The following is a 125,278-nucleotide window of genomic DNA, read 5'->3' as shown; positions in this document are numbered from 1 at the left end:
AATACAGACTAATACTCGTTTCGCACGCATACTCTTGCTGAGTGTTGTGAGCCTGGTGAAGGCTTTGTTTTCACATATGTGAGACAAGCCCTTGTGTGACTGATACCTAATGGCAGGGGCAGTCAGGTTGTCAATTTATTTTCTTAACAGTGTTCATCTGTAGGACTGTCTTGAGGACTAATGTAGAAATAAGAATGCTTGGTTTTATGTTTACTCAGAATCTAGGTTGGCCAGGACTGGAGTGGGGGTGTGGGTTAGCTAAGTGTAAGTTTTATATTACCAGTTTGGTCCCAGTATTTCAAATGTCTTGGAAAAAAGAATGACTGTCTTCTGCATATAAAGGACCTTAGGTGACTAAGTCTTGTGGCTATTTCTGTTTCAGTCAGTTTATTATATTTTAGCATTGATAGTCCAAGATGAACTTCATTTAGAAAGCTTATCAAGTTTTTGCCATTGGGTCAGTTTAAATAATTACTTGGTAACCACTTCATGTGACCCACAGCAGTCATAATTTGAAGATAGCTTGCACTTTAGTAGCTTACATTAAGCTTGTTATGAAAAGAAAGCTCGCCTGAGTGCCCTTTGAGAAAATGGTAAGTGGCAGTAGCTTTAAAATCATAAGAAATTGTGTGTTTTACAAATAAATATCAAATCATACATGACAAATTGGTTTCTCTTAGAGGTTTAAACTGCTTTCTAAATGCAGAAATTCTCAACTTGTAGTTAATTTTTTCTAGAGGGTATTTGGAAATTCATGAGATTTGAAGTTGGGCATGACTGTATCTGGCATTCGTTGGATTGAAGTCACGGTGTATTCTGTAGAAATGACACAAACCCTTTTCAAAACTCATGGCTGTGGGTGGGTAGAACAGTCCATGTAGGTAAATAGAAGTAATTTTTATTTTTAAGAATTTCTCTTTAGAAGTAATTTCATTCTTTTGAAATTTGATTTCAGAAATAATTAGGAAATGGGGGTTTCATTATAGTAACATTCATCAACTCTCATATAGTGAATAGGCTTTTTCATAGTTTTGCAGTGTGTGTGTGTACATGTATGTGTGTGTAAATGTGAAGAAGCAGTAGTAATATATGCTAAAAGCTGCTTATGAGTTAATGCAGGGAATCGCTGCATAATCAGAAAAGGAAAGGCATTCCTAGTAATCACACGTCATTGTTAGAATTAGGATGAACATAAGGGTTGGAATACTGAGGTTACTCATACTCAGCACCATGAAGCATCCTGGTGCCATGCTTCACATTGTTGCACATAAGAAAAAAAACATAGGAACTGAGTGATGCATATAATCATTTAGTTGTACAGTGGAAGCAAGACAGCTCATCCCCATGTTGTCACATTTTAAAATGCAGGTTTTCATAGTAAGGTCTGAGCTTAAAACTCTTGAGCCACAAGTAAATTAGATGTTACTCCCAGAACAGTATAGGAAGACACTCCAGAATACAGGAAGCATCTCCAGAGCTTTTAAATAGCTAGGCCTTTCAGTCATCTACATGGCAAGGAAGGACTGTATAGTTCCCAAATTGACACTTCTTCTTCGTGGATCATAATGGCTGCCTGCCCATTTGTATTTCGTTGATATTTAGTGAGTGGGTTTTTACCATAATGAAAGAATTGTATGGAGACCTTAGTCTGGAAAGAAAGGTTGGCATTACTGTTCATTATTTGTGCAAATGAGATCAATACTTGAAGTTTTGTAGGTCTCCTTTTTGCTTGTATGTTGTGTGTGGTAACAAAATGGTAGCCAGCTGTTTTCTGGCTTGATATGCATTTAGTACAAGCCTGACTGCTAGCTGTGGATAGCAGTGTTTTTATGGCATAACAGGTGAGTTGATAGGAGTTTTGTGCCATCCCTGATACTTTTTTTCACCACTATATATAAAAACATTTAGTGGAAATGGCACTTTATGGAAAGCAACTTGTAAGGCTATGGTAATGTTTCTGTGAAGTTTAGCTGGTAGACCCCCTGTTTATGCTGGGTGACTTAATTCTTTCAATAGTAACATTAGATTTACTGATCAAAAACTTCATCTTGTATTTCGGTTTATTTTGGGTGCTACTTCAAAGAATTTCTGTAGAACCCCATGCAGATAATTGTTGACCCTTTAGCTCAACAATTTTAATCTGGTAGAAGAAGCAAGATCATCAACATTTAGTTGAGTATGGGGTCTTAACTAACTTTCTAATGTACCAAAAGAGAGGCAGTGGAAAATTGGGTAACTTTTTATAGATGTTTCAGAAACTTAGACCTAGGAATGGGTTAGTGCAGTGCAGGCTCTTGGTGCTAAATGACAAAGGTTAAGGGTTTTTCCTTTTAAGATACTAATGTGTCTGGCTTGTATTTTGGGGACTTCAAGGCTTTTGAATTCTGACTATAATTGACTGTAGCGAAGAAGTGGTGGCTCAGGAGAGAAAACATTTCTGTGTATCTATTTACATTGTTCTAAGTGGATATGTAGACTAGAATAGTCTCAGTATGATCTGGATGAGGAAGAAGATGAAGGAGCACCTGAAACCTAACCAGTTTGGGTTTTGAAGACATCTTGTAAGGTGATAAGAAGCAAGGTGATTCAATTTCATGTGACTTGTTCTGAGAAGTATCCACTTGAATCCTAGCTGCTTTCTGTTAGTTTCCTGTAGGAAGAGGAAGCTGATGCTGAGAGTGCATTTCCTAAACTATGTGATTAGGTCAGTTATAGAAATCTGTTTGGTTAGTATTTAGAAATGTGGCCGGTATCCCAGGTTTGTAGGGGTCGTGCATATAGTGAATTTTTCTAAAAGTCAAAATAAGAATTTTTACAGAAGTTTATCATTAAATTTAATGAATATTTTTCAGGAAGCTACTTATGAGAAGATTGCCTATTTTTTTGATAGCAACTAGAGGGAGGATCATAACCTATTTAGCCTGGACATAATAGCTTTTAACAGTTGATCTAATTAAAGCTGTCACTGAATTCCCCGCCCCTTTTCTCCCTTTGATGTCACCTGTGTGACTTTGGATATGTTTACATGTTAACATTTTGTGACAAAGACTGTATATACACTGTGATTTGGTCTCTAATTGAAGACATACCAAGATGTTGATGTAGGATGTAGGGATGGGGAAAGAACTTTTTTTTTTTTTTTAAGCATTTTGTGCACACTTAATAAAACGTTTTAACATAAGTTTCTTACGGTAGAAATTAGGTTTTGAAAGGGTAGAAGTAGATTCTGGCTAAATGAGTAGGAGTTGTGTATAATTTATATGGAAAGCCTTTTTTTGTTTTTTGGTTTTTTTTTTTTTTTTGGAAAGACATTTTTATCTTCCCACTCTGAGTGTTAGCACTAGCAATAGGAGATAGAATTCTGCAAATTTGAGGGTCAGTGCTGGAAAGAACTGAGGGGGTTTGTAAAGTCCCTTCATTTTATGAAAGATGACGATGGCTCGGAGCATGAGCAGTCTCATGAGCACAGCTGCTTGCAGACATAACAGAGGGGAGCTTCTGGGGTCAGCAGTCTGGGTTGGCATTAGGAAGGAAGGCCAGAAGGGAAGGCACTACATTTTGTTTGCTTATTCTCGCTGCCTTCGTTCTCTAGTTGAGTCTTGACACATAGAGCTGAGCATGAATACAGAAAAATCTATCTCAGGACAGTAACTTGGCCGCCTTCAGGGATGGATGGACTCTTAGCCATCAGAAAGCTATTGGATATCCTCATGTGTTAACCAGCTATGATTGTCTTGTACTTGCTGCGGCATCTTGCATTCTGTACGCTGTGGCGTTGTTACCACAGTAAGCTCTGAGGTGGCAGCAGCTTGGTCTTAGGAGGCATGTACCCTCTTTAGTGCCTGCAGTGCCATGTATGTAGCCAGACATGGCTGATTCCCTGGCTTCAAGTGCCTTCTCTTTCCAGAAGACAAACTTGAATCTGCGCCTTCATTTTCCAGTCTCCTTGCCTCTGAATTGTGTTTTTCATGAAATACTTGTGTTGCCTCCTAACAAAAGATATACAGCAGGAATTGGGTGGTCCTCTTTTGTGGTTCGTCTTTCTGGAATTTGTTTGAAGGGAGGAACATATTTATTTTCACATACTTCTGGTCTACATTGTCCTATCTGTTGGAGGCTCTGTCCTGACTTCCATGTTTAAAACTGTTCCTTGAGCACTTGGTAACTTTTTCATAGTTCTTAACCTCGCCTTCCACCTTAGATTTGGGATTATGTTACTCTTTTTGCTACTGTCTTGGACTGTAAGCTCCTAGCGGACAAGGGCTGGGGGAATGTATTCATGTATTCTACTGGAAAGTACAGTTACTGTCCTGGAGTTGCTAAGTGATAATTTAGTGAATCAAGCAGCAACGCCATTTTCTGTTTTCAGTCTTACAAAGGAAGCCTGCCTAGACACAGGGTTTAGTTGAGGAAATATTAGCAACTATGAATTTCAGCGGAGGATATTTTGGAGAAATTTTAGGGCAGAGGCAAAGTTGGGGAGGAAGTTACTAGTTTTTTTGTGGTACTTCCAACCCTGGTGTGAGTAATCAGCTCTTTGTTACTGATTGTGCTGAGTATGATGTCCCAGGCACTTGCAAAATCTGTGAGATTTTTATTTATGTTCACAAACCTATCCCCTTCATTGCTCTTACATTTGATAATATCACCCATACTGCAAGTTCAAGTCACCTGCTTTTCTTTTTGTAACTCCCATGTCGAGTCTCAGCTAAGTCCTGTCGGTTCTACCTCAACAGTCTTTACGTCCCACCTTACCTAGGCTAGGTAATTGCAATAGGCTGTCACCTACACTTTACCTCTTGGTCCAGGTCTGATCATGTATCCCACATGTGTTCTATCTCCTCTACTAGACTGTAAGCTCCCGATGGGCAGGATCTGGGTCTGAGTCTTCTTTGTACTTCCCATAGCATCTTACCAATAAATATTTCTTGAATGAACAAATGAATTCTGATTTCTCAGCATAAAGCTTTGTGTAAAGTGAAATGTGTTCCAGATCATATGTAGGTTTCTTTTGATGGTAATTGGGAGATTCAGAAGTTCTCATAAAATTGGTTAATTAAAATTATGAGTTACCACAGAGAAAATCAGAAAACTTTTAATTTTTTTCCATTGGGATCAGCATGGATGTGGGAATGCAGGTGGTTCAATAAATACACTTATATACAAGTCTCAGGTTTTACATTCCATCTTCAAACTGCAGAAATGTTTTTTTTTTAATAAGCCAGAAATTAACTGCCAATGATGTTTGACTTCATGCAAAAAGCGAAGGAGAATTAGGGGCTAAAGGAAGTTAGGTTGTCCAAGGTTGAGTGTCCAGTAAGAAGTAGAAATGTTAACATTAAGGAAGCATTTGCTTAACACGCTGCTGAAGGTGGGAGCCAAACAAATCTTTACCTGCAGCATTAAGGCCATGACAAGTATATACATATGTACAAAGAAGTTTCCATATAAAAGACACACTGTCACATTTTCTTCTGGGAAAGATGAGGAACTTTATAATTCTGCATTTCTGACCCAATTTTCTAGGCCAATTTGTTAAGATGTCCTCAGGTGACTTAGAAATCTGCTTTGGCTAGCCGTCAGTTAATGGCTGCTGTGACTGTTCTGGTCTCAGCGTGAAGGGATGTCAGCTTGACCTCTTACATCATGGGTGATGAGGCGCACTGCACAGAGCCATCATTCCTGACATTTCCCAACAGACTTTGGAATGACAAGTGTCATCTCTAGTCTTACCTGTAGGAGACTCCACAGCTTGTGACCTGAAGAATTACACAATGTGTTCTGATTCTTTACGGGATAAAATCGCTTCTTGAACAGTGTATTAATGAAACTGTTAGGTGTCAGAACAACCCCTAGCTGTGGAAAGTTAATTTCTGTGTTACATGACAGAAGTTGGCTGCAACGGTATTAGGACCAATGCCTAAATGGGAAAACAGAGGGCAGAGTCTTGAGGTGACTTGACCAGATAGCATTTGCTTTGGCTAGGTTCAGATACTTGAGGTTGCACTGATTGTGCTGGTAGAAACTGACCCATCTTAAGTAGTAACAATCCTGAAGCAGCTACCAGAAGTTCTGTTGAACAAAGAACACCTTTCCTTCAGTAACAGGACAAGGTTGCAATTCATTTTGGACTATTAGCTGCTTCTATGTTCTGTTTGTCATCTCAGTAACATTTTGTGGTAGTTCTAGTCCTCCCTAGTTCTCCCATGGGCCAGTTGCTAAATATGGCTCCAACTGGTTAATGACTATGGTTTTAACTTAATTTCATCTTCTATGGGAGAATTCCCCAAACCGCTCAGCTGTGAGAAGGCGATTTCTGGGGACAGAACCAGATGGTGATCTGGATGACGATGATGAACATGTGCAGAGCGCGCCACCTCTGCATATTCCTGCCATGCAACAAGCACTCTTCACCCAAAATGACACTACTTAGTTACACTGGTTTTAGCCAGGGGGTCTATAGAGATGCTGATCCAGGCAAGCACATGGGAAGGAAGACCACTTGGCAGTGTCAAGAGGACTTGGGAAGTATTCCGAGCTTTTGTCTAGGTCTTTGTGGTTCGCTTTGTCCATGTCAGGTACACAATTTTGTCATAAAAAATCTTACTTGCAGGTCACTGAGGTCCTTACTATTTGTTTTGAAGGTAAAATTTGGACTTCGTAGTTTTGTTTTGTTTTGTTTCGTTTTTTGAGAATGCTGTGCCCTCTTTCTGTCTAATATGAACAAAAACACCTGAAGTGGATATTTTGTCTGTGTCCCACATGCAAATAGCAGGATAGACCTCTTGGGATTTAATTGACTGTTGTGACTGTTGAAAACATAATGGCTTAAGTATTGGAAGATTGAACCATTAAAATATGAGAAGTAGTATGAATGTAAAATGCCTTGTGGTAACATCCAATGCTTAAGCCTCTTTGACCCAACTCAGGCTAAATTGGCATGTTGAACATGATACACTTTTAAATGAGGTAGAAGAACATGTAATGTGAAAAAAATGGTTTTAGCAAATTGTATGTTAGCACCACTTTATTTAAAAAAAAAAAACCTGGGGGAATCTGAATTACTGGGATAGACAACGTCTTTCTCCATATCTTTGTGGAGAATTTTCTTAGGAAGGTAACTTACGGTGGAAAAAGCTATTTACACACTTAGCTCTACCAGTGACTTAATATGAATCAGTTACACTTCTGCGTTTATTTTTTTCTATTCATGTTTGGCTTTCTCCCTTTGTTTTTCTTTGTTGACATAGTATCGGGCTTTGAATAGAGATGCTGTCTAGATTGGGAGAAGTAATTTCTGATGCAACCGAGGGCCAGAAGACATGCTAGAGTATGCTTTGCCTCCAGGTATGCTGTGTTAACATTTCTGTTCATCCTACAAAAAGGTAATGGTGGCACCATAAGCCTGCTTTAGTTATAATTTTGGTTATAATAAGTTTTGGCTTGGTAAACCACTCCACAAATATAAAACAGTGAACCCCCTCTAAAATCATGTCTTTACTATGTCTCCCTAGCTTCTTTGTAATGCCTGCCTAACATGAACTAAATGCGGACTCCTTAGTTGGATTAATAGACGTGAATTGATAGACATGAATTTCTAGTGGACTCTATTAAGGAAAAGTTAATGTACCCCAAGATAAATACAGAAAATTTGAACTCGGCTGCAGGTGTGAGTGGTGGAAAGGGAGAAGCCACAGTGCTACTGTTGATTTGTCCTTGAGAACTGCCATCTGAATACTGAGGATTTATTCTGCATTTAAGGTTGTTAACATACATTCCTGTCTTTCCTTCAGACAAATAAATAAAGGTTCTGCTTTATCTGTGCCTGTATTTTTTGCCTCCATATTTTTGCTCATGTTTTCTCTGCTGAAACTCCCTGTCCCCAACTGTCAGAATATCGCCTCTTCTTTTAAGTTACTGCTCAGGTTGCCTTGAAACATGTGTAATGCTATTTCCTTTCCCCTTCCAAACAGAACCCTTTCTCCATTACATACTTCATTTTGTGTTAGTAGTTTTTTGGCTGCTTTTCAAATAGCAAGTAGAAGGAAAATAGCTTTAGGTTTAAACTGATAGAAAAACTGGAAATACTGTGTAAGCATAGATTATTTTATGGAATGAAGTATGTTGTAGCTTTGCTGTGAAGGTCAACTTTTGAGATGAGGGTGTTCTCACTCCTCTCTTGAAAGGCTAAATGCTCTTTAGGCCAAAGACACAGTCATCTCTAATGGTTGCCTGGAGATCCACTGAGCCAGCCCTGGAGTCTCTAAATAGGGTCTGTTCTGAGTGCCACTCTTCTCAGCAACACCCAGGGCTGCACAGAAAGAGATAGAACAACAAGCCATTCCTCGCATCTCCATCCTCTTTTGCTGTCTGCCAGAAGACCCATCTTCTGAATACAGCTGACAATATAGGTGAGGAGGCCTTGTCCCATGCACAGGTCTGGCCATGCCCATTTTAAGTTACCTATGGGATGGTAAAGGGCAAAAAGACTTGGAGACAGGTCAGAGCATCTGCCCACACATTCACTCATCATTCTATCTACCCACTTCATTTCCAGAGCTTGGTGGTGAGTAAAGAACCATCAGAAAGCACTGCTTTATTGGGACACTGATGAGGCTGACAATTTTCCTACTCCTGTATTGATGGTATCTGCTGAAGAGAAGATCTTTTACCTGAACAGCTGCTTGGAGGAAGTGGTTAGGTAATTAACCAGTTTTTTGGAATTAATACTGTTTAACCTTTTAAAGATGGATGAGTTAATAGTTTTGTTAATCCAGATAGTAACTTCTGTCATGTAAAATTGTCTTTGGTTTAGAATACGAGCCTTGTTCCAGGAGAACTTGGAGTGTCTGTGAGATGGGATTTCTCTCTGAACTCTGTCTCTTGTCTCCCACTGAGTTAGGTGCTAGTAACATGTCTCACTTCATTACATACATACTTTTTTTTTTTTTTTTTTCGGATTTCTTTATTTTAATTTGAAAAGAGTTAGAGAAAGAGAGACGAGATCTTCCATCCACTGGTTGACTCCCCAAATGGAGCTGGGCAGGGGCTCATGGATTTGGGCCATCTTATTGCTACTTTCCCAGGCCATTGGCAAGGAACTAGATTGGAAGTGGAGCAGCCAGGGCTTGAACTGGTACCCATACTGAATGCCAAGACTGCAGACTGAGGCTTAATGTACTAAGCCATAGCACTCGCCCCTCATAATTTGTGTGGTTGGTTGGTATAACTCTTTGGTTCCAGTGCCCTGCTCTGCTTGTGGTGGGTTCTTAATTTCTCTTTGTTAATGCTTAAAGGCAATTTAGAATTAATAAATACTTCTAGAAAAGATCCTTACTCTGGATTCTAGTTAAATCTCAGCCATTCCAGACACATGGCTATCGCATCAAATTCCAAGGAGTGTTGTTAGTGCCTCCTGTGAGTCATTTCTCCATCTTGTATCCATCCAGGCCTGATTCAGTTAGTGGATTCTTAGCATTTTAAGCCAGGCTGATTTGTATTGTTTATGACATGTATATTTATGTTCTGAGCATAGAAAGGGTGAGGACTGTCTTGTCTGGTTCTTGGGTGGGAAATGGTTAGATTTCCAGTCTAGTATGAAATGATATTCATTGGCATTGAAAATTTGCTAGGAAATCAGGTTTTTCTATATTAGAATGTACTTAGAAGGCTGTAGATCTTTCTTCAGCATTTATTAAGTTACATTAATAAGCATTCACGTGGGGAGGGTTTGGGGAGGGGTGGGGGGAATCCCAGTGCATACAAAAATGTGTCACATAATGCAATGTAATTTAAAAAAATTAATAAGTATTTCACCTGTATACTACTTTTTAATGGCAAATTACCAGTGCTCCTAGAAAGGGCCTAGGCGGGTGAAGGCTGTGGCCAAGAGGGGGAATTAATTCATTAAAGGTCAAGACTGGGTAGTAGGCAGTTAGGGTTTTCTGGATCCCCAAGTCATTTTTTTCTCAAATATAAAGGGGTATTTTCCCCACCATGTCTTGGATTCACCAGAACACGTCTCTCCCAAGACAAATGCATATCTTATCAGGAATGCTTCCTAGGAGACAAGGGTGACATTAGCATATCTATTACCCACCTGAAGCCTCCGCCCAATTCTGTCTCCAGCCATTGCCAAGGGTGAGGGCTTCAGACTGGCCTCTTTATCATTAGAAAGGGACCAAGGAAGTTGGCCAGTGACACCTTTCTGGCCTTTTGTCCCAAGGCCAGGTACCATGGAAACCAGGAACTTTCTTTGTTTATGGAGAAACATCGTTGAGGGGAGTCTTTAAAAGATACTTTCCCCACCATTAATATGGGTTTTTCTCTCTAGCTTTTCCTCCGGCCACTATGGCAGGGGTAAGGGTCTTTTCTATCTCCGAACCCCCTCCCGTCACTAGGGCGGGAGTCTCCTTTCTTAGCTTTTCTAATAAATCTTACTTTAAAACTAAAAAAAAAAAAAGAACAGACATACAGGAGGGATAAACATGCCACATCTGTTTTCAAACTTTACTTTCCCTTGTAGAATCAAGCCTATTTTTTTTCCTATGAACATACTTTGTGAACCTGTTTTCTCATTTTTTAATTGGGAAATAAGATTAGATCCATTGTGGAAATTATACAGTGTAAAATGACAGACACACTAGTTGCTAAGTAGTAATAGTGTGACATTCAAGATCTATTCACAGTTCGTTAGTAGCTTCCATGTGATGACAAACATTCGTTTGCAGAGTTAAATAGGATGTCTTTTACCTAGCGGACATTCAAGTGGCATCTGGGGGAAAGGGACACAGATCTTGAAGAGTCAAATCAGGATCAGAATTTATCTCTGCTCGTGTAAGTTCTAAGGCAAGTGTGGCGATCAACAGGAAATTTTTGGAGCAAGTCATGAAGTGTTGCTGAACTGGCTGGTGGGTGGGCAGGTGGATTTGGGAGGGGGTCTTGATTCTGAAAGCTCTTTGGTGATCTCTTCTGACAAACAGGAAAAGTTGTTAAAGTTTCAGTACGATTGATATAATAAGGAATGCTTTTCAGTTTATACTGAGAGGATGAGGTTAATATTCCTATTGTTACTTTAGGTAACAGACGTGTGGATGCAGTTATCCTACAAAAAGACCCAGTTGCACACCTTACTGTAGTTGTATATCAGCCTTTGGATGGAAAGCAAATGACCTGTCCCCTGAATTAGGGTCACCCAGAGTGGGCTTAGAGAGAGGAAGGATGAAAGATTAAGATGCAGAGTGGGAATGACTTTATAGTTAGGGGGAAAGTCTTGTTTTTCTCTGCGACTAAAAAAACAACTGGAGAAGCAGATTGGAAAAGTCTTTCAGGGTGAACTCATTCAACGCGGGTTTCAGAAAAGATGGCTCTGTTGGGGGGGAAATACAAAGGCATATTGTACTGTGACTGCCTTGGTAACACTCCCCGGGCTATATGGTTACCATTTCACTGTTTTTCCACACACGTTTGTCCCAGAAGAGTTTAGTATTAGTAATTGGAGTCTTTCAGGGTGCGGAAAAGGAAATATATGTGAACCAGGGACATATGCGGGAAACAGCTTGCTTGAATGTAATTTCCTTTTTTTTTAAATCATCTTAGGGGAAATGTAAAATTTCAAAAACAGTACTTTTAAGAGAACATGGAAATGCAAAAAAGTTTTAATCTGCCATAGTCTCATTAGTTCCAGGGGTCGATGAAGGGAAAGTGAGATTATTTGCTGTGATGTCAGCATCTAAACATCTGAAGAAACGTGTTGACATCAAGTATACTTAGCCCATTCTGGGACAGCCAGGGACAGAAGTGTCTAATTGTAGGGGATGATGGAGTGGGAGGGGGTAGGCAATTTTAGAAGCATTCCTGGAGGAGTTGTTGGAGTAGGGGTGGAGAGAGATGGCACAACTACAACCATTTCTGCTCTATTTCTTTGTATTCAGGAGAGTGAACTAATGGCATGGATTTAGACAACCTCCCACCTCTATCCAAGTGGGTTAGAGTGGCTTCACTTTTTCTACAATTACAATAACAGGAACCACAGGGAAAAATATTCTTCAATCTCACTGGAAGAATCTTCAGATTAAGTTGTGAGTGGGCAGGTATTGGGCTTAGAGTCATTGCTGTTATTTCCTTAGGGATATTTCATAAGTTCTGCTATGTTGTGTTTCTCTTTGATTCTTCCAGAATCAAATTTGGCAGAAAAAAATTTAAATACCTGCTAAGGGGAATGGATTCTAGCCTCACCAGAACATAGCTGCCAAAACGCCAGAGTAGAGTGTTGTCGTTATGTGAGATGGGATGCTAGAGCCTGAGCTAGTGCCAAAACCAAGGACCCACTTCTTTCTGGCCTTTGTCTACATCACAAGGTAGGTGTGTTTATGTTGGAAGTTGCATAGGAGAACAGTTGAGGACAGCAAGGCAAAAACAGGGCAGCATAGGGAACTAAGGAGTGCGATGGAGTTGGGAATCGGAGACCTATTGGGCTTGGAATCTGTGTGTAGCGACAGAGGTATTTCATCCATAGATGAGTGAGCTGGCTCCGTTCAGTAGCTGGTTAATGGCCTTATGTAGAGTATCACTGTCGTCACTAGGAAGGGTTTATTTCTGTTTTGCTGTTCTGTATGCTCTGACATCTCGACCCAGTGTTCCAAATGAAATTTTCCAGAGCGATGGAACTTCAAATTGCATGCACAGGGGAAGGAATAGAAATCCCAGCCTGGACATGAATGAATGAGAAACAAGACAGGAGCCACTACATCCAATCTATTCTGCCTAATCTTTCCTCCAAAATCAATCAGTGTCCCTGGTAGAGTTTGACAGGAAATGTCAACAGAGAAGGAAGACGCAAGAGGAAAGGTGGGGGCTGGAGAAGAGCCAGAGAGGGAGCAGAAACCTTGATAATTCTAAAAATTACTGGGTAAGAATTTTTTTCCCTTGGAGCTTATTTTCGTGTTCCAGAGAATGATAAAGCACCTTCATTATTGCTATAAATAGCCACATGGCTCCATCAGGACAGCCTGAGATGGCACCTGCGGAGGAGCAAGCCTGTCTCCAGCCTGAGAAATCCTTGGCAGACAGCAGGACTGGATCTGAGCAGAGGCAGCATTGACTGGCCCTTCAAGATACTCAGCGCCTTGGGCGTGGGGAGATGTCTGCAGGATGCTCTTGTCCTTGGCAGAGTCAGAAAGCATCACCCGGTTTGATTTTCTTAGAGCTGGTGTGAGGAGAGCCATCCGTTAAAGGATGTTGCAAAGTGCTAAGTGTTTCAAGAGATTCCACCCTGTTCATGGATGTTCTCTCTACATTGTGAAACCAAGACCTTGCCCACTTAAATGATCTTCCGATACTGACAGGACCAGTCCTCTAGAGCAAGCCGGCTCAGCTCAAGCAAGGCATATTTCATTTGTTCCTCTTTCTGTGGTCATCTGATCTTGTTCTGGCTTCACGCAAGTGCCAGAAAAAGGAGATTTTTTTTTTTTAAATAGAAATTTCTGGAGTTGGTTTATGAGAGAAGTGGCTTAGTAGAGGAAAATAAGCAAAATTACATTTTAATAATATGCATCCTGCTTGCCAGTTTGGACAATGCTTGCCACATATTGGAGTTATAGATTTATTTCCCCCTTTTTGGCAGACCTGAGCAATCAATCTCTCAGTGCACGCTGCCTAGCCTGTCCAGGAAATAACCCACAGAGAATTCCTGATCTTGTCTCCCTTCTCAGATTTGGGGTATGGGTGTGCAGAAGGTGCTAGTTGGATAAACAAAACACCATGGCTTCTAGAGGAGCTGGGCTGGGGGCTGGGGGAATGAGTCATTGTTCCTGACTGGGCTTCCAGCCAGACTGGGAAGGAGCTGCAAATCTCAGATCTTGACCCCTGTCCTAAAGCTGACACAAACTGTACCACCAGCAAGCCTTCCACTTGCCAGCTGCTTCTACCAGGGAGGCGGTTATTACAGAGATAATGACAACCCCTTCCATTCCAAGGTGTTGCAATTAACTGAGGAATCTAATTTTCACAGAAGACTATTATCAGTGATGGAACCAGGGTAGCCAGGGCTCCAACCTCCTCTGCTACCCAATATGGAGTATTCCAAAACACCATCTCTCTCTTTATGATGCTCATAAAGATGTATACCTTGGAGGAAAGTAACTGAATTTCATATTTATTTTCTCCCCTGTATGGAAAGAAAAAAAAAAAAGCACTAGCTTTTGGAACATATTGGTGAGCATCTGAGAGCGACTCATTTCTTATTTATCAACAATTTAGAAGAAATGATTTGATTGAAATATCAACCCTCTTTTTTTCTGGACCCAAACTAAAAATAGCTAAATCCAAGATGCTTTATATGCACATACATGCATCCTTTCTGTTCACACCTGTCCCTGTTTATTCTCTACAGCCTTAGCTAAGAATGGACTCCTGGGTGTGTGAAGGAATCAGAAAGTAGAAGAGCTGAGCCATCGATTTTCACTGATCTAGAAACAAACAGTTAGATGGAAGGCTATTGCCATTACTGTATGTCCACTTAACTGACACCTGCTCCATTTGCCTCTTGGAAATAGTTGCCATTCTGGCAGAGGGAAACATCACCAATTCCTCCATACCACGGGCCAGTTCTCCCACCAGGCACAAATACTGGTCTGAACACATAAAAGGCTAGAAAATGATAAAGCATTCATTACAGCTAACCCAGCTTTTCACCCACCAGCCTAGTTTGAATCTGTAACCCCAAGGCACGATATGTCCTGTGTTCATACTGAAGAGGAAATTAAGAAAATATTGCCCTGTTTATTGGGATTATCTTAAAATATACTTGACCTAAATCATCATCTTTCATTTCCTATCATAATAAAACTCATTAATTTACTTTAGATACTTACTACATTATACAGGGTTGATAATGTCTTCTTGGACATCCTTCCTAATTCATAATGATATTTTGAACTTCAATATTGATATCTTCCACCACTGATAAGATGGTGCTAAAGCAGAATTGAATTTGCATGTTGTCCAAACAAGAAAGCCAGTGCACTTACAACCATACATCCACCTGGGGGTTGGGAAATCAAAGTGACATTGTGTGTTTGCTTGTGTGGACTGCCTGTAGAATATACTCACAGCGCAGTTGGAATTAGGAGGGAATTTGGATACCAGCTCACTCTCGCATTAGCTATCTAGAGAAGCTAAGGCTCACTCCTTCCCCCAAGGTCACTGAGCATTCTAAAGGTAAGTATAAAGCTCAGGTCCTTTTCACTGCTGTCATGCCTTCACCCCACACGGACTCTCCACAAGTGACACTGAATATGTAAAAGCGAAATTTCTGTGACATTTCCCTGTGTTTCTCAAGATGATTCTGTTGTTTATTGTTTTCTGCCGTTTAGCTCGGGCAGCCCCTAGGAAACTTACAGGCAAACGTGGTGGCAGGAGGGCAGAAGTTTAAGGACCCAGTCAAGGTTGGATAGTGGCCCCATGATTTCTTGGTCTGAGGGATTCCTGGGCAATAAGAAGCCAGTCAGGAGTTGCAGATTTTTCCCATTTGAGCAGAGGCAGAACGTCTTAGAACAATTGGTACTTGCCTTTAGTCTCTGATCAATGCCTGGTGCCTTCGTTGCCTAGTCTAGTAATGAGTAAAGTACAGTGAAAACAAAATTTTTTAACTAAAAGATTATTCACTGAATAAAGTGCCAAGTGAAAAGGACTAATAATCTCCAAAGCCCACTGGAGAATGAGTTGTGTTTTCCTCCATTAAATAAAGTGAATATAGTGCTAATTAAAAGTGCTAACAGCAGTGCAAAGACCGGTATTCTAATATGAACTGGTAGTAGTTGTTCAAGTTCTTCTTTTTAACTTTCCCTCCTTGGGACACATGTTTGTAATGGGGAAAAGGTTTTTAATGAGAGATTCCTACTCACTTGGTGGCCATCCTTTACAATGTCTTAGGAAAAAAAATACTGCAACAGTTTTTTGAACATTTTGGTCCACGCAGGCCAAGACAATGGAAGGCAAGGGCTGATTGAACTTGGACCTGTGTGTAAACAGCTTCATCACTGAAGCCTTAGAGATATATCCTCTTTGGGCGGCACAGTGAACTTTCTTCACCTGATCTTGAGGTCTCTGTCTTGGCCTGCTTCTTGGGTCCTGTATAAGCATTAGCTATTGTGCCACATGGAACGGGAGAAGGTTCTTCAGGACAAAGTGCTGTAGGCCTTGAGGACCTGGGTTTCCTGGGTCTCATCTCTTCACATCGCTCCCCTCACCTTCCTGGTGCACATGGGAGATGCTCTACAAGACACGAGTGAGAGTCTAAGCCTCAGAAGAAACTGCTTCTCCCCATGCTACCTGTAACTGATCCAAAGCCAAGACGCTAAAGTGCAAAGAAGTGGAACCCCAGGGCTGCGGCCATGGGCCAAAGCTGGGAGCGAGCTCGGACAGCAGTGCGTCTCTCAGCAGCCCTCCCAGCTGTGGCTTTCCATGTCCTTTAGTGGGACTCCCTCTCCCCCTAAACCCAGTTCATCTCCAAGACCCTTTTCTTTTTTCCTGGAGTGCCCTAGCTACTCTAGGACCATGGCACTTCAGAGTCAGGAGGTTAAGGGAAACATTTGTCTAAATTTCCTAAACGTTAAAGCTAAACAAAGCACCTAAAAGAAAGAGAAGTCTTATAAAAATATAATGGGGTCATCCCCCAAACTTCTTACATTTTCTATGTATATGAAATGTCAAAATATCATGAATAGACTTTCTAAACAGTTTCATCTCTCCCTACTCATACATACTCAGTCTGCAGCAGCCCCAAAGCTTTACTCTGTAGACCACTGTATAATAAGTGCATTTCTTTTCACTCACCCCACCTTCCCCAACATGTACCCACTTGCAGTTTCAAAGAAACTCTCAAAAAAATAGACATTTGCAAAAAGTATATCCGCTTACACTCAGTCTATGTGCATATTATTTCTTGAGATTATTACTTTTTTTAGTAACCATAAAAAAGATTGCATATTGGCAATATTATGGGAAAAACCATGGTTGCCGTTTCTGGTTGTTGGTGGTGGGTGCGGAAGCACAGAAGTGAGAGGGCTAAGAGAGGGGCAGGTGTGATCATCAGCCTTGAGACCTGAGGACTGAGTGGGATCAACTGGGTCCTCAATCCTTAGGCCTTTCAAGTGCCCCATCTCTGCAGTCACTCTTCTGGCCACCTTCCCCAATGTCCCTCCCGTGCCCATGCCACACAGAGGCAGGATGGCTTTGTGGCATGTGTCTGCCTGGGCCAGTCTGCAGATAGGGGGTTGGCATTTGGAGGGCTGTGGTGTGGGACACACACGGGCAAGCTTATCTGTGACCGTTTCCACTCTGGGAAAAAAATTGTCCATCACTTCTGTGTCATGAAAAATTTAAGCAGTTACTAGGCTGATAGGTTAAGAAATAGATCTTTTGTTCTTGTGGCTTTGCATTAATATTAAGCATGAATATATATCATATATATTACATTGCTTTCCTTATGCTCTGGGGAGAAGACTGCACTCTCCTTCCAAATGGGAAAAACTGCGCAGCCCAAGGTTTGAACGTTTTGAAAGCTGTTAGGCACCCCTGAGAACCCACCCTCACCACCCCTTCTTCCCAGCTCTCAGTGCCTAGATTAGAAAAGCCCCCCCCCCTCCCGCCAGCCCACCCGAGGTTAAATAGATAGTGAGTGCCACATTCTGAGATTCATGCATTGCTGCATTTTGGCTATTGCACATGTAGCTGAGAGAGAAAGAGCTGTGCACGTGTGCCCCTTCCTGCTGCGCCTCTCCTCTGCTTTAGGCTCAGGTTCCTGTGCTGTTTCCCCTTCCCCCCTCCCGGTCCCAACCCTCCCCAGCTCCTCGCAGACCCTTCACTGGTTGTGGACGTCCTCTCTGCGGACGATCTTGTAGATGATCCAGTAGAACATGTTGAAGATGAGGAAGGCCATGGGGAAGCCGATGCGGGATATTTTGTCGATCTTCTTGGCCCTCTGGATGAAGAGTTTGCGCATCTCCTCGGGGGACTTGGATGGCGCAGGAGGCGGGTTGGTGGTGTTGTTGTTGTTGGCACCCTTGACCGAGATGCCATCCTTGGCTTGCAGACAGGCAGGGCCCATCCCGTAGGCAAAGTTGAAGCGGCCCTCTCCAGCCTCATCCTCCTGGAACAGATTCAACATGGGGCTCTACTTAAAATAAGACAGGGGCTGGGCACCCTCCCTGCAAGGCACTCCCCAGGGGGCCCAGGCTGTGCCCGTCCGTTCCCCCTGCCTGGCAGACTGCTATTTGACTGGGTGTGGGAGTTCTGCCTTTTAGAGGGGGCGCCCCTTGCCTGCTGGAACAGATGCAAACCAGGGGACAGGACTGTGGGTCTAGAGTCCGGAGACTTGCTGGCTGTGTGACCTTAGGCAAGTCACTTTGTTCTGCGGGCTTCTGGGCTGGTACTACTATTTTTATTTTCAACGTCATTTTGTCCTGTGAGTGCGGATTATAGAGTCACCCCACTGCCTCAGAAGTTTCTTTGGACAGCCCTAGGTGGTAATTGCATGGCTATTTGGTTCTCTGCTGGATTTTGATTAGGATCCAGAGGACAATTTGGAGAGATCCCCTGCTTTGCCTCTGTTGCTTCCTGCCCCGCTTGCCCACCCCCTGATGACCCACACAGGAACAGAAGCCGAAGCAGCAGCCCAGGCCTCCCCGCTGCGCTGCAAGCTGGGGGAGGCAGTTCGTCCTGCAGTTGTCACGACAGAATGGTCCAGTAACTTTCACTGCTGGTGTCCAACTTACCTTCCAGGGTTCCCCCGGTCCCCGCCCCAACTCGCCACTTTTGGTTCTGCACCTGTTCTGCTTCCTTGCACCCTTCTCTTTCTTGCATGCCCTCACATACACACTGTGTTCACTGTCTGAATCATTGCTGCCCTTGTCTTCCTGGTTCATCTGCTTCCGGGTCATGCTCTGAACCATGGAGGCACAGTTGAGTGCTCCCATCATGTCCAGCTTTGGTGTCCTCCCATGGGAGATGTAAGGTGGCCCTGAGCCAGATGTTGGATCAGGAGTCTTAACAGCTCATGCTACCCTCCTAGACTTTAGGATTCCTGTCTTCTGCTTGTGGCTGTAAGGATCTCAGGATAAGGCCCACTCAGACCTCTCCATCTCTGCTAGTTGGCCACAGGATGGCCACCATGTGCAGTCGTCTCCTCATGCCTCCAGCATGTGTGCCACACAGCCCCACTGTGCTTGCACAGATCCTACTGGGTGTCTTTTGCTTAGAACCTGTCAATAGGCTGCCATTGACCCACGGCTTGTTAAGATATTTAACCCTGGGCCCGGCGGCGTGGCCTAGCAGCTAAAGTCCTCACCTTGAATGCGCCAGGATCCCATATGGGTGCCGGTTCTAATCCCAGCAGCTCTACTTCCCATCCAGCTCCTTGACTGCTTTCCCAGGACACAAGCAGGGAGCTGGATGGGAAGCAGAGCCGCCGGGACATGAACCGGTGGTCATATGGGATCCTGGTGTGTGCAAGGCGAGGACTTTAGCCGCTAGGCCACCATGCTGGGCCCATGAATGTAGTTTGTGGCGCATACACTGAAAACTCAGTAAATATCTATTGCTTGAGTAAATATTTACTGTGTGTCTTCACCAGCTTCTGCTCCCTCCATTTTTTGGTTTGTTTAAATGGTGTTGTATTCTTAACATCAGGAAGAGTTGAGATGTATGATGTATGAGAAATGCTCAAGGCATCATCCGACATCCTCCTCTGTAGGTGTTGGAAGAAAGATGTGCCATACACACAGTATGGCAAATGCATGCTCAAGAACTATGTGCCTATGAATGGGGCAAGAGCAGTGTTTGTGCCAAAGCCAAGAAGGAAGGTGTGTAGGCGAGAGCACTTGGCCAAATGCCTGCACCTAGTATCTGCAAAGGAGTTTGATTCTGATTCTGTTGCCTTTTAATATAAATATGCCTTTGTTAGGGGGTTGTGGTGTTCGTATAGCATATATATACTTTTAAACTGGGTCCTAGTTACACAGGGGAAGCAGAAAATTAAGTCCATATATCTTTAGGTGAATTATTCTCTGTCCCACTCATCTATTAAACAGGGGAGTGGAAATTGTAGAGGAGTGGCAATTGTAGAGGTGTGTCCTGCAGGCTCTATCTGGCTAGAAGATGGTCAATTCTATGTTGTGCCTGGGGAAAAAGAAATTTCCTAGGATTGGCAGGAAAAAGACTCGCTATTCCTACTACCGCCAGCAGGTGGCGAAACCACATGTCCAACTGCATCTGGAGCAGCCTGGGGACGGTGTATGGGGGAACCTGGTAGTGCCTTGGGGAATCCTGGGAGGTTTCTAGAGTTCCTAAGTCTGGGGCTCACTGAGGATCCCTTACAATCTGCCTAATGAAGCTGGACAGGGAACTCAAGGACTAGAAGCTTTCTGTTACAAACGGGGTATTATGGAAAGATGGTGGGAATTGAGAAGCCTGGCCAAGATTACAGACCTGTGATTCCTCTTCACTCCACTCCAGTTCCCCTTTGCAAATTGTCTGCTGGTGAGGGGTCTCTGCAGCCCAAGGTTTTCCTGGTGTGTGTGTGTGCCTCCCAAGGAAGCTCCGCTGCATGGATTCTGCAGGTTTGTTGTTTCCAACTTATGGACAAATGTCAGAGCCTTGGTGGGTGAGGTCACGTTGACACACACTCACACAAGGAGGAATGTGAGCGGTGAGGCGAGCTGAGCCTGGGCAGTGTCTGGGAGGAAGACACTGTGGTACCCCAGAGGGACAAGTTCTCCCCGCCCAGAGGCAGAGCTGGCGCAACAGAGCCATTTGGGAATCTGCAGTCCATATAGCCAACTATGGTGACCAGAAGTGTGTTTTTTAACTGTTGCCACATTATGCCATGTTTTTATTTTATTTTATTTTATTTTTTAAAGATTTATTCATTTTATTACAGCCGGATATACAGAGAGGAGGAGAGACAGAGAGGAAGATCTTCCGTCCAATGATTCACTCCCCAAGTGAGTCGCAACGGGCCGATGCGCGCCGATCCGAAGCTGGGAACCTGGAACCTCCTCCGGGTCTCCCACGCGGGTGCAGTGTCCCAAGGCCTTGGGCTGTCCTCGACTGCTTTCCCAGGCCACAAGCGGGGAGCTGGATGGGAAGTGGAGCTGCCGGGATTAGAACCGGCGCCCATATGGGATCCCGGGGCTTTCAAGGTGAGGACTTTAGCCACTAGGCCACGCCGCCGGGCCCTATGCCATGTTTTTAAAAACATGGTTAAAAAAAAAACAACACATGACTGGCCACCTTAAAGATATCTGCATTCCAAATTTGATCTTTGGGCTTCTAGTTTTTGATTCTGCCTTGGGAAAAACATTAGTTTTGTTTGTTTGTTTTTATACATGATTTATGCTTAAAAGGTAGAGAGGGGAGAAGGAGAGAGAAAAAGAGATCTTCTGTCCACTGGTTTCTTTCCCCCAAATAACTGCAATGGGCAGGGCAGGGCCGGGTCAAAGCGGAGTCAGACTCCGTCTGACTCTCTAAGAATGCGTGCTGATGGTGTACAAGTCACACTGTGGGAGAAGCCTCAAGGCCCCGAGTGCTTCTCCATGTGTGCCGGCAGTGCCTGGGGCTCCTGAGGACCTGCTCTGCCTTCTAGGCACTGGTTGCACAGGAGGAGGGGACAGGACGATCTCCCATCTCGTCCAGGAGGAAACTGGGAGGAGAATCTGATCCCGCCTGCTTAATGGCCTGTGCACACTTCACCTAGAAAGCGAGTGAGCAAACTGGCATGCATTTGGGAAGGATGGTGACTGCTTCCGGAAGTTCCATAGGCCCCTCAGAGTACACATCTGCACAGAGCTGCCTTCGCGTTCTAGTCTATGCAAATAGTGCCTCCTGGGAGGCGTGCAATGAACAGGAGAAAACCTGATACTAGCTGAAAATTCTGGATATGGTCTTCCCAAATGAGTGTTTCCAACAAATGACTTTAGCAGAGGGAGCTGCAAAATGCATAGTCATTAGGGAAAGAAGGAGGAAACAAACAAAAAAATGGGGGCCTGGAGTGATAGCCTAGTGGCTAAAGTCCTCATCTTGCATCTTCCAGGATCCCGTGTGGGTTCTGCTTCTGATCCTGGCTGCTCTAGTTCCCATCCAGCTCCCTGCTTGTGGCCTGGGAAAGCAGTCAAGGACAGCCCAAAGCCTTGGGACCCTGCACCCACATGGGAGACCCAGAAGAAGCTCCTGGTTCCTGGCTTCAGATAGGCTTGGCTCTGGCCATTGTGGCCACTTGGGGAGTAAACCAGCAGATGGAAAATCTTTCTCCCTGTATCTCTTTCTCTCTGTATATCTGACTTTCCAATAAAGAAGTAAACAACTATTTAAAAAAGCAAAAACAAATCTCAGAGACAGCTAGGTCAGTCTATTATATTTTCTTACTTTTAGGAGGCAGAAGCTAAATACCTGGTGGACATGGTAGAAGGACTAAAACTGGGGCCTTTTCAGACATCCTACCTGACTTGCTGCATGCTAGAGGGTTTCTTCTTCTGCAGATACAGCAGGGCACTGCCCTCTTGAGACATCTGCCATCTCCCCACCCCTCCCTGCGATAAACCAGCAGACGGCGGCTGAGTCAGCTCCCTGGTGTCTAAGGAACATGGCGATAGAAATCTATGGATATGTAGTCATGTTAATCCTCGGCACTTGTGCGGCAGGAATAAACCTTACAGCTACTTTGGTACCTCCTGATTTGATCCTCACACATCATGTTCACTTACTCCATTTTACAGAGGGAGAAACTGAGCTGGGAAGGAAGTTTGCTTGAAGTCACGTACCAATGGAAGCTAAGGATGTGGAGCTCTTTGAAACCGCATCCTATAGCTGTGTAGACATTATTTTAGGTCAATTTGGAGCTGGTAGGAACTCGGTGTATCAGAGCTCTGTGGTGTGACCTGACAGGTTCTGGGTTGTCCTCACATGTTACTAGAAAGAATTAAGGGAAGGCTCTCTGACTGAAAATCCTCCTCTTTACTAATTAATTTGTTAATCCATCTATTCAGCTGTTGAATTGTCTATTTCCTGTTCATTCCATGTCAGGCACTGTTAGACACCAGGGATACTGAGCAAAAATAGACATGGTCTTCACCCAAAAGGATCTTATAATTCAGTGGAGGAGATGCACAATAAACAGTCACATTATTGGGTATATAATTATAAATCAAGAAATGTTTAGAAGGATAACAATCAGTCCAGCAGGAATGTGGCCTTCCCTGGCATACCACAGGCGCTTGGTTGTCTAGAGAGAAGGCATCCTCTCCTGTGATCCCCACAGGGCTCCCTTCCTCTGGACTGCTACAGTCCCAAGCCAGGGTGTGACTGAGGGCCTCCTGCCTGTGTGCTTCACGAATAGGAAAACAGCTGGTGTGGTGGGTGCTGGGAGAGGTCTGCTGGGGAAGCGGGCCAGGACAGTGGACCACTTGGCCTCAACTGGCTACACACTTCCCAGGGGCAGAGTTTTGGTTGGAGCACAACTTCTAACTTAACACACATTGATAACTTTTCACTCCTGGCCCTCCAGATGTTTCTGTATACACTGCCTTCTAAGGGAAGAGAACACAGGCTGCAGGGTGGAAGATGGAGGGTCTTGCTTGGTGCCTGTTTTTTCAGGCAGGACACCAAGGCCTGGAAACCTGACATTTACCTTAAATATCCCACTTCTCGTGGTGTAGTTCCTCCTGGAGTGATGTCCGTTACAATCACACAGCCTGGCAGGAACGATCAACATACATCTCCTAGCTTGCTGTTTTTTAGGTTGTAGTTATTACCTTGACCCATCAGCATGTCCTCCATTAGTTCTGCTGTTAGGTAAAACTGGTAGTGTTACTGTGGTGGTTGGAAGATGTTACTATTTGTTGGGTGGAAAGCAAAGACATCCAGGAATCTTAATGTCAGTTCCTCACCTGCCTTACCCACTGAGAAGGATGGTTGGGGGAAGCAAGCATCACAAAGACTCCCCGCAACTCATTCACTTGCCACCTGCCCTCCGTCCACAGACAGAGACCCGGAGGCCTACCTTGTGATGCCGCCGCTTCCTGCGGAATCGGAGCAGCTCTTTGTGTTGCCGAGACACGAAGTTAACAGCGGCGTATTCCAGCAGAGCCGAGAACACGAAGAGCAGGCACACTGCCATCCAAATGTCGATGGCTTTCACATAGGACACCTGCAGGGGGAAGACGTAGGGAAGCAAGAGCAGAGGGTAAAATGTAGTTGTCCCCTCCTGCCTTTCGCTCACAGTTCACAAATATTAACTGGAAGATTACACAGATAAACAGCCCGAAGTTTCTGATGGCATGCTGTTTGGTAGCACAATGAAATCCTGTGCCATCCTGCTTCCATCCTGCCTGGGACGTGCATCTTCCTACTGCTGAGTGTGTCTGCACTGTATACACTACCCTTGACTTGATTATCAGGTTGATTGTGGTGTTATCAAACATCTATGTTGTGTTATCATAACATCAGACTGATCGTGGGCCATTTGGATATGCCAAAGAGAAGCCATTTTGTGTAACCGAAAAAGCAAAGTTTCTAGGCTTGCTAAGGAAAGGAGGAAAAAAAAAATCAGATACTGAGATTGCTACAGTTAACACTAAGCACAAGTCTCTGGAAGTTGTGAAATTATAGTATGTATGGGGGAAAATATAGCATGAATAGTGTGCAGTGATATGGATGGATTTTAGGTGTCCTCTGACGGTCTCAGATTTGTTTCCGGTGGGTGAGGGATGTATTAAGCTTGGCTGGTGTTTTCTGCTGTTCAGTGTCTCCCCCCAACTCTCGTTGCTGTCTGCTTCTCTGCTAGGGGAGCAGGGAGGAGAGAGCAGACAGCAGAGAAAGACTGAAAGAAATAGAATATAGGACCACTAAGGGCATTAAAGGCAGGACAGTGTATTGACATATCATCTGCTGTGACAGAAGCTGTGTCTAGGGGTGGTAGGGTGGTATGGACTTGGAGTGGCATCTGGGTGCATTGAAGACATCCCTGGGGTCACTCACATGCCACTTGCAGGGCCTGGGTTGCAGGCCCATGTCTGTTCCTGCTGCCTTCTAATGCACACTCTGGGAGCCAGCAGGCAGATGGCTCAAGCCACCTTCCTAGAAGACCCGGCTGGACTTCTGGGCTGGACTTCTGGGCTCCTGGCTTTGGCCTCACCCAGTCCCAATTACTACAGCAATTTGGGGAGTGAGTCAATGGGCAAGGACATCTGTTTTTCTGCTTCCCAAACATAAATATTTTTTAATCAAGAGAAAATGAATTGAAGATGTCAGTGAAAATATAACAGCACAAAAATGACTGAAAATGCAGCCGGCTAATCTTCCGCCTATGGTGCTGCCATCCCATTTGGGTGTTGTTCCTGTCTTGGCTGCTGCACTTCTAAACTACCTTTTTTCTTTCTTTTTTTTTTTTTAAGATTTATTTATTTTTATTGGAAAGGAAGATATACAGAGAGGAGGAGAGATAGAGAGGAAGATCTTCCATCCGATGATTCACTCCCCAAGTGACCACAACGGCTGGTGCTGCACCAACCCAAAGCAAGGAGCCAGGAACCTCCTCCGGGTCTCTCACGTGAGTGCAGCGTCCCAAGGCTTTGGGCCATCCCCGACTGCTTTCCCAGGCCACAAGCAGGGAGCTGGATGGGAAGTGGAGCTGCCGGGGTTAGAATCGGCGCCCATATGGGATCCTGGTGCATTCAAGGCAAGGACTTTAGCCGCTAGGCCATCATGCCTGGCCCTGAACCAGCTTTTTGCTTATAGCCTGGGAGTATGACAAAGAATGGCCCAAGTCCTCAGGCTCCTGCATCTGTGTGGAAGACCTGGAAGGGCTCCTGGCTTCAGTTCAGCTCAGCTCTAGCCACTGCAGTGATATGGGGAGTGAACCAGTACATACATGGAGACTTCTCTCTCTCTGTCTCTTCTGTCTCTTCATCTCTGTAAATCTGCCTTTCAAGTAAGAATAAATCTATTTTTTTTAAAGAATTGCCAGAAAAAAAAATCTCTTCCAGAAAATCAATGAGAACAGTGTTAAAAATGGTCAGAGTCAACTTTTTCAGCAATCCGCTAATTACTGAAGGCTTATAGGAATCTCATGAGCATTTATTTAAAAATAGCAGCTGAGTCTCAGCAACAGCAAGCTTTGTGGTATTGTTTAAATAATTTTACTGAAATGTACGTATCACACAGTCTACACATTTAAAGTACACCGTTGAAAGGCTTTTAGAATATTTGCAGATATATGCAACTTTCATCTGAGTACATTTTCAGACATTTTTATTACTTCTTAAGGAAAGTTGGTACCTTTTAACTATCACGTCCCTAGCACCCTGGTCCTAAGGAACAACTGATGGGCGTTATGTTTCCGTTGTTTCCCTTGTCTTTAGCATTTTGCCCGAGTAGAACAATATGTGACCTTCTGTGACTGACGTCTTTCACTTAGCCTGTTCTCAAGGTTTACCCATATCATAGCATATATTAGTATCTCATTTTTTCTTTCATTGTTATTATTATTTTTAGCAACAATGTGTGCTCATTTTAGCAAAGTGGAAGTAGTTGTTTAGTTTTTATGGTAGAATAATATTTTGCTGTATGGATATATAACATTTGCTTATCCATTCATCAGTCCATGGCCATTTATGCCATTTCTACCTTTTGGCCATTTTGATAATGCTGCTATGAGCATCTATGTATGTATACATATTTTCACTTTCCTTGGGGCTTTGCGGTATTTTAACTAGCCTTATTCCTACCATAATGTTCCCAGCTCTATGGCAGCCATAAAGATTGGCAGTCTAGTGAAAGCCAGTTGTCTGGCTGCCACCGGTAGGGGCAGGCAGAGTTGGAGCTTCTTGAAAGGCTCAGACTCAGAAAATGGTCATCATCTGACTTATCCTGTGGTTCACTGAAAAAGCTCCTGCACAAGGCTGTCTCTGTCTGACCCGACATGGAGCTCATCTGGTGTGATCAGCCTGTTTGGGGGATTTGTTGAAAATAACCATCAGCAATTGCTGCCTGCGGCAGTTTGGGCACAGAGAGGACAGTCTGGACCAGGCAGTGAGATGCCCACAGAGAGCTTTGGGACACTCTGACATGTTCTTGGGAATTTTTGTCCAAGCTTAGGGAAAACCTGACAGGACCTGTACTCTCAGCTTTGGCTAAACTTGAAACTTCGAACAAACAAGATGTGAAGATGCAAGTCAAGTTGTAAACTTCTGGACTGTATGTGGAGGGTACATTTAAACATATTCATGCAAATTCCCGGAGCAAAGACTAGGAGATTCGTAGGTTCTAGAGGTTTCCATAGACAGGAAATCTGTTATTATTATTTTTTTCTGACAATCAAATTCGCTGTGAGGAAACTTCAGTGGTCCAACGCAAGAATACAAACTTTATAGAATTAATTTGGAAAAAGTTACTGGACAAATAATTCTGAGGAGAATCTTATTTTCAAAGTTGCCTGATTGTGTTGTGTAAAATGTCCAATTTTCACTGGCAAATTATAAAACATGGAAAGAAAGAAGAAAAATACCACCCAATATATAGGGTGGGGGGAGTCAAAAGAAGCCAACTTTGACGAAGTCCAGATGCTACAACCAATAGACAAATACTTTAAATTTTAAATATGTTCAAAAAGAACCAAAGAAAACCATGTTTAAACAATGGAAGGAGAGTGTGAGAACGGCAGCTCGTCAGAATAGAGAACGTTAATAAAGAAATAGAAATTAGGGAAAAGAACTAAATAGAAATCTTAAAGTTCAGAATAAGATAAATGAAAATTTCTCTAGAAGAGATCAACACTATATTCAAGTAAGCAAAGAAAAGTATCTGGGAACTTGAGAAGAATGGGAACATTTCAGATTATATGGTTTTCAGACCAGGATGAAGAAAAAGAGCTTTAGAAACCCTTTGGAAATCATCAAATATACCAACGTATGCTTGAGTCCTCAAAAGAATTAGAAAGCAGAGACTGAAAAAACAGGGTCTGGGAACCTCTCAAATTTGACGAGTGATTCTAATCAACATGTCTTCAGTGCTACCCAAGCAGGTTAAACTCAAAGGGGATCCACACCTAGGCACATCCAAATCAAATTGTTGGAAAGCAAGACCAAGAGAGCATCTTAACAACCCCAAGCGAGCTGACTCTTTATGTACCAGGCATCCTCGGTAAGATCAGCAGCTGAATGCCCATTAGAAACCATGCACTTCATGAGGCAGTGAGATGACACTTCCAGGTGCTGCCAGAAAAAGCTTGTTTGCTTTTGTCAAGAATTCATATCCAAGGCAATGATCCCAGGAGATTGCTAGATAACCAAAACCTGAGACATTCTTCCACTTGTAGATTTGCCCTGTAAGAAATACTAAAGGGAGCCTTTTAGCTTCACATGAGAGGAGATTAGGCAGATACATCAAGGCTGCCCAAAGAAATAAAAGCTATCAGTACAGCAGGTGACTGCATAGGTAAAAATAAAAAAAATAAGGCAAAAAAAAATTTTAATCTTCTTTTCTCTCCTATCTGACTTAAAGGACAACTGCATTAAGCAGTAATTATAGATGGGTGTTGGTGATTGCACATGAGTCATGTGTATTTGGAGAACAGTTACAATGCAGGGAATGGAGCTATGTTGGAACAATGTTTTTTATGTGCCATTTACTATGGACTGAATGTGTCCCTCCAAAATGCATATGCTGGAGCCCTACACTGTGATGTGTCTGTCTTTGGAGATCGGGCCTGTGAGGCAGTGATAAAGGCCTAATTGAGCTCACAGGAGCTGAAGCTTATATCCACAAGGAGGTAGGGAAGCAGCGGTACCAGAGGTGATGCTGCGCCACGGGAAGACATGTGGGAGGCAGCAATGTGCAAGCCAGGAAGAGAGCCTCCCGAGCAGCTGAGGAAGCCGGCGCCTTGATCTGGCAGGCTCCAGAGCTGTGAGTGCTACATGCCTGCTGTTTCAACCACCAAGTCTGCGGTATTGTTATTGCAGCCCAGGCAGAACAGACATTATTGTAATTAAGTCAGTATTACTCCAAATTAGATTGTTCTAAAGGAGGTGTTAAAATGTAATCCCAAGGGCAAGCGATTAAGAAAGCAACTAAAAATACATAGTATAAGAAATGACTAGGAAATTAAAGTAATACACAACACAAATATATTTAACAAAAAAGAAGGCAGTGGTGGAATAGGAGTGCAAAAAGACAAGATACATGGAAAACAAATAGCAAAGTGTTAGATGTAGTTTGCCAAATCACAGGGTTTTACATTTTTTCACATTAAGTAAACTAAATGGAAATAGATTAAAGAATTCAGCAAAAAGTCTGACGTTGTGAGACTGCATCAAAGTATAAGCTCAAAATATATGCTACCTATGATACACAAATTTTGGATTTAAAAGACACAGATGTGGTAAAAGCTGAAATATGGGAAAATATACACTATGAAAACAGCAGCCAGAACAGAGCTAACAATGGTTATACCAATACCAGAAAAAATAGTCCCTGAAAAAAATCATTAAGAGCAATGATGACAATCTCAACAATGTTAGAGAACAGTAAAAATCGATTTCTTATCAGAAATAAGTCACTTATCTATTGAAGTGGTTTCAGCAGGTGTTTCTTTAAAAACATACAGAAATAGCCAATAAGCACATGAGAAGAGATTGACGTTATTATTCATTAGGAAAATGCAAATATGACCCACAAGATACCTCTTCACATCCACTCAAATGGCAATAATAAAAAAGCATGTGTGAGGATGCAGAGAAATTGAAACCTTGATTGCATTATAAAATGAAGTAGCCTAGGCACCTGGAAATAGGCATTTCCTTAAACAAGCTAAGCATATACTTACAATCTGATCTCCAAATTCTAATCCAAACTGGAATATTCCTATGAGATTTGAAACATGTTTCCATACCAAAACTTGTGCACATATGTTCACGGCAACATTATTTATAATAAACAGTAGAAATAAGCCAAATGTCCATCAACTGCTGAACAAACACAAAGTGAATTTGTATCTCTCAATTTCATCATAAAAGGAGTGAGGAGCCAGTGGGTGCACCATGGAAACATTATGCTAAGTGCGAAAAGCCAACCATAAAGGGCCACATATGCATGATTTAATTTACTGAGATTCAGAATATGCAACTCTATGGACGTGGGTTTTTTATACATAATTGTCAGAGGCTAATAGGAGCATGAAACAAAGGGTGGCCTTTGTTGAGGATGGAGTTTGTTTCGGGGGCAATGCAAATGTTCTGGAGTTAGATACTATCTGTAGTTGTACAATTAGGGCTGGACAAGTTGTGAATATACTAAATACCACTGCATTCTATGTTCTAAAAAGTAAATGAATAAAAACAAGTGATTAAAGGAGAGTGTGGAATGTTAACTACAATGCAGCCAAATCCCGAGTCCAGTGTTAACTCTAACTGGAGCAGAGTCTTGAATCTAGGGTAAGAAGTGCAGGAGAAGGCACTATCAGCAGTTAATAGTGAGGGAACAGGATGTGGAGGCCAGCCCCGGGAGAAGTGTGAAGGCTGTTAGGTCTGCTGTTAAAGTGGAACAAAGCAGAATGGGTCAGGTGTTCAAAGTGACCAGCAAAGTTGGTTTCATGCACTCATAGTGAATGTAGTGCACTTGCAGATCTAGTGTTAATCCATAGAATATATTGCTGAACTATTGTAAGAATGAATCGAGGGCCTGGTGAGATAGGTTGGTGGCCAAATCCTTGCTTTAGGTGCACTGGGATCCCAAATGAGCACTGGTTCTAATCCCAGTACTCCACTTCCCATTCACCTTCCTGCTTGTGACCTGGGAAAGCAACAGAGGACGGCCCAAAGCCTTGGGACCCTGCCCCCATGTGGGAGACCTGGAGGAAGCTCCTGGATCCTGGCTTTGGATCAGATTGGCTTGGCTCCGGCCATTGCGGCCACTTGGAGAGTGAACCAGCAGACAGAAGATCTTTCCCTTTCTGTCTCTCCTTTTCTCTGTAAATCTGCTTTTCCAATAAGAATAAATAAATCTTAGAGGAAAAGAATAAATAGAGAGTGTCATATCTACTTTTGATTGCAAGGCAACAGAATGTGTTATTTCCTGCTATAGTGTAGTACAATGATTAATTGTAAAAGAAAAAGGGAAAGCCAACAGGGAGTTTGTTCTAGAATGAAAGAAATGAAGTAGAACAACCATATACAATATGAATTGGATCTCTGAATGGAGTCTCTATTCTGTTTACATCTTTTTTGACAACTGGCAAAATTTAAATAAAACATCTATATATTAGAATATTATTGGATTCTAATTAAATTATTTCTAATTCAATACTACTTACTGAATTGTAAATGTGATATCATATGACCCCATTTACTTATTTTGAGGTGTCTTGTCAATGGTGCTTGTTTAACTTTTTAATTATTCAGCAAAAATTGTATGCATGCCACGTATGGCGCTGATATTCCATTAACAGAGCTGGGTTCCCATCTGCTGTACTTGCAATCCAGCTCCCTGCTGATGTGCCTGGAAAAGCAATGGAAGATGGCCCAAGTCCCTGAATGCCTGTACCCACGTGGGAGACACAATGAAGCTCCCGGCTCCTGGCTGCAGTCTGGCCCAGCTCTGGCTGTTGTGGTCATTTGGGAAGTGAACCAGTGGATGAACCAGATCTCTCTTTCTTCTCTGTCTTTCTGTAACTCTGGCTTTCAAATAAATAAATAAGTCTTTAAAAACAATTGGGGCTGCCACAATGGCTCAGCGAGCTAATCCTCCGCATGCAAGCACCAGCATTGCATAGGGCACTGGTTCATGTCCTTGATGCTCCACTTCCAGTTCCCTGCTTATGTCCTGGGAAAGCAGTGGAGGATGGCCCAAAACCTTGGCACCCTGCACCTGCCCATATGGGATGCTGGTGCCACAGGAGGTGGCTCAAATTATTATGCCACAGTGCTAGCCTCTGTTTATTATATTTTATTTCAAATTCATATCAAAACAGAATGCTAAGTGCACTATTAGTTGGAAATAGTTCAGGATGTTGTGGTTAGCATATGTTGAAGTATGTAGGATGTGGTGCCTGATGTTCTGATGTTAATAGTGGATCGGAGTATTGTGGTTAGCGTTGAGTGAACAGAGCAGAATGGCTCATCCATAATTGTGAATGAAGTAAGATGCTGCACCTAGCATTATAACAGAATGATGTGAGCATCAGAAGTGAAAGGAACGAATGTTTGTACCTCAGTGTGGTTGAATGCAGGACAATGTTGTGCGTGGAATTAATAGTAAATGAAACAATTTCTGTGAGTTAAGCAGAAAGTGAGATCTAGTATCAACAGTGAAAAGGCTAGGGAGAAGAGTTTTCTGTGCTCGCGGCAGTGGGACTTACCTTGGGCAGGGATGCTCGGGAGCCAGAGCTCTGCGTGGTCATGGTGAGCACAGTGGTGATGCCTAAGCCCACCCGGGCAGGTGCAGCATCCATGTTGATCCAGAAAGAGATCCATGAGAGGATGACAATGAGCAGGCTGGGGATGTACATCTGGATCAAATAGTAACCCATCTGCCGCTCCAGGTGGAACCGGGCCTCAATGCAGGTGAATTTACCTGTAAGAGATTACAGTGTGAAGGTAATGGAGCTGGGTGGGTAAGCAACAAGGACTTTGGGGTCATGATAATGTAGGCTGGAGTCCTGGTTTAGCTTTACCCTAACTGTGTCCTTGGGCTCTGTATCTCTGTTTCCTTATCAGTGATTAACTGCGGGTAATTCAGTTGTCTCTCTGGATCTATGGTGTCTGCATCATGGATTCAACCAATTACTAATTAAAAGCGTTAAAAAAAAATGGAGGCCAGTGTTTGGCCTAGCTGCTGGGATACCTGATTGGGATACCCGCATCCCTTATTAGTGTGTCTGATTTCAATTTTAGCACTGGATTCTGATTCTAGCAGCAGGACACAACTCACACAGTTGGGTCCCTACGACCCAGGTGTTTAATCTGGATTAAGTTTTTGGCTCCTAGCCTTGTTCCTGCCACCCTGGCCACTGCAGGCCATTTGGGAAGTGAACCAGCAGGGGGAGCTGTCTCTGTTTTGGTTTGTCTTTCTCCCTCTCCAACAAATCAACATGTAAATACATTTTTAACCACTACGCTATCACACCAGGCCCCATGTAAATCCATTTTTACACAGAAGACCTTTGGGGAGTGAATCATCTGATGGAAGATCTTCCTTTGTTTCTCCTCTTCTGTATATATCTGACTTTATTAAATAAAAATATTTTTTTTAAAAAAACAAAACCCTTATCTGATCTGAATATGTGCAGACTTTTTTTCTTGTCATTATGCCCTAAGCAATACAGACATGATTTACCTAACATTTATGTTATAGTAAATAATGTGCAGATTACTTCACATACATAGGAGTGTGTATGTGTGGATAATATACAAATATTACCTTATATAAAAGGGTTTGAAAACCCTCATTTGGATATTAACTGGATGTCTTGGAACAAATACCCTTAATATACAAAATAAGATTATAATAGTAATAATGACGCCTATATTGACTGGTTATTAATGTCAAATGTCTTTTCATCACATTGGGGTTTCAGTTCCTATCCACCCAAGCACAGCAGACAGGCTTTTTGGAGTGTCCTGGATTGTAAGATCCGTGCTGGTGGAGCTGTCAGTCTTTCATCCTTGTGTCCACAGGGCCTCGCACAGAGCTCAGCGCTCACTTAAGTATGAACAACTAAGAGTGGAATGAGACAATGAGTGGACAATCTGTCCACGTAGGCTGCTTCCCTAGCTTGGCTGCATTGATGGGGAGTGCAGCTCTGTCTCTGAGATGTTGATTTCACTGTCTTTGGATTAGAACTGCTGGCCCATAATGCAGTGTCCAATGGCTGAATGGACAGAGAAAATGGTATATCATTCATTGATCCTTAAAAAAGCAGGAGGTTCTGGCATTTGTGACAAACAGGGATGAACCTAGAGCATACTGCTTTTCCTAAGTGAAATAAGCCAAACCTAGAAGACAAATACTGCATAATCTCACTTCTCTGGGGGAATCTAAGAGTTAAACCTGTAACATCATCATCATCATCCTTAAAAACAACAACAGCAGAACTTGGTTTCTAAGGGCTGGCGTTGAGGGATATGGGGAATGAGGGAAATGCTAGTCAAGGTACGAAGTTCGGTTGTGCAAGATGTGCAAGTCTTGGCGATCCAAGATACAGCTAGGTGACTGCTTAATCATGCTGGGCTGCTGCACTGTATAACTGATTTGTTTAGACAGTAGATCCTAAGTGTCTCCAACACACACACACATATACACACAGTGGTAAGTATGCAAAGTGATGGGTATGTTAATTGTTTGATTATGGTAATTATTTTTTATAGTGTATACATACATCAAATGTTAGGTTGTACACCTTCAGTATTTCTGTCAGTTATACTTTCACAAAGCTGACAAAGCAAATGTTAAATATATAGCAAAGGTCTCTGGTATGTGAGGGTCTGTTGTGATTAGATTTATAGGGGGTCATGCCCTCCTGGCTGTGAATGGGTTACTGTCATGCCCAAGATTGCAGAGAGGATCTTTGGTGGTTCTGAGACATCTCAGAGGTGGCTCAGGGGCATTTCCCGTTCACCAGGGTTTCTCATTGCATCAGAGCCAGCGTCTCTTCTGTACTCCGCTGGGCTCAGATCAGACAGCCTTGAGCTGGCACACCAACTGACTCGCTTCCACAGTGCTCCCAGGAGCTGGCTGTCCGCCTGGGGCGGGGCATGCAGAGGCAGTCTTGGTGAATCCAACCTTTCAACCAAGGTTGCTGCTAGGCCTGGCTGACAGGTGAGCCTGACGGTTGTGGTTCGTCTGCCCTGCTGTAGCTGACTGTCCAGTTGACCCTGTCTGGCTGTTTTACAGTCTCCGTGTCACCTCTCTCCCTCCGGCTCTAGTATAATGTGAGCATTCTGCATTTGCTGTCCCAGTTCTAAGAGCAGCTGGTGGGTCTCATCCCTCTATCAGCTTTTCCCCATCTGCTTTAGGAATAGGTTACAATCTGGTACCTGGAGTAGGCACACTATTCCCCAGCTCCTCTTGTCATCAGGCTTGGCCTCAACTCAAATCACTCACCCCAGGATGACAGGAAGAAAACATCAGAGTCAATTTTTGACTTCAAACCTTAGCCACTAGGTGATGTGTACAGAGCTGTGCTCATCACAGAAACTTCATCAAAGCTGTTGGATCCATGACTAAATGAGAGATCAAAATGACCTCTATCCTGGTTGAGGGGGATGGGGGCCGAGAAGAGTGTCTCCTTGTACCTACCTGTGTTGTAATGCTTGGTGCAGTATCTCAAGTCTTTCTCTTCCTTCAGGATAAACTGGGGTAGAGTTAGTCCATCTGCCACCTGTACAGCTCCCTGCTCCTGCCACTCAAAGATGAGGTCATTCATGGTGTATCCAACTGGGAGGGGATCAAAGAAAGGAGCAGTCACCACCCAGAAGCACTTGTTTGAAGCATATCAAGGATGGTTAAAGACAGACAAGCATCAGTCACTTTATGGGAGACCGTGTTGCTTTTTTCCACTCCTGCCTTAGGTTGTCCTGTTGCTCCATATCTCACCCGATGGTGAAATGCAGTTAACACCTGCTATCTTGGCATGCCTGTCCTGCCTTCCAGTGTTGTCTTTGGCTCTCGGCACATTTCCTTGTGGAAAACACACTCCTGCCTGTGATCTTGGTCTACCCACTGGCGGGTAGGGCAACGTGTGAATTATGACCCAAGCCAGGTCACTCAGACTCTCTGCCCCAGGGCTTTAACTCTAGAGTCAAGTAGTCAGTGTTCAAGAAAAGAATCCACTCATTGCAAACTAAATGCCCTGGTTACTGTACTTTCATGTCGATCACATTGGCAGTCATGTTTGCAATCCTAGGAATCAACAATCCCATTTGTTAACGTCTTGGCCCTCTGTGGAGCCTTCTCTATCACCTCTTCCTTCCACACTAGAAGGAAGCCTCCTCCTATCTGAAGCTGCAGCATTTTTGCTTCTAACAACACACAACTCCTGGCCTTTTGTTAGAATTATTGGTGCAGGGCCCAGCATGATACCGTAGTGGTTAAAGTCCTCGCCTTGCACGCCTGGGATCCCATATGGGCGCCGGTTCTAATCCCGGTGGCCCTGCTTCCCATCCAGCTCCCTGCTTATGGCCTGGGAAAGCAGTCGAGGACGGCCCAAAGCTTTGGGACCCTGCACCCACATGGTCTCCTGGCTCCTGGCTTCGGATTGGCTCAGCTCCAATTGCTGCGGCCGCTTGGGGAGTGAACCATCGCACAGAAGATCTTCCTCTCTGTCTCTCCTCCTCTCTGTATATCTTCCTTTCCAATAAAAATAATTAAATCTTTTTTTAAAAAAAAGAATTAATGGTGCAGTCACTTGTCTCTCTTCCCTGCTCAGGGAGCATCTGTATGAGTTCAAGCTTTTTCTCCATTCCTGGTGAGCACATTCATAAAGACCATGGAACAGTGCCTCTTTGGAGAATGCTACTGGCTCTAAAGGTTGCCCCTCGGTCAGGTAATATAAGGGGAACTCTACTGCTAGTGCATTTTCTCAAAGCTAAGCCCTGCAGCTCATATTTTGGATTGTTACAGCAATCCAGAAATTTCTGCCAGTCCCGTGGGTAAGTAGGAGCTTGGTTCTCTCTCAAGGACTCATGCAAGGGACTCACAGCTTTCCAGTTGCATGATACATGTCTGGACATCCATGGGAAAATTCTTCAGGTCCATGGGGCAGGCCAACGTCAGGGTGATTCTAGGGAGAGAAAGGAGTTCAATGATCTGGATCCATAAATAAGGAAGGCCGTACCTCTGTTGTAGTTATTCTCAGAAAATCAGTTCTCCAGGATCGAGAAGGGTCAAGTGTTTATTGAGTACATGTATGAATGTTTCTCAGTTGCTAATACTGAAGTGGAAGCTCAAATGGGGTAAAGTTCACTTCTGCATTTTTTCAGACTGCATGGTTTTAAGTATGTGTCTTTAGCAAGTTGTCTGGAGACCAGGGCCTGGCTCTCCTCCTTACTCTGCTGCACAGCCCAGCTTTTTCAGTGATCAGGATATCAGGCCTCAGGCATCCCTAGGTGCACCTGTGGCAGGTGCTACAAGTGAGTCTTGGCTGCCTGCCTTCACACAGGAGGCTCATCAAAGTGATTTCAAAGAGGCCCCTTGCCTTCTGGGTATCCAGACACAGCTGAATCACATCTGTGGGCTCGTGCTGTTTTCAGTTGGAAGGTGCTGGGCCCCCTAGGAGCCTGGATGGTTATTTATTTTCAGGTTGTTCAGCCCTTGCCGAGATTGCGTTCCCTGGAACCAGGGGGGAGTCCCTTTAACAGAAGCTGAGGCCTGCACTTCGAGCTGGGGTGTAAAGCATGAACTTGAAAGTCTCTGCTGACATCAGAGCACCTGATACAGGAAATGAAGGAAAAAGGCTCCGTGGACCCGGAACACCTTAGATCCTCATGAGGACGCCCTTATTGGACAGGTGAGAAAATGACTACAGAGAGGAAGCGGTTACAACTTGTCTAAGCTGACACAGCGAGCTGAGTGATGGCTCAGCCGGCCTCTAAGGTCAGATTTCTTGTTCTGGGTCCTTCTGGGGTTGGCTCACGTTTGCTGGGGGTGTTTCCAGCACTGCTATCCTGGAGCGTCATCCCAATACCTTAAGTTACCCAAGTGGTGGTGCTCTAGAGCAACCCAGTGGCTGGCACCTGATGAGACTCGAACACAGTCCTCTGTGAACTTGCTCCCCTGGACTCTCAACATAGACTCCCTTTAAGAATGGGGTAGAAGGAAGAAGAGGGAAAAACTAAGGGAGTAGGAGAAGCCAAGGAGGGAGCAGGAAGTGGAAAGTGAATGCAGCTGGGTTTCTGGAGATAAAAGCTCCAAAGTGGGGCAGCTGTCAGCCTGGGTTAATTTGCTGAAGGTGAATGGTGTTGGGAACATCACTTTGTGCTGAGTTGTCCCTCTGTCAGGCTGCACTGGGGCTTGGCTTCCTGAGATTTGGAAGCAGCCTGGCAGCAGCAATATTCAGGCTGGGTGGCCCTCCGTGCCCCACAGCCAGGTGGGCCTTACTGGCCCTTTGTTAAATCTCTTTGCATCTGCACATGGATTGTATGGGTCTGGAGTTTGTGGTATCTCCATGCCTGCCCCTCAGCGAGGAGGGGGGTCTAAGTATCATCCCCACTCAGTGACATTTGAGAATTCAGGTGTGTGAATTCAGTCACACCTGAGGGTTAGGAACTGTACAAGTCCCTAAGAGGGGGTGCTAGTCATTTAAGGCTTATCCACCATTGGAAACAGATTTATTGCTGTAAGAATTTGGAAGGGGAGTTGTTCAGGATCATTGCGCTTTTAAGATCTTTGAAATAGACACATATTTATTCACCCTTCAAGTGCCCATAGAATTTGTGCACTGTTTGGGCTCTGAGAAGTCATCAGATTTATCCAAATGTGGATCAGAACCTGGGCTCTGCCATAACCTGTGGAGCCTTTGACACATTACTAATCTCCAAAATGGGCTGAATAAAAGCTATTCCATGTGAGCGGGGTGTGAGAGACTGTGAAAGCTTTGCTCTGGCCAGTATCTGCAGAGTATCCTGCAGCTGGGGGAGAGCTCTGCCCTCTGAGACTCAATGCCAGCAATGTGGACTAGACAGGACTTAGAGGAAGGATGGTGCTTGCACCTGTGAGTGGTATCACCTGATGTTCACTGGGAGGTTTCTGTGGTTTCCAAGGCATGGTGCCTTTGCTCGTGCTGTTGATTGCTACGTGTGAGTTCTCTTTCTTACCTCTGTCTCAACAATGCTGGATAACTCAGACCCTGCTCCCTCTAGAAAGCCTGCTTTGGCCTCCTTGGTAATGATGAGCCACTTGCTGCAGGGACTCTAACTGGATCAGCCTAGTCAGCCAAGATCTCGGCCCACCAGAGCCCGCTCACTTCTCTTTGGCCCTCCGTCTGCTCCCAGAAGGCAGTGGGGCAAGTCACCTTCTGAGAAGGAACTCACCGGATGCTGTAGAGGACATTCCCGTTGCGGGAGATCCGCAGCAGTTTGTTGTCTGTGGTGATCTCATGGAAGTGGGCCCCCTTCTCATTGGCAAAGAACAGGTCAGGCTTCCAGATGGAATCCAGCATGGATGGGTCCAGGTCCAGAGAATCATCCGGGTACTCATTGTAGGCCAGTCGGGGGTCGTTCCACTGTTGCCGCAGGAAGATGTTGACTCGGTAGTCCTAAAGGCAGTAGACAATGGAGGTCAGCTCCTGCAATGCCAACTCCTGAAGAGTTCAGGTCCTTGGGCCAATACCACCCCACCCCCCCGAGGCCTCTTTTGGGGACGGCATTACACTGTGTTTTGTCCAGTGTGAGCGTGAGGCATGAAGTCTGTCTGACTTTAGGCACCAGCCACAGGGAGTCACAAATATGCCTGAAAATCCCCTAAATACCCTGTGACATAGGCTCAACCCCAAACAGTTATTTCAAGGTTATTTGAAAGAGGTTTGAAAGCTCAAAGATCTTGTAATCCCGTGTTTTCATCATCTTGTTAGTATTTTTTTCCATATTTGTTTCATCTATTTTAAGAAAAGAAAAATGATACATTACAGAAAAAGTTGAAATTCTTCTTTTACCATCAGACCCAATGGGGCAGTAATTCTTACATCGTCAATTTAGAAAGATGGAAGGAATTAAAGGAAAGGGTAGAAGCTGATGTCTGAGCATTTAAATTATTCTGTCCAGAGAGAAACCCCAGGTTATTCCCAAGCAATAGTGGAAGGATGTATGGCAGGAGGTTGGTGTTCTGCTGGTCCTAGGGTTCACATCACTGTTTCCATCAGCTTCCCAGGCTGCTTTGTTTGCTTGCTTAATATGCCATGGGATTACATCTCAGTGGCTTCTACACTCCTACCTCAGTCACTGTTTCTCTGATGGGACTTGCAATGTAGCTACTGTGAGTAGAATCTGGAGGCTGTTTGTGTTTCCCAAGGAAGACCATAGCTTTCTTTTTTTTTTTTTTTAATTTTTTTTCAAAGATTTGTTATTATTGGAAAGCCGGATATACAGAGAGGAGGAGAGACAGAGAGGAAGATCTTCCATCCGATGTTTCACTCCCCAAATGAGCCGCAATGGGCCGGTGCATGCCAATCCGATGCCGGTAACCAGGAACCTCCTCCGGGTCTCCCACGCGAGTGCAGTGTCCCAAAGCTTTGGGCCGTCCTCGACTGCTTGCCCAGGCCACAAGCAGGGAGCTGAATAGGAAGTGGAGCTGCCGGGATTAGAACCGGCGCACATATGGGATCCTGGGGCTTTCAAGGCGAGGACTTAGGCTGCTAGGCCACGCCGCCGGGCCCAAGACCATAGCTTTCTGCACTAAATTTCTGGAAGTACCTTTGGTTTCCTCACACATTAATAGCCTTGGTTCTAGCCCCCCATTACATGCCCTCTTTCGAGGTACAGTACTACACACAAGGGCCCAAAACTACCTTCCTGCTTTGTGTGCTGTGCCCAGGAGGCTGCACTGTGCTTTCTTTCGGGGTGCTTTTTGTCAGTCTTGACCTGCCATCAGCACAGTGGAAAGAAAACAAACCACCTTCTTTGCCTTCCCATGCTCGTGCCTGTCAGCTTCTCCCATGAGGCATATGTATATCATTTTGTTGGCATACAGAATTATCAATAGTTTCAAAAAAATGTTCCAAGGTCTGTTACAGGATTGTGCTGTAATTCGATCGAAGCCTTTCCCTCCAGCTCCATATAAAATGACATTTAGACTCCTAATCTCATGCCTTGTACTCCCCGTCGTGGAAGAAGAGCTTCAGACCAGGCCTGGATGTTGGTTCTTTGTTTTTCCTGTTGATGGCAATGTACGGCTTCCAATCTGGCCCATCCCATGACAGTGTTAAAAGCAGCCTCTTTCTCTCTTGGATTCAACATGAAGTAAATGTGTGCATGCGTGAGTGTGTGTGTGTGTGTGTGTGTATGTCTATGGCAAGTTATTGAGTCACGTCAGAAACAAGAATATGAATGGTTCGGCAGAAAAAAACCCCCAAGTCCCCAAACATCAGCTGTCCTTTTGATGTTCTTGCAGGGACATGTCAGGCTCCTTTATGTGACTGGAAGGGAGAAAACAAAGTGGCATTTCTTAAAATGGTCTGTTAGGCAGCAGGCACTCTTCTAGATGCTGTCACATGTACTTAATCCTCACAAACTTCCTGCAAGCACACATGAAGATGGCCAGAGTGAGGCTAAGGAGACATGTTCTCAAAGCTTGGGGAGCTGTCTGAGGGCCAGGGCCAGTGAGTGGTGGAGCTGGGATGGGGATACACAGGAGTCTAACCCTCTTGTGAGCACTGGTGTGTGATGTCACATCGAGGTTGTATGTAGGGGACACTCTTGCAAGCTCTTGGTCTAGGCACATTCTGCCTGCTGAGCTCAGAACCTTGACTCCTGCCTGAGCCTCAAGCCCCACCTCCCCACCAGATCTTTCTGATCTCCCAGCAAGATCAAGTCAAATCAAATCAACAGAAATATTTAATTGAGCCCTTCCTCATGGTGTGTGTCTTGTCACCTCAACTTCCCTAGCAACAGTTTGAAGAGATAAATTCAACTTTGTGTTTCTCCTGCACCATGCTACTTATCTGCTCAGTCAGTGCGATGCTGAGCTCCTTAGTACCCGCAGGAGAATGAAGAAGAGGCAATGTTAGAAGCAGCAGGAGCAGAGTGGGATTTCCTTGTTTCGTGGCTGGACAGGCTGAGACCCAGTAGAGAAAGCACTTGGTATTTACTCAGGCTACAGAGTAATTTGGTGAAGGCCTGCATCTCTGCTCCTCTCTGTAACTCTGCCTTTCAAATGCAAATAAAACAAATAAAAAGAAAAAGAGAGAAAGATACTTCACTCTGCTTTTCTGAGTCCCTGTATAAAGAGAAGTTTATCTACATGGTCTCTAAGAATCCTTGAAAATCTTAATAGTTAACTGTTACTAGCTTTATTTCCCCGCCCCACAATATTTAACTGAGCATCTACTAAGGGGGCCAGGCAGCATTTTAGGCACTAAGGAATCTCTGAGAACAAGAGAGACATGTTGATTGAGTCGCAGGACCCCCACATCCCTGTGACGTCAATACTCTGATGGGCGTTCAGTGCAGGTGCTGGGGAAGTGGAGAGTACCGATTCCCCATCTTGACGTGGGCAGTGGTAATCAAGGAAGTATCTGGGAAGAATAGATGATTACAGGGAGTGCATGTGAGTGCGCAGAGTGACTGGGCCAGAGTGGGAAAGCAGTTTTGAGCATGCGGAAGTACATTTGTGAAGGCCTAGAGGCAGGGCAAAAATGAGGAATCTGGAGGAGAATAGCAAGAAAATGAGAAAAGAGGAGAGTGGGAGGAAGTTTCTAGAGTTGGGCTAGCCACAGTAGGGGAAGTGGCTAGTAACACAGAGCCTTTGAAGAATTTGAAATAGGAATAGACATGATGACATTTGCATCTTAAGCTGATATTTAAAATGTGCTTTAGTTTTTCTTATTGTAGAAGTAGTGCATGCTAACTGTAAGAACATAAACGTATGTCATTTAAAAGAAGAAAAAAGAAAACCCACGGCAGGGGAGGTCTGATTAGTAAGTGACTAATGAAATGTTGGAGCCAGAGACCTCAGTGTCCTCAGGCTGCTCAGCTTCATCCAGTGCCAGCCCCTCCCTCTGGCAGCTGCTACCCAAACAAGTTGCAGCCATTGATTTTCCCCTCTCAAGTTGGTAAACAGCAGAGGGAAATGCAGTTGGGAGGAAATCAATGTAATTGGTGTAATAGACTGAAAGCTAAGTGTTGTTTTGCTTCCTTAGCCCTACATTTACACTGGTTGGTGCTTGACATGATGCGGGTCCATGTTCAAGTTCAAAGGCTGGAGGAGACACATGTACATTCTCTACTTCAGTAGCTCCAGCAGCTGGTTTCACCTCCAGGAGCTGGTTTTTAAGTCACAGGCTAGCAAGGGTAGCCTACGGTAGGGTACCCAAGGGTAGCAGAAGGGATTTCCATGGTTCCAGTTAAACAGTTTCCACAGTTGACTCATCCGTCTTGCCTATTGTCTGATGGTCTGGTTTCTGATAACTGGGCAACTAGTTGGTTTATTTTTCCTTTTTTATTTGTGTGTGTGTATGTGTATAAGATCATGATGGAGCATTAACTCATTCATTCCACAAATATTTTCTTGAGGCTTCCCAGATACCACTTGAAATTGGAACTGCCTTCCATCCCACCCCCCACTTTGTCCAGTGTTAGATTCTAATTTCTCCTGATAAACTCCTCTGAAATGAGGAGCATGAGACATAGTAGGGAAGTCAAGGCACACGGAAGGCACAAGCAGTAAGTGGCAGGGTTAGGATGGGAAGCTGGATGCTAATGTCAGAACTCAAGCATTTAAGCAGGATTCCTCAGAACAGCCCTTACTTGCCACCCACAGCAGCCTCTGCTGTAGTGTAGATGTTCACAGCTTGTAGGAAGTATTACAAGAAGCACAGGACTTTTTGCTTCTGCCCCAGGTCTAACAGCCCGGTAGTGTCTGGTATCTGATTTTACCTTGGATTTGACCTGTGGTCTGTCCACTAGTCCTTTGCTGGTGGGCCCCTTACATTCCTGCCTATTGCCTTTTTGGCAACAGATGCTTGTTCTGTGCCCTTTTTAAAATAAAAAAAAAAAATTAGTCATTTATTCATAGAGCAGAGTGACGCACAGAGATGCGGAGATACCAAGAGATTATTTTCTGAGTCCTCTCTGGTTCACTGGATTGGAAGCAGGGCATCTGGAACTCTAATAGGAGATACTGATATTGTAAGCAGTGGGTTAGCCCCTGCATCCCAGTACCAGCTCCTGCCTCGTGCCTTGACTCTGCTCTGAGTCACTGTGCTAGCTGGCACAGCCTTATTTTGATGTCACCAGCTGTTTCATTGCAAAGAGCTCTGGATGGTTTGGCCCAATGGAACGGAGCGTCTTTCTTTGTCCTTAGGGATCACTAAAGCCCAGCACAAGTTTAATAATTACATAGAAAAGCTGATAACAGCTACTTTCATAGGAAGTCTGACATTTGTTGGAACTTTACACGTATAGCATCTCTAAACCTTTCATCACTTTAGCATATTGTGTATTATTATATTCATTTTATAAGAGAGGAAACTCAAATTCAAAAAGGTTAAATAGAGGTTAAGTGTTTTGCCCAAAGTGGTGTAGCTAGTGCATGCTAGGGCAGGCATATGAATCCAGGAATCCTGGTTTTCCATTTCTCTCTCTCTTTAAAAGTTTATTTATTTATTCATCTATATATTTGGAAGGCAGAAATATATATATATATGTAGAGGGAGAGATGATAAGAGAGAAAATCTTCTATGTGCTGGTTTACTCCCCACATTTCCACAATGATGAGAGCTAGATTGGTCTGAAGCTAGGAGCCAGGAGCTCCTTCTAGGTCGTTCATGTGGATACAGGGGCCCAAATGCTTGGGCTGTCCTCTGCTGATCTCTCAGGCCATCCGCAAGGAACTGGACTGGAAGTGGAGCACCTGAGACTCAAACTGGTAGCCATGTGGGATGCTGGCACTGCAGTTGGCTGCTTTGCTAGCAACCCCACAGTACCAACCCCACGATTTTGCTCTCTTGGCAATCGCATACTGTTTCCCCCTTTTTCTAAAATTTTAAGCCAAATTGCATGTATTTTATCTTAAAGGTCATTTGAAAAATAATTTATTAGACATCCTAAAATTAAATATTTACTATTTAAATCATTACTTTTCCATTAGCTATCTTAAAGATACATTTACGTTTTTTATTAAGTATTGAAGATAACATTTTAAGCCACCTATAGGGTAAATGAAGCAAAAACAGTAGGCATAGTATATTGAAATCTCCACTGAGTCCCTGTGATACACTGACGAGAAAAGAGCCGCATAGTCAGGGCTTGCGATTGGGACTTTAAACAGGTTCATAACAGGTCACCAAAGGATGGAAATTGGAGGGTAGATGTTAATCTGGAAAGCGGTCAAGGTTGGCAGTAGAGGGCACCATAGTGAGAAAAACTATTTAATGAACTTGGAAATAGGGAAAAATAAGGTCACCCTGTGAGAGTGAAACTAGCACAGCAGCAATGACTGTGCAGCAAGCGGAATTTGGCAAGGAAATTGTTAATCATAATGACTCACGTGTAATCAACGATTTAGGACAGGTATGTGTGTGTTTATTAAAAAGAGTGTTAAGTTATTAGATTTTTATCTTATTTAGGGAACAATTTTATAAATGTCCATCAAGAGTATTCTTTAGTGCAAAAAAAGAAGTTTTGTAAGCAAGAATCGGCAGTAGGTCATATAGAGCTATCGGGTGACAGTGTCGCTGTATGGGCGAACTGCCTTTCTCGGGCGTTTCTGTGTGATGAGGCAAGGATGGTTGGCTAGACATCTCTGTGGCCTTCACAAAAGTCGCTCATGCTCATCCACTCCCTTTCCTCCAATTCCAGCTGTGCCTGGAGCAGCACTGTTCACTTGGCTTTCTTGGGGTCTGGCAAGGAAGCACCCCCATGGAGAACGGGAGCTTTCCTGAGAGGAGAAGGCGAAGTCCCACTATGAAAAGGCAGTCTGATGCCTCCGCCATGGGCCTTTGTGGAGTCTGAGTGACATGAGTCAGCCTTGCTGGATTTGAGCTCATGGAGCTTCCAATCCTGGCCTGCCATAAATTCATCAGCATGATGTCATCACTCAGGTGTGCCGGGAGAGGCATCCAGCAGGTAATGTTGAGACTTCTGCTGGTAACAGTTCTGAGGGCTCTCTCTTTGGGCACTCTCTTAGTCTTTAGTTTACCAAGGTTGTTTTTTTTTGTGGACTGTTGAACTCTATTTAATGGGATAACATTTTATATACTTTCTTCTGTAACTTCTGAAGTATATCCATGTAGAAAGATAGAAGCTGAAATGCAATAGGCAGCCCCATCAGTATATCTCATCCTTGATAGCAATACTCCAGAAATTATCAAAGAAATAAACTAACAAGAAACATGTGGATTTCATGTTTCAATGACAAGTAACCAAAGAATCATAAGAAATGACAGTTAAAAATTAATTTTGACTAGCAAAATTAATAAAATTTTAGCAAACAGAAAAAATAAGTAAATAAAACTACTCTAAAACTTCACTGAAATTCTCAGAGGAATGCCTATACAAATGGAAAAACACACTGTATTTGTAAAATGTTATTTGTAAAATGTTATTTGTAAAAATATCATTTCTTCCCAAGTTAATCTATAAAGTCAATGCAACCTCATCAGATTCTAAGGGTGGCTGAGGTAGGTGGGTCCAGTGGGCGAGGTGACTGGCTGGGACCTTGGCATTCCATGTTGGAAGCCTGGGACTGAGTCCTGCCACAGCTTCTGATCCAGCTTCTTGCCAATGCGTCTGGTAGGTAATATATGATAAATCAAGTATTTGGCTTCCTGATTCTTGGCTTCAGCCTGATCTGGTGCTGGCTGTTGCGGGCAAACAGGGGTGTGAACCAGCAGATGGAAGATCCCTTTTGTCTGTCACCATCACTCTGCCTTTCTTTTTTTTTTTTTAAGATTTATTTATTTTTACTACAAATATATACAGAAAGGAGGAGAGACAGAGAGGAAGATCTTCCGTCTGATGATTCACTCCCCAAGTGAGCCGCAACTGCCGGTGCTGCACTGATCCGAAGCCGGGAACCAGAAACCTCTTCCAGGTCTCCCACACGGGTGCAGGGTCCCAAAGCCTTGGGCCGTCCTCGACTGCTTTCCCAGGCCACAAGCAGGGAGCTGGATGGGAAGTGGAGCTGCGGGGATTAGAACCGGAGCCCAAATGGGATCCTGGAGCATTCAAGGCGAGGACTTTATCCGCTAGGCTACTGCACAGGGCCCCACTCTGCCTTTCAAATCAACCAGTCAATGAACAAATCTTTTCAAAAGTGGCATTTAAAAAAAAATCAGAGGATTTTTGTTGAGACCTCAACAAGCTGATTTTAAAGTTCATATGGATGCAAGAATGAGCTAGAAAGATCAAGAAAATCTTGAAGAACAAAATCGGCAGAGAGCTTTCTCTGCCAGCCAGGGAATGCAACGAGGATTTATAGTAATGAAAGCAGTGTAGTATTCATGCAGAAACAAGCCGATCAATGGAGCAATAAAGTTGAGGCTGGAAACTAGAGAGGCACAGATGGGAAAGTAGTCAATGGAAAAGGTAGAATTTCACGTCAGTGGAGAAATAGTGACTGGTATCTAATCAGAAAAAAATCAGTTAAACCCACCCATAAATAATCCATAGAAAATTTGACCCCAGGGCCCAGCGTGATAGCATAGTGGTTAAAGTCCTTGCCTTGCACGCCCGGGATTCCGTATGGTCGCCACTTCTAATCCTGGCAGCCCTGCTTCGCATCCAGCTCCCTGCTTGTGGCCTGGGAAAGCAGTTGAGGACAGCCCAAAGCCTTGGGACCCAGCACCCATGTGGGAGTCCTGGAAGAGCTCCTGGCTCTTGGCTTCAGATTGGCTCAGCTCCAGCCATTATGGTCACTTGGGGAGTGAACCATTGGATGGAAGATCTTCCTCTCTGTCTCTCCTCCTGTCTATATATCTTCCTTTCCAATAAAAATAAATAAATCTTCCGAAAAAAAAAAAAAGAAAAATTTGACCCCAGAGACCAGTGTTGTGCTACAGGGCGATAAGCTGCTACCTGTGACACCAGCATCCCAGTGTAGGGGCTGGTGGGCGCCTCTGCTCTTCCACTTCCCATACAGCACACTGCTAACGTCTGGGACGGCAGCAGAGGGTGGCCCAAGTACCTAGCATCTGCCATCTACTTGGGAGACTTGGATGGGGCTTCCAGCTTTCGCCAGACCCAGCTCTGGCCACAATGTCTACCAGCAGATGAAACAGCTATCTCTTCCCATGTTTTTGTAGCTCTGAATCTAAAACAAATAAATCTTAAAAGTAAAATTAGGGTTCAGCATTGTGGTGTAACAGGTAAAGCTGCTGCCTACGGTGGTAGCATCCTACATGGGCACTAGTTCATGTCCTAGCTCCTTCACTTCTGATTGAGCTTCCTGCAAGTGGGAAAAAAACAGCAGAAAATTACCCAAGTGTTTAGGTCCCCCATGCCGTGTGGAAAACCTGACCCTAACAGCCATTAGTGCACAGAAGAGCTTTCTTCATCTTTCTCCCTTTCGTGTAACTGGCTTCCAAACAATTATTTTAAAAAGAAAATTAGACTCAAAGTGGATTGAGGAGATATATATGCAAATAGGAACGTATAATATTATTCAAAATGCTCAATTAACATGCAAAGATGCTTACATTCTCTCTGAAACTGGAATACATGTTAAAATTGATGAGGTACAATATTGAAGATTCTATTTAGTAAAAAGAAAAAATGGATAATATATGGGGTTGGCAAGATAAAGAGAAAACTATTGGAGTGAATATAAATTAAGTTTCTTCAGAAGGGATTTGGACAATCTCTGTTGAAATAACAAAAAACATGTTCTTTGGTGTAGCAGTTGTACTTCTAGAATAGATCATAAGAAAATGTACAGGAAGTTATGTGCAAGGATGTTCATTGTGGCATTTTTAGTAGTGAAATGCTTAAAAAAACGAAAAACCCTGAAGGTGTGCCAAGAAGAGGATTGAACAGCATGAAACCCTGGCGTATTCACACACCGTACATTTAATGTACTACTAACAAATCACTTATTTTCCTATGTTTCCAGATTTGGGGGTGAATAATGAGTTAAGAAGGCAGTAAGCGTATATGCAGGGATGTGGAGATTCCAAACCTTTTTGGAACTGAAAAGCACAGAGGATAGTGCACCATTATGTTTATGCAGAGGTTCGTGTGTGAATGTAAATATATGTATAAGAAAGGGAAGGAGATGAGAAAGGTACTTTCAGTTTTAATTGTAGTGGCTAGCTCAAGGTAGGAGAATGGGATTGGAAGGAAGCGCACAGTCAGGGCATTCTCTTTTGAGAGGTGGAAGGGAAGAGTGGGAGAGTGATCCCATGTGCTGATCCATGACCAAAGGGCCTATAAGGTCCAGAGCCAGGCTGTGCCGAGCCGGGGGCCAGAACATGGCCCTGCCTTCCAGGTGAGTGGCAGGAACGCAATTACTTTTTACAAATGGTTTTAAAAATTTTATTTTACATTACTATGAATACAACAGATTTCATGCACTCCACAGGCAGAGCCCCAGGAACTCTTCCCTCACTCCCCTGCCTCCCCCATGTCACCTCCCTGCCACCCCTCTGCCTGCCAGGTGCTGTCTTGCCAGCTTTTGCCTCGGCCGAAAACTGCAAGTGGGATCCAGAGCTGGAGACTAATGTGGATTTGGGAGTTGTGAGGAAGTATTCCAAAGAGCTTCCAGGGGGGAAGTGGAGACAGAGAGAGGCCTGGGAATGAGATTCCTGCCTTTTGCCTCACTTGAGCCACAACAGCCCACTTAAACATGCATGCATTAAGGTGCTACGTAAGATTTGGCTTTAAAAATGCACAGTAGAATTGGTGCTACCATTGAAGGCAATCCTTCTGAATCCAGTAACAGAATAAGAATGCTGATGTCTTCTGCTCTGAGCACTCCTGGGGGTAGCTTCCTGGGCTCTCACCGAAGATAAAAAGCAGTGCACTGGGTGGACTCTGAGCGAACACTCCAGGTGGCAAAGGACTGGTGAAGAGAGTGGTTGAGGAATGCAGGGTGGGGCATGAACCTCAGTCGTTCACAGGGACGTGAGAGTAAGTAGACTATTTCTATACATCACTGGGGTGAGACCTACTACCTCAGATCAACAGAAATGTCAGAGTTGTCCAAAGATGGACTGGACTGCTTTTGGGAGTTAATGGGTTCCCTATCACTGCAGGTTGCACAGCTGGTTGACTCCGATGTTCATAGCAGAAAATCCACTTGATCAAGGATTCACCAGAAAAAGTTCAAGGATAACTCCTTGCACAAATACTGGCTAGCTCCGATGGTTCCAGCAGTATGTTAGAAACTGGCAGTACAAGTACAGAGATGGCTGTACAGAGTGGAAAAGCAAACAAGGCAACAAGTAAACTCATCCATTCTAGAAATTGCTCTAAGAAGGTCAGAACTTGGTGATGTGACAGAGTAGGTGGGAGGGGGTATTTTTAGGGCAGAAGAAAGTGAAGAGCTAACTCAGGTGAGACCTGAAGGGTGAAAAGGAGCCATTCATGCAAAGACCTTTCTGGGCAGAGGGAAGCGCACACAGGAAAAGCAATAGGAAGCTCTTGCGGGAGGTATAGCAGGACAATTCTGTGATCTCTTTTGGGGTCCAAAATGATACCTCTTCCGTGGTGGGAAGTAGCTGGGGGAGGGGAGAAAAGAGGGAGGGAGGGACGCTGGTTAGAAGGTTGTTGTTGTCAAGCAGGAGAAAGATGAAACTCAACTGGGACTGACAGCAGCAAATTTGGGGGAAAAAAAGATTTGATTGTTTTAAGTTTTATTTCCCTAATTAAAAATATTTGCTTCCTTCAGCCAGTTGACCCTGGAGTAAATTATCATTGTGCAGTGACCACTTCCTACCCAGGTGTTAATGTATTTATGATTGGAAAAAGAAGACTTGAATCTCCTTGTAGAATAGCTGCTTTCTTATACCTTGAGGTCCTACTTGTAAATACCCCAAGGCACAGGTGTCCCAGGTGTTCTTGTAATACAAGTGGTGATAGAATTGCACAAATTTTACTGAGCCTCTTATTACAGCCTGGTGTACAAGACCATAAACAGGCTATGTCCTCACATGTCCCATGCCATCTTCCCACTTGTCTCATGCTTAACCTGGGGACCAGGACTGGGGCTCTAGGAGTCAGACAGCCTGGGGATAATAATTGGCTATGCCACTGATGGCCTGGAAATGCTTGGGTGAATCATGCCTTTTAGAGCCTCTGTTTATTTATAAAGTGAGCTTGTTGCATCATATGAGATAATTCCTCTAATTCAGTAATCACAGTTACTTGGCTTTCAGAGAAGAGCACATTAAATGATAAATACAATGCCAACAGCTCACATTCTCTTTAGAGTGGAGCTTTTTGAAACATTTATCTTCACACTGTCTGTGTTTCATTCTGTCTTCTGATTTTTTCCTGGCCCTAAAATTGCATTCACTAATTTCAAACATCTTCCCTTCATTTCCCTGTAGCCCATTGTCAAATCTACTGAATGCCATTCTCTTTTTTTTTTTTTTTTTTTTTTTACTGAAATTGTCTTTGCCTTTGGTACTATTAACTATAGTGGCGATTCCTTGAAACACCTCCATCCTTTGGGTCATCCTGTTCTCTCCTGGAGGGTGCCCTGATCAGATTTTTACTGGAGAGAAATTACTTCAAATTGCCCAGCATCACTTCCACAATGCCTGGCATGCAATACTTGCCCAGTAAGTGTTAGCCACTATTACTATTCATCATTGTTATTCTCCATGTTTCATAGCAGCCTGCACATCACTCATTCTATTGTTGCCTTATCTTTGGTTTTCCTTGTCCAGTAGGCTCCTTGAAAACACAGTCCTATTATTCACTGATGTCTGGTTCCCATTTACTTCGGAAAACATGGGAGGATTAGACTTGCCCTTGGATAGGGTCATATAAGTTATAACTTCCTGTGGATGAAGCATTGTGAGTGGAAGTGGTCTGTCATTTCTGGGTAGAATGCATTTACTTTTCAGATAGTGTGGACTCAATGTCCCACTCCCTTATTGCCAATGTTACTGTATTTGAAGACAGTCTTTCAGGGGGTGATAAAAGTTTCTTCCAGCTTGGGCCCTACAAGATGGCCCCCACAAAGAAGGGTGGCAAGGAGAAGTACCGTTCTGCCATCAGTATTGTGGTAAGGCGAAAATACACTATCAACATTCATAAGTACATTCACGGAGTGGGCTTCAAGAAGCGGGCTCCTCGGGCACTTAAAGAAATCTGGAAATTTGTCATGAAAGTGATGGGGACTCCAGTTGTATGCATTGATATCAGGTTGAGCAAAGCTGTCTGGGTTAAAGGAATAAGGAACATCCCATACCACATCCACGTGAGATAGTCCAGAAAATGTAATGAGGATGAAGATTTGCCAAACAAGTTCTATACTTTGGTTACCTATGTACCTGTCACCATTTTCAAAAATCTACAGACAGTCAATGTGAGTGAGAACAAACTCAATAAAGTTGTAAGACTGCAAAAAAAAAAAAAAAAAAAAAAGTTAAGTGAGGTCACAGAGCAGGATCTCACTCCAACAAAATCGGTATCCCTAGGAGAGAAGAAATATCAGATCTCTCTTCTCTGGGTACACACAGAGAAGAAATTGTGCAAGGACACAGATGGAAGGTGTGAAGAATAGGACTAACCAGAAACCAGCCCCTATGGCTCCTTGGTCTTGGACTTGGAACAGCATCAAAACAAATTTCTCTTGTTTGAGTTCTGTGGCATTTTGCTATGGCAGGCTGAACCAGTGGCCCTGCTGCTCTGCAGCCCTTCCTTGTATTCTCATTTGCAGCAAATATGGGATCAGTGTAGAGGTGGATATGCAGTGCTGAGCCTTCCCTGGGTGCTGATACCTCAGAGAGTCCGCCAATGCTACAGCAGTCTTTGGGAGACAGACACACGCATCTTTGCCGTGTTGGAACTCTGGTTTTAGAGGTTGTTACTAGGTCTTGCCTAGAATGACTAACACAGCACTCTACCCTGAACCTCATGCCATATCCAACACAGAACCATAACAATTAGGGGAGGGAGGAATAAAGCCAGAGAGGGATGTTGTTGTCTGTTAGAGTCTTTGGTTGATTTGTGGAGTGGTTAGTTTTCTTTTGCATTTCCATAGCATGTACACAATAGTTGCACGCTATGGTTCTGTATGATCCCATGAGTTAGAGCCAGGCACCTAGGGGAACAGGGTCTCAGATGGCACCCATGGCAGAGATAGAACTCAGACCTTGGCCTCTTGACTCCTAGTCAAGGCCTTGCTGCATTACTCATACTGTCACAAATAAGGCCAAACTCATGGACAGTAACGGTCTACATTGTCTTCAATCTCTAGGGGTCCTGGATACAGTGTGCTTGTATCTGTGTTAGGCTCACCTATCCCTGGCCAGGAGAGGCTGCACATCTGTCCTAATAATGGAAATTGTGGGCTTGTGCCCACAGAATGTAAATATATTATCTCCATCTTTCCTACATACCTTTCTCTTACCTTTCTAATACATGCTGAAATATTGTTCAAAATTAATTCCAGCTATGTATGGCCCAATTTGTGCATGCTCACATGTGTTCTTGTACATATGTATACAGATTCTCATGCTTACCTGCTGTACCCACACAGTACTATGTGTGATTCACATGTATACATTCCTATGCAGCTGCATCTACTTCCATGTCCCTTTCCTAATTCAGTCTGATATGTACACTTAAACATGTCTTTGACTATTCACAAATATGCTCCGAGAATGCATAAATGAAAAGAACATACATCCTCTACATTCCGTAAGTGATTTTACATACCCCACACCTGTATATTCCACTGATACATGTGCTTTTCCACCTGCACATAAACACACATCTATCCCTGTCCATGGCCACATACAATTCTCTTTAAGATCTCTTGTCTACATACATTCAAACCTAGGTACACATGCCTACGTGTGCAGAGTTCCACATATGTGCCTGCACAAACCATGCAGACACGAGCATGCTGCCATGTACACACCTGTGCACGTGCATAACACACTTGTCCGACAAGCTGCATGGCTGCCTCTCGGTTCCAGTTCCATCTCTTCCCTGTGTAGCCTGCCAGAGCAGCTGCTCCGGATTCAAAACTCCTTGCTCTTCTCCCTTGTCCATTCCTGTTCTCTCTCTGCTTAGACTCAAAGATTGAGTCCTTGGAAAGGTTGAGATGAAGGCCAGGCAGTCGGAGCTCTCCCCTGTTGCCTTGCTGGTTGGCTGTGTCCTCAGGTCTGTTAGTTCTGGTGAAGAAAGCCAGGCCCGGGGAGGCTGACAGATAGGCTGGGGGCCTCCTGCTGTTTGTAGAGACACAATGCTCTCCTGCTCACGCTGAAGCACAAACATGGCCTGAAAGGCTTCTGGCAGTGGGACTAGGTCTGTTTTCCCATGGGTGCCCAGGGTGCCAGCACTTGTGTGTGTGTGACTGGAGAGACAGAGCCCTGGGCTGGGAGTCAGGGGGTCTTGGGCTAACCAGGCCACTAATTAGCTGTGCCTCTGTGGACAAGTGCAGTCCTTCCCCTGGTCTCTGGTTTCCAGGTCTGCTCAGCAAAGTTCACTTTTAGCTCTAATTCCCTGTGGTGAAAGGAAGCAGACAAGGACTGGGAAAGCCCAAAGCTTTAATGATTAAATATTTTTGTTTGGCTCAAGAGAACATGCGTTTTGACATGGGATAAATCTGAGCTGAGTTTCTACCTCTGCCATTTATCAGCTGTGTGTATGCTTAGGTGGGACATTCTGACGTGTAAAGCAGAAACAGCCTTTTCTACTTGGCAGGTGGTGCTGTGAGGCCTCAGCAACATGGCACATGAGCAGCGCTCTGTGTGTTGCCTGGCAAACGGCAGCATGTCATATGCTCTACAATGATGTTCCTTGCTACCATATTAATGGGTGCCTGTTGTACTCCCACTGCACAGATTAAATGATGAGGCAGGGGACTTGAATGGGAAAGTGATCCAAAACATTAATTGGTAGGCTCCAGCGGAGGAAAAAAACCAATAGCAGGGAGCAGAACACTGTCCGTTGCAGAAAGAACTAGACCTGGTTTTATCTCTTCACCCATTTCATGCCAAATGACTTCACACATCAGATTCCTTCCCTGACCAATGAACGCCTCTATTAGGCAGTTTATTATACTTATGTGATTTTAGTGATCCCTCCGCCCACTTTTAACTCATCTGAGAAATAAATTAAACACATAATTAAGAAGCTGATGGCAAACATTAAAGTGCTATGAAATGTGTAGGCTGGAAAATCACCACCTCTGGCCTACTTTGGATTAATTTTAATAAATCATGGAAATCTGTGTAACCTGTAGACCATCCCTGAGGAAGCGCATCACTGTTGATCCTTCATTTCCTGTCTGAAGATGGTTTATCCCCACCCCAGGGCTGGCTCCTCTGGGCTCCACTTCTTGGCATTCACCATTATCATTATCTGCTGTTTTCCTCCGAGGTGTGCTGATCCCAGCATCATATGGGGCTGTGTTCCCACTTTTGCTCATGCTTAGGTTGTTGAGTAATGTGTTTTGTAAGTATGTGTTCTTCCATGTTGTGGCAATGTGGTATAGAACAAAATGCTTATTGATGGGCTATAAATAGTGGATGTTTGTTCCTGCTTGGTCACTCTGTGGTGTGATCTCATCAAATGTCAGTTTGCTCAGCTGTAAAATGGGAGCTGAGTGTGACTCTAACCTACACCATACTCAAATGCACTCAAACATTCCATGTTTGATTCTGACACTGTTGAAAACCATAAGCAGGTTAAGTCACCATCTGTAGTGTTGGCATCTCATAGGAGCTCCAGTTCGAATCCCAGATACTCCACTTTCAATCCAGTTCTCAGCTAATGAGACTGCGAAAGCAGCAGATAATGGCCTAAGTGTTTGGCCCCTGTCATTCCTGTGGGAGACTCAAATGAAGCTCCAGGCTTTGGTCTGGTACTCCTGGCTGCCGCGGCCATTTGGGAAGTAAACCAGTAAACAGAAGATCTCTTCTTCTCTCCTGTCTTTCTGTCTTTCCCTCTGCCTCTGACTTTAAAAGGAATAAATAAGTCTTCTAACAAGAACATACAGGTAAGCAACATTTAGGAATGGCAGCTTCCTGTGTTTTAGTTCATCTCACAACAGGGATGCTATTGGGCCAGATTTATGCATGAGCAAGCATGTGTGTTGCTTGGTCCAAGGTCACAGAGCTGTGCCTTGGATTTTGTCTGCTCATTGAAGACTGGATCCCGATTACTTGGCTTCATAGCTCCATAAAAAGCAAAAGGAGCAGCAACATGGGAAAGCAGACAGAAGGCCTGGGCAGAGGAAAGAAGAAACGTGGCCTAGAGAAGTCTGGGGATTGGTCAAGATCACACAGCCAATCTGTGACTTGTAGTGCTGATGTCTTCTCTGTCATCATGATCGTCATCAAGATTAGCAAGCACATACAAAGCCCTTGTTGTGACAGTCTCCTGCATAGACCCTGCAGGGCACCATGATGGGTTAATCATCACATCAGAATTTTACAGTGGAGGAAACTGAGGCCAGGCCCAGCACCATGGCATAACAAGCAAAGCTGATCCCTGTGGTGCCCAAATCCCTTATGGGTGCCAGTTTGAGTCCTCAAGTTCGAGTCCTGCAGTTTGAGTCCTGCTCCACAATTCTGATCCAACTGCCTGCTAATAATGTGCCTGGAAGGAAGTGAAAGGTGGCCCAAGTCCTTGTCCTGCACCCTTGAGGGAGGACTCAGAAGAAACTTCTGGCTTCTGCCTGACCGAGCCCCAGAGGCTGTGGCCGAAATTTGGGAGAGTGAACCAGCAAATGGAAAATTCTCTCACTTTCTTTCTCTGTAATTCTGCCTTAAAAATTTTTTTTAAAGTGATGAAGTCACTAAACTCCTTAGAGTGAGGGAACTTGGGTCTGTGTGATTCCAAAGTTGAGTGTTCATTCACCAAACAAAATTAAGCATTTCTTATTCTTGCAGGAATGTGTCTTAAGAAAATCGATTTTTTTGGTCACAAGAGGGAAATAAGCATTGTAGAGGAGGAGGGCTGGGGAAACGATGCTGTGAACTGCTGCCCTCAGATAGCCGATTCTTGACATAAGCAGGTGGTCCATCTCCAGCTGGGTTGGCTAACCACTTGGCATCTGGGAAGAAGAGTGGATGCCTCAACTGTCCACGCAACAAGATCATGAATAATGATGAGCTATTAATATGCTTCTGATTTGGGAGAAGCCGAAAAGCAGAAGCACTCATTAAGAATTCTATCAGTTATCAAAGTGTGAAAAACTTGGCTTTGGGCATGAATACCTGGTGAAAAACAGCTACGTTGTTCTTAGCCAGCAGATGGGATCATCTTTATTTGGATAAAAGAGCTCTCTTAGCTTTAGGAAAGTTTGTCTTTTGAGTATTGGCAGGATCTTTTTGACCATATTAAGGGAGGCTTCTTTGTCAAAGGACAGACTTTGGTCCATTTGCCTATTGGCCTACACAGGTCACCAATATTTGCCTCTTGGATTGAAATGTTGGAAATAATTTCCCATTAATGTTTAGAGCAGCATAATGGTTTGAACAGACAAGCAATGAATCTGAATTGGTCTATTTATTTCAAAGAATTATTGAGTACCTGCTGTTGAATCAGTATGCTAGCTTTTGGGGTTACTGTCGAAAAGAAAAGATTATAGCCCATAGAGACCTTGGATCCTTGTGCAAGACAACATGTGAGCAGACTGCTCACATGTAAGTGCTGCTGCAGAGGTTGTAAACCTGTGTCATGAGAAAAAATGGGAGGGAGCCGTTCCAGCCTGGTACACACAAGAACTCATCCATATGTCAGTAGAGTGGGAAGGCTTCTTGTGGAGTTATTCTATGCAGATCCTTGGAGAGTGGGAGTGGGCAAGGAAGAGGATCCTGGAGGGGGTGCTCTAGACAAAGGTCTTGCCAGAGCATCAGGAATTTGTAAGGAAGGGGACAGGGAGTAGGAGGTGGAGCATCTGCTTGCAGAATGCCTGTCCACTGGTTTCATTAGAGTGGAACAAAGTAGAACTGCAAACGGCCATCCAGGCTTTGCAGAGGACATGCAAACTGAATGCTGAAAGTGACAGGGAGCCATGGGGAGGATTTAAGGTAGGAAAATGGTGTGGTTAGATTTGTATTTTATAAAGACATTGTGCAATGGGGCTGGCATTGAAGTGCAGCTGGTATCCCACATGTGGGTGCTAGTTTGAGTCACAGCTGGTCTGCTTCCAATTTAGCTCTCTGCTAATGTGCCTGAGAAAGCAGAAGATGGCTCAAGTACTTCTGCTCCTGTCACCCACTGGGAGGCCCAAATGGCATTCCTGGCTCATGACTTCCAGCTGGCCTAGCTATAGCCATTGTAGTTATTTGGGGGAATGAACCAGTGGATCAGCTGGGAATCAAATTGATGCTTGTATGGCATGCTGGCATTGCAGACAGTGTTTAATGCATTGTGCCATAATGTCAGTGCCAACATTCTCTCACTATATGATAAAGAGTGAATTGAAGAATGAAGGAGGGCAAGGTAGAAGTGAACAATAACCTTTGTAGTAATGTGAACAAGCCACAATAGAAGGCTGAGCTCAACTGAAAAAAGGATTTAGAGGACTGTGAGGCAGTAATGTTAAGGTTGTGATTAGCTGGGTGCTTCTAACTGCTCAGAAAGGGATAATTTTAGGCTGCCTGATTTTCCATTAGCTAGGTCACTCCCGTCACACAGGTACAGTTAATTCTTTGTTTTCAAGGGCTGAAAAAAGATTTGACATATCACTGTGCTTGTAACTACTGATGTAAAAGTCATTTCTTGCAGAAATTTGAAAAACAGAAATAGTGGTAGATAATAAGAACAAGAATTATCCTGTGATTCCAGAGATAACCTCTGTTAACATTTTGGTAGTTTTTCTTCTAGGTTTATTTGTTTGTTTAAAGCTAGAGAGAGTGAGACAGAGAGATTCAGAGATCTTCCATCCAGTGGTTTACCTCACAAATGGCTGGAGGCCAAGCCAGGTACCAAGGGCTTACCAGCCCTAAGCCAGGTACCAAGAACTTTCTCTGGGTCTTCCATGTGGGTGTAGGGGCCCAAGTACTTGGGCTATCTTCCTCTGTTTTCCCAATCACATCAGCAGGAAGTTGGATTGAAAGTGGAGCAACTGAGATTTGAAATGGTTCCCACCTGGGATGCTGGCATTACAGGAAGCAGCCCCACCAACTATGCTATGGGGCTGGCCACTGGTCTTTTTCTCTAGTGAAACTAATTTTAAACATTTTACTATGGAGAATTTAAATACACTTCAAAACAGAATAAATAAAGGGAGGAAATAAACCAATTAAAGACCAAAAGAACAATACACAAAATCAATGAAACAAAGAGTTGGTTGTTCAAGAAAATAAACAGCATAGATGCCCCACTAGCCCGACTGATCAAAAATAGAGGACCTGAATCAATACAAGCAGAATTGAGAAAGGGAACATAACAACAGATACCCCAAACATACATAGAATAATCAGGAGCAAGCAACTATACGCCAACAAATCAGAAGACTTTCAAGAAATGGATACATTCCTGGACACACACTATCTACAAAAACTGAATCATGGGGTAATAAAAAATCTAAATAAGCCTATAACCAAGAAAGAGATTGAATCAGTAATTAAATTCTTCCCAACAAAGAAAAGCCCTGGATCAGATGGCTTCATTGTTGAATTCTACCAAGCATTCAAGCAAGAACTGACCCCAAGTCTTCACAATCAATTGCAAACAATAGAAAGGGAGGCAGTTATTCCAAACTCCTTCTATGAAGAAGATACTACCTTGACACTGAAGCCAGATAGAGACACAACAGAGAAAGAAAACTATAGACCAATATCCCTGATGAACATAGATGCTAAAATCTTCAACAACCTAGTGGCCAACAGAATTCAACCCAAGACCGGAATAATGGTAAAACCAGAGTTTATTGAGCTCTGCTCCAGGGTGAGGCTCACTGGTCTGGTCCACAAAATAGCACGCCACTGAGGTCACACTGGACTAAGCTGCACATTCCTTAAGTAGTGGTGATGACAGGGCTTGATGTTGTGCTCTGATTGGTTGGCTCCATTTGAATGAGTCCAGGGCGGCTGTTCTCGGGGGAAACTTTTGGTGCCACCTAGGGGCTTTCTGCCTGCCCCACCCTTTGGGCAAGCAACCATGTCATGGCACCCAAGAGCAGAACACTGGAGTCGAGACTACAGCTGAAGGACTATCTTATTGTAAAACACAGGGGATGGGGGGAGGGGAGTAGCAGGAGACAGGAAGAGGGTGAAGCTCTATACCTATAAAACTGTAAAATGGAAAATAAGAATAAAAAAGAAAATAGAACAAATAGTGCAATTACCTCAACAGACCCATTTCAGCTCTTATAACCAGCAGTCTGTTCTTTCTCTTTTTAAAGATTGACTCACTTACTTGAAAGAGTTACAGAGAAGGAGGGAGGAGAAAGATACAGAGAGAAGAGGAAAGAGATCTGTTTAGTTAGTTCATTCCCCAAAAGGCTGCAACGGCCAGAGCTGAGCTAGGCCAAAGTCAGGAGCCAAGATTTTTCCCCAAGTCTCCCACATGGGTGGCAGAGGCCCAAGCACTTTGGCTATTCTCTGCTTCTCTCCCAGGAGCGATTAGCAGGAAACAAGATCAGAAATGGTGCAGCTGGAACTCAAACCATCACTCATAAGGGATGCCAGGTTCTCAAGTGACAACTTAACTCACTGTACCACAATGCCAACCCCAATCTTCCTTTTCTGAAGGACTCACAAGTAAGTCTGTATGTTTTTGTTTTAACCTCAAACTTGAACCTGCTACCTTATTTTGTTTTGTAGTCCTGGGTGTTTTTCACGTGCTATTCCTGCAAGCTCTTTGATCATTTCCAGATGTTACGTCTTTACACAAAATATTGAATGGAGTGGATAGGAGGTCAGAGCCTCATGGTATACTACCAGAAACATGGCAAAAATACCTGAATCCCCACCTCTTTGGGGAAGACCAAAGCAGAGGATAAGTAGTTCAAAGAGAGAGATGTCCCCAGCACAGAATAGTAGCTTTTGTTTTGACTCACCATGGTTGTCTCAGCAATGGAGCCAAAGCTGTTGATGAAAATGTTGCAACTCACGTTCACTGGGGGACCTGCCAAACAAGAGAGGTTCTTGGTTAGTCCCTTCGCTGTGGAAAAACATACTAGGGAACCTGTTCCTGGGGCATCTGCTCCAGGGATGGATCCCCCTTGGTGGTGGAGGAGGCCCTGGCTTGTCTTGTACCCTACTCCTGGTTACTTGGGATTCTCAGTTACCACTTAACATTTCTGTGCCAGACTTCCTGGTCCCCAAGTGAGCACCAGGTACAGAACACCAGAGGCTGAGTCGAGATGTTCTTTCATTAACGCGGGGTGATTCATCATCCTGCCATATGGTTGAAATCCCTTCCCCAAACCCCACTGGCTTCCTTCTGTATTGCTTTTGAAATGTATTTATGGCTGTAACATTTGGAGGACATCTTGGGAATCGCCAGGAACAGCAAGTTCCCTCCCTTGAACTTATGAACCAAGAATGACTGCCTGAAAGGGCATTGGTACAAATTACCAGCAGAGGAATCCAGAGGGTTCCTCGAGGGAAGTCCAGCAGTGTTTGTGTTACAAATACTTTCCCAGGCAAGTGTTTGGAATCTTAATGTACAGTAGGGAAGACATGGAGGAGCAGTCAGTGCTCACTAGGCATTAGGATGTCTGCCTCCGGGCAGAGGATGTCACCTTCACCCTCCTCCTCGCAAAAGCTCCCTGAGAGGGTGTGGCTGTTATCTCTATTTACAGATGAAGGGAAGGGACAGAGCCTGGGGAGAAGTTGTATGTTCACAGCCATACAACTGTTACCAGTTTTACAATGTTTGCGCCAGAATTTGGGTTCCGATTGGGTCATCTAAATGACTGTGCTGTGGTAAGCAGGTGCCGAGGAAGGAAGGCCATGCTCATGATCACACAGGTAAAGGCAGAATTCAGAATTTCAGGCACTGGGGTCTACATAAACCAACATGGGGACCAGCATCACGGAACTAGGAAGGGATGTGAGAGCCAGAGTGAGAGTGAAAAAGGAGTAGGAATTCAGGTGAGAAAGATGCTAGAGGAGACGCCGATCTCATGAGGGTGAATACCTCAGCCTGACCTTGAAGCTGTGTAGGATATGGATATTAGCCCAGTCTATCACTCACACACTGTAATTTGCAGAGTGTAAACTTTTGTCAGTTCCTTGTTGCTTGTTCCCCATGAGATAAGATGTAGGCAGGGTAGAATCACTGCCTCAACTCCACTAAGGACTAAGAGAAATGTAATGACACACTTAGCCACATTCAGCCAGGAAGTGGTGAAGCCATGGCTTGAGCCAAATCTTACTGACTATGGGAAGAAGGAAGTTGGAGTAGGGACCTCCTCCATTTTGTCCCTTTAACAAAAATATCTGAAGCATTTCACGCAAAGTCAGTCAAGACTTCCTTCTTTACAGAAAGCTTGAAATATAATATAGCTGGGAATTTGGTGGTGGGATGATTATTTAAGTTTTTCTTTCAAGCAGGTGCCAGGGTCTTGGGTTTTAGGTGTGACTCCAGCACTCACTGGGTTTGAGCTCAGGCATGCCCCTCCCTTTTTCTGGGTCTTGGTTTCTCATCAACCATAGGGAGGGTAACTCTTGACCTAGGCAGTTCTTAGCTCCACTGGCTTGGGATTTCCTTATGGAAGCCACCCCTTTGAAGATCAAGGTTAGAGGATTTCTGGGCTGAACGATTTTTGAAAGGCCATTTCATTACTTACACACCCCAAGTGATGTGGAGACAGCTTTGTCTGCAGCAGATCACCTGGCATACTTGCTAAAGTTGTGGTTTCCTTGGCCTAACTCTGCACACAGTGTACCCAAGTCCCTGGGGTCTTTCTGTTTAAGGAGCTGTTAGGGTGATTCACATGCAAAAACCAGGGCAGGAGACCAACTCCCCACTCCAGGCTGAGAGCCCGAACGCTTGTTTATTTATTCTACTGTTATATGGTGCTTGTGAAAAGCATTGTTGTCCCCTTGCACTGAACAGAACTCTGTCTCCTTGTCATTCTACTGATACAAAGGCCCCTATAGTTTAATCACTTGGCTCCCCAGTTAGCTAAGGTTTTCTCCTAGAGTTAACCTCATGCCATTAGGACACTTGGAAGTTACTAGCTGTGCTGTTACGTGACACAGTCAGAGTTCCCACCCAGGCCATACAAGTGGCTGGCATAGTGAGATGGTACGAGCCCAGGGGACCCAAAGAGGAGGTGTAGTTTGTGGAAGTACATTTAAAATTATTCTCAAGAAAATTGCAAACTGGCTGCCTTTGGCAGTAGCGTAATTCATATATTTCATTAAATATTAAAGTTTAATTTTGCTTTTGCAATATGTGCTTGCATCAGATTGTGCCCCTAATCCTGGAACCATTGAAGCCTGAGCAGACACAGAAGCTGAGAAGTGGAAAGGTCTTGCCCTTCCTAATCATTCTCCAATGTGGAAACTGAGGACTTGATATAACAGGCATCTTGTTCTTGGGCACGCAGATCAGATAAGGGGGAGGACTGGAATTGAAGTTCAAGTTTCTTCCTAGCTTGTATTACCAGTGGATCCTGCAGATGGTTCCTGCTATTACTGGCCACCTCTGCCTGTAGGAGTTTCAGGCACAGATAAATTCCTAGGCTTCAGGAGGCTGCTGAGGGCTGAGTTTTCAAGCAGTGGAGGTCTCTTGTGCTGGAGCTCAGGGACCCTGATCTGCATGGCCTTTTCGAGAGCTCTCTGGTTTTCATGGGACGTTGGGAGACCTTCCCAGTATCTGCTTGGACACACCAAAGAGATGACAAGGGTAAGGAGTAGGACGGCCTTCCTTGACAGGACTTTGGGTCTTACCAGAAGAGAGGACAAGGCAGCCTTTTTTGTCCCAAGCTCCTGGGGTGAGGTACCCAGGAAACTACACCTCACTCCAAGTCAAGAGATGCCAAGCACAGGGTTTAGAAAGACCTGAGATGATGGGTTTTATGCTTAAGTGTTGTGAGTGGTGTCCTCGGACTAGGAAGGGGAAGGGCCCCCATCCAGTGGTCTTAGGGAAATATTTTTAAAGACGTCTACCACTACTTAAGTAAGTAAATAAATGAGTAAGCAAGCAAGTAAATAGTGAACATTAGGCAAAGAATGAAGTCAGGGTGGCTGGATTAAAGTTCCTGTCCTTCACTATGTGACTTGGGGAAAGCCCCTTAGCTGCTCTAAGCCTGAGCATATTCGTTGTCTTGTGTGTTAATTCATTGACTCAAAAAGATTAGTTGAGGGCCTCTCATGTGCTAAGGATGGTAATATACACAGAGGATAGCTAAAACATGAACTCTGGAGGCACCCAACTTTCAACAGAAGGAAATCCCTCTTGGATCTGGATGGGAAGACCCTAGCACCTTTCTCTGGGATGCAGTTCTGAGGGGACCCACCAGGGGGCGTACAGGACTGAAATGCCTACAACCTGCTGGGGGCAGATCTATAATCTGATAGCCAGAGACCATTACCAATTCTTATGTGTGTTTCATTCTCTCAACAGCTTTTTTTTTTTTAAGATTTATTCATTTTATTACAGCCAGATATACACAGAGGAGGAGAGACAGAGAGGAAGATCTTTTGTCCGATGATTCACTCCCCAAGTGAGCCGCAACGGGCCGGGTCGCGCCGATCTGAAGCCGGGAACCTGGAACCTCTTCCGGGTCTCCCACGCGGGTGCAGGGTCCCAATGCATTGGGCCATCCTCAACTGCTTTCCCAGGCCACAAGCAGGGAGCTGGATGGGAAGTGGAGCTGCCGGGATTAAAACCGGCGCCCAAATGGGATCCCGGGGCTTTCAAGGCTAGGACTTTAGCTGCTAGGCCATGCAGCTGGGCCCTCAACAGCTTGTAAATACTGTGGTCCTGTTAGTAATTTGCAAGATTCACACAAACTCCCAGTCTTATCTTGAAAGGTTAAGCTGCTGCCAGGCCCACATTCTTATCTGGTAGCCACTGGTACGGGATGAATTTTCTAGTCCCTCTCCTGCTTTCTTTTATGCTCCCACCTGAGCCCTCTGGGCATTTGAGATTATGATTTCTGAGGAGAAGGGCCTGGATTGAGTGTTCCGTGGCAACAATCTTGGTGTCCTCACTTGGCTGCCTTTGGGGAAACCAAAGTCATGCTACCTCTCCTAGAAATCAAAGCCTCAGGACGCAAGGTGCAGGGTCAGAGTGAAACAGGCTCAAGGTGAACAGGGGTGGGAGGGGAGCGTGAGCACCTCCGGATTGGTTTCTATTTACAGAGCTTTTTGTGAAGAGCACTCTGGAGAGAGGATTTGGATAAGAGGGAGCAAGAGAGTGGATATTAGGAGACTACTAACAGCTGTCACAGCCTTTGTTTGGTCTTGGACTTGAACCAGAGGAACAGTGAGGATGGACATCTGGAGTCAAGAGTTGATCAGGAGGCTGGCTGCAGGTCCTTGGAATAGGATTTTCACAGGGGTCCTGGGAGGAACGTCAGAGTGCACACATCCTTGAGACGATGCCTACGGAATGCGGCTCAGGCGCCTGAAGTGATCACGAACTTCTAAAGTGTTGCTCAACAAAGGGGATTGATTTCTTTTCTTCTTGCTATAGAGATTAAGATCCCACAGGACTGTGAGAGTAAAGAGAACCTTATCAGAGCACCTGAACTAGGACTTGTAAATTGGCAACATACCGGGGTCGCATCTAGGTAAAAAAAGATGCTTGGAATGGGCTTGCATGTTTTTAGGAATTAGGGTTTCATGTAAATCTTGATTTTTGGCTCTTAAGGGAACACTGGATGACCTGGCAATACTGGACATACATTTCTACAGTTGACTACAGGCTGGGACTGAGGAAGCTGTGCCCGCTTTGCAGTAGGCTGTCCCCTGTTTCTCCCCCTCACTGGGACCACTCCCTTGTGTCTTAATCTTGGTTCCTTTCACTATGTAAGTTACCTACTTAGACCTGGCAGGCATTTTAATTTGTAACTCTAGTTTATACTGGAAACTTTCTAAATTATTTGTTAATTCATGGGAAATTAACAACTTTTAGTGCCAATTCTCTTATTTAAGTCAAGAAAAAGTGGAGCTGCTTGGGGGAGAAGCAGAGGTGAGTTGGCTGTTTTTGCTTTCTGTTTCTCATTTTTGGAGCACCTGGTAGCAGGTCTAAAGCTCCATGAAGCATGCGTTTAAAACTGCCCCTATAGCCATCTCCAGCCCTGCAGAGATGAAAAAGCCAGCAGCCCAAGGAAAGGGGAGGCTTATGCAGTCTCAGTGGGAAAGTTTGTGCCTGAGCCCAAGTTTGAACCCATTTCTCCATGTTCTGTGCTTCTCTCCTATTGCACAGAGGTGGAAGGCAGATCTGAATTCACTTGTTGATTCCTGGCAGCCATAGAACATGTCCTATTAAGCTGGTTTTCTGTGGCTTTGTTGTGGGTACATGGGCAAAGAGAATGAACTGAGGAAAGACTCCCGGGATTCACAGCGCGTGTCTGCCACCTTGCTTACGATGCTATGCCTCTATAATCTGGCATAACATTTCCCTGTGGATTTGGAGGGAATGTTTTCCCTACCTTTAAAATTGGGCCTGATTCTGGCATCATATCCAGACGTTCTTCCCATTAGCTTATCCAGGAAATCTGAGGGTGACATAGGCTTGGGTGCAGAGCGGGCAGCTTCAGCCTCCTTAGAAGCAGCGAGGCTGAGAAGAGAGAGAGAGAGGAAAGAAAAGGATTAGTTAATGCTGATGTTTCCTCCTGCTGGGATCGGATCTCAGTGTTGTCCAGCCCCTGTGGAACCCACAAAGCGTTCTTGTTTCCAGAAATGGGTAATGGGGGTCCCTAATGTGGTCCAGAGACCTAGGTTCAATTTTTTACCCAGCCCAAATATCTGCCAGCCATGATCCTGGCAGCATCAACCACATGACTGATCAATGCGGAGGTATCATGGTCCCCTCAGGGCATCCTCTATGGGATTCTGAGCAGTCTCACACTTGCTTCTGGGTTGCCCTGGGAAGGGGATTGAAGGGTTAAATTGGAACACCTAGACATGTGTTTTAGAACCCTGCACTCTCCTAGTACATGGAGCCGCATAGCCAGAAAGGGCGTTGGAGATCAGGTAATCTAGCTTTTTCTCAAGGCTTATCTTCATCATTGCAGCCAGTAACTAAAAAAAAAGTCTCTAACGTAACTTTTTTTTTTTTTTACTATTTTTTTTAATTTAGGAAGACTTAACTGATACATAAAATTGTACCTATTTACAGTGTGCACATGATGTCAAAATGCATGAAGTACAATGTTCAAATCAGGGTAAACATATCTATTCAAATACCTCATTTCTTTCTGTTGAAAACATTCAAAATTCTTTATTCTGGCATCATGTTAAAGTGTTTATTTTCAAAAGGCAGAGTGATGGAAAGTGAGCCCTTGCAATTACCAGGATTGAGGCAGGCCAAAGCTGTGACCCTCAAAGTCCATCTAAGGCTCCATGTAGAAGCCAAGGGCCCAGGCCTGGCATGCTGGCATAGGTCCTCACCTTGCACGCACCGGGATCCCTTATGGGCGCCAGTTCTAATCCTGGCATCCCCACTTCCCATCCAGCTCTCTACGTGTGGCCTGGGAAAGCAGTCAAGGATGGCCCAAAACCTTGGGGACCCTGCACCCATGTGTGGGAGACCCAGAGGAGGTTCCTGGTTCCCAGCTTTGGATTGGTGCAGCACCGGCCATTGCAGTCACTTGGGGAGTGAATCGTCAGACGGAAGATCTTCCTCTCTGTCTCTCCTCTTCTCTGTATATCTGACTTTGCAATAAAAATAAATGAATCTTTAAGAAGAAAAAAAAAAAAAGCAAGGGCCCAAGCACTACCTGTCTCCGCCTAAGATGCACTAGCAGGAATCTGGATCATAAGTGGAGGAGCCAGAACTTGTACTCTGCATAGAATTGGGATATTCTAAGTGGCAGCTAAGTGACCATGCCACATTGCCAGTCCTGGCTTCATTTTTATTAAACAAAAAAAATGCATTATTGTTATCTGTCCTCATCCTACTGTGCAGTAGGACACCATTACTACTTACTCCCGTTTTTTTTTTTTTTTTTTAAAAAAGATCCATTTTTTGGTTGGAAAGACAGATCTACAGAGAGAAGTAGAGACAGAAAATTCTTCCATCAGCTGGTTTACTTCCCAAGTGGCCACAACAGCCAGTTCCGAGCCTATCTGAAGCCAGGAGCTTCTTCTGGGTCTCCCATGTTAGTGCCATGTCCCAAGGCTTTGGTCCATCGTCTATTGCTTTCCCAGGCCACAAGCAGGGAGTTGAATGGGAAGTAGAGTGGCCAGGATGTGAACCTGTGCCCATATGGGATCCAGGTGCTGAGAGGGGGAGGATTAGCCAATTGAGCCATTGCACTGGGTCCCATTACTTCTTACTCTTACCTATAACTTGGTATTCATTCATCAGCCTTTTTCCAACTCCCCTTCACCTCTCCTCTGGTGCCATTTCACTCTTCTATGAAATCTTTTTTTTTTCTTTTTGGATTCCACATATGCATGTAATCATTCAGAACTGTGTCTTATTTCAGTTAAAGCAGTGACCTCCAGTTCCATCCATATTGTTGCAAATGATGAAATTTCATCCTTCAATGGTTGAAAGCCATTCTATTGTGTTCATTCATCTGTTGGTGGATACTGAGATTGTTTTCATTGCTTAGCTATTGTGAAGAGTTTTGTAATAAACATGGGCATGCAGATGCATCACTGACAGACTGATATTATTTCCTTTGGGTGTTTACCCTCTAGTGGGATAACTGGATCATATGATAGTTCCATTTTTTACCTTTGTGAGAACACACAGAAGTAATTAGGCATTTTTGTCTTGGGTCTCTTCACAACTTTTACTTACGGGACCACTATCTTATAATGAAACACACCCTTTAGAAAACATTCGGTTGGAAAAGTCCAGCTACAAGAAAGGTGCTATGTGTGTAGCCTGTCTTACTGTGTCAAGAGGTGAGGGTTGGAAATCAAACTTCTGGATATGCCTCGTACTGTGTATGCCCCTGCCCACCTCCGCCTACCCCATTCAACAGAGTGGTTTCATGTTCCTATTCACACCATGGTATAAATCACACTGTGGTATAAACATCCCAGAATAATGAACTTCAGTTTGCCAACTTGTACAGATTTCAGTGAGTTAAGACTGGAGACTTAAGGGTTGATGAGCAGTTATTTGGACTGCTATGGGTAACGGAGGTTTTCTAATCCTGAAATTGTGTGCAGAAGATAGCTGGAAGCTATGTAAAATCTTGTCTTTGGCTTGTGGGTCCAAGGGTTGGAGGAAGGACATGGATAGAGGTGTGTGTGTGTGAGTGTGTGTGAGAGTTAGAGAGAGAGAGAGACAGAGAGAGAGAAATAAAAAGAGAGGGAGAGAGATATACAAACTTCTGAACCCTAGTGTGGTAGGACAAGGTATTCCCCAACAATTAGTAGTTGCTCCTCTTCCTCCTCCTCTTCAGTGATTTCATCAGTTGTGGCTGTTTAAATGATCTTTCCTAATGGTTGAATCTCGAATCCTGGCCTGTCCACTTAAAACCCCTGTTCTCCTTTGTAAACACCCACAAGCTGTGTCCTTCATAATACCTTCTTCCTATTCCTCTAAGTATGTTCCTCTGTCACAGGCTTCCCAGATGACATCCGTTTCCTACCACTCTCTAGGGGTAAAAGTCTCAGGACCATCTTGTTCCTTGGTCTCCCTCTTCACTTACCTCCCTACAATAGTTACCATCAGGGCATGGGTCATGCCACCTGGTAATACAGTGATTTGTGTTTTAAGAGCAGGAATCATAGTGGCTTTATCTATTGTCTATTGGTTGGTTCTTTTGAATCCCCTACTGTGTCTACCATGGTGTCAACAACTTAACTGGTGCTCAGTAATCACATAGTGAGTGAATGAATGCATAATAGATTTTACTTTAATTAATCAAGTATCCTGGATGGTAGGAAGTGTTCATAAATATTTATATATGGGTTAACAACTTTAAAATAATTAGACTATTATGCACAATGATGAATAATACTGAAAGCAATCTGGCATCCCCTGGAGATTCAGAAGGTGTTCCAGGGTTGCACAATTGTGTTCAGTAATCACAGGATCCTTTATTTGTATCCCGAAGACCTATTTCTGATGAATAGGATTAGGGACACCTGTACGTTACTTTGTGTGTGTGTGTGTGTGTGTGTGTGTGAGAGAGAGAGAGACTGGAGGCAGGCAATCTGTGATGGAGGAGGTTTCTAGAGGTGAGGTGCGTGTGTGTTCTGTGTACAAGATGGTATGTGTCAAGATTAGGGTATCCATAGCAGTATGTGTATAAATGCAGTGTATTGTGTTACATAGATTTTTTAAAAATGTGTGATATGTGAATACTTACGTTCATGTGAAAAAGTGTTGACAAATATGGCATCTAATGTGGGCACGTGTAGGTATACATGGGGTGTAGGATGTGAATGAATAAAATGCCCTTGCATATGTGTGTCTGGGATGCGTGTATTGCATATGTTTTCATTGAAATATGATAGTGTAAAAGCGGAAAAAGACCAGGTGATTTGGAATCGATCTATGTTTTAGTCATTAATCAGTTATGTCACCTTGGGAAAGTTACTTAGCCGCTCAAGCTTTAGTTTCCTCATCCATCAAATGAATTTTATGTAAGGAGTAACCAAGGAGGCTACAGAGGTTAAAAAAAAAGCCTAGGACATTTGTTGAGAAACAGGCAATAACTGATATGTTATCTTCTCTTTGGGGTGTGTGTGTGTAGCAGTTCAGAGCCAGTCATCTTGTCTCTCACCGCTTGCAGCTGCACCATGGGAGAGCATAGCTGGGAGGTCCCCCAGATGCCTCCCAAAGCTCACAGTGAGTCCTGCAGTGCCACCTTGGCTCCACCAACACCAGGATCAGGGCTGCCATGCTGCTCTGCCAAGAGTCAAGGGCAACTGGTGAGTAACCCTCTGCTGTTCTGAGTCACTCTTGGATGTTTTCTAGGAGTGGCAGTTAGGAAGCCTTCATAACCTCTTCTTTCTCCAGCCCCTCCTCTTTGATGATAAGATTTGGGAGTACTTCTTGCCAGTAATTACTAGAGCATAAGCAATCTCTTGGCCCTTATGCCTCTTTCTTAAACCTGAATCCTATTAGGCATTATGGTGGGAGAATGAATTCACCCCAAATTATCCCAAACCACTTGCTATTAGCATGCCATTTGATACCAGAATCCTCCCCAGAGATGTGGAGTCCTCGGGCTATTCTTAGTTTGCACATCTACTGTAAGATATCTTAGGTCTGGTAATCTGAACGCTGGATCGCGTAAAACCGTCACCCTGAACAGACTGCATGCAGCAGTGGCTCTGAGAGGCAAAGCATCTGGTCTCAAGTCACACAGCGCTTTAATGAGGGAGGGCTTAGAATTCAGCTTTTCCAGTAGTGGCACTTTCAAATGCTGAAAAGCATGAGAATTGTGCGAAATATAAAGTCATGGTGGCACCTATAATTTCAAATTGTTAAACCCAAGAAAAGGAAAATGTGTATCTTTGTTCCAGTGATCCTGGTAGACATACCTGCATTTCTCACAAGTTGAACTGAATCAAAAATATTTATGAATGACTGTGTAACCTTGCTCTGTCTCACAGTGGAAATCTTGGATATTCTGAGACTCTCTAGTTTCTTCCATATATTGTTTTTCAGTTCTTTTCTGGGCATCATTTCCCTCATTCTGGCCCTGTTCATGCATCACATCTACAACTGCTTAATTTTTCATCATCTTTAAAAAAGGAAAAATCTATGTTTTACCACTAATGAATGGAACGCTAATGCTACTTGCCATCATAGAAGGTAATTGTAGTGAACATAGTAAAGACAAAAAAAAAAAGAGTTTAAAGTTCTGGTTATCTGCTGCTTGCTGCCTGGCAATGTCCTGAGCCCGAGGCTTGTCCTCAGTTGCAAAGAAAGATCAGTAAGTGTTAGAGACATATTTGTACCTAAGAAAGACTTTCATCCCTCTGGTCCAACTCCAAAAGGCCCCTAATTCATTTCCAAATACAAAGGCTCCACCTTAATGCCAAAATAGCCATGCCCCTCCACTTGATAATCCTCGAGCATTTCTGTCTATATTTAGACACTACAATTTGCACAGGATTATTCCAAGTCCTGCTGCCTCCTTTCCCCACATGGTAAATCTGCACTCTTTGCATCTGTGTGGCGTAAACACACGTCCAGGAGCTCTTGCTATGCGTTTGGAGCCATGACCTCTGCCTTTGGTGCACTTAAGCTTTGGCCTGTGGCTGTGAGCTACTCTACAGAGAAGCTGGGGATGAACCTGAGAAATGAAACATGTACTTGTTTGGGATTTTCAGGCCTTATAAAAGTATTTGGAAAGGATACAAATTGTTTCAGGGATTACTGAAACATCAGACTTAGTTTAGCCAGATTTGATTGCTTAGTAATTTTCAGAAAAATGGTCAGGTCTTCTGGGACCCAGGTTTTGTTGTTTTTATATTTTGTAGTTCCTCCCTGACATGTATGGTGTTAGATGTACCACCTGGACAGAGCTCTGGACTATCCATGACCTTCTTCTAGTCAGGGCATCAACCACACGAATGGCCTTGGGTACTCAGAAGGAGTACAGCAAAGGGATGGAGACAGGGTGATGTAATGGGGAAGGGGCTGTGACCTGTGCTAAGCCCAGCTTCCCTTCTTTGCTTTTAGTTTCCTAAAAGATACAATGGCGGGGATTAAGATACTCTTTAAGACTCCTTCCAGCCCTAAGTCATCATTTTGTGGTCTATAATATTTTTCTCTCTTTATTTTTCTCCTGCCTCCCCCCTCCCTTCCTTAATCTCTCCTTTGTTTTAAAAAATATCTTCCCTCCCTCCCCTCCTCTCTCCCTCCCTCCCTCCCTTCCCCCTTCTTTCCCTTCCCCCTCCCCTCCTCCCTCCATTCCCCCTTCCTCCCTCCCTCCCTTCCCCCTTTCCCTCCATCTACTTTTGGGATCCAAATGTGGGTTCCCTTAAGGAAATGTGCATGCGCTTGCATCTTGGTTCTTCCTCGTTCATTCTCAAGATTTCTCTCCAATGGGCTAAACTGTTTCTAAGGAACTTGTTGAAAGAAAGGCCAAATCAATGCTCAGATTACCATTCTTCAGTTGCAACAACAATTGGATATAGGGAATCAATATGCAGCTGCCAATCTGAATTTCAAATGAGTTCAGGTTGGCAACAGGACTGGAGAGAAAAATTTCTGTTATGCCTTACATGGGAATACATCCACAAGAACCAGTCTTGGTGAGCAGAGTGTAGGTCTCCCCAAAGCTCTCGTCTCCCTGGGAAGTTTCCCATGTGTGGGGAAATCCACGTGGTCAGATTGGGACCAGGGGCAAAGGCAGAAGGTGAATGGCAAACAAATGGCTAAGAGGCTGGGCTTAAACAAGGGAAAGAATTGTAGGGCTGGAGGGGGAAGTTAAAGGTGCAGATTGTGAGGAAAGGGAGTAGAAGGAAGGAGAGAAAGAGGAAAGAGAGAAAGTGGGTGTGTTTGAGTGTGGCTAGAACTGTATAATGAGTGAGCGCAGAGGGAAAGTCACCCAACTGTGTTTGACGTCAGGGTGTGGGGGTGGGGATCCCAAGACTTTGTAGAGAAAATTACTTTTGTAGAAAATTTGAAGGTTGGATGTGGAATTGGCTTGAAGAAGTGATAGAGGAAGGGTGTTTTATGTGGAAGGAACAGCATATATAAAGTCTAGAGGTGAGAGAGTACTTGGAGAAGTAGTGTAAGTTTAGTGCTCCTAAAAGGGAAAGAGTAACAGAGGAAGGGAGGCAGTAATCCAGAGACAGAGTAAGAAAGAAAAATACTAGATACACATGCTGAGAATAGAAAATAAGAGATGAGGATGGAGTCCGTGAGTTGGATCATAATCTGTGTTCTTATTGTAAGCAGGGCGTAGATCTCCCCAGGGATTTCATGCCAAGTTTCTCCAATTGTGAAATGGCCATTTTGGATTAGCTCAGGCTTCACATGGAGTATTGATGCAGTTCAACTGGTGGTGGCTATTCAGGGAAAGGTTCAGGGACTGAACCAGCAGCTGAGAGTGGCAGGGTGAGCTACCAGTTTTGGCCAACATGCTATACTGTGGGTGCTAGCTCTTTTTATTTTACTGGGGATATAATTTTGCACACTTGTAGAATACAGTGTGATCATTGTATATATGTAAACATTATAAGGATTAAATCAGAGTAATTAGCATTTCCGTCTGTTTTAATATTGAACATTAAATTATGTTGGGAGCCTTCAAATCTTGAATGGTGGCCTCTTTTTTCCTAAGAATTATTTATTTTTTGATTGGAAAAGCGGATTTACAGAGAGGAGAGACAGAAAGATCTTCCATCTGCTGGTTCACTCCCCAAGTGGCCACACAGCCCCAGTTGAGCCCCAAGGCCAGGAGCCATGAATTTCTTCTGGGTCTCCCATGTGGGTGCAGGTTCCCAAGACTTTGGGCCATCCCTGGCTGCTTTCCCAGGCCACAAGCAGGGAGCTGGATAGGAAGTGTAGCTGCTGGAACACAAGCTGGTGACTGTATGGGTTTGCAATAGTTATAAGGCAAGGATTTACTCAGTACGCCAACTGTGCCAGGGTCCTGGCCTCTTTTCTATAAACTTGGTTCTAAAATCCTCTGATTCTTGTGATTTATGTGTTTTTTTAATAAGATTTTTTCAATTGGAAAGGCAGATAAGATTTACAGCAAGGTGAGCCAGAAAAATCTTCTATCCACTGGTTCACTCCCCATATGATCACAATGGCCAGAGCTGAAGTGATCCAAAGCCAGGAACCAGGAACTTCTTCCAGGTCTCCCACAGGGGTGCAGGGTCCCAAGGTCTTGGGCTATCCTCAACTGCTTTCCCAAGCCACAAGCATAGAGCTGGATTAGAAGTTAAGCATCTGGGATATGAACTGGTGCCCATATGAGATCCTGGCACTTATAAGGTAAGGATTTAGCCATTCAGTCATTGTGCTGGGCCCTGATCCTTATGATTTATTAAGTATCCACTGCATGCATAAGGTTGTAGGGGAAATGCAGACAAATAGATCACTTCCACAGAAAGAGCACTCCATGTGGGCTGGCTTTTTGTTTGTGTTGTTCAGTGCCTGAGGTACAGTTAATTTTACAGTTAATTGTAACAGCTAATATTACAGTTAATTTTAGCTTATGTATACTTTTAGAAAGACCCAGAATTTGCCAGGGTCTATGTTTTGTATTGGGGGTAAAAAAGCTTTCTTCTGCCTCCTTGCCTGTGGGCCGGCCTTGGAAAGAGAATAGAGGATGGTGAAGGGAGGAATATGTGAGGTTGAGTCAGGTTGGCACTCTTGACCTTGTAGAAAGAATCAGTTTCCCATTTCTGGTCCTGATGCTAAGGGAGTAGGGGGTTCCTGAGCATTGTGGGCCCTGCTGACCATCCTCAGCTTTGCCAGGAAACATCTGGCTTTCCCTGGCCAGCTGTGTGATTCTGGCTTTATTTGATTGCAGTAAGGGGCTTAAGCTGGCCTGGGAGTGCCTTGTATTTTTATTACTCCCACTTCATGATCTGCTAAGCGCCCCTGGGGGCAGCATGTCACAGTTGGCATGCCCTGAGACCGAATCTCCTCTGATCTTACGGAACAAGACCTCCTTTCCCCTTCCTGTCCAACACCCACAGCTGTAGCTGCCTCCTTGTAAGGAGATGGGGAAGAAACATAAATAATTGAACTTGATTCTTGTCGGTCCTAAGTTCTGGAACTTGGAAGGAACCTAGATATTCCATGTGGATCCCTCCCACACCTGCCCTGAAGGAAGTCTGATGCTCAAGGCATCCGGACATGCTCTATCCTCAATTCTACTCCGTTTCCCTGGGTCACCTTTTATTGACTCATTCTCCTGTTTCGTTTAGTGTGCCCCTACAAAACTTGTCCAGCAGTGGAGCTAGGTGAGTGAGGTGCCGTGTAAACAGCCGTTCACTCTTAAGGCCATGGAAGTCTCAGCCCTGTTCTTGCAGGGACCAGAGAGTGAGCATCCCCTTAAGTTTCCAGCCCGATTGACCTCAGCTAGCATGGGCCTCTGTTACAGCATCTTGGTTCCTGATCTGGCTAGGATAGAATTTCTTATAGATGAACAAGTATCCACCCCGAATACAGGGAGTCTCTACCTCTCTCAGCATTCCATTTTATGTTCCAAAAGCTTTGTCTCTGAAATGCGTATTGAAATATGCATCACATATTTAATCTCATTTCATTCTCCAAATGCCCTTACAGATAGGAATTTGGTCCTCATTTTACAGATAAGAAAACTGAGGCTTTGTAAAGGTGTGGCTCAATGTGTCAAAGTCTGGCATCTGACACTACATTTGCTTAAATTATGCAGCCTTTCTGTTCCTTCATCTCCCTTCTTGCTCTGTGTGCATATGTGTCTCAAGGGTGGATGTATGACAATCCTTGACCTCTTTCAGTTCACGCTCAACCTTTGGTTTATAACCTTCCTTTATCTGAGGATCAGACAAATCAAAGTGTTATGTAGACAAGATCCCAAAAATATGATTTTCATGAGGCCCAGAACCTGACACGTGGTCAGGGCTCAATAAAATTTGTTGAGCAGATGAAGCACACTTGGAGTTCCAGAGGAAACTTTATTTAGCTCTATAGCCATTGGGCATCAGTGGTATGATTTGGAGGAAGTAAAAAACAAACGGCCCAGAGCAGTAGCCTAGTGGCTAAATCCATACCTTGCATGTGCCGGGATCCAATAGGGGTGCCGGTTTGTGTCCTGGCTGCTATACTTCCCTTTCAGCTCTCTGCTTGTGGCTTAGGAAAGCAATAGAGGACAGCCCAAAGCCTTGGGTCACTGCACCCATGTGGGAGACCCAGAGGAGGTTCCTGGCCCTTGGCTTCAGATCAGCTCAGCTTGGGCCATGTGGCCACTTTGAAAGTCAATCAGTGAATGGAAGATCTTTCTCTTTGCGTCTCCTTCTTTCTGTAAATCTGACTTTCCAATAAAAATAAATCTTAAAAACAAAACAAAACTCTTAGCCCTGATCCTTTACGCTTAGTTGGCCTCTGGGGAAAATTTTTGTTGTCTACTGGGAAAATCTAAAGCAGGAAAACAGTGGAAGTGAAATGTTCTGATGTTTCTGTCTCTCTCTTTTAAGAAGCATTGAGAACATTGCCGTGGGATTATGTGTACCAGTCATCTGGGACAAAGCTCTGCGCATCCTCCCCCCCTTCCTGTCCCTTGTGTCACTAATTTTGATTCTACAGCAGACATCTCGCATCTCATTTTGCCCTGATTGTACCTGTATGCTTCAGTTGGAAAAATTCTCCTGGGCCTCTGACCTTCACTGTCATTCTGTGGTCGGGTCCTACACTGAAAGAACTTTTGGCTTAGGTCTATGGGCACCAAGTAGCTTCCCAGATGAGCTGTAGTGTGAGGGATGCAAGTGGATTCTTCAGCTACCTGGGTGCAGAGGAACAGGCCTACGGGGTTGACTCTGGGTAAAAGCTCTCTGCAGACTGCATCCCGTGTAATCAGTATGCATCCCACGAGCTGGACAGGAGAGCAAATGGCTCTCATTACTTTCGATGCAGTTTTCTTTTTTTTTTAAAAAAAGATTTATTCATTTTATTACAGCCAGATATACACAGAGGAGGAGAGACGGAGAGGAAGATCTTCCGTCCAATGATTCACTCCCCAAGTGAGCCGCAACAGGCCGGGGCGCGCCGATCCGATGCTGGGAACCTAGAACCTCTTCCGGGTCTCCCATGCGGGTGCAGGGTCCCAATGCATTGGGCCGTCCTCAACTGCTTTCCCAGGCCACAAGCAGGGAGCTGGATGGGAAGTGGAGCTGCCGGGATTAGAACCGGCGCCCATATGGGATCCCGGGGCTTTCAAGGCAAGGACTTTAGCTGCTAGGCCACGCTGCCGAGCCCGATGCAGCTTTCTTTTTAATCAGATAAATCTTGCCAAAGAAATGTGTTTTTGCAGAGAATGGAGCTCAGGGCTTCTGTACCAAAAGTTTTGAAAAAAAAAAAAAAGATTGCATTGATCAGTAGCAATTGGCCGTTTGAGGTTGCACAGGCCTGGGTATTTACTTGGAGCTGCATATTGTATACCTGTTTCTTTCTTTCTTTTTTTTTTTTAATTTCATTTTGGCAATCTTTACATTGTTGATTAGGGTAAAAAGTTACAAGGGCTAAAGGGAATATCGAGGAGAACCCCCACCCAGTCTCCCACCCACCCCAAGTCCCAGATGTAGGGCATGCTCTGAGATCCTTTCTCAAGTGGTCCCGGTAGTTCACCAGTTATGCATTGCTGCCAATCTCGCCACTCCAGACACGATGAGGCTGTTGAATATTCTACTGGTTGACATAGTGCATCATAGAGTCTCCCTTTGTCCAGTGTTTCACTGCCAGCATATAGCTGTGGTGGTTGATTGACCTGTTCTATCTTTCGTCTTATTCTTGGTTAAGGTTCTGAGTCCGCCATTTTAGTTGAGGGGATCCCCAAAGAAACTTTGAGGTGTTCCCAGACCAGATTCCTATATGTACTAGTAAGTACCGGACCTGGCACAGTCCATCTCCCCGATCAGCTGGTGGTTTTGCAATTGCTGGGTTGGTTCCGTCTTTGGCCCCGATTTCCACTGGTACCAATGGGTGTTGCAGTCCATCCTGGTTCTGCTCATCCCATACTCGGCCATCACACAAACCGGTGGGAGCTGCAGCCCAGTCAGAGCAACCCCCAATAACCCCCACCAGGCCCACCCCTGCCCTGATTTGCCAGTATGTGTAGCAGACTAGTTCATTCTGCCCCATATCCCATTTGGCTCTGGTAAATAATGAAGGATATTGGATTTTAGCTCCATCCAACCAGCTCAACTGTCCAGCCCTCATGGATGTTGTTGAGTGCCTCTCTGTCTAGCCACCCCAGCCTCTGTCCTAGTTATTTTGTGTCCTCCCAAGGGAGTGGTAACCCAAGAGGGAGGAGCCCACTATTTCCTTCCCAGGTCACTCTCACTTGTATATCTGTTTCTGTATTTAACCTTCCTAACAATTTTGAAAGACAGCATCATTAATCCCACTTTACAGATGCGGAGGCTGTCATTCCATTTTCAGAAATCTAGTCGAGGCCTTGCAGTTTGTCAGTAGAATGTCCATGGGTCATCTCGTATGTGAGGCCCTCACCATTAACCGTTACACTCTACTGACTCTTCCAAAGGATGATGCTTTGCACAATCCTTGTAAGGACTTGCTCTGCTTCATGAGATCCATGTTTCCATGACTCTCAGGCATTACAGGTGAAGAGGATGAGAAAGAATAGGTTGAGAACAATGTGATCCTCCCCGCATGTGTCTGACACTTGGAGTTCATCTGACACTTCCAGGTCCATTGTTGCCATTGGTAACCTCACTGTTTCCATGATAGCATCTGAGGAGGTGGCCCTGGAGCTCCACTGAAAAGATCTTGGATGACAGAACCCTAACACATGTAAGGATCTGCAGGTCTGATCTAGGATCTTTTCTGCTTGATCTGGCGATTCTCAAAAGACAGCAAAAAAGAAAAATCTAAAACCACCGAGACCACAGATTGACTCATCTCATCAGAATTTTTCTGTGGTCAGCTTGCCTTTCACTTTACCCTTTTCTGTCTCAATTCACTCATCTTTAAAATACCACCTGTGTTTACCAAGCTCCGGTGTTGTTTGAATGGCAAAAGGGCCTGTGCTTTTTACCAGTGCTGTGGAAAAAGACTTTTTACATTGATCAGGCTTTTTTTTTTTTTTTTTATCCATTGGGTACTTTATAATGAGCATCATATCCTTTGGCACATTAGTTTTTCCATGTATTATAATGATTCCATGTATTATAGTTATGGAAGGCCTGCTATGTGTCAGGGCAGGATATGAATAAAGAATATTAATAGCTGGCCCTTATTGAGTGTCTTATAAAGTACCAGGCATTATACTAAGAGTTTTAACTCAGTTGGGTATCACTGCTGATGGGTAAACTGAGATTCACAGAGATTTAGTCACTTACCCATGTTCATCTGACCTCACAGACATCTGTCTTAGCTTTATCAATGATGAAAATGCAGAAGGCATCGTTTTCCAGGAGCTTATAAACTTGTTTCTCTCAAACTAGAAAGAAATCTATGTGAAAACAAATATATGATTGGACATCTGAGTTTATTAGGGAAAAAACTCACTTTTCCCCCTCAGAGCTATGTTATTTCAAACCTATAGTGGGAAAAAAAAATCCAAGCTGGGATGAGCTTCTAGAAAGCGCATTCACAAAATGGTGCTATCTATCCCAGAGAAAACTGAGGTTTTCATTGAACTTGGATATCTATGTTCTTCAAACCTCTGAAAGACTATGGAGTCTGGGATGGAGGTTTCACCTAATGAATACAAGAGCCATATCCCTTGTTGGGGTACCTGGGTTCAATGCTGGTTTGGGTTTCAATCGCAGCTTTTGGGCAATACAGATCCTGAGAGGCAGCAGGGGATGATTTAAAAAATTGGATCCCTGCCACTTCTAAGGAAGACCTTGGTTGAATTCTTGGCTCCTGACTTCTCCTTTACCATTGTAGTGGATGACAGCTGCTTCTTCCTCTTTAAATAACAGCAGCAGCAACAACAACAACAATAATAATACAAGACTATGACTCAAAGAACATTCTAATGGTAAATGATTCTCCCTAGGTACTCAAGAAGAAATGATGTTAAATTGTGCAAAGGTCAACCTGGATTAAGATCTGAAGGTGCCTTTAATGAGCAAGGAGGTGAGTCTTCAGAAAGCAAAATCTCCCAGCTCACTGAAACTGTGCTGGGAAGGTTTAGCTGAAGTGGATTTTTGTATGTAAGCAGACTTGTAGGATGCTGTAGGGCTCTGATAATAGCCCTGAGTCTGTGGATCTGGGTCTACTATGCTCTGGGGTATTTGCTTCTTTATATTACACAGCAGGTTCCAAAGTCTTGAGCAGGTGAATGGAAGAGTCATAGCATTATGGGACCAGGTTTTCTTGTGTGTGAAAGTAACAGATATTCATAGGCCACTGTTATGAATGAAAAACTGCACATAACAACTTTGTAAAGTAAGGGCTATTGTTTCCATTTTATAGATGAGGAAGAAAACCAACTCTGAAATGAATGTGTAATAGCAATGACTAGCAACAATCAAACACTTTCTAGTTGCTACAGAAAGAGCTGCAAAGTTTCCTATTTCTGGTTGCTAGTTCTCCCTGCCATCTTAGGAAGTGACAACCATTTTCTTTCCCATTTCTCACCTGAGAAAACTGAAACTTGGAGAAAGCTGACTGACTTAAGCTGATCAAGTTGATAGACAAAACTAATTGAGATAGAATTTTGGCATTAACTTTGAAGCAATTCTTCAAATCTGCTAAAACCATTCACCCAATTCAAATAATTGCATGCATTGTTTGAAGCTCCTATTTCTCTATAGTGTAATGTCTAAACAGGCTATTTACATGGGAGAAATCAAAAGTGCTAGTGACAGCCTGGTGGAGTTTAATGAGAGAAGAATGATTGATGGATGAGAGAGGGATACAGTGCCTTGGAAAACTTTCTCATTACAGGGTAGAGGATCTCAAGTTTCCTCTTGAAGTTTCTTTTTCTCTTGAAGTTTCTTTCCTTTCTAACTCACACCTTCATTATGCTTCTGCAGGGGCAACTTTTGTAGCTCACAGAAGAATCAAAGGGAGGGCCTCAAGCTGACCCTGCCTCCTGCTTTTTGTTGCATATCAGAGACAAAGGGACACGACTCAAGACTTGAGACAAGGTAAAGCTGTGGAGTCAGAAATCCTGGATTTTATTATTTCTGTCTCTTGTGGTTCTCTGTCATGTGGTCTTGAACAATCCTTTACTATGTAAGAGTACTTCAAAAGACTCATGGAAAATAGAACTAAAAGAGGTTTATGAGTGGACTTTTGGCACAACTGTTAAGTTCCTACATGGAAAGCACACATCTTAGGTTGGCATGTCTGGATTTGAGTCCTGATTCCGCTCAAGATTTCAGTTTTCTATCAATGCAGACAACTGGGAGGCAGCAACTGATGGCTTAATCAGTGAAGTCCCTACCACTTAGCGTGTTATCTAAACTGAGTTCTTGGCTCCTGGCTTTGACCTGTTCATTGCAGGCATTTGAGGAGTGCATAAAAGGGTAGGAGATCTTTGTCTTGGACTATCCCTGTCTTTCAAGTGAAAAAAAAAATAGAGGTAAATTTATTTTGTAACTGTATTAATACTCATTTAGCTATTCCCCTATTGATGGAAATGTACATGATGTTCAACTTTGGGCTATTATGAATTATGGTATGGAAAATCACCTCAGCACCTCTTCTGGTCAGGTTCAAGAAGCAAAATAATCCAGCCAAAGTGTCAGACGGAGCTCTGAGGTAGAGCAGTCATGCCATTGTGAACGAGCCCCACCCATTCCTCCAGGACCAGCCACTTAGCTGCAAATTGAAAATTAATTCTTCATAAGGTAGAGTCTGTGGAATAGGCACTTAAGGCAATGATGAGTAAAGAAAAAGTTGAAAAGAAGAGCAATAACTGCCTCTACATTTGTCCTTTTTCTCCGCTGACTCATCTTGCCTGCAGTGTCACAGACATGGGTATGTGCTGGGGAGGAGCGGGTGGGAGCTCTCTGGCAGGTTGTTCTGTTCTACTTGCCCTGGTTGCAGCTCATTCACTGTTTTTTTTTTTTTTTTTTTCATCTCTGAAGATACTTAGGTATAGTAAGCATCCTACAAATGTTTGAATTGGTCATGGTAAACTCATATTTGGGTCTTTTATTAACTGTGTGATCTTGGTCACTAACTCCTTCATATTGGGTTGCTTATCAGTAAAAGACAGTCATAGAGTTACATCCTAGGATTGTGGGGTTAGATGAGATGATTTGTCAAGTGCTAATTACAGTGCCAATGGAGATGATGTCCTATGAGAACCATTATTACAGGCAAGACTGAACATTAAAATTTTTGTTCCAAAGGTTTAAACTGTTCTCACTGAAATGTTAGGCTAGCCTAGGTTTAAACAATAATTCTGAAGAATCTCAGAAAAATCCAGAGACTGAAAGCGTCAGGAGTAGCAGGGAATACTGGCTGTACTTCATGTCTTGGCTAATTTATTGTATTTAGTCGTAGGTCCTGCATTTTAAGAGGGACATTAATAGGCTGGAACATGTCCAGAAAGGAACAACTGGGCCAGTAAACAAACTTGAATTGACCTAAAAGGAATAATGAAAGACTCTGTGAATATTTGGCTCAGAGAAAACTTAGGCAGAAGGGATCAGTCTGTAGGGTTTTTGTGGGCAAGAAGGGTTCAATGTAATAAAATAAAGTTCTTGAGTATGTATTATTTTCCAGGTCCTGAGATAAGCCCTTTGCAAATAGCATTTCTTTTCCCTCCTCTAAAACACTTGAGGGAGATGCATAATCTATGTACTTACTCCCTGTGCGGATGAAGTTACTGAGGCACAGGCAGTAGAAGTGATTTGATTGAAAGTCATGTGGCTATTAGGTGGCAGGGTAGGGATGGGATCAGATCTTTCGAATTCCACAGGTTTAATACTTTCCTCAGCCCACTGATGCGTTCATATGAAGGTGGATGGCAGTTTCAGAGAGGGACGTGCCTGCCTGGCACATGTGAGCAAAGGATTTTTTGACTCTCAGAGCTACCCTCCCATGACTGAAAAGGCTGCCTAGGTTGACAGTGAGCACCCTGTTTCCCCGTGTTCAGGTAGAGGCTGCGTGTCTTAGCCGAGGTGTGAGCTTGCACTGCGACCTTCCTATGCTTTGTTCTTTAAGTTGCCTAACCTTTGTGAACTTTAGTTTCTTAACCAGTAATTTGAAATTCTGCCTAGTTTTAGAATTGTTGGGAAGTGTTGAAACCACAAATTGCTTGCCGTTAATGTGTTAAGAGAGCAGTTATCTGTGATTTTTCTGCATGTATCTGTAGTTTTCACTTTTATGGTGACACTATCTACTGACTTCTTTGTTGAGGTCAGCTTTGGAGAGGTCACCTCCAGAGTAGATATTTGGCCTCGTTTCTGCAGGGGCACGTAGCTGCTGGTTTTGTCTCTTCAGGCGCATGGCAGGTCAGGACTTTGAAACAAGGGCAAGTAGAATAAACGAAAGAAAGAACATTTAACTTAAAATGTTAAGCAACGGGCCAGATGTTCTTGGGAGAGAGTTTAGAACCGTTTCATGCTGTTGATCACAAGTCAGGTGGATTCAAAGAACCTGCAGTGCTGCCTAGCATGTGTCATGTGGCCTAAAGAGAGATTCCATCAGCTGAAGGTCTTGTCTTTGTCTCCAAGGGTCTCAAAGCTTGAAACAGCCCAGAAAACAGTAAAATTAGCTAATAAGACTGGATGTCTTTGGACACCAGATCCTTTGGCTTGAATTTTAGCCAAAGTTTCTTAGAGCCAGGGAATGGAGGAGATAGCCAGGGAAGAGCTTTTCCTGACCTAGAATTTTCTCCTGGATGGAAATGGATGGATCTCCATGAGGATTTTTTTCTAGCAGGCACCAAGCAATCTTGTTTCCCTGGGCACATTCTCTAGGTATTGTGCCCTATCTGGGAATATGGCTATGATTGTTGACTACTGTCAGGCCTGGAGGAGAAGGGCTGGACTTCTGAGGCCCCTCCAGGCAGCCTTCCTTCCTGGGCTTCTAAAACATAGCCATATCCTTCCTCTTCTGTTTGGAGGCCCTGTTCTGTGGGCATCACTGGCTTCCTTCTCATATCATCTAGGGTTCCCACCAGAGGGAGACGTGGAGTTGGCTGCCTCCAGGGAAAGCTTTAATGGTTGGGATTCTTGATAGGCGGATCCTTTCTTTTCCTCTCTCAGCACCATGAGGAGATTCTTACACCCTTGAAAAATGCTATCCTCATTTCCTTCCATCATTCGCTTTTAGTATTTACTTTATCCTTTCTACATTTCTTTCTTTTTTTGTCCCTCTACCTTCTTCCTGTTCCTCCATGTGTTTTTGCAGTTGAGAGATATCTTAAATTGTTCCAGAACAGTCCACTCATATGATAGAACTGTGGTCCAGAGAGGGAAAGAGAGTCACAAAGTAGGTTGATCCCAAGGTCCCAAGGTCATCCTAAGTTGAATACTATTCCCTTTTTTACTACTCAGCTTATCTCTCTCTTGGTTTCTTGGTTTGTTTGTTTTGTTTCCTTAATTTTGTATTTGATTGCTTGCACAGCACTCTTTCTCACTCTGTTTGGTATCTTTACCAATCCTATAGTGACAGATGGAAAGAAAATCAGGACTTCGTCTCCTTCCTCAGAGACTCTCTCTGCTCTTTCACCCCTCTCCCACCTCCAGGGCAGGTGCCTTTGTTACATGGAACATTCCCATTTCCTATGCAAGTTATATTTTGCCATCTGAAAACTTTGAACAGAGATTGATTGGTTGAAGGGGGCCCAAGTTGGTTAAGATTTCTTCTTTAGTTGCTTTATCCCAAAACAGGTTTTATTATAGTATGTACTTCATGGGGTTACTATAAATATGAAATAGCTAATACATGTAGATCTTTCAAAAAAGTTCCCAGGATTTAGTAGTCTCTACATACAAGAAATTTGCTAATATAATTCATCATAAATTTTATACTTAGAAGATTCATAGGCATCAGCTTAATGTGAGGAAGGACTAGAAGGCTGTGAGTATAGCCCAGATAGGTACTGCCTAGAAAACTAGGCAAAGGATGACTCAATCCCAGCTCTCCTTTGGCTGCTCAATTGCTCATTTTTTGCCCAAATGTACCATCTTTCCTCCAACTATTTGAATTTGTATTATAGCCCATGTCCACAATTTATTCCAAGAAGCTGTTTGGGGCTTAGAGGGAAAGTTAGGCCTTATTTGGAACTGATCCAGCCGTATCAATCTTTGTGATAGCTTACAGTTTCTTCAGTAACAGTGAAAGGGAGAATGTGGTATTCTCTGCTTACATATCATGTCACGAGCTTTGCCCAATTCATATCGAGCTATTTATTTTAATCTTAAAAGCCTTAAATGTTATGAATATTATAATGAAATTGGTAAATTCTGGTACCTAGTAAAGTGAAATTTCATGGTGACTAAGATACAGTAATTTTGTACTGTTGAAATTTATCTTGCAAGCTGTTAGGAGAATCCTTATTAGATTGTAGAGAAAACTGTGACAGTGATAAGAGATGGGAAATCCTTCATTCTCATCTGGGCTGGGCATTAATCCACTGTGACTTTGGACAAGTCCATTTTGCTGTGGCCTCAGCTCCTTCCTGGGGATGGAAACAATTGAGCCAGATGATTCTTTCCATTTCTAATTACTTTTTTCAAAAAGGCCAGGAGGATTTTATGAAATTGCATAAAGAATTGGATAGCGCTCCAGCCGTTCTGATGAGAACATGTTCCATTCATCACTTTGTTTTATAAGCCCAAATCTGTAGTGTAACTTGGGTCTTCCATTTTCTGGTGACATTTGACTTCCAGCTCAATGACCTCACTGGGGAAAGCAACTTCCATTTGCAAAGGAAATTCCAACAAATACATCAAGTGGTCTAAACTTCAAGACCCACTTTTACTTTGAGAAAACACAGTCAATAACACTATCTCAGATGGCTCAAGTGTCTTTTCTTCACTCTGGTACAGGCTGTTTTTTGTTCAAGGGTACTCCAGGTCTGATTGTGTATGCTGGCATCCTCTTGTAAAAACAAACTTTTCATCTTTTAAAAAGTATCATATATTGTTGCAAAAATATTCAGGCATTACAAAAGTATTTAGTATTTGAAATGAAAATTCCTCAATCATCTCATTTGCAAGAACAACTATAAACAATTTTAGGTCTGTTTCTCTGGGCTTTCCCCCCTAATATAATAGAACTGATACATGTAAAAAATAACAGAGTATTACTATACATGCCTTAAAAAAAAACTTTCTTCTCTCTTTCTCCATTTTTGTCCTTCATCCTGAACTTCTCTGTATAGAATGAGATCACCTTCCCAGGGCCCTTATTAACTATGTGACTTTGGATGAGCCATTGCCCTTGTGGGGTATCAATGTCGTCATTTATAAAAGCACACAGTTTTCTCCAAGCTCCCCAGCTCCCTGTGATAAAAGGCTTTGGGTGTGTATTGAAGCCTGGGTATAGTGTGGGGCAGGGGTGGGGTAAAGGGTGGGCCATTTTCTTTTCCATTATCCTGCTTTTTCCCCCACTTAAAATTTTTCATGTTTTAACATGAGGCATACAGAGCAAGAGAAAGAGAGAGAGAGAGAGAGAGAAACAGAGAGAAAGAGAGAGAGAACAAACATGAATGATCAGGCACACTTTCTAAATGCCTGCAATGTCCAGAACTAGGCTGGGTTGAAGCTAGGGACTCAGTTCAGGTCTTCCACATGCTGACAGAAATCCTGATGCTTGAGCCATCCCCCCTGCCTCCCGGGGTCTGCATTAACAGGAAGCTGGAGTTAGCTGGAGGTGAGTATCAAACCAAGGTACTCTGATATGCAACATGGCTGTTGGACTTACAGCACAATTAGTTTCCTGATTTTGACTAGTTTTAACCCCTTCCCTGAAGTTAAGCTGCGTGAGAGCCAGGGATGTGTCTCTTCTTTTCATCAGTGCACCTAGCTACATAACCTCAAACAGTTGCTGGTTTATAGCATGTAATAATACATGTTCTTTGGACAATGAACACAGTCTCCTATCTCAGCTGGGCTTCCAATGGAGAGAAGGCCCATAGGGAAAGTTGAGGGCAGAACAGGACTGGCCTGAGCTGGGTAGCAGGGTGTGTAACTGGTCCTCTCAGAGTCCTTGGGCCTAGCATCATCCAGATGGCCCTCTCTGCAAGCCCTTTTGCTTTGCTTGCGTCACTCTCTTGGCACTCTTTGCCACCTGGTAAATTAGTCATTCTTTATGGCCCGGTTTAATTGTCCTGGGTGCTGCAGGGTAGCTTTTCCACCAGACAGTTAGACTCTCTGTATGCTTCTACACCACTAAACACCTATCCCACTTTAATGACAGTCTCCACAGCTTTCCTGCTTTCTGTGGTTGCTGTATGCCACATGCATTCTCTCATTGCACTTACGGTAATCTGTCAAAAAACAATAGTTTTCATCTCCATTTCAAAGATGAGAAAAACTGAGGTTTAGGCATCTTCAAAGCAGTGTTGTTCCGAGATATGTGCCTTGCATGTGGTATAACCAGGATTCCAGGTTAAATCTAATTTCTAAGTTAGATTTATTAACTGGTGGCCTATGAGGCAGCTTAAGTGCCATACAATGACAACTTTGTGTGTGTGTGTGTGTGTGTGTGTGTAGAATCCATAGTCCTTATACAGTCCAGTCTCACTTCAGGTACAGAAATCTGAGACTCTGAGACTAGAAGCTGCACAGGGAGGCACATCTTTTATTCATCTTTAGGCTGGAGTGCAGTGTTATCTCCTTTTCTGAGCTGTATTACTCTTCTTTTTGTGGGGCTGTAGCTTTTTTATGTTCCAAGGTATCTGCACTGAATTCCCTAGCCCCATGTCTCTGGGCATGATGCAATCTTTTTTTCTTGGTTCCTACAAAAATTTTTTCTTTTCTACTCTGTATTTTAGATCACATTGAGATAATTACATTCAACAAGGCCCTTGCTTTCCATACAAATACAACCATTTTAGAGGCTTTGCCTTGTCTGCAGGCATGGGTCATGGTAGCAAGCAACCTTATCTGCACTGGTTCAGATATTCTGATAGGCCTGGACCTTGGACACGCTCTGCCAGACCGCAAGGATAAGACCGAACCACTCGCAGCCACAGCCTCAGAGTGAGAGCTGAGCTGCCATATCTAGCTCACATTTTCACTGAGGCTCCTTTCTTGCTGTAAAAGGAGGGTCATGGTCACTGGGTGGTTGACAAAGCAGTTTGATTCAACAAACACTGAGTGTCTAACATGCATGAACCACAGGGATGACATTGCTTACAAGAGGAAAGTAGACCAGCTAAAATTTTGGGAAGTACCAGGGCGTGAATTCCTTGCATTCTTGTTCACCTTTTTCCAGCACTAAGAGATTATGATGCTCCTAACCCTTGAGATGCTAGGAAGTAGACTGAGCATTATGGGAATCACACACATGTTCTCAAGCGGGGTTTAGGGATAGGAGTTCATTCAAAACTGGGAGTAGGGTCTGTGGAAATCCAGGAGGTGCTAAATGGAGGAAGTGATGCTAGAGGTGGGTCTTGAGGCATGGGTAGGAGCTCAGAGAAGTGGAGAGGGAATTACCATCTGTTAAGGGCTTGTCCATACTGGAGAAATATGTTGGAATCTGGACTTGATGTGTCAGTCAGTGAAGCTGCTTCTCACAGATATTAGGGCAAGGAGCTTGAGGTTCAGGAAGGTTGAAGAAACTCTCAAGATCACAGAGCCAGGATATGATGGAGACAGGTTTGAAATGCAAGCTCTGGTTAGTGTGTCTTTCTTAGCAGAAGGGAAGGGGAAGCTCTTCCCTTCCAGACTGATGGAGAGGTTAGGATATAGCATGAGGTAAGGGCATAGGTGAGACCTGTGGACGTAGTACTTGTGAACAATGGGTAAACAACTTTCGGTTGCCATTTGATTTGGAGTTTTGGAAATACAGGCGGGGAATGTGTGTGACAAGCCAAGTTTTACATTGTACCGAGTGTTCTCAAGAGAAGGGCAGTACAGCTACAAAAATGAAGGGGATAGAGGTGCATGGACATTGACAAGGTATTTTGGAGTGATAAAATGGAAGTTACAGAACAAGGTATTTAGAATAATTCTAGTTTTGTAAAACAGAAATGGCTTATTGAAGCCAAAACAGTTGAAGCCCCTTGGAAATCAGACTGTCTGAATTCCAGCCTGGCATTTTTGTTATAACTATCTTATTAAGATCATTTGTGAGGGGACTGGCATTGTGACAGAGCATGTTAAGTAACCGCTTGTTATGGGTTCCAGTTTGAGATCTTGCTGTTCTGATCCAGGTCTGTGCAAATACTAACATGTAGCAGAATGGCCCAGATGCTTGGCCCCTGTACCAGCTTTGGAGATCCAGAAAAAGCTCCTGATTCCTGGTTCTTGGCTTTGGCTGGGCCCACCCCTGGCCAAAGTGGTCACTGAGGAGTGAACCAGTGGATGGAACATCTCTTTCTCTCTGTCTCCTCTCTGTGTTTCTCCCTCTATCTCTATAACTCTGCTTCTTAAATAAATAAAAACAAATTTAAAAAAATCATCTGTAAGGACAAATACCAAATTGTTAAATGACTTGTCCCAGGGAGTAAGATTTCTGTGTATTTTAGTTTTAAACATCTTTTTATGTTTAATATTTGAGAACAAACAAGCATAATATTTATAACACACACACACACCAAGGCAAAGGAACCAGTAAAACAGCATATCTATTAAGAATGATGGAAGGAGTATTTCCAATGTATTTCTGTTGAGTGCTTTCTTGTACTACAATAAGTCTACTAGGGACACTTTGGAAAATGTCTCAGCGATGATCCATGAGCTGTCGGAAACAGGTGTCTAAGACAAGAACATTGTCTGGTCTTCCCATGGGTCACACCAGAAGTGATGCTTAGAGCTATAAAGAATGCTGGCCCAGTCCTTGCTTCTTCCTCCCCTTCTATTCCCCAGGCATCATTTGGGCTGGATGTAATTTCTTAGTCTTGGGATGATCTGGGAAATCATTTGGGTTTGCTTCGGGAGCAGCAAATCTGGGGCAAGTGGTGAGGCCCTCCCACGTCCCCATGCTGCCTCAGAAACCTACTCTATGGAAGAGAAAGGGAGGCTTGGGATATTTGGTCGTGTATGTTTGAGGGTTCAAGTATGAGATTAGAAACCTGCTGGTATAAATACAGGGACCAACCATTTAAAAACCTTGATCCTGGTCTCAGAAGTCGTGATGCTCTTTTTCCTGATTGATCTCCCAGCTCAGAAATTCTTTCCCACAGCCCTGGATAGTTCCTTCAGTGATGTTGGCCACAGGCTTGTGGGAGAAAGAAGAAGGGATTATCTATGGGAAAGCATCCCTGCTCTGAGGGCTCCAATCACGCACCTGCATGGAGGGGCAGAAGGCAATACACCGTCCCTCCTGTGATTTATGGAGGCATGCTGGGTTTACTATTATCTACAGTCACCTGTGAGAGATGAGCTTCTGGTTGTTTGAAGAAGCAGATTCATGTCTTCCAGTCTCTTCATCTAGTTCAGTCTGTCCGCTCTTACCCCAGGATGATGTTTAAAGTAATAATGGCAGTGTAAAGGTTACAAGAGTGCTTTCTGGAGTTAGACCCACTTTTGAATCCTGGCTTTACATTTTACCATTTGTCCTAGGTTGAGCAAGTTACACAAACTCTGCCTCAGCCATAAAGCAGGGATATAAGAATAGTTATATTTCAGGGTTTTGGTGGCAGTTATGAAATAAGAAATGTGAATAAGCAGTCAGTAAGTAGTCAATAAATACTAATGATTACTACTAGTGAGTCATTGTGCTGAAAGCTGCTGCACCCGAGGGGGAGCAGGAGGGAAGGCTTGCAGAGAAAGGAGTCTCTCCCCACAGTGGCTAGTAACATGAAAGATGCATACGTTTTGGGCTCCAGCAGTTCCGTTTCTTACTCTTTTTGCCTGCCTGAAGAAATGCCACATATGTTCACAATTATGTAGGTACACTGTAAAGATTGAAGACTGATGGCCGTGGAAAAATTAGAAAAAAAAGGAGGGTTTAAGGAAAACAAGGAGAAATCCATCACCTAAAGTGCTCTGCAGGCAGGGTTTAAGGGAATGGAATGGAACTGTATGCCTCAACAGGTACAGCATCCCAAGACACGCTGCTTGCAAACACAACAGGATTGTGGAATTATGTGGGCAACGTGATTCCATGAAATGACAGTAGGGTGTGTGTATCTCAAAGATCACACAGACATCCATGTGTGCGTGTATGTGTGTTACATATATGAATGACAATGACAGGGATGACAGCTAGAGGGGAACTGGAGGCCATTATCAAGGTTTATTTCAGGCTTGCACTGGCGTCTCTTAGAGAACTTACTCATGTATTGCACAAAGAAAGGTAATTAAGAGCAGAAAAAGAAATGCCAATCTGGCTAACCAAAAGAATATAAATGAGCTTGGCTTGGTTAAGCCAAAGACCTAGTAGCAAATTCCAAGCTCTTCTCTGCTATGCTTCCTTCCACTCCAGCGACCCACTGGCAGGAGAGGCTGTTAGTCCAATATCTCGACCAGCCCACAGGGGCTGTATTTTTAAGAAGTATCTATTTATCTGTCTAAGAATGATGAGCTAGGAGTAGGATCTGCATTAGATTCCTGGGTTTATCCTGGGGTTAGCAGAATGGTTACTTGCTGTTTTCCAAAAGCAATTCCCTTCGCATCCCAAAGCCTCAGTTTTTCTCAGCTCTAGAATGGGAGTCGTAAGCATTGCCTTGCGTGTGTTGTTTTGAGGTACTCGGGCAGCTCCTCTGGCATAGTGGATGTGAAGCCCTCACTACACTGCGAAGATCCTCTGTAAGCGAGCACTGCGATGCTGCTGGCGGCCAGGCTTGCGGCAGCACTGCCACATTCCTCTGGAGCCAGGAGCATTGCGGAAGGGAGCACACAGCAATACACCAGCAGCTCTCCAAAGGCTGGGAGATCATAGCAGTGACTCCAGTGAGTGAGATACTAGCATGCTTTGTGGAAAGGCTGTCAGATCAAAGTGGTGGAGAAGGAAGAGCCTGGTGCTGAAGCTAGGCAAATGGCAGACGGGGCGGCAGTCTCCGGTCATTGAGGCGTTCTAAGGAGAGCCCTGGTGGCCCCAGGCTTGACAGGACCATGTGCAAAGAGGACTGATGAGCGAGATCGTCTTTGGAGAAAGCAATCCCAGATCTTAGTTCACTTTTTCTCATTCCCAATAGATCCTCATTGCTGTTCCCCTAGGCCTGCTTATACCAGGGTTCAAAGCCTGATCCTTGCAAGCCCCTGTCTCTCTCTCTCTTTTTTTTTTTTTTCCAGCATCGCCATCAGGGTTTGCAGCTGCCTGAATGAGAGCTTTGGGTGCATGTCCTTCAGGGACCTGGCTACCCAGGTGGAGATAGGACTGTCTCCTGCAGGGCCCTCTTGAGTTGTGAGTGTATCTATGCCGGAGGGTGGAAGGAAGGGAAGGAAGTGATGGGGTCAGGCTCGTAGGTTCTCTAGGTGATGCTGGAGCAATAACTGAAGAATAAACATGGGTGCTTGAGAAAGTCATTTATTCTCTTCTCATCTGCACATCCAAAGGTCAGCCTACATCAGGGTCCTCAATCCAAATGGTTTAAAACCTTTTCTCTCAAATCCTAGGCTAGCAGCAGCAGCAGCAGTATGACATGGGCTGTTAGCAAAGCAGATTCTTAGGCCCCACTCAGACCCCCTGAATCAGACTGTGTGAGTCCCTATCCTGGGACATTCGCTTCTGGCTGACTGGCATGATGCTAGGGATGCATATTTCTAATACTTTATTGAGGGAAAAGTCAGTCACATTTTTAATATACACAACTTGATATGAGTTTGGTGGAAACTGTGTACCTTGGAAGCTGTTGCCATAATCGGTGCTATAAATATGCCCATCATCTCTACATATTTCCTCTGGCTTATGACTGTTATTAGAATCATTTTGCAATTAAATACTTAATGCAGGGAAGATTTTGGGAAGCTTTTTGATGAGACCTTTGCAGCGAGGTTTGAGAACAATCGAATTCTAGCACTTACCAAGAGCCCTTTCTCCTCCCGCCCGCCCCCCCAGGATTCTGTGCTCCGGTAGAGCCGTGAGACACTCTAGCAGAAAGTGCGATTCTCTGGGGTGAACAGGCACATTGAGGGTGCACCTGGTGTTGAAACAGGGAGCCCAGGCTTAGGTATGCATGAAGGGAGAGGATGCATGGCCCAGGAGCTGCTGCCCATGTCACGACTGGGATTAATGAATGTCAGCAGCTCCCTGTTAAAACGGTAAACTCATTTAGCGACGGACACTGCAAAACAGCCCAATTCAAAGGCAGAGAGTGGTAATCTAATTGCACTGAATTAGCCTCAGGAGACTTGGACAATATCAACTTCAGCAAACCACAAAGGGGTCCTTTATAAAGAGTTTGAAAAGCTTTAGAGCCCCAGCACCCCTCATAAGGGCTTGAATCACAAAGCACAGGCACTGTGTGGCTAAGCCCCTCTCCCCTGCATCTCAGGACATTGTTCTCTCCTAATGTGCTTTCTGAAAGCATTTGCTGGCTGACCCATGCTGCTTTCACTTACACATTAGGCTCCATAGGGAGTTGGTTTGGGGACACAGCTAGAATTCAGAGCTGAAACCATCCGTGCTGTGAACATCAAGCCTGCCTCTGGTCTTGTCCCTGGACCGGTGCATTTCTGACGCGTTCCTCTGGCTCATTCTGAAGTCCTTCTCATTTCCTAAATCCAAGGCCTTACATAATCAAATGATTCCCTACTAGCAATTCTTTGTCGCATTGTGTATGTATATTATTAATTGCCCAATGTATTCGTTATCTGATCCATTTTAAAGAAAAGGCTCCAGTGAGTGTGTGTTCATGACGTGATTTAGAGAGCTTGCAAAGTCCAGGTGGTGATTTGGGAATCAGGAAAGGAAGCAGTGTAAGAGTTGTGAAGGTTCGGCTTTACCTGCGGTTCGTTTACTCTTCTGTAGCAAATTACATGCTAGCGCCGTGGAAGTAGCTTGGATGTCTACTGTGCTTCTCCTGGGAGGTGGATTTCTAGTTTCTTCTTGCATATCTTCCAAGACAGGGACCATGGCTACCACTGAGGCAGCCCAATGCACATTTTCATAGAGTTTCCAGAAAGTTCTGAATTATTCTGAGCTCATATTTGTGTGTGTGTGTGTGTGTGTGTAATGTGGGCGTGTGTAAGAGAGATAAAACATTTTTAAAAATTCTACCAATTTACTTCTCCCAATTTTTTTGTTGGTGCTATATAGAATAAATCAAATCCATTGTTTCCCAATATGGGTCCCTGGGTCCCTAGAAAGTTCATGAAATAGTAATGAGGATTCAGAATCTATTTTTAAAATTCCAAAGCCTGTAACAATTGTATATTTACTTCTTTTTTCAAAATCTATTTGATTTCTTATTGGAGAGTCAGAAGGAGAGACAGAGGAAGATCTTCCATCCTATGATTCACTCCCCAAGTGGCCACAATGGCTGGAGATGAGCTGATCCAAAGCCAGGAGCCCGGAACCTCTTCTGGGTCTCCCACACAGGTGCAGGGTCCCAAGACTTTGGGTCATCATCAACTGCTTTTTCAGGCCACAAGCAGGGAGCTGGATGGGAAGCAGGGCCACTGGGATTAGAACTGGTGCCCATTGGGATCCCGGTGCTTTGCGTTCAAGTTGAGAACTTTAGCCACTAGGCTATGACACCAGGCCCATATATTTACTTCTGACAAGGTCCTGTGGGGTAACTAAAAAGATTCAAGTGTCTGTACTTCTATTTTTTCTTAGGTCAACTCGGGGTGGTGACATTGCCTGTTCTGTGATGTTTGGCATTTCAGGCAGTTATGTATGCTTTTGACAGAAAGAAGATAGGGAAAACAAGTAGTGAGAAGATGAATGGGTTTGGTAAGCAGATTTCCTAAAACAGAGATTTTTGTGGCAGACGAACCAACAAAAAGCATTATTGAGAAAAAGTCTAGAAACCTCGGCCTGCGTCTCCCCCTGTGTTCTTTAGCTCTAGGGGGGACAGAGCTCAAACACATGTTTTCCAACGGCAGTGATGAAAGTGTCGTATTTATAGGGAAGTGTTAACTATGGTGTCCAGGTTGGGATAACTCTCCAAAGTGCGAGGTCCTCATCCTTCCCAGCTTGAGAGACTGAATAACAGACTTCCATGGGGCCATTGCTTGTGAATAACTGATGTGTGCTGCAGGAGCTGTACCCAATCACATTGCTGTCATGGAAGAGATTGGGAGAAGACAGCTTCAAACGGGCACACCTAAAAATGACTTTAGAGAGAGTGATTGGCTGAAAGCTTTCTGGTTGCAGTTGGGGAAGGTGAGGACCACCGTGCTCACAGAACCCTCTCAAGGTGAAGCTGAATTTTCCACCCCAGGTCTCTGGCCTTGTGGGGCTGAGGCTGCTTTGCTTAAAGCCGTCTTCCAAGCTTGCAGAACAATGTCAAGATAGCCAGGCTGGGAGACAGTGCCATCTGTCTTAAAAATCACTCTGGCTCTGCCAGCTGATGAAGGAGATCAAGTTAACGATGCTCACGTAAATGTATTGCTATCTTAGGATGCACATATGGGCGACTTGGATGGGACCTCTCCGGGCCCCCTGAGGAAAGAAGAAAGGTGTTGGATTGAAAATGAGCCCCTCTCTCTGCGGAGTGCTTCCTTGAGGGCTGGACACACTTACATATGATAAATACGTGTCTGCTGAAGCCCAAGCCAGTTTGTCCTGAACCTTGTGATCCTAGGCTCCGTCATAGATAAATACATGAGCAGAGACTGGCGGGATCTTAGAGGCATCCAATTTAGCCATTAGAGTTGATTGGTTCAAAAAACTGAATCCCTACTAGGGAGAGATGTTATGGCCATGCTGAAAGATGCAAGCAAGTTGATGTTAGAAGCAAGAACTTTCAAATCAAGGCCTGCCTGCTGTTCCCACCACACTACGTGGTGCACCACCCCTTTCACAAGGCAGTCTCAAACATCAGTTCTTTACATATTCCCTGATAGGTCGTTGTGATTTTGCAATGTGTGTCTGAGGTCATGTGCTGATTCATGTCTCTGTTTACCAGCAGAGGGTCCCTGTCCAGGCTATCCCTTATGACTAAAAAACGTGAGCTTTTTTCTTTCTCTTAATGTTCCCGAGCCCCCAAAGGAGGGTGAACTGTCTGGGCCTAATGCAAACTTAACTAAGTGGCATCTTTCCGCGCGGAAAAAGTCCTTGGTCTGGTTCTGACACCCTTAGCCACTTTCCGCAGTGCTCCAAATGCCGCAGACTTGAGGCAGAATACAGCTTTATGCCTAGGTGTAAAAGACCAAGGGGGATCATCTGCTCCTTTTGCAAGCTTGGAGTCCAGGAAGCAGAGGGACCACTGAAGGAAAAAGCTTATTGGCCTTCTACCTGGGTAACTTTTTTTTTCTTTTAGAGCAAAGATATGAAATGATGTATGTAATAGCATGTTCCTTTTGGAAATGAGAGCGGAGACAAATGTATTCTGTCATCCTGAGGACAGGACCCTAGCCAAGGAAGCATCTACTGGAACGGGAGCTGGAGGAGTTGCCAAAGGAAAAGCCCCTCTTCTGGGGAAACTAGCCCTGGCGTAGACCTGCTTGCCTCCCTTGCTTTTAGCCCCTCTCAAGCACTAGGATGTCCCTTGTTTCACTGTGATGCTTTGTCTGTTTCGTCAAGGCATTTTCTCAAGGCAGTGTGCATCCCCGCCCCCCCCATTAGAATTGGTGCATCAAAGTGACTGATGGAATAATTGATCATTCTGTGCTATGGCTTGGTACCAGGGAGTGTGACCCCTCCCTCCCGCATCCCCTTACAGGTATTTGGCAATACTTGGAAGACATTTTTTTTCCTTGTCTGTCATGACTGGGGAAAGGATCCTACCAGCACCAGGGATGCTGCTAAACATCGTACGGTGTACAGGACAGCTCTCGGAACAAAGAGTTAGCATGTCCAAATACCAGTGATGCAAAGGGTGAGAGACACAGTTATACTCCCCGAGTCTGCTTGAATTACTCAGAAGGCAGGAGAATTTGGGGGATCATGTGTGGGCCTGCTCCAGCTCAAAGGCTCAGTACGGCCTCTGTGGAGTCAGTAGTCACATTCCTACTGGCTTGAAGGGGGGATTGAGAAAATGTGCTTCTACCATTAAAAAAACAGAGACCTTTACTATTTTTTAAACAGTCTAGATCCCCATCTTCAACTGAAGATAATGAGACAACATTTTGATTGTTGAAATCTAGAATGTGGTATGTAGGATTTTAAGTCTTCAGGCTTTTTAAAATTACCACAGCAGAAAAAAAAAAAAAAAACACTTCAGCCAAATCACCTCAGTTTACTTGTGGTGACACATTTGCTGAGCGCTGCAGCACTGCTGGTCACCCAGGCCCCTGGATATCCCTTCCTAAGGCCTCCATTCATCTTCTGTGCTGGTACCCTGCAACATTTGCGCCCCATCACTTACTTCAGTTATTGTTTTGCTTGTTTTGCAGTATTTACCGTCATTCTCAGGTCGTGAGCTAATGCAATAGCACTTCTGCTATTGAAAGCATCTCCTGCACAATTTCCCCCAGCAAGGTGAGCAGCTAGCAACGCCTAATCTAAGGAGGACTTAGGTGCCTGAGATGACTGGATTTGTTTATTCCAACTTAGCACCTGTCCCTTGGGGCAGAAGGGATTATTCACATGCAACTGGGCAGGAAGCGGCCAGCCTCTGTTAACCCCCATGTACATTGTACTGAGCCCCCAGACTTTTAATACTTCTGTATTTTCACCCAAAGTTTAAAAATATCAGAGTTAGAAATGAAAATATCAATTGAACAAAGACAACCTAGTCACCTTAACCCCTTAAGATATTTTGAAAAATCTGTCTGAAAAATTGCTGGGGGAGTGTTTGCCTAGCTCAATAGCTCCTTTTCTTCTTTTTTTGTGTCAGAAGTGAACATCCACTTCTCAAATGAAGTGCAGCTTCCTGTGTTTGGAAAGTGCATTGATACAACTGCCTTTCCAGAGCTCCGTAGTCATGACTCTTCTAAACACATGGGATTCTGTCTCACACTACTGAAGCTTGTGTTTGCCATCATACACGTAGGGGAAAGAGATGCAGACATTGACGACTCCTGACAAGCCACCACCAGTTTACGTGCAGACTTAACACAGTAGATTCAGAACCCTATCCAAAGGATTACAATGCAGACCTTTTAGACCGAGTCTCCCTGTCATGAACGACAATGTCTGGCAGAAGAAAATCCAGCACCAGCATGCTGTTCATCAAGAAAAAAGGATGTGTGAGTGGGATTGGAGGTGCAGGATGTGCTTGGTCCCATTAATTTGCTCTTTAATCTCTCTGGTTCAGTTCTGTCTCCAGTAAGACAAACAGAGAATCAATTTGCATACAAATGTTACCATGTACCCTACCTCTACAGTGCTGGACAGTTCTACAAGGTACATTAGAGAACACAGAATCTGATATTAATAAGACACTTCCCCCATAGAGTAGCTACATGTCAGAAGACCCTGGATTGCTGTACTTTCTATCATCCCCTCTGACTCCTTGACTATTTATGATCTGAAGCGCATCCAGTACTGTGGCCTGTCACAGAATCATTGAAACTGGAGGTTAGAAGCTTGTTGGGGTATCTCAGAGAAGGGGGGATCTACTTCATCTCCAGGGAAAAAGATGAAGAGATGCTTGGAGACATTTACAGTTTGGGGGAGGTGCTGCCTATGGTTTCACCAAACCAACAGTTTCTATGCAGTGCAATGAAACCAGAATTATTTTCTGTTTTATGACGAGAAATGATATTTGGTGGTTATGTATTTTCGAAAACAACCAAAGTGTATTTTTCAAATGATTATTAATGAAATGCCAAGGCAATACAATACATGACAGGCAGGCATCTAAAATGAGGAAGATTAATGCTCCCTGTAGGTTAGGAAAAAGAGTAATTTTTTTCAACTCATAGAAACGGGATTTATCATAACCATATCTAAAGACAGCATGATTTGCCCACTTAGTAAAGGGCCATCTATTTCAGTGCTATCTGGAGATGCGATTTTTCACTTTTCACTTGTATTAATGAAAGAATGCCAAACCTATTGGGAGAAATTTGTAACCTGGGAGACAATGGGTGGCGGGGGGTGGGTGGTGTCGGTGAATGGTGAATGGACCTCGGCTATTGAATCTGGCATAGACATAAATTAAGACAAGAGACATAAAAGAATTGTGCATTGGTTCAATGTCGACAGCACACGAAGTCGAGTCTTGAAATGTGGGTGGAGGAAAAGAGCCAAAGTTTCAGAAGGCAAATTCTGTCCTAATGTCTATTCTTAAATTGACCCTCGCGCCCTGCACCCAAGTTCAGGCCTTTGCAAACTAAGGTCGTAACACCTTGTCTCCAAGCACCAGGCCTCAGAAACTCCTCTCACCACCACACATAGAAAAGAAAAGAAAGAAAGAAAACAACAAAAAAGCAAGAGAAAATGAAATGTTCTGTGTCCAGCAAGTTCGAGTGCAACCTTCCCCGTCACCGCTAGTTGTCACTTGGCTCTCAGACCCAAAGAGCCGAGGTTTTTCGGCACTGCGGTTTAGAGAATGCAGTGCTAATTAAACTGAGTAACTCCTAAAGCTTCCCCTTAAAGTCCTCAACAAAACGATATGCAGAGGGGTAGGAGTTCGGCGGGGGCTAGTGTTTGGGGGTGTAGCAGATCGAAGGACAGACAAACCAAGGAATAGGCGAACAGCTGCCCGAGCAGAGCCTGTCTCAGACCTCCACGCACAAGCCAGACACCCTGCGGGCGGGGGTGGGGGGCCGGCTAGGGGGAGAGGGGGCGGGGAAGGAAAGACCCGATTGCAGCAATACGCAACACCCCTTCGCCCCCAGTGATGGGACCATGGACCCGCTCAGCATCCGCTCTCCCCCCAACCCCGCTCCCCTCCATTTCTATGAGAGCGATGTGTTCAGTAGAAAATTGCATACCTGAAGAATACAATGGTCTCCCAAAGGTAGAGTCGAAGAGTATTGAAGCTATACATTTTTCAGGTCTTTGTGCTTTGTAGTCCACGACTTACGGGGAGGGGGCAAAAATGTTCCAAGTTGGCACTTACAAAACCAGCGCCATTGAAAAAAAAATAATCCAGATGTTCGGGGGGGAGGTGGAGGACGGGGGTGTGGAGGGGGAGCCCTAGGGGCCACTGGCTCCAGGCGGCCGTGGGGAACGCGGACTGCAGCGGCCACGGCGCGATTCAGCACCACGGAGAGCGTCCAGCCCTGCTTTTCAGGAGCGCGAAGAGTGTAAGCTGTTTGCTAAACTCCAGCGTGTCTGTCGGCTCCCTGCGGCGCTCGGGAGGCACGTTTGGGGGTGGGTATATTCTCTTTTCTTCTTTTTTCTCCCCTTACCCCTGCCTTTTCTGTTTAAAAGGCCAGCTCCATGCAAAGGGAAAAGCAAAATCTTCGGTGACGATCAGAGCGCTGGCCTCGGAGCGTTGGAGTGGGCGAGAATCTTGGATGGAAAGACAGCTCTCAGGCTGGCCTGTGGGGGCTTGAGGGTGAGCGCAGCGTGGTGGACGGCGCTGCCTTCAGTTAAATCTCGCAGAGGGTGCTAGGCTGTCGCATCGCGACCGAGTCCCAGAAGCTCGTGCCCCTGTCTCTGTTCCGGTCTGCTGTTGCCTTGCGCGGTTCCCTGTTCTTTGGTCCCCACGGAATAAGTTATGGTCCATGCGGGAAAGGTGTCCCATTGCTTGGGGCTGCAAGGCGGACTAGAGCCCAGGGCAAGTTTCAGGGGCTGCTGGTTCCATGGCTACCCCGCGGGAATCCGGAGCCTCCCCCAGGTGTCAGATGCGTCTCGGTTTTCTGAGCGTGCCCATCTTCCTTTGGCCGGGAGTCCTCAGGATCTTGAGACTTTCTCACTGCATTAATTTGCCAAACTGGTGGCGTAGGGGATTGGGTGGGTGAGTGGGGGGGAGCGGCGATGGCGATGGGAGGGGGTGGAGTGGGGAAGAAAAAAGGGGGAAAAAACTCCTTTAGTATCTTCAAACCCTCCCACTCGAGGTGTTCATTGGCTCGAGGCTGCGAAAACCAGATCTTCTCCCCATATTGGGCCAATGGCGTGCTAGGCTGTGGGTTGATTTTAACGCTTAAAGTGCTGGGCATCACCCGCTTTTCTTCCCTTTCCTCATAGCTTTTTTGGCTTGCGGGCTGTGAGGCGGCGGGACAAAGATATGAAGGAAAACCCCTGGGGGGGCCTTGGAAAGTATCACAAGGGTTTCTAAAAAGTGTAGTTGCAAGTCCGGAAAATATTCCCTGGTGCCAGGTACAGACCTGCTTTGGAGCTCAGTCTATCTTTCAAAAAGCATAGAGTCCAACCGGGTCTTTGAAGTTATAGTAGTTCTCCTCGGAAGGAAAGAGGAAGTCTTGGGGAAAGAGGCCATCTCTCTTCACGGTGGCTGCTCCAGGGGAAAAAGAAAAAACAAAAAACCAAACCAAAACAGGTGGAGGTTTCTTGGCCGGTTTCTAGGCTCAGGAAGCAGCTGCCCTGGCTGGCAAGCGTTTGGAAGAGAAGGGAGGTGAATCCTCTTCGAGATGAACGGGAGGCAGTTTTATTCGCTGTTGAGAAGCTGGCGAAACAGCCTCACAGAGCTGGTGGCTGGCTCTAAATTAATCACAGAGTCCAATTGTACACACAGGTGTTTTGGTGCTCTAACCCCTCCCCCCCATCCCCTGCTTTCCCTTCAGCCTGTCCTGCTGTTTTCCCTCCACCTTATTTGAATCTCAGAAACCAGCTATACATTTCACTTTAGAGCCCATCTGGGGAGGTGGAGTTAATCAGATTTGCTACGGGCTAAGGGACTTTAGTGGATTAATGGCCTCTGTAGGATTTTCTGGCTGATTTGAACTCTCAGGACCTCCAGGGACTCTCCTTTCCAAGGCTACTGAGAGGGGACAGTCCTTCCTTCCCCGTTAACTTGTAGCCTCACAGATTTCTCCTTTGGGATCTTAGGAGGTGAGTCTTTCCTAGGATGGTTTACAACATGCAGCTCTCCCCAGGTCTTCTCCCTGGTAAAGAAGTCTGGAAATGGTTGGCTGGAGTCATTCTGCTTGCAGGGGTTCCCCTCCCTAGTCACTACACTGTAGCAGCACACCTCATACTGCTTCTTTCTTGGTTCCACATAGTAGAGCTTCCATGATATTCCAAATAGTGACTGAAAATAAATTTTGCTTTGATGATGGGTGTTCTATGGGTCTAATACAAACACACACACACACACATGTACAAGTTTATTCATATGTATACATACACCTGCACAATACGTATATGCTGTATGTATAATCAAGAGCTAAGCTTTATTAGCATGTCTTTCACTTGCCAGTAACTATTGCATACTTACTGAATTTATATATCATATTCACATACAGAAGCAAATATAGTCATTTCACATGTGTCTGTGTGTATACAACATACGTGTCTTTTGGAGAGTAGGCTTGAGTGAAAGCAATGTGGTATATTTTTTAAGTGTGAATATTTACATATGATCTGTATCCTAATTCTGAAGTCAGTGTGAAGTACATGTGTGTATTTGTTTACTTGCTTCTGTAAGTGGGTCTGTATGCACATAGGGGTGTGTGTGTGTGTGTGTGTGTGTGTGTGGTGAGAGAGATTATGATGCCTCTAGTAGTATCAAACTGTGAGCTGGCAGATTTCCCCTTGCTCTTCACTGACTGGAAAGCAGCCTAGTCACACCTGCCTAGTTGGCTGTGGTTGCCTCTCCTTCAAGGAACGTGAGCTGTGTGTGTCTGTGTTGCTATATGTGGAAATAAATGACTTCAAGGCCATGGCTCTTGCCATAAATGATTACAATTGCCACTGGGCAGGGGGAGGGCAATTGTATTTCTTTTTTTAAGATATATTTTATTTTTATTGGAAAGTCAGATGTACAGACAGGAGAAGAGACAGAGAGGAAGAGCTTCCATCCATTGATTCACTCCCCAAGCTGCTGCAATGGCCAGAGCTGCACTGGATCCGAAGCCAGGAGCCCAGAGCATCTACCAGGTCTCCCACGTGGTGCAGGGTCCCAAAGCTTTGGGCCGTCCTTGACTGCTTTCCCAGGCCTCAAGCAGGGAGTTGGATGGGAAGCAGGGCCACTGGGATTAGAACTGGTGCCCACCTGGGATCTCAGTGTGTACAAGGCAAGGACTTTAGCCGCTAGGCTACCTAGCTGGGCTCAGCACTTGTATTTCTTTTCTTTTCTTTCTTTCTTTCTTTTTTTTTTTTTTTCGGCACTTGTATTTCTAATTGCTTCCTGTTCATTGTGATACTGATAGGCTGATTTAATTAGCACACATGAATACAGCTTGTGCCAAGCACTGGGGACATTGTGGTGTAAGGTTAAAAGTTAACTTGAACTCCTGAAACGTGATTATGTAAGAGGTTCTGTGGGAAATATCCCTCAGATGGCTAATCTGTCACCTTTACCAGTTAACTGTAGAGTGTGCCTAGGTCTTTCTCTTCTTATATAAATCACTACTGAGAATTTTTTTTAAAAATGTGGACCTGGTTAAGGATTTATGTCCTTATTTTAACTGCCTCAAAAGGCTGAATCTGATAGGTAAATGACTAAACCTTTCTGGGCCAAAGTCAAATGAGGATATTAAGGACATTAAGGCTCACTTTTCTCACCATAATAAACTGAGTAGTAGAAATGGCATTTAGATCTAACTTCATTGTACTTCAATATGGTATAAGTAAGAATTTTCATGGAATTGCAAGTAATGGCTTCAGCTGAAGGTCCGTTTCCATTGGTCGCTAGAGCATACAATCCAATTCCAATTTCATCTCAGTACTTTCCCCCTGTAGGTCCCAGATTTGAACCTTTGCTGTGAGGTGCAAGAGAGAGCACGCCAGACCGGTCTTAAGATATATTAAAGAGTCTTTAGTAACCAAGCTTGGTGATGGCAAGGACCACTAGAAGTGAACAAATGACAAGTCCATGCGGCAATCCAGTCTGAGTCAAAATCCTGAGAGGAGCAAGTAGTTGTAACTGTGAAACCCATCCGTTCAACTGAACACCCGTGGTCCAGCTTCCCCAGCAATGTGGGTTATCCTAAGAGACGTGCAGCAAACAACCTGGACACACTTACAGTCACGTTTTCTTGGCTTCCCTGTCCATGTTTCATTACTCCTAGGCCTCCCCTCTCCTGGAACTCTCGAAGGTACATATAAATTAGAAATACAAAGCATCTTAGCTTATTTGCCCAAGTAGTGAACAGAGGGTGAGGAATACAAACTTGACAGGGCCATGCTCGGGGCTACCTGTCCTTGGAGTCTGTCTGCGGGAAGGCAGACATCAAGCAGGTACTGGGGAGACCAAGAATGCAGGAGCGATGCGAGCACATGACCAAGACAGAGAGCCCCTCCCTACCATGGTCCTCTATGGGGGCTTGCACGGGGAGGGGAGTGGCTACAAAACAGGCACTACGGCCCCCTCTCAGGTTCAGCTGATGATAGGCGAGTGTCACAGGTGGGCAGAAAGGACCACGTAGGTGGGAGAAGTATGGCTTTCAAGCTTGTGACCCTGAACTAGCTGCCCAAGACTACAACACCTTAGTCAAGTATGAATAAATTTTGACACACGGAGTTACTTAATTGCTAGAGAGGATTTATTCTTATTCAACAGACATTTCCTGCGCTTTTACCATTTACCAAGTACTGCTCTGGACTCGTGGGTCTGGGGACACAAAGGAGAACAAAGCCAGCAAAATCTCTGTTCTGCTGGAATGTCGCCGAGAGAGGAAACAACGAAATGTATGATGTGTTAAGCAATCGTAAAGGTTAAAATAAATGAACACAAAAGGCAGGGTAAGGAGCAGAGATGACGTGAAGGCGCTGGTTGAAGTTGTGTGGTGAGACCAGGAAGTGCCTTCTGAAAAGATGACTTCTGAGCCGATAAACGAAGCAAGGAGGAATCCAGTCGTGTGAAACTTGGGGAGGGGAGAGAAGCTTTCCAGGAAGTGGGAATAGCAAATACAAAGGCTCTGAGAGGTTTAAAGTTAAAAAGACACCAAAAAACTTTTAAAAACTTCCTTCATTAAAAAAAAGTACCAAAGGAAATACTTTAACTTGAGTATTACTCATTGTATACAAAGTACTGAAATATCAAAACATAGCCTATAAATGTGTACGATTATTGTTAATGAGTCTTTTTTTTTTTTTTAAAGAGAGAGAGAAAAAAAGCTCTGAGGGGGAAATATTGCTTGGTGTATTTAAGAACCAGCATGGCCGTTAGGGGTTCCTGCCCTGAGTGGAGGGAGAAGGGATAAGAGAAGAGGATTGAGAAGATTTTTCAGGGCAAGACCATTTCTAACGGTTGAGAGTCACTAAAGAGTTTTGAAAAGAGTAGTAATAAATAGCAAAATAGGATTTGACATTTTAATATGGTTAACCTGGCTACTCTCTCCATAATGAAGTTGTGTGTGTGTGATGAGAGAGCGAGACAGACACAGAGAGATGAGAGAGAGAGAGGATGAGAGAGGGGCTAAAAAAGAGATAAAGTGAAAGCAGTGAGATCAGGTAGCATTTCCTGGAAAAGTCCATGTTAGAAAGTTTGCAGTCTGGGTTTAGAACTGTCATGTAAAGAACAGAAAAATTTCATCTAGAGAGGTTAATTGGCTTACCTTTTGGACTAGTAAAGCTGGGACAAGAACATAGGTACCTTAATTATAAATAAAGCTTTTTTAATTGGAAAGTCAGATATACAGAGAGGAGAAGAGACAGAGAGGAAGATCTTCCATTTGCTAATATACCCCCCAAGCAGCCACAATGGCTGGAGCTGCGCCAATCTGAAGCTAGGAGCCTCTTCCGGGTCTCCCACATGCATGCAAGATCCCAGGGCTTTGGGCTGTCCTCGACTGCTTTCCCAGGCCACAAGCAGGGGGCTGGATGGGAAGTAGGGCTGCCGGGATTAGAACTGGTGCCCATAAGGGATCCCAGCATGTTCAAGGCGAGGACTTTAGCTGCTAGGCTATCGTGCTGGGCCCTAAGTACCTTAATTAAAGCTAAAGGATTTCCCCATTATTTTGTGCTTCATCTAAAGCAAAGAGCGTACAGAAAGCCAAGGAAATTTGCAAGGGAAACTGTGTCTGGTTTACTACTGATGTGTGTATGAGGAATTAGAAAGCAAGTTCATTTTAGTGCATAAGATTTTGAAATCTATACAGTTTTTTCATGATTTTTTTAAAGCAAACTTTCTGAGGATTCTTATGCATGGATTTAAAATTTGTAAAAAATTATGATTCAATTAACTTTTTGAAGTGTCCTCAAATATATGTGTTCATGTATGGATCTAGATTTCTTCACTTGCAATGGAGTAGTTGTATTCTGATGAGCCCATAGCAAATTGAAAATATTTTAAGTTGAAAATACATTCAATACTACTGAATATTACAGCCTAGCCTTGCCTACATAAATGTGCTCAGAACATTTACATTCACATTTCATCAAAATTGTCTTAAAAACCCTATGTTTTAATACAATGTTGACTTCCTCACGTTACTGACTGAATACGGCCACTGCAGGATACTGGTTGTTAACCTTAGTGGTTGGGGATTGACTTACTACCATGACCCAGCATCATGAGAGAATATCACACTGCGTATTGCCAGCCTGGGAAAAGATCAAAATCTAAAATTCGAATTATAATTTCTACCGAAGGCGTTTACACCATTATAAAGTAGGAAAGTCTGAAGTTGAACCGTGGTGAGTCAGGGAGCGTCTGTGTACACACACAGCATTCTGGCACAGAAGACATGCGCAGTCAATGTGTGTTGCAAGGATGAATGAGTGAAGCTGGAAGAGTAGACAGATGGAGACAGAGGGCCTTAGGAGAAGAAAACGAGAGGAAGGGTGTTAATTCGTTGAGACTACGTTGTCCTGTGCCAGCTGATATAATTACCATAACTCCGGCCTCTGTCCATGATGAGATTCACAGAGGGGAAGGCTGGAGATTTCAACATTGCTTTCACAGGCTTCAGTGATCTTGTGTAAAGGGAGATGGATATTTGAAGCAGTGGAGCAGTTTCTCTAATTGTGCTGATGTATTACCACGAATATTATTCTAAAAATGGGATTGAGGAAGAGCCTCTCCTCCCAGCAGTCGGTAGCTTCCTGTTGGCCTCTCCTGATTCACACTCATTACCTTTCATGTTGCAAAGCAATGAAGTGTTCTTCAGGTTTTAATCAAAGGACCTATGAACTAGGGAAACTTATAGTGCTAAGAAATAAATGCAGAAACTGTGGGGACCTTTCTGCCTTATTCCAGGCTAATTCATTTTGAGTGAGGGGCTGAAAGCATCACGAGCAAATGGAATTTAGATCCGGGGGGGAGGGGTTTCTTTCAGGTTCCAGCTTCTTCCTCGGAAGCAGCTAGGACCATGGAGGAAGCAACGCCTCCTATCAGTGCTAATCAGACCCTGACTTCCTCACCAGACTCTCACTTTTCTCTCTGTAGCCAGGTCTGCACTTGTATCCTGACAATCACATGAGCATTTTCATTACGGCCGCGTCCGTCTCCCTCTCTCCCTCCAATCATCTCCATCACATTTCCCTGCTTTCTGCTGGGTCTGGCTTTAACTTGCTTCACGTCTAGGCAGCCACTTCATTTCATTGAATCTTTTATCTCTTTTTCAGTGTGCACAAGGACACCTAAGAAGGCTTGGTAGCAGATTCAATTTTTTTTGTGTCTTTTTCATTCACTCAGTGGTCTGTCCATCGATTTGAAAAATACATAGATGATTCAAAACTCACTGTGAGACCTTGTGTTGAGATTTAACAAAAGATGAGTTCATTTAATTTGTAACAAAACTAGTATATTTCAAAGGCATGAAAAAGCAATTAAGTGATAAGTTTATTTTGGTAAAAAAATTCTTTTTAAAAAATGAATGCGTATTTTTTCCCAGCATAATCATTTGCCATGAACTTGTTGAAGACCACTTGTGTTTATTAAGTGTTTTGCATGTACTATGAACTGTGGAAAATGATAACATAAGAAAAACATAGTATCAGCATTACTAAAAGAGAGGACATTATGAAAATAAATTCATTTACTACATGTTAAAAAGTATGTAAAATTTAAATGCTTACATATCAGCACATAAATTTTGATAAATTCTTTACCAAGTGGACACTACTCATCTTGTAAATGAAATGTTCCCCTAGAAGTCTGCTTCAAATCACCTTTAAGTCCTTATTTGCCAAAGAGGCCTACTATTCTGACTTTTTTTTTACTTTCAGTTTTGTTTGCTTTTGACTAAATAAAAATATCTTTACTAATACAAGGGACTGACTTGTAATTTCCCTTTTAAAAACTGTCTTTGGGCCCAGCGTGATAGCATAGTGGTTGAAGTCCTCACCTTGCACGTGCTGGGATCCCATATGGGCGCCAGTTCTAATCCCGGCAGCCCCGCTTCCCATCCAGCTCCCTGCTTGTGGCCTGGGAAAGCAGCTTAGGACAGTCTAAAGCCTTGGGATCCTGCACCCACATGGGAGACCCAGAAGAAGCTCCTGGCTTCAGATTGGCTCAGCTCTGGCCATTGCTGTCACTTGGGGAATGAATCATCAGTTGGAAGATCTTCCTTTTTGTCTCTACTCCTCTCTGCGTATCTCTGACTTTGTAATAAAAATAAATAAAATTTTTAAAAAAGTATAGAGATGTGATGAAAAGATAAGACAGAGCTGGCTTAATCTAGTAAGACAGTACAAGAAAAAACCTCAAAACTGTGAAATGTATCTAGAACTTGAGATATGTATCTAGAACTTAAAAAAAAAACCCTGTCTTTTCCAGGTTTTAAAATACAGATTGTGGTTTTGTCATCAAGATGTGAATGTTTTTTCTCTCTCTTTTTTGAAGATTTATTTTATTTTTCTTGGAAAGTCAGATATGCAGAGAGAAGCAGAGACAGAGAGGAAGATCTCCCATTTGTTGATTCGTTCCCCAAGTGGCCGCAACAGTTAGAGCTAATCTGAACCGAAGCTGGGATCCCGGATGCTCCTCCGGGTCTCCTACGTGGGTGCTGGGGTCCCAAGACTTTGGGCCATCCAGGGTCCTGTTCTTGGCTGCCTTTCCAGGCCACAAGTAGGGAGCTGGATGGGAAGCAGCACTGCTGGGATTGGAATTGGCACCCATATGGCATCCTGGTGTGTGCAAAGCGAGGACTTTAGCTACTAGGCTACTGCGCGGGGCCCTGTTTTCTCTTTTTCATCCTTTGGAACCATGTAGACAATATGGGGATGATTTCTTCTATAAATGTTTGGAAGCGTTCATTGATAAATCCAGTTAAGCTTGAGGAGGTATCTTAGAGGACGCTTTTTAATTTATACATTGAATTTATCAAATCTATATATGATTATTTGGATTGTATTTCTTTTTGTGTTGATTTTAGTGAATTGTATTTTTCAAGACATTTGTTGATTTTAATTTTTCACATTTGTGTATGGCTTTTGATTTGCTTCTGTTTGTCATATTGGTAATGTATGCTTTCTCACTTGCTTCTTGGCTTTTTCTAGGGAATAAGCCCTTTCATTTGTCTCTTCAATAATGAACCTTAAGCATTTCTTCCTATAATACAAATCTGTTTCCCATTGTTCGCTTTCATTCCTTGCTGTATATAATTTCAGGTTCTGATTTGTCTCTTTTTCTGGTTTCTTGAAACATATGTTTGATAATTGATTTTCATCCATTCTTATTTTCTAATTAGATCTCAAATATTTAACATTTCTTTTCCTCAAGCTTCATTTTAACTATATTCAAGGCATTGTGATAATTTGCATTTTAATATTGAGTTTAAAACATTTTGAAATACTCATTCTGCTTTATTCTTTGATCCTGACATCTGTTTTAGAAGTGTTGTGCTTAGTAATGTTATTCCATTATTTTCCAACATACATAGTATGTTTGGAAAGTCAGCAGTAAGTCTTACTTTTGGTTCATATTAATTCGTTTATATGAATATAAAGAAATTAATCTTACACTTTTTTGTTTGCTTAAAAGATTTTTCAAGTTTTGATGTTTAAAAATCAATTTTACATGATGTTCTTTTTAAAAAGGATTTATTAACTTATTTTTATTGCCAAGTCAGATATATATAAAGAGGAGGAGAGACAGAGAGGAAGATGTTCCGTCCCATGATTCATTCCCCACATGACCTCAAAGGCTGGAGCTACACCGATCTGAAACTGGGAGCCAGGAGCTCTTTTGGGTCTCCCACATGGATGCAGGGTCCCAAGGCTTTTGGGCGCCCTCGACTGCTTTCCCAGGCTACAAGCAGGGAGCTGGATGGGAAGCAGGGCTGCCAGGATTAGAACCGCGTCGATATGGGATCCTGGCGCATTCAACGGGTGAGGTCTTTAGCTGCTAGGCCACTACCCTGGGCCAGATTTTTTTTTTTTTAATGAATATCCTGCTTGAGGCTAATTGAGCATTTCTGGATTTGTGTCATCATGTATTTCATCAGTGGCAAAATTCCTTATTACTTTGTCCTCCACTCTGCCTCTCCATGTAGTGGCCCATTTATACATATATTAGACCTTTTCATTATGTTTTATATGTCACTGATTTTTTTTATTTTAAAAATTTATTTATTATTGGAAAATTTATTTATTTATTTATTATTATTAGTGGGAAGAAGAAACAGAGAGAAAGATCTTCCATCTGCTGGTTCACTCCCCAAATGGCTGCAATGGTCAGCGCTGAGCTGATCCAAACGCAGGAGCCAGAAGTTTCTTCTGGGTCTCCCACGCTGCTGCAGGAACCCAAGGCTTTACGTCATCCTTTGCTGTTTTCCCAGGATATAAGTAAGGAGATGGATTGGAAGTGGAGCAGCCAGGACATGAACTGGCACCCATATGGGATCCTGGTGGTTGCGATTAGGTTTTTACCATTAAACCATTGTGCCAGGCCCTACTCAAGATCTTTTCTGTATATTCTATTCTCAATTTTTCTTGGCACCAGTCTGAATCGTTTTTATTATTTTCACTAGTCTTCTATTTTGCTATGCTTAATCTGGTTTTATACATGCATGTTGAATTAATTTTTAAATCTAGTATTGACACCTGCCTTTTATTCTACTTCAGATTCCAGTTCTTTGGCAAAATTGTTGATCATTTAATCAACCTTCTGCAACATGTTTATCCTGAGTGTTTTGTAGTTCTTCTCTGATAATTCTAAAATGTAGGTCATCTGCTGGAATGATTACCTGATTTTTTCCCCCTTAGGTTTTGGTTCTTAATATCTGCTTATTGGCAACTTTGGTTTTTTTTTTTTGAGTGGCTAATTTAAAACCTATGTGCAAAATTATCGTGGTTCTGGACCATATTATCTTCTGAAAAGCAATACATTTCATTTTTGTTGATGGATAGGTTATATAAAGATGTCTTGATCCAATGATGGATTTAAATAATTTGCAACTGTTTTAAGCTTTATGAGCATTGTCTATTTTTTTAAAGACATGTATTTTTATTTGAAAAAAGTTGCAGAGAGAAGAAAAGATAGTGAAAGATCCTCCATCCACTAGTTCATTCCCCAAATGGCCACAACAGTCAGAGCTGGTTGGAAGCCAGAGCCAAGAGCTTCTTCTGGATCTTCCATATGGGCACAGGGGTTCAAGAACTTGAGCCATCCTCTGCCGATTTGCCAGACTGTAAGGAGGGAGCTGGATGGGAAGTAGAATTACTGGAATATGAAAAGGCTCCCAGGTGGGGCACTAGCGCCATAGGCAGAGGATTAGGTTACAATGCCACAGTGCCAACCCCATTGCTTATTTCTGATTTATCTTTCTCCTTGGGCTAATCCATCAAGGTCCAACTGAAAGTAACTGCCTTTTATTTGGCAGTATCTGAACCCCAGTTTGTTCTTTCTGTAAGTCTGTGATACTGACAAAGTTATTTTTAAGCCTTTGAACAGTTAGCTGCTTTCTAAAAAATAATATTTATCTTCATTTTGTAATGAAGTCATTCCTGAATATTCTTCATGAAATACCCCCTACAATCATGATCATTCATTTTTTTTTAATTTTTAGATTTACAGAAAAGTTTCTGGATGCCTTCCATTTAGTTTCTGCTCATGTTTACCTGTTACATAACATGGCACAATTGTCAAAACTAACAAACCAGGTGTATATTGTGGCAAACCGGGAGAAGCCACTGCTTGGAATGCCCACATCCCTAGCCAAGTCCTGGCTGCTCTGCTTCCAATACAGCTTCTTGATAATGTGATCCTGGGAGGCAGTCAGTGCTGGTTCAGGTTATTGAGTCCCTGAACGGAGTTCAAGGTCAGGCTTTGTTCTGGCCTATTTCTGGCTGTTATGGGCATCTGGGGAGGGAATAAATGGGCAGATGATTTCTCCAATTCTCTCTTACATAAGTAAATACTCAATATTATTACATTAATATTAATGGAACTGTACATTAAATTTGAGTTTCTTTAGTTCTTCTCTTTTTGTTTTGATAGTTCCAGAATGTGCTCTCGGGTACCACGTTACACTTAGTCGTCTTATCTTTTTAGTTTCTTATGAACTGTGGCACATTTCCAGTCTTTTGATGATTCTTATTGACCTTGACAGTTTTTTTTAAAGATTTATTTATTTTTATTACCAAGTAAGATATACAGAGAGGAGGAGAGACAGAGAGGAAGATCTTCCAGCCGATGTTTCACTCCCAAAGTGACCGCAACGGCCGGTGCTGCACCGATCCGAAGCCGGGAACCAGGAACTTCTTTCCAGGTCTCTCACGCGGGTGCAGGGTCCCAAAGCTTTGGGCAGTCCTCAACTGCTTTCCCAGGCCACAAGCAGGGAGCTGGATGGGAAGTGGAGCTGCGGGGATTAGAACCGGCGCCCATATGGAATCCCGGTGCGTTCAAGGCGAGGACTTCAACCGCTATGCTATCACGCTGGGCCTGACCTTGACAGTTTTGAAGAGCACTTGTCAGGTATGTTATAGAACACTACGCTATTTGAATTTGTCTGATGAGTTTCCCATAATTAGACTGAAATGATGGGTTCTTAGGTGAAGAGCTTTTTGTATCATATGAGCATAAATTATCACTGCTGATATCAATGTTGATCATTTGGTTAAGGTAGTCCCTGTGATGCTTCTTCCCTATAAAGGTGCTTTTTTTCCATTCTCGTGCTCTGTTTTCTGGAGGTGAGATATGAAGCCCGGAGAACGCTCAGGGAGAGGGAAATCGGCTCCACCTTCAAAAGAATGTCAGCAGATGCATTTGCTTGGCTTCTTGGTCTCTAACCATACATGTGTGCACTGGGAATTTAGCAAATGAGCATATGAGAAATAGCATGCAGAATGTCGGGCCATCTTCTGGATGGTACCTTTCCTTTGGAATCTTGGCTTCTCAATATTTGTCTGCTATTTTTTTTAAGTTTAATTTTTTTTTAATTGGAAAGTCAGATTACAGAGAGAAAGTTCTTCCGCCTGTTGGTTCATTCCCCAAGTGACCACAACAGCTAGAGATGAGCCGACCTGAAGCCAGAAACCAGAAGCCAGGAGCTTCTTCCAGGTCACAAGTAGGGAGCTGGATGGGAAGCAGAGTAGCCGGGACATGAACAGGTACCCATATGGGATCCCGGTGTATACAAGGCAAGACTTTCGCCAGTAGGCTACCCTGCCAAGCCTCTGTCTGCTTTCAAGTTTTCTTTTGGCATCCAGTCTTAACAGCTGAAAGCTCCAGGTCACATCTTTCTGCTTTGTCCTATCATCCTGCCTTGATAACAGAAAATGTTGAGTGGAAAAACATGAATTTTGGGCTCACCTCAGTGTATTTCCTACATTCTCTGGCTTCTGGGTATCTTCTTTATTTCCTATTGCCTTCAGACACAGAGGCCAGGACTCCTTCTGGGTTTCTCACGTGAGTTACAGGGAGTATTTGAGTCATCACTTGCTGTCTCCCAGGAGCATTTACAGTAAAATTAATTGGAAGCAGAGATAGAGATGGGATGATCCCAAGTACTCAGATATGGGTTGAGGACATCCTGAGTGGCATCAAAAATACATATTCCCTGATTCTGCAAATGATTCTGTTTTTAGAGTTGCTCTTAGTAGAGAGAGGATTTGTCAAATACTAACTACTACTTCTTCATAGAGCAATTGAGACACCCTGAAGGGTTCCCACTGCTGCTCTGCTCTGTAGCATGGGGTGGCTTCCTGCAGCCAGAACACGCTCAGCCAAGGTTCACGTCTGTTTCCTCTGTGATCAGCTGTTACTTTTCTGTAGTCAAGCATTTTCCTCCTTCTTTAGCTCTCACTTCTACTTTTTTTATCTAACTCATAGTCAGTTGTTCACATAGAAGACAGAATAACCTTTACAATAGGAAGTCTCATGGGAGGGTGTGTGGTCCAGTCCTGGTGATGTTACCTGTGAAGCTTGGAGCCCATGTAGGAGTATGTGGGTTGAGTCTCACTGCCCACTCCAGCTTCCTCTTAAAGGGCACCCTGGGAGGAGTCGGGTTATGACTTGAGTGTTTGCCTTAATCTGGACCATGATGACTAAGTTCTGAACTCCTGGCTTTGACCTGGTATAGTTCAAGTTCTTGAAAATATTTGGGAAGTGAACCAGGGGATGAATTATCTTTGTCCCTTCTCTGTCTTTCAAATAAGAATAAATGATGCTGATGACTTAGTATTTTTTTTAAAAAATGAAGAGTTTTAGTATTTTTACTGGATTTCCTTTGCCTTTAGTCTAAAAAGAGATTACTAAAAAAGACACATCTATTAGTTAGCATGGACATGTGTGATTAGCCATGATCTCCCTCTCTGGCCACATCTTTGCCCTTTTCCCAATCTCTCATCAAGCTACAGCCTTAAAAATACTTTTAATTGGCACATGATAATTGCACATTATTTATGGATGCAGTGTGGTATTTTTAAGGATTTATTTATTTATTCAAAAACTAGAGTTACAGAAAGGGAGGGAGAGACAGAGCTCTCCCATCCACTAGTGTACTTCTAGATGGCTGTGATGGTCAGAGTTTAGCTAAGCCAAAGCCAGGAGCCAATAGCTTCTTCCAGGTCTATCACATGGGTAGCAGGGGTCCAAGCACTTGGGTCGTCCTCCTTTGCTTTTCCTGGATTATTAGCAGGGACACGAACTAGCACCCATATGGGATTGCTGTAGGTGGTGGTTTTACCCAGTATGTGGTATTTCTATAGATTTATACGATGTATTAATGATCAGATCAGGGTAACTGGCATATATAACCTCAGACATATTTGTACTTGGGGCATTAAAATTTTTTTTGTTAGTTATTTTGAAATGTTCAAGTGGTTGTTACCAATCATAGCTATCCTCCTACTGAGTATAGAACACGAAAAGTTATTCCTCTCATCCAGCTGTACCCTGTACCCATTAACCATGCTCTTATTCTTCCCTCCTCAACACTTCCTAGGCATGGTAATCACTATTCTATTCTCTACTTCTTTGAGGTCAACTTCAGCTTCCATATATGAATGGCATTATTTGTCTTTCTAACTGTAGACTTTATTTTTGTGTTGAATCTGGAAAGTCACATGGTTGGTTCTTTTTGTCATTAAGATCACAGTTAAAATGTTACATCCCTAAACAAAAATACAACCAATGGGGCCATGGTGTAATATGTTAAGCCTCTGCTTGCAGTGCCATCATCCCTTATGAGTGCTAGTTTGAGTCTTGGCTTCCTATCCATCTCCCTGTTTATGGCCTGGGAAAGCAACAAAAGATGGCTTAGTTCTTGGGCCCCTGCACCCATGTGGGGAGCCTGGAGGAAGCTCCAGGCTTCTGGCTTAGGACCAGCGCAGCTTTGGCTATTGTGGTCATTTCGGAAGTGAACCAGTGGATGGAGGATCTCTATCCCTCCTTCTCTCTATGTAAATCTGCCTTTCAGATAAAAACAAGAAATAAAATACAACCATCCATTGAGTTCGAAGTCTCTTCAGCCAGTGAAAATAATGTAGATAAAAATGATATTCACAAGGTGTTACTGCCTTAATGGTGTCTTCCTTCAGCATGTTCTCCAGATTCTTTTCTCCTATCACTGTCAGCAATTCCATTTTAATTTTCTTCAAAAATAGTTATCGTGCTTGCTTCAGCAGCACATATACTAAAATTTGAATGATACAGAGAAGATTAGCATGGCCCTGTGTAATGTAAATTTGTGAAACATTTCATATTTTAAGATATATTGCAATATACATCCCTACTTCCAAATCAAAGATGGACTCCCAATGAAACTGTTGGACATGTTTAGATAATGGAATGCTGGACTGTCTGACATTGTCTGATACATTGTTTCATTAAACCACAACAGTAACTGTGGTGTAGTCTTATTGTCCCATTTATGGAGATTAAGTAATTTGTTCAGTTAAAACAAGAAACTGGTGGTACTGAGATTTAACCCAAAGCCTACGCTTTTAACTCCTAAAATCATTATTTATTTATTTATTTAGATTTTATTATTATTATTGGAAAGCCGGATATACAAAGAGGAGGAGAGACAGAGAGGAAGATCTTCCATCCGATGCTTCACTCCCCAAGTGAGCCGCAACGGGCCAGGGCGCACAGATCCGAAGCCGGGAACCAGGAACCTCTTCCAGGTCTCCCACATGGATGCAGGGTCCCAAAGCTTTGGGCCGTCCTCCACTGCTTTCCCAGGCCACAAGCAGGGAGCTGGATGGGAAGTGGAGCTGCCGGGATTAGAACCGCCATCCATATGGGATCCTGGGACTTTCAAGGCAAGGACTTTAGCCGCTAGGCCACGCCACCGGGCCCAAGATCATTTTTTTAGATTTATGATCCATATGTTATATTCCAGATTAATCAATATAATTAGTTTGATTTTCTTTTGATGTGATAAAGGAGAAACTTGTTTCCAACAAGGAATGGTTTCTTTGATAACAAAAGTATGAATCTCCTGGGTTCCTTTCTGGGTTTCTAGTGGAAGAGTTTTCAGAATTAAGTTTTGTTTTTGCCCACATGGCATGTGTTTGTTAGTCTTCTTGGACTTGGACCTGGATTTTCCTTGAGGAACATGCATTCCTCACCCACTGTGATGGTTTGGGGCTGACTGAAGACCCAGGAATGGGAGTGCCTGATGCAGCAGTGCCTAATCCATGTATTCCAGCCACTGAATAAGTGCCTGTGGTGTCTGTCTAATCACAGATACATCTGAGTATTTTTGCTGGCTGGAAAGGAGCTCAGTGTATTTTATTTTCCATTTTCTTTCTGTCTTTATGCCAAAGCATATCAATGGGATCGCCCACTACTCCCACAAAACAAAACAGAAAGAATGGAGCCAATATTGAGAAAATTGGGACTGAGAACTGGCGGGAGGCGCATTCCTGGTGATTTTGTTTGAGCGCCTGCTGCTCTCCATCCTCAAACCATGATCTCTTACTGGCTTTTTGGTTAAATGAGGTGATTAATTTGTTTTGTGTGTAAGCCAGTTTCAGCTGAATTGCTGTCCCTCACTCTAAGGAAAGTGTGATACATACAATGTCTCATGAATGCCTGCTCATGGTGAGCTGAATTTGCAGATATGCAACTTTTACCTACTCCAAGAGTATAGTCTGATGAGAAGCAGAAAGCCATCTTGCATGATCCTGAGGAAAACCTCAGCAGGCCCCTCCTGCAGCTCTGTGCTCAAGCCCTGGACTCAGCATGAGGGCGGGTTTGGGTTTCTCAGGTGGTGGTGGTAATGAGCAGATGGAGAGGTTGCTGATGCTCCCATATCAATTAATGAAGCCTGAACTGCAGGGAAACCTCTCAGACAAGTCCTGACTGTCTTAATCTCTCAGTGGGCCTTCGCCTCTGAACGCTCACAGGGCTGATTATGTGTTTGAGCTGTTGATCCTTTCTTTGATCACACCTTATAGGATTATTCCGTAATGAGATGTGCAGAGAAACCAGGGCTGTTTTTGGGATGTCCTGGCTCATAGTTAGTCCATGTTATTTGTTACATTTGTTTTCTTTGGTCCTCCGTGCTGCTGTGAAAGATTCCCAGTGGGGATGTGGCCAAACCACACATGCACATTTTCTGATTCCTCAGCTCTCACCAAGGGGTGGAAGTGTCAGCATAGTCTCCATAACTGGGAAAATGGAGGTGGGTAATCCTTAGCACACCACAGGGTTGTTCCCTCTTATTTTCATCTTTTTTAAAATCCCTCACCCCCAATGCTTCTGCCAATGTGGGTTTGTTACTATAAGGTCCATCTTACAGATGAATCATGGAGTTACAGTGATAATGGAGCAGATCCAGTCCAAGGACAATGTCATTGTTATGCCATCTCATGACCCGCTGTCTCTGCCTGTTTCGTAACAACACAGGTAGCCAGTAACACTTCTTGTTTTTCAAGACCAGGGAGCAGCTCCTCTGTATCATATTTGTGTATCAGACAGCTGGAAAGCAACTCTCCCCTGCAGGAGCAGTGTTCTTCAGGTATCCTTAAAGTTTCCTCATTTTCTATGGCTGTAATGTAATCATGTATGTGTGTTGTTATCTTCTGCTCTAGCATTGATGCTCATTGTCCCCTCAGCAGATTAAAGAGTTACTGACCTGTGGGAGGTGTTCTGGTGGTGCTCACTGAGACTATGAACAAGAGAATGAGTCCTTTTTTTTAAAAAAAAAAAAAAAACAGGAATCTCAACTGAACTTGAGCTGTGGTTATGCAACAAGGTGGAGGAATCCACCATGGTGGGAGGGTTTGGGGAGGGGTAGGAGAACCCAAGTATCTATGTAACTGTGTCATATAATACAATGTAATTAATGAAGTTAAATAATAAATAATTAAAAAATTCTTTTATTTGTATTGGAAAGGCAGTATTACAGAGAAGGAGAGACAGAGAAAGATTTTCTGTCTATGGTTCACTCCAGAAGTGACCACAATGGCTGGAGTTGAGCAATCTGAAGCCAGGAGCCAGTAGCTTCTTCTGGGTCTCCCATTTGGCTTCAGGGTCCCAAGGACTTGGACTATCCTTGACTGCTTTCCCAGGCCACAGGCAGGGAGTTGGTTGGGAAGTGGAACAAGCGGGACACGAACCAGCAGCCATATGAGATCCTGGCACCTGCAAGGCGAGAATATAGCCACTAGTCTATCACGCCGGCTGGAGTGAGTCCTTCAATATCTTTTTCTTTTTTTGTGGGGGAGAGGGTTGGGATGATGGTAGTACAGTTATATTCCAGTGGGACAAGAATTGATGTTTCCAGAGCATCTGTAGGGTTGTTACATGGGAGAAGGGTTGAAATTGTTCTATATCATTCCACAGCATATAAGAACGAACCACGGCTAACCATTTCTGGGGGATCATATTTTAGTTCAGTATGGGATTTTTAGTTGCCAGAGCTATTGGAAGGTAGAGGGGATGACCTCTAAGATAATTGAAGTCTGGTTGCTGTGCATAGGAAGGCAGATGTTGAGTGATGGCTTGGCGAGGATACTGCAGAGGGGATTTGAGCCTATTAGAAGGGATTGGAACAGAGCTTCCAGGCTCTGTTTCTACTCCCAAGGTAATATTTAAGAGATCTTCAGACTAGTTGGCATTTGAATGCTCTTGGAAGGAAAGCTTATGCTCAAGAGGTAAGTCTCCACTCTGGCTCCCCTGCTTACTAATGTGTGGCTTCAGCGAAGTTGCTTTCCGAACTTCCATTTTCCTTATCTCTGAAGTGGTGGTGATCATACCTGTAGCTCTTTGAGATGTGGTTGGAAGTCAAGCGCAAAGGACATCTAGCACAGAAAAAGCACCTGATTGTTACTATTACTCTAATTGTCATGACTGCCACTCCCCATCTTCCAGAATGGTGCCTAGGCGGTGCCTGTGTCCTGCACCTGCTGGTGCTGTCACAGTCCTTCCTGGCTGGGAACATCTTCAGGCAGAAGAGGCCAGAAAGGCAGCCTGGAGTCCCAGGAGCATGTGTCTCTGGGCAGATAGCTGATAGCTGACCGTGAGGCCAGAGAGCTGAGTTGGAGGCCGCAGGCCACTTTCTAAAGCCAACAATGCAGCATAAAAAAATATAATATCATTTCCACTGTCTCTTTTGGGATGCTGGCTGTGGACACTCATTAAAGGCAGTTTTCTCCTGGATTTCAGAAACTGTTTTAAAAGCTTAGCCTCCAATACTGGGTTCCCAAAGGGCTGACAACAGTTTCTTCAGTTTCCCCCCAAATCCCTGACCTGAATTTCCAGCAGCTGAGTTATTAGGGCATCAACAAAATATGTGCCCTGGGAAATGGAAAATCCATGTCCTTTGGTCATTTAGAGACTGGCAAGGAAAGATCTCGAATCCCCAGGCCATCCCTTGGTTGATAACAAAGTTGCTCCCATAATAATTCCCTGTTTTACAATGTTTGAGATATAATGAGGGTGGAAGGGAGTTTTCTCAAAAATTGTGTCACACAGATTCTCTTATATCAGGTCATTGCTAAGAAATGATTAACGTGGTAGGTACTTAATAGTCAGATCCTGTCTGGTTCATACCCACCTCTGTTCTGAAGAAGAGGAGTGAAGTAGGATGGTTATTTTTTCTTTGAATACAGGAAAACACAGAAGTGCAGTACCTCGCCACACACAACTTGCAAGGGATTGAGCTGAAACCCCAGGCTGATGTTTTTGACTCTGAAGTTTGGACCATTTGTCGTTAACTATTCTGTCTTCCCTTAGGAGGGCTACAGGAAAGAATTCTTTATTTCTGCAACGAAGTTGATAACCAAATGTAGTTGTAGACAATCTCAGAAATAATAATGTGTAAGCAGGCTTCAAAAAGTTCATGGGAGAGGCATATTTTGAAAAACTATGTATGGCTGTCAAAATTCTTTTGCATTAAAATAATTTTATCTTTGAGTGGTATTTTCTGTGAGCTTTCTGAGGCCTCCTGCTGATGTACAGTGAGATAATGGAGTCAGTTCACACTTAGCAGTCAGGTTAGTCCTCAAAAGACACTGGTAATTGCCTGACTCACACACCTGAGGAGGTTAGGAAGTTTGCCCAACAAGGTGATAAAGCTACCATGTGCATTTTTGCATCTTCTACCATGTCAGAATTGTAGCTCTGTAAGAAATAAATGTAACATAACATTTTCAAAATAGACACCTTATTTTAGTTATCAGAATCCCCTCTGTCACACTGTTTGCAGTCTCTCAGGGTCCAACAGACCAACAGGGCAGGATTTTGCTAGCTTGTTTTAAAAATGAGGTGCTAAGGACGGAGCCTCGTCTCATGTCAAACAGTGTGACCAAAGGGCAAAGAAGGCTTGAACCAGCTTCTCTGCTCTGGGCTGCTTCCGTTTCTGCTTCTGTCCTCTCTTGTTTTCCCAGCTCCTTGGGTCATTAAGTTGACTGAGTGGCTCTGGGTCGACTATACAGTGCTGCCTCAGTTCTCTCCTTCCCAAGTATTCTCAATGTGTGCCGGGCACAAACTGTAGCCACTGAGGAGGTAATTTACTCAAACACCTGTTATCCTGCTTTGCCTATTGTTTCAGCATTACTTCTCTGGCTTCCCAGAGGTCCGATCCAACCCCTCGTGCACCCCCCAGCTCATAAGCCAGTTGTGTCTTATGGATGTTTGGGTGTTTATGGTAACCTGAAGTGTCACCCTTGGTGGAACAAGGTAAATGACAGGTTCTTAGAGACAGCAAGAAAGTTCACAATTGAGATTCGAGGTCTTGGGCATCAGAGCGTGTGCGTTCAAGTGTCTGCATGGCTGGTTCCTTGTCAGTCATGACAGCTTAGGTTAATTCTTTTGTTGTTTTAGGCCTTACTTTCCTACTCTGTTAAATGTGCTGAATGCTTGAAATCACTTATGAATACAATTTAAAAATACATATGATACATAATACATGTATTACGTATATATGTGTCTCGCTCATTCATAGATATTTATAAATTTCTATACATCTGTAGCATTCTTGTGAAGATCACAGGAGAGCAGTAATAGTGGCTGCTTAGCAGACCACAGGCCCTCTGTTGCCCTGAACCAGAAAGATAAGGTTTATGCAAACACATGATTAAAATAGAAAGGAGACTCTGTGTTTTTCTGATGACAGAATCCCCGGTGCCTGTTTCGCTGTCTGGTACTGAGTGAGGTTCTAGCTCTGTGGCTGTGGCCACCTGTGGAGTGCCTTGCTTGCCGGCGTGTGCTGAGGAATGACATGCACTGTGCCACTGAATTCCGTCAGCGGCCCCTGCGGAGGAGACCCTCGGTCCTTTGTGCATGTCACAGCTCATGCAGCTGAAGCTTGGGGAGTGTAACTGACTTGCCCAAGGCCACAGGCTCCAGAGAGAGGATTTGAAACCAGTCATCTTGACTCCAAAGTCTGCCACTTCTGTGACTGCTTCTTTTTCTTTCTTTCTTTTTTCCCATTCAGGCATCATTCTTGTAGTATCTCCCCTGGGGCAGTTGGTAGATCCCATGCTGGGTATGCAGTTGGGAAGCTGCCATACGCCTTGTCCAGTAACATTTTTTTTTTTCACCTGTGAAATAGTCCTATAACCTGGGAGAGGTAGTGGGAATGAATGCAAAAGAGCAGTGCAAGGGAACCTGGGCATTCTTCAAGACAGGGGTCACATGCTCACTGTTTCTTCAAGGGAGGGATGAGGGGCAGCATGGAGGGGAGACCATTACCATGGTCTGCACATCAGGGAAGGCTTCCTGCAGGAAGCAGAATTCAACTTTGGAGATGGACAGATGGTGGGTCAAAGAGAGGAGGGTGTGCTAGACAGTAAGCTTAGTCAAGAAAAATGGGCTAGGGTTGAAATTGCCTGGGAGACAACTTTTGGGTCTCAGCAGAGGCTATAGCACAGAGTAGCAGGAAGAAAGCCAGGGAGAACGGTGACAACCAAACAATATAAAGTGCTGAAGAGAAGTTTAAGGAGGATTAAAACAAGATAGGCATCAGAGAGTTACATGTTAACAGTGGTTTGGCTCTGTGGAACCCGAACTCAGCAAGTATTTTCTGTATAAGTTGCCCGCACCTCCTCCTCCTCTTCTCCCTCACCCCCACCTGTTGCTTGCCAGAGTAGGAAGCTGTGAATTTCTGAATTGTGATGGGAAGGGTCAGAAGAGGTCATTTCAGGTAACAGAAGTTTTGGGGTTGTTTCACACTGTACACTGGGGCCCAGGGGTCTCACTCCACTTCTCTGGTCCGCGTGGAGGGGCAGGGAATCATGTTATTTGAACCTGTTGCCAGCCTCCTGGCCCTGTGCGTGCTGGGGGTAACTGACTGAGGAGGTGGATCCTCCCGGGGGTTGGTCCTGCAGCCTCCATGGGAGTCCCACGAGAGAAGACCTGCTGGGGTTGCCCACAGCTGCGTGGCAGCCGCATTATTTTAGACTCTCATTCCGCCCACTGATGTGGCCAGGGAGGTTGTTGAGTTATCGAACACTCCGGGGGCGCGTCAGGGAGAGGCGGCTCAGGCAAACTGCATTTACTTCTCTCTGTGATTACATTGAAGTCTCTAAAGGAAGACCAGACCTGTATTTATGGAGAGGTTTCCAAGTGAAGGTGGGAGCGAGCAGATGACAGTATGATGCTCTCTTCTCTTTTTTATTTAAAAGTCACCATCACGGTCTGTTCTGTTCCCATTCCTATACTAGTGTTGTGTAATAAATGAAAGTCTGTGACTGTGTATGGGCAGATGGCCCTGAATCCTACTTGCCCTCTGCAGTCAGAGCCAGGCAGTGAGCTCCCCCATCGTGGGCACTTGGTTTGCAGGCATAGTTGCTTGTTCCACAGTTGTCGCATAGAGATCACTCAAATGAATGCTTTTTGAAAACTTGTGGTTGGGGGCTTGGTGTGATAGCCTAGCGACTAAAGCTCTCACCTTCAACGTGCCAGGATTCCATGGAGCACTGGTTCTAATCCTAGAGGCCCCACTTCCCATCCAGCTCCCTGCTTGTGGTATGGGAAAGCAGTTGAGGATGGCCCAAAGCCTTGGGACCCTGCACCCATGTGGGAAATCTGATAGAGCTCCTGGCTCCTGGCTTTGGATTGGCTCAGCTCCGGCCATTGTGGCCACTTGGGGAGTGAACCATCACATGGAAGATCTTCCTCTCTGTCTCTCCTCCTCTCTGTAGATCTGCCTTTCCAATAAAAAGAAATAATTCTAAAAAAAAAAAAAAAACCCTTGTGGCTAGAATTTGAGCCCTCAGTGTAGTCACTATGTAAAATCTATGCATAGTTTGTCCTACTGTCTGTTTCCATGAGCTGTTTGAGGAATAGAAGAAAACAGTGATTAAAATCTGACTCATTCAGTTGACAGAATTAAAATACTTCAAGGCCAAGAATGCACAAGGGCAGATATCACACACGGGTTCTCGAGGATACACAAGTCACGAATCAGTCATCATTATTGCCTTAGACCGTCTGCAGAGGCTCTGGATCACACATCCTTATGTGTCACAAAAAGAAGCCTAAAAATGAAATCTCAAATATCCACGGGTTTAGAAAACATTTTACAAAACAGAATATGTCGGATCCCAAATTATGGCACAGCATTCCAGGATATTTGTAATTTGGCAGTCACGTCTCCTGTTGGTCTCATCTCACACCCACTGTTGTATTCAATCAGCCTGGTATGTTCTTGCTAAATTTCACATCT

The 125,278-nt window shown here is 43.9% G+C and overlaps 1 protein-coding gene and 2 pseudogenes across 1 annotated transcript; 2 read left to right on the top strand and 1 right to left on the bottom strand.

The window, feature by feature from the left end:
* Positions 1-17,695: 17,695 nt before the first annotated feature.
* On the bottom strand, positions 17,696-100,692 carry GLRA1 (glycine receptor alpha 1). The gene is made up of 9 exons (XM_058677409.1): positions 100,637-100,692; positions 66,445-66,572; positions 60,889-60,956; positions 39,075-39,298; positions 36,744-36,826; positions 35,344-35,481; positions 32,405-32,619; positions 24,056-24,202; positions 17,696-18,151 (listed from the first exon to the last, which is right to left on the bottom strand). The coding sequence occupies exons 1-9, from the start codon at positions 100,690-100,692 to the stop codon at positions 17,864-17,866; spliced, it is 1,347 nt and encodes a 448-aa protein (XP_058533392.1). The 3' UTR covers positions 17,696-17,863.
* Positions 51,868-60,730, top strand: LOC105941954 (large ribosomal subunit protein eL31-like; annotated as a pseudogene).
* Positions 100,693-116,767: 16,075 nt separating the features above from the next.
* On the top strand, positions 116,768-116,865 carry LOC118760173 (U6 spliceosomal RNA; annotated as a pseudogene).
* The last annotated feature ends 8,413 nt before the right edge of the window (positions 116,866-125,278 follow it).

Source organism: Ochotona princeps, chromosome 19 (assembly GCF_030435755.1).
Source record: "Ochotona princeps isolate mOchPri1 chromosome 19, mOchPri1.hap1, whole genome shotgun sequence".
In the NCBI taxonomy this organism is placed as follows: domain Eukaryota; kingdom Metazoa; phylum Chordata; class Mammalia; order Lagomorpha; family Ochotonidae; genus Ochotona; species Ochotona princeps.
The sequence above is the reverse complement of the archived record's forward strand: the minus strand, read 5'-3'. Positions and strand labels throughout refer to the sequence as shown.

What these genes read in the sequence shown, in the direction of transcription:
- GLRA1 (XM_058677409.1), bottom strand. Translation starts at nt 100,692, where the DNA reads ATGTATAGCTTCAATACTCTTCGACTCTACCTTTGGGAGACCATTGTA. An exon ending in CCATTGCTGAGACAACCATG is followed by an intron (nt 39,299 to 60,888) that starts GTGAGTCAAAAC and finishes TACTGCCTTTAG; the next exon opens with GACTACCGAGTCAACATCTT. An exon ending in CACCAAGCATTACAACACAG is followed by an intron (nt 32,620 to 35,343) that starts GTAGGTACAAGG and finishes AATCTCTTACAG; the next exon opens with GTAAATTCACCTGCATTGAG.